Raw genomic sequence first — 144179 nt, 5'->3', positions numbered from 1 at the left:
TGAAGTCCGCTCAAAAGGATAGAAAAGACTGACTACATGAGCCCCAACTTAAAGACTCGATACTGGAGGTTCCTGGTGATAGCAGACGAGCCAGGTGCCGCTATTTCAGAACGGAACTATCTGCGAAGCACGTTGATTTGGTCGCGCACGCTGCAACAAAGAAGCATTTTACGGCCGCGGCACCTTTCTCCTCTGGTAGGCAGACGACTGTACGAGTTGAACGGAAGTCCGCCCAGTCACGTACTGCTGAAAGGTCCCTTGCCATGTTCGTATGCGCCACTGATCTCAATAACAATCGCTGGATCGCGTTTTCCCGCTCCGCGAATGCGGTCACTGGCGGCCATCTTTCTGGTAGAGTTATATTACCTCTAGCCAATGTAAGCTGCTGCAGCCACTATCATCCATTCATGGCAGGCAGAGTTGTGGCGGTTCTGGTGGCAGGCTGCCATAAAAATAGCCATGGGTGATATTTCGTTCTTGATTGAAATTGTTCGACGAAATATATTTTTGAAACCCGGCGTGAACAGTTGCCCGATCTTTAAGGACCGGGTGAAAGTTTCCGAAATCGCAACACCGGGGAAAAAGCAGCACAGCACGCATCGACAGTCGCATCGAAAGAAGCATCGAAAGCAGACGCCGGTGCGGAGTCTGCTTTCGATGCGAGCTGTGCTGCTTTCCCCCGGTGCTGCGCTTTCGTAAAACTTTCGCCGGGTACTCAAAGATGAGGCTACCACTCACGCCGGGCTTCAAAAATCTGCTTCGTCGAACAACCTCAATCAAGCACGAAATATCACCCACGGTACAGTGTACTAGATCTACGGCTATTTTATGGCAGCCTGCCGCCATCACAGTGTCCGCCGTATTACTATAATGGCTAGAGATAATATAACTCTACCAAAAAGATGGCCGACCGTGGCCGCATTCCCGTCCATAGGCGGAGCTGGTCAAACGCGATCCAGCAAATAGACATAGAGATCAGTGGTATGCGCTCACTACGCGATTTTGGCTTCTGATCACCTGGGTGAACTGTGGCGTGGCGTGACAGATTTCTGGTCAATACTAAAGGGAAGCTTTCTTTCAGATAATAGTGAAATGATCTATGCTGTTATTGTACCTTTTGGGCAAGAATTGAAGCAAAAATAAATTATGAGTTATTTTTGCGCTGTGTTTTGGGTTTAGCGGTTTTTAGCCGCTTTCGGGATTCCAACTGCGGGTTTTCAATTTTTGAGTTGGCAACATTGCTACCAAGCCGGTCGTGACATGAACTCGCTCGATTTATGCAGTGCAGCTGCGACCCACACATGCAAATCAAGTGCTAGGCGGCCGTCCCTCTCGCTAATTCTTTAGCGTTCTCGCGTTCACTTAGCAGGTTACACCCACCATAAAAAGTTATATCTTACACAAGCATGTTCCTTGAAGTTCCGCTGTTGCGATGGATTGCGGCATATGTCTTGGGAAACCCAAGGGCTTTAAAGGCGCCTGTACGTCGGGGAAGAACCAGCCTTTGTAACCCAGTAGTCCACTGGACCCCTGCACACTCTTTTCTATGAGGCCACGAAGAACTTCGCCAACAGCTGCGTCACCATTTTTCCCCGCCTTTCGATTCGCTGAGCCATTCAGCTGTTCCTTCTGTGATTCAAACGTCTTCAGAGGTGAACTCCTGAACCCTCCGAGTCGGTCCCGTTTTCAAAATTTCTTGGAGTCGACGCTGACCACTTTGCCCTCCTGAATCTCAGTGAAAACGCTTATGAGGTTGGCCGGTTTCAGAATGTTCCCCCGGGTATCGGCACCAGATATTTGGGATCTGAAGAAAGTACGACCCGATCGACGTGATGGTAGCGGTTTTATCAGAATGAGAACATAGCGGGTTTCCTCTGCCCGTGACCCCCTTGCCCACTTCTTCGTGGTCCCGCGTGTCCATTCTCCAACACCAGCCGTTCCGCTTCTCCTTCCGAAGACTTTCAAGGCGGTCGTCTCACAGAGTTTTAGCCTTGACGTCTCTCGGATGGTCAAGTTGACAGGTGGCCTTTTCTTCGCTTCAGACGTTCCTTCTCACATCGTAAAAGCACGTGAACGTTCAGCACAACTGCAACTGACGCACCGAGAGCCGACCGAAGCGAGCAGACGGAAGGTTCCGAGCCATTAGGCCTATGGGATAACTGGAGCCGTGATTAGGTTAAACAGTTAGGAGCTTAAAATATGAGCGAAATATAAGTTGAGGAGAATATTTTAGGCAATTAAAACAATAAAAAAAAAGGTTTCCCCGAAATATGTTTTTCTTGTTTTTAGCGAATAAAGCTGGGATTTCAGTAATATTTAAAAAAATGTAAAAGAGACAAAGAAAACTAAATGTTTCACTATGAAATGTGAAGCGGCTAGAAAGAACGTCAAGCGCTTTGTTTAATGTTGCAAACAATTCGAGATAGAAAGAAGAAGCCGTTAAATGTGCCTAGACTGAAAAAGCTGGTATAATTAACGTTATAAAATAGAAAAAACGAAAGTTTAAGGACCCACTCAAAAGGAGTTAATGTTGCGAGCCTCGTGAAAGTTTAAAAATTAACAGAAGTAGGACAACGACCTGCGCTTCGTCTAGCACTTGTTTTATTGCATACGGGACAATAGAACTGAAAAAAAAAACGCAATAAACGTTAATTTCGTAATATATTTTATTCACCACTACGCTTGTGGTTTTTTTAATTACCATATTTGAACATACAAAAACAAAATAAAGCGTTTTGTTTCTCTTAAACAGCATATGCTTTTGAGGAGCAGATCCTCTTGCATATTTTGTACAGAAAAGTTTTCTTTTTTTTTTCATCTTGACCGAAACTAGTTAAACACAACAATGAATTTTTCATACAATAACGAGTATAAAAGCGTTTAATACACGTCGTCCTGAAAAAATAAAACAAGCATCTTAAAACACGGAAATAGAATTGGAGCAGTCGCCATAAAATAATACGACCCACGTGGGTGGTAACTTTTAGAAGAGGAAAGTCTCCCATTGAATTTAATAATTTATTTTTATACAAGTCGCCACACCTTATTAGAAGATTAAATATACATTTTCTTTCGAGTTAACAGACCTGTGTGAGTCTGGCATCTGTCTCAATGATTTCATCCAGTTTTTGTACGCACTTTTACGCGTCCTTGCTTTCGCAGCCACACGAGTCATCACAGCAAACGAAATGAATACAAACACTATTAGCTCCACTATCGAAACTAATTTGGGGTAAAATGAAGGCAAATCGAGAAACCAAGGAGTCAGTCATACTCAGTGCAAATAGCTGTCAAAGCTACTGGCGCGAGCATGGGGCTTAATTTCGTTCATCTCTTGCACGCGTTTTATTGCGCAAACGAAACCCTAGATGAAGTCGCGCGCTCGCTCCAAAAAGTCAAAAGTATAAGTCAAATTCGTCGTTAGTTGTTTATACAGCAGGAGGTCAGTCTGCCAGGCATGGCGACATTGTTACCCACCGTAGACGAGCAATTTAGCCAGTGCAGTAGTAGCTTTGACAGCCTTGTATAATATGGGGAGGAGATCGAATCGTCACGCCTCTAGTGGCAGGCTTCAGCTGTATCGACAACAAACCGAATCTACCGGATTGTTATTAATCAAAGAAATTCAATATGTCGATTTGAAGGCCGTTTCTCGTGCGACCAAAGCACTGGTAGCCAGGATCAGAGCGAAGCGTTCGTGCCGAGACTATGCTTGGCGAGGATCATTTTTTTTTATGATGTGATAGTAAACACCCAGCTGTGGGGACAGCAAGCTTAATAAAATGACCTCTATTTGCCGTCTTTTGTCTGGCGACAAATTCATTGGCACCACCTATTGGGCAGCCCCGGCACACTTCCGGTTTATTTATGTTATTATTATTTTTTTGCTTATGATTACTTTGTCATAAGTGAATTGAGCCTGACAGTGCTATAAGGGGTCATTTCTAAGAGATAGCGTGTAAATTTGGTTACGTAAATAGCGCCAAACCCGCCGTCCAGTTCAGGACCAGAAGTGGTTGGGGACAACTTGCATCAACAATTCAAAAAACGGGTGTAGTCGGGTGTATCAGCAGCACATGCACCCCTTTCCTGAAAGTTGCACCTTCAGTTGCCCAGCCAGTGTATTTGTGCACCGACAATGAGCATCCTCCTCTCCCTTAAAAACCTCTAGGTGTATCAGTGCACCGCCACGCCAGCCACGCGCCCCGACCAGCGTGTGCTTAGATGCCCTCTTGGGGGTCACTGTTGGATTGGTCAGTTTCTTAGGAAGTATGGAACTGTTTTGTTCACTCGGTATTGACAGTAGAGTAGACGCTATGCTTGTTTTAGGCCAATCGGGTCTCCGGGTAGGATCACGTGACTACAGTCTCCAAGCTAGAGATAAGGCAGAGCACGGCACCAGCCTGAAGGCCAAGGCCACGGGTAGCATCCACTGCCCTATTAACTTTGGGTCGAACTTTCAAGAGGATATCGGGGACAAATCCTCTAGCTGCGTTCATTGTTGGGATAACCCTGAAGATAAGCCTTCGCGAGGGCGACCACGTTTGGCCTTGATGGAGCTGCTATTTTCGTATACTCCTCTCTTTTCTTTCTCTCCCTAAGCTGAAAGCGTGGAAGAGGCTACGCAGTCGTCGGTCCGATGAACCGGAGGCTTTTTTTATGCCTTGAGTCCGCTGTCTGGGCGCGGGTAATGGCAGTAGCGTGATCATGTGGCAAAGGTTTCACGAGTGACGTAGTAGCTCTTTCCGATCCGGAAATGTCTGATCCCCGGCGTAGTTTCTTGTGTGCTGTGCTGCGGCCCGCGGGGCTGCCAGAGATTTCGTCCGTGACAACGTATTCGAGTGTGCCAAGGCTTCCAGTGTTTAAAAAGTCCAACGTACATCGGCAACAAGCGATTTCTTCGAAAAATCCCAAGGAATTCATGTTATGCGTTTAGTGTTCGGTTTGGCAAATTACTTCTTCTGCCATATCGTGTTGAATCTTCACAGACTCCTTTCTTTCTGTGTTTGTGTTTGTGTGGTTCTGCAGTGTCCGTGTCAACATCTATCTCGGATTACATATTTCTAGTCCGATATTTTCATCGTAAGTGCGCTGCAACCTACTCCTTTGCAGCAATTGACCGTTCCGTTCCTGATTACGTCTAAAATTAGGCAGCGTCTATTTCCTAGCAGCCGGGAGAATAATTTCCCCGAAATTCTATCGGCAGTCGCCTGCCATTAGCTGTCTACACTCATGTGGTAACTGCAGGTGACTTTCTTATTCTCCCAGCGTTTTGTGAACACGCGTTTCATAAACACCTTTTCATTGATACACGTTTTCTAGACACGTTTCGTCGACGCTAACGTTTCACCGTTACTCGTTACGCTAAATACACCTGTAGGAACATTTCGTCGTGCCTGTGTCTCTGAGGCGCGTGCTCACCGACCCAGCCCATCCGTCCACGTCGCTTCGTGGCGACAGTATGCGGCGGCTCATTAAAAAAAAGTTCACCCTACCTGTGATACACGTATATATCACCTCGCGCACATAGCCTGGGCGGCTCATTACAAAAAAAAAATTAGATGTTTAGAGAGGAAAGCTAACCTGAGCTGTCGATGACACGTCGTTCGATTAAGTGATTATATCGCCAATGAGTGACGACTGCCGCCACGATTTCGGGTAAATAATTCTGCCGGCTGCTGAGAGAATAGACACTACCAAAGAATCACCTCGGTTCTTGTTCGCTCAGTAATCTCCTCAGTTGTGTAACAGCTTCGTTGTACATCTTCACATATCACGGATCGCTTGCACGTTTGTACTGTTTACGGAATAGGCTGTCTAATAAACTTATAAGAGATTTGAAAACAATCCGTTGTCTGTTTACCTGCCTTTTTGCAACCACCTGGACGCGTACATTTTTTCCAGGTTTCCTTGAGGTGGGTGCACAAAGAGGTGTAATGGTACATCATTGAATGAGGTGTATATATGTTCCATATGAGCGGGGTAGGTGTAAAAACAGTGTAATAGTAAACCCAGTTGGCGGGTGTGTCTCCGTTCCGTATGAGCGGGGTGGGTGTAAACAACGGTGTAATAGCAAACCCTGTTGGTGGGTGTAGAGAAGAGAATACTTATACACCTTAAATTGGGGTGTACCTGCACACCGAAACGACAGTAAGGGTGTAAGAAAGGAGTAGCGACACACCCCAGTATGGGGTGTATCAGTGCACCCCCGAATGCTGAAGGTGTATAAAAGGGTGCACATGTGCACCCCTAAAGAGGGTGTATATATGCACCTCGTTTTGAGGTGTACCTGTACACCTTTATGGGTGTAGTATATGTGGCAGCACTTACACCCCCTGTGGGTGTACCCACTACACCCTTTTTTTTAGAGGGAAGGTAGAGGGGTAAAAGTGATAAACCGGGCGTCCGGCCCGCGCACGAAAGTGAACCCCCCCCCCCCCCCCCCCGTCCAGCTGACATTGTAAGCAAATGTAACTACTAGTCACGTGACCAAACCAAATACGTGACATCACAGGAAAGATGGCAGCACCCGGGTGTTTACTGGACCTCTAGCAATCGCTGGAGCTTTTCGGATGCGTTGTTCGTTGTCGTTGGTCTAAGGGAGTTGATTTCAGACGCGGGAGTGGCCACATTAATTCGGTCGAAAGCGACTTGATAGTTCAGCGTGGTCTCTCCCGTAGGTATAATGTGGAAGTGTGGAGGAACCACGCGCCTTTCGCTGGCGATCGACAGTAATATTGCCACCAAAGAGACAATCGGCCCTGCGTCGCTCAGACCTCTGATTAATTCGGATATCGCTTGAATAAATTCTAACACAACGTTTTCGTGCTCTTCCTGACCATCGGTATCTTTGAGGTATGGAGTGAAGCGTGTGCAATGTATTTGGATACACAGTTTAGCTATGGAAATTGCGTGAATCGTGCTTGGCATAGTACAGTCGTGGAGCCGCTTCGTTCAAATGAGCAAAGGCTCACTTTGATTCTGTGGCGCACCGAAGAGCTGCCTTGAAGTTAGTACATCCCGTGCCGTTCTAGATATGCTGTGCTGCTCCCTAAATTGTTCAGGCGTAGACATGTACCTTCATGGAGCACAAGGGTTGCAGTTGGTATTTAATCAGCTGGTCTGTTGAACATTTCGACAACACAAACGTTTAAGCAACACTCCTTACGCGAATTACGAGCTGTACGGACATTTCCTCGCTTGTGTATCACCAAGGCGCGTGTTACCTACCCAGCCCACCCGTTCACGCCGCTTTGCGACGACAGTTTGCAGCGGATCATTACAAGAAATGTGGTCGCATATCCATTTCAGTTCATTTCCTACACGGCAGTAGTCAAAACCCCGAAGTAGAGGACTTATTCGGGCGGAGTGCCACTAAAGCAAAGCAGCTTCTTTACTGGTCAAGATAAACTCTCTTCTGACAGTCTTTTTCAATTTTCCCAGATGCCTGGTACAGTCCTTTTTACAGCAGAGCTGTTAAAGGCTAGGTTCCACAGGATTGTGTACGGTATCAAACGCCTGTCGACACAAACTGACCTGGACAGCTACCACCATCTATACGCGACGGCAGCAAGCACACACAACCAGTCTGGTTGCCGCCGTCGCTCGTAGATGGCGGCAACCTTTCCAGCTATCATAGAAGAATGAATAGTTGGGCGCGTTGGTGGTAATTCATCGTAGCAAACAGCGCGAAAAACAGACAACGACAAAGAAGAAGGTCACGTAGCGAGCGCAGCGCTCGTCACGTGTGTTTCTTCCTCCTCGTCTGTTTTTCGCGCTGTTTCCTATGCTTTTATCAGCTTCGGTTTGGACTTAGGATGGATCGGCCGCGTGCCCTTTTGGGGAAAGAAGATTGGCTGCGAAAGGAGCGGCGACGTACGCAGCAGCGCGGTTGGGTCCGCAACCGCCGAAAAGCCGCTGTCGCGTCGACTTCTACTGTGTCCAGAGCTTCAGATTCCCTTGCGAAAAAAGAGCACATCGCTCGCCCGGAAAGCCTCCGCCCAGAACAGAACCAGCGATGTAAAGGGCGCCGGCGGGCCAACGCCACGGACGACGATCGTGCCACGGAGGCCAAGCGCAAGCGCGAGGCCCGGCGACGACTGCACTCCACGCCGGATGAACTGTTCCCGGGCGCGTCGGCGAAGTTCCGGAGGGAGTTTGTGGATTACCCGTTCGGCGTCACGTGCGCCGTGTGCGACCGACACTGGTTCGCCGGTGATGTATCCGCGATCGGCGGCGTGTCGGACGAGAAGAATCGGGAAACGAGCGCGTCCGCGTTGCGGCAGTGTATCGACTACAGCTCCACTGGTCTTTCTTCTTCACGAAAGTGGAAAGGCTAAACGTTTCTTTAAATCGTTACTATACTACAAAGATGCAGGCCATGCTCGGCTGTCAGCTTATGTTCTGATGGAGGTGCTGGGTATTTTAACCATAGCCCTTCACACACTGCTCGAATAGCGAAGCAGAAGGACACGTGTGTCAGCTGCTGTGCGGGATTTCACCACAAGCAGCAAAATATTGTTTGCTGCGTGTGTTTCACTTGCGTTCACTGCGAGTGGGCGAGTATCGTTAATGATGACTACGACGCACTCATGCAAGATGGGGTGAGCCAGTACAAGTGTACGAAGTGCGTAAAGCGAAAACATACGACGATGACGAAGTTCCCACGCCTAGAATTTCAACCACGGAATCTACGGTGGACGCGGCAGCGGACACCGATGACATTCTGTGTGCTGCAGGTTCATCGACATTAAAGAAAAACATTGAAATGGTACTGGAAGAGCTCGTCGACAACTTCGCGCAGCTAAATGCGGAAAACGTCTTGCTACGTCAAGAGGTTCGTCGTCTCAATGACACCGTTTCTTTGTTCGTGAGTCAACGCTCCGCGAACATTGCAGACAGAACTGGTGGTTCTCATCCGTTGTCCTACGCCTCTGCCATTGCAGAGTTTCCCGCCTTGAGTTCCCGACAGCAGAGCCTACCGAGGCTTCGAAAAGCGCCGCCAGCTGACACTTCGACGAATACCATCGGACCAACTGTGCCCTTCCACCTGCAGCGTCAACAGCCCAACGAAAGACTGTTCCGCGAAGCACCGTGGATGGTGACGGATTCAACCTGGTTCCCCGCCGTAAGCCCGTGAAGCCCGCTGTCGGAACTTCGAAAACATCAAAGACAGCCGTAATTCAACCTGATCCACAGAAAAAGGTCCCTGTATGTGTCAAGACTGCCCCCGGAAACAAGTACGAAAGACGTTGAGGATTTCGTCGCTGCTGTTTTGCGAGGTAAAACTTTTGTATGCACAAAATGAAAACCAAACTTCCTTACTATATATCCGTCTTTTCACATCCTCCGTGACAAAGAAGTATTTGAAGCAATAAGCAGCGTGTCTGTCTGGCCAGAAGGTTGCATCTTCAGGCAATATTTTGAACCACTTCCTGCGTCGCGCCCCTTTGATAGTGCAGAAAGCAACGTTGAGGCTTCGCTACTGCAACGTAATGCCCGATTTTTCTTGGCATCTTTAACCACGAGCCTCATGGCCGAATACCATGAGCTTCTATTGCCTGTTAAACAAAAGGGATATGCAGGAATCAAAGACTCGACCACGATCTTAAATTAAAATATACGCTCTTTGAAATGCAAATGTGCTAATTTCATTACTCTTTTAGATCAACTCTTTGTTTCGTTTCAAGTTGTGATGCTTTCCGAAACATAGTACGTAACACAAGATGATCTTCGTATAGCGCCGGATTACAATCACTTCTTTTTAAATCGGAGCGGAAAACGAGGGGGGGATGTTTGTTTTTATGTTAGACAGGATTTTAGGTGCGAAATACTCGATGCCTTTACCGAAATTGCAGACGACTATGAAATCGTAACTGCGAAGCACGGACGTCAGCTGCTTTCTGTTATGCATCGACCGCCAGCTGGCATCTTTAATAATTTTTTTTGTCTTTTCTTGAGAGGTATCTTGATTGCATATCCTTGAATAACTACTCACTTGTTCTGAACGGTGACTTAAATGTAAATACTTCAGAAAGCTCTCCTCTTTCGTCACGACTGAGTAGTACACTCAATAGTAGTGGTTATTGCAATGTGATTGTGTCCCTCAACCGAATTACCCGTTCTACGGCAAGTTGTATCGACATTTTTATTACGAATATAAATACCATAGTTTGCAGTGCAGTTACTATTATTAGTAACATTAGCGATAATTTACCACTTTTTTGTTTGTTTTCAAACCCGTGATTTATCGGGGAGTGTCGATAGGCTTCTAACTTTCCAAGCAATAACCGACTGCCAACTGCGGTCTTTTCAAAGCACAGTCATGCAAACAGACTGGACATCTGTCTTCTCAAAGCAATGCGTGAACGAAGCATATGATGATTTCATAAATATTATTAAGACTATATACATCGCATCGTTTCCATAAAAGACGGTTACTGCTAAAAAACGAATAAGACAACCATGGGTCACGCCACCTATTTTAACAATGATAAGAAAAAGAATCGCTTACATCAGGCGTAACCTTGTTCAAAAGGGGACGGTGACCATGCAGTTTTCAAGAAGTATCGCAGTCAACTATCATCTGCATTAAAAAAATTAAAAAGAATATCACAAACGTATTTTTCATGACGCTCAAAAGAAGGGTCCTGCGATTGTTTGGCAGTCGATAAACGAAGTGCTTAAACGCAACATGCAGAAGAATTCAATAGATGAACTTTCAGTTTCTGGTAAAAGCGTATTCAGAATACAATTATCTGAGCTCTTTAACAGACATCTTACTCACTTGCCTTGTAGCGCGCACAATGAGCATGCTTCCTCGCTTATCTCGCACCGTGTTGCAGACGCAGTTTTCCTACAACCGACAGACGAATTCGAAGTGGTCCGTGTATTTATGGGATTGAGTAGCAGTAAACTCCATAGCATAGATGATATACAAATAATGCCCATTAAATTCGTAATCGATGTGGTGGCCCCACTCTTGCTTTATACATTTAACTTAGCATTTTCGAGTGGGCAATTTCTGAATAACATGAAACTTGCGAAACTTTCAGTTTTGCATAAAGGCGGAAACAAAAATTTAGTTATAAATTACAGACCCATCTTGATTCTTTTGAATATTTTTCAAAGGGCGGGAAAACTTTATATTGTTTGGACGACTTTTTTACCCAGAAATCAGTGCTAACGGACTCCCAGGTCGGATTTCGCAAGGAAAAATTCACGGAATGCGCTCTGATATGACAAAAATAAATAGTATTACACAATATAGAATGCAAACGGCTGACACTGGGAATATTTATCGATCTTAGTAAAGCGTTTGATTTTCTTAAACATTCAATGCTCCCTGATAAACTTTCGTGTTATGGCATACGTGGCACGCCTATGATACCTTTTCATTCATATTAAGAACATCGTAGAGCAATGCGTCTCAGTGAATGACCATGTTTCCTCTTTGCAAATCTTGAAGTTTGGTGTGTCCCAAGGCAGCATAGTCGGCCCTCTGCTGTTCAATGTGTATATAAATGACCTAGTGAATATTTGCAACCAAGCACGTTTTATAATATATGCAGACAACACGAGTACACTTCTATCCACATCGAATATGGACGAACTTATACGCATGGGAAACTTAGTTCTGCGAAAGTTTCTTTCGTGGTAATCAATAAATGGTCTTAAAATAAACACAGTAATGTCTAAAGCAAGTTTGTTTAGACCTGTAAATACGCACGTTATTAGTAATTATGGTCTAGAGATGGGCACCGACCAGATTGAAATAGTTGAACAGCACAAAACGCTAGGTGTCATTTATTCGGGGCATATCCGAAGGGATAATCACATCGAATACTTAGTCAAGAAACTGCCAAAGGTTGTTGGAATAGTATGTCACTGTCCTCCTTGTTGGCTGTAAATATTAAAATGCAAATTTATCATACTCTGTTTAGCTCACAAATTAACTATTGTCATTTAGTTTGGGGCACAGCAATTAAATCTAATATTAACAAACCTACGATCCTACAAAATAAAAGGCTGCGTTTTATTGTAAACGTGCCTAACGAAACTCATACGGAACCATTATATATCAGATTTGATGTCATGAGGGTTGCCAGTGTATACGACTGCCGTTTGCTATGTTATTATTTATTTTCGACTGATGAGTTTATTTCTATTTTGTCTGATGTATCCTACCTGACAAAACGTGAATTTTCCATCTTTGTCAGACGCGGAAAGTTCTGGAATGTGCCTCATTTTCGTACCAATTATGCACTGCAATCTGTTGTGCATAACCTGCCCACATTACTTAAAAAGTTCATTATAGACCACAATGATATTCACTGTTTAACAAAAAAGGACGTACGCGTTCTTTTTTTTAGACAAAACGTAGTGTACAGTAGCTGTTCTTTTTACCATGCCCTGTAAGTGCAGGGGCACAAGACCCGGACAAGCTACCTCATGGAAGCTTCTTGTCTGGTGTCCTCAGCAAGATATTGCTGAAAATAAATATTACTTACTTACTTACTTACTTACATACTTACTCACTCACTTTCGTACTTACTTACTTACTTACTTACTTACTTACTTACTTACTTACTTACGTTGCAGGCAACTTGGCGGCTCCTCAGCCGAACGGCCCGACAGCGGGACACCGGTGGCGGCGGTAACTTTAGTACACTACTGCACATCTCACGCGCTCAAAGTCTTTATGAAAATTACCGATTTAGTGGTTCTCGATGTTGCTGAGTGAGTTTCTAACTGGAACCTTTTGTCTATTTTCAATAACTAAAAAGCTAATTAACGAATTTTATATATTAGCCAACTGATTGTGACGATTAGCCTCCTATAGTATGTCTCCCTGGCCGTATAACTGAAATGCGCTAACCGCAGAAGTGTAACTTTCAAAGCTTTTTTATACAAATATGGTAATTAAAAAGAAAACACACACACACACACACAATAAAATTATATATATATATATATATATATATATATAACTGAGAAGGAAAACCCTTAGTGAAAACAGCAACAACGGAAGATTTATTCTTCGACGTTTCGGCCGGATTCCGGCCGAAACGTCGAAGAATAAATCCCCTATATATATATATATATATATATATATATATATATATATATATATATATATATATATATATACGAATAAACTCCCATATATATATATATATATATACATATATATAGGAGTTTTCATCTCAAATCATGCAGGCAAAAAGGGTCGGATTTTTAATTTCGCTAAAAAAAAACATATATGTTTGCTGTCGTCTCTAAAAATACAGTAGCCACAAACCGCAAGTTCGTCGGATTTTTGGTTCTCGGCAACAGGACGTGGCGGAAAGCGGTGTTTTTCACATCCATCGTGGGTTGGATGTTTCGCTCGATCTCCCGCCGTGGAATTTCACTCCACATTATATTAACTTTTTTCAAGCACTCTGTGAAAACAGGTAAAATGCTCTAATACCATAAAATAATTTTAGGCGTTTTTCTTTTTTTTTCTTTTTTTTGTAAAAATGTCAAAAACGCTTCCTCGGTTAATTGTTGACAAAATTTGACAATTAAATACTGGCGATCTACTGGGGTTACTTCGATACATTTATGTCTGTGGAGAGCCCAAATCACACTCTTTATAGATATTATAAAATCACTCAGCGGTATAAAATTTCACTTGCGGTACGTTTAGTTAATATTATGCAAAAACCATAAAGTACCAATTTTGAAATTGATTTTCTATAAAAACCCATTTTTTTATTTTTTTTCATTTTTTGGTTAAAATGTAGCTATGATAGTTGTCTACTTGAAAAGCAAGTCGAGGAAGTGACTATTGTGTTCGTATGTTTTATATTTAAGCTTCAATATCGGAAAAAGACGTCTTCGTTTTTCAAGACCTAAGTCAGACATAGCGACCCGTGCGTTTCTATGAATTGTGAAAAAGTTTTCTTGAATTTTTGTCTGCGTTTTGTAATCAATTATAAACGCATTTTGAGGTATTGAATAGTTATTTATGTTTTGGTAAGAGCGGGAAACCACGAGAAACATATCTACCCAAATCAGCAGGCCGACTAGTCCTTCAATATCTAAGAGGCATAGACGTTGTATTGTTTCGATTTATAAAACTTTCACTGTAAACTAGCATGACTAGGTATTAGCTGTCATATTACTACGACATAGAAAGTCACTACATCATCGATATGTTATATACTATTCTTTCCAAAACCAAACCCTAGGGTTTGTTCACCACACATCGCACAGATCACCAGGGAATGTCCTTTCACTTCCATAATACGCAAAAGTGAAAATATAGAAACGGTCCGAAACACACGGACAGATTGTCACGGAGAGAGGTAGGGAATTAAATTAAATAAATAAGAATAATATTAACCAAAATTAAAAAAAAAATAGGTCCGACTAGTGCCAAAGGCGATAAGTCCACGCCTGGTGGAGAGTCAAAGAAGTCGACGACACGTAAAGGCAAAATAAAAAAAAATAAAATAAAAAAAAATTAATCAAGACGGAACAACTCAGCATCACATGAAAAGAACAAAAACCAACTTCTCCGGGCATTCCCTGAGCGGGACACAACCAAATGCGTGCGAACACGCTTTCTACAGCATTGTCAGGCCGCTACACCATGACGAAATAAACCCAACTAAACAATGCTAACAAACAGTTAGTAAAAAAACATAAAAAAAGTTCAGCAGAACCGCACGCGTGAAACAAAGTTCAGCGGGGTAAAGAAACGCACACGAAATAAAAAAAAAACAAAAAAACTCTTACTTGACTGGCGCCGAGTCCAGTCTCACGACACTCAAGCATGGCAGGATGACGGCGTCCAGCTGACGCTCGAATCTATTCTTCACTCTGTTCCGCACAGCTACGACGGCTGTGCGGAACAGTGGCTGTGCGGAACAAAGTGAAGAATAGATTCGTGCAGCGATGCGCGACAAGGTAACCGAGACGTAACATGCCTCGAGCTTCATATTGGAAGAGGGGCTTTTAAAGTAGTTACTGCAGTTACTCAAACGTTCTCTTTCCCCTTCCCTTTTTCAAAAGAACACATAAGCCGGCGCTAACTTTTCATCTCGGGAGAGGACCACTCTTCACAAACGGTTATAGTTGACCCGGAGGCTGACTTCGACCCAACTAGTCTCCGGGCAGAATAAACACAAATGTATTTACCAACACGCTGGTATATAATGTTAGCCTCCGGGCTTTGCTGTTTCCAACAGAGATAACTCTTCGGTGCTATCGGATCTCCGAAGAGAAAGATAGAGCACGGCCGTTTCAAGGATAGGGCGCTCGACGTTTGGGCAAATACGCGGTATCGTTTCACGCGTGCACGAATGACTGCTTTCAAAATTTCCCCACATCCCTAACGAAACCGTCCCATCTTCGTGTGTGCGTCTGCTTGATGTTTGTCCCGCGCCGCCGGTTTTAGCGCGCCCGCGGCGTTGTTTTGGCCGGCAGAACTGTTGTTGATCGTCGATATTGTAAGGCCGTGGGGTCCTCATCCTCCCAGGCTACAGTTCCTTTGCTTTCGACTGACTGGCACCTCCAGGGTGGCCGTCACTGTTCGCCGCGTCAACGACACATTCGTACCATTTCACTCCTCGTGACACAGGGTGCGCTCCTCGCTTTATTCTTTATTCTTTATTCAGAGACTACCCCGCAGTGCCCGAGGGCGTTACAGCAGGGGGGTTACAATGCTGAGAAAAACACATCTTCACTTTCACTGCACACTTGCAGCTTCGACAGCCCATTCCACTCTCGTATCGTTTTAGCAAAAAAAGACTTGGCGTACATGCTCGTTCTGGCGCGGAACTCTCTAATTTTGAAAGCGTGATCGTTCCGTTTAGAAATATAATAGGGTTCTTTTAAGTAAGTTTCACTGTTAATTCCAGTTTTATTTTTAAATATCAAAAACAGAAACTTTAGACACAATTTTTTACGACGGGCTGAGAGATGTTCCCAATTCAGTTCAGTTTTCATTTGAGTACAGCTGTCTCTCCGCCCGTACCGCGCCAGAACAAACCTAGCAGCTGTATTTTGTATTTTTTCAAGTTTGTCTATTAATGTTTTTTGTTCCGGGTCCCAGACGGCACAAGCATATTCCAAAATTGGCCTAACACATGTTAAATACGCGGTTTCCTTTAAGTTAGGGAGTGAACATTTCAGGCTTCGTAGAATGAAGTTCAGCGCCCTGCCAGCCTTTACAATCACGTCATCCACATGTGAATTCCATGAACAGTCAGTTGATAACGTGACACCTAAGTATTTATACTTGGAGTCCTTGTTTACTATATTGTTATTTATATAATATTGGGTTTCAATTTTCTTCTTCTTTTTAGTAAAACATAAATGCACACACTTTTTGGGATTTAAAGTCATCTTCCAAGTAGAGCACCACGTAGTAATGCATACTAAATCTATTTGTAACTGGGTGGCATCACCTTTGTTACTAATTTTTCTGTACAACACGCAATCATCGGCAAACAACTGAACACAAGATGAAATACCCAAGGAAATATCATTGATATATATTAGGAACAAAAGCGGCCCTAAGACAGAGCCCTGTGGGACTCCCGATGTAACATTAACGTATGTCGAACTTTTGCCATTCACTAATACACACTGACAACGCTCTAGCAAATAATTTGCGTGTGTGTATAAACACACACACACGCAAATAATTTTCAATCCATCTTAATACCGTTAAGTCTATATTTAACATCTTAAGTTTATTTAGCAGAAGTGAATGCGAAACAGCATCGAAAGCCTTCCGAAAATATAGGAATATACAATCTGTTTGGCCTCCCTCATCAACATCAGATGACAAGTCATGATAAAATTCGACAAGTTGCGTGGTGCAAGATAAGCCTTTACGGAAACCGTGCTGTTATTTAGATAATAGATGGTTCTTTGTCATATGATTTATTATTTCAGTGTATAAAATATGTTCTATGACCTTGCATGAGATGGAGGTTCTTGAAATAGGCCTGTAGTTTTCGAAGCCAAGAAAGAAAGGACATTGCGCGAGAAATAAAAAAAAATATGCCGGACCGCCGAGTTTACACTGCTTCCCAATAGATGGCACCAGTGTGTTCTCTGGTTTAAGACGTTTTAATGAACCCAGGTTTAAGAGGTCGCAAGAGTGTGAACGGGTCTTTACTTGGTGTTCAAAAGTATGCGATGTGACGTCAGTGCAAAGAGCCTATAGACGCACGCGAATCCGTTGAGGATAGGATGCATGTGTGTGAAGGCTTTAAGCCGTTTCTCTTCCTGATAATGCAGACTCCTTTGGTGTCATGTAATCGCAAACATAATCATCCCTCGAATTCTTATAATCAACATGAAACCTCACTACTTAAAAACAATCCAATTAGATTACTACTACTTAAATAGTGATGCTTATAACGAGGTGAAATATGAAGATAGCTTGGAAATGCTTTTTTTTGTCTAGATATGTGGAGACGTGCAGAATAAGGTTGCCGAAACACGCAGGACGCGTATGTTGTGTTTAGTTATACCAAGTTATGTTCTGCGTGACACACATAGACACAACACAGTGCTTGCGTGTCCTTTCTGCTACGAAGACGTAAATACAATAGGTCAGATGTCATCAAATAATATATAGCCGTGTAAAACAATCAGTAACGTTCCAGATTGTCAAGCATAGCAGAGTGGAAAATATTATGTTTTTAAGCGCATGGCGTTACATAAAAAAACAAAATACCCACTCTAATTTTTATCAACGTTTCAAGACTATGTTAAGAGATTCCCGTAGAAAAAAAAAAATGGGCTTTTTGAGAAAATTGACTTCGAATATTGTACTTTTAGCGATTACTTTTTTTCTTCAGAGGTTTGTTTCACTGTATTACACCTGATTGACAATACCGATTATATTTTTCTGAAAGAGTAAATGTCTTAAGCTTTCGTTTGATGTGCTGTTTATGCCAAAACGTTGAACAAAACGAAAGTTATAATCACTCAAGTTCGGCAAATATTTGTCAAAGGGACTATGCTTGACCATTTTTATTTTACGAAATATTGAAAAAATATTTGTTTTCAGTTGCAATTAAAAAATTGTACCTAAAGTGTAAAACAAGTAAAAAAAGTTTGATAACTGTGCGGCCCATATATGAGCATAGAGGAAATCTCAAATATGTGACCTCTGACAATCGGCAAAATCTCAGAATCCACTTCCGGCCAAATGAAATATAATAACTCGAGAACAACATTTTTTTCTTCAAAACCGCTTCCTATTTCGTTCTAATGAAGAATTAGCCCACAACATATATTTTTTCCAGAATTTTTTGAAGACCCAACATTTTTTCTTGCATGATTTGAGATGAAACCACCCATATATGTATATATATATATATATATATATATATATATATATATATATATTTTTTTTTTTTTGAGCGTAGAGGGGCGAATGTGATTATTAAATTTATTGCATTAAAGGAAGGGAAAGGAAAAAGAAAAGAGAGCTGGCGAAAAATTGGGCCAGCCCCTGCTCCTGGCCCAATTTTTCGCCAACTCTCTTTCCCTTTCCCTAACTTTAATGCAATAAATTTAATAATCACATTCTCCCCTCTTCGTTCACAATATTACTACGGCTGCCTTTGTCAATATTCACTCCATTCCCATTATATATATATATATATATATATATATATATATATATATATATATATATATATATATATATATATTCATGCATTTAAAAGATTTAAGTATTTAAAAGACACAAATTAATAATTCAGAATTGGGAGACAAAAAAAAAACCTTAATTTTACTCCCGTTTATATACCAATTTCCATCCTGCAAGTTTTTTCAAAGGTATTTGAAAAACTTTTGCACTCGAGACTTTCGGGATTTATTGATAAGTATAACTTGTTGACGCCACACCAATTCGGCTTTTGTAAAAACAGATCAAGTGAACTAGCATTACTTGAACAAAAAGAATATATACTCACACAATTTGAAAACAAAGCCATCGTTCTTGGTGTATTTGTGGATTTTTCAAAAGCTTTTGACTTAGTAAATCATGACATTTTGCTTGAAAATGCTGAACTGCTACGGTATCCGAGGACGGGTTTTATTGCTTCTAAAATCTTATTTATCTAATCGAAAACAGGTCGTCCAGATTAACAATATGCGCTCGGAGGCGCAACCAGTGCTTTGTGGTGTACCACAAGGCAGCATATTAGGGCCACTACTCTTCAACGTTTATCTTAACGACATTGTAGATATTAGCCACACAGCCAAATTTATAGTACATGCGGATGACACTAGCATATTTTTCTCTGGCCATGACATTCATGAACTTATAGATCAATGTAATAATACAATGAAAACACTCGAGAACTGGTCGGCAGCTAATGCTATGCAAGTAAATGATAGAAAAGCAAAGGCGGTTATATTCAGACCCAAAAACAAGCCCGTTCGTACACATCCAGAAATCTTCCTTAATTCACGTCCTATAGAAGAGGTAGATAATTTCAGGTGTCTCGGTATCATATTTTCCGCCGACATGCTATGCGACGCTCATGTAAACTACTTGCTAACAAAAATAGCGCAAATTACTGGAATAATTGGACGCATTCGATACCCCCTTCCCGCACAAGTTAAGTTGCTTCTTTATAATTCACTGTTTTACTCACACTTAAACTATTGTCAACTAGTGTGGGGGACAACTACATCTTCAAACTACAGCGTATTCATTTATTACAGAAGAAGAATGTTCGCCACATCTATAACGCCCGTTATGGAACACCAAGTTCAATTTTCTTTCGTCGTTCTCGCGTTATCAGGGCGCACAACCTATACAAATATCGTTTGAGTGCTCGCTATAAAGTAGAAACACAGAGAAATATAAGTAATATACGCAATCTTTCCCAACTGAAAATAAACACCTCTAGTTACTCTACAAGACACAAAGAGAGCTGGGTAGTCCCTACAACTCGACTAAACTCCGGAAAAGAATGTCTCCGTTATCTTTTACCATCCCTTTTAAATAACTATCATTACGTTCATTTTGATCTGCACACTTGCAGACATAGTGAGCTACGCGCAATATACGAAACATGAGAACACACACATTTATGTTTTTATGTGTATGTATGTATGTATAATATACGTTTGTGTATTTGTATGTATGTGTATGCATGTGTGTACGTGTGTGTATATATGTATATATATATATATATGTGTGTGTGTATGTATGTATATATATATATACTGTGTTGAAGCATCTTAGAATATTTTGGATAGTTTTCCCTTTCTTGTGTACAACTTCCCGATTTCTTTTATAGGCAAGTGTCACTCTTGCTTGATGCATTGCTGATAGTTGTCTGGTGGTCATTGTTATGATGAAAGTACCTTGTATTTTTATATAATTTCTTGTGCTCTTTTAAATGTCTTTGTCGCCACTGTGTGTACCCGAGGGGAGCTGAGGGCCAGTCAAGCTGCTTGGACGGTTTTTTTTCACAGCCCCCACCATGCTTATACATGGTAAATAAAGCTATTATTTATTTTACCACTTTGTTTCAATACATACGCGCCGAGCAGATGCCTTGAGGCACAAAGTAAGCAAGCGGTAAGAAATTTACTCACCATTTGAACGTCCGCCCAGTTTGTTTGACAAACATGGCCGGAGTGTGCCCTCTGCAGGGACTACTGTCCTCCTAGGCTCTGTACAGTACACATAACAGTATACACAAAATTAACACAAAAAGATGGTGTTCATTTTCCAGGCACAAGTTCGAGAGAAGATCAAGCCCCGAGGTGACAGGCTGACAGCAGATGTCTTTGCTGACAGGAATTTTTATGTGTGCTTTAGTGTTGTGACACCTGAAATGCAATAAGACGAGTATATTTGTTTTAAGCGAACCTGGGAGAAGGTGCTGGGAGGGTTTGTAGATTTTTTACTACCGTAAAGCTCGTCTGGGGCATTTACACAGTAGCTTAAGCGGAGTCCAGAAACGTATGTATGTTCATGCCGAGACGACGGGCGAATTGAAACGGGCTGGGAACAGCAAACCAAGAAAGGTAAAAGGTTCCGTGGAATGGGTTTTAAACTTTTATTCAACAACTTTTAGGATAAATCTGGAATGTTCCTAAGACACACAAAGAGAGCGAGTGAAGACGTCAGTCAATGAATGTGATCCCCCTCTTGAGTGTCGGCACCAGGTGGAAGGGGAAGAGAGTCAGACAGAGTCCTGGAGGCCCGTCTTCCGCAAGTACTTCAGAAGCAAGTCTATGGCCTTTTTGGTGTTGTGGAGGCCCCTCAAGCGAGTCCAGACGCGTTGAGTCGTGGGCTTTTCTCCTTGTCTTTAAGTAGCTCAGTCCACGCGGCCCCGATTCTCTTGTAGCACCGTGCATTCCCAAAGAACGTGCCGGAGGTTGGCAGTTGAAGCCTCAAGCTCTTATGGGCTACATCGAGTGCAGCAACCCTCTTCAGCTTTCTTCTCTAAGAGTGCTCGTTCGGCTGGGTGTGACAGCAGCGCCGGTCCGTACCCTCTGGAGTCTAACGGCCGCCCACCGGCTGTAGCCTGGGGCGACCGGGTCCTCCACCTCCAGAATCAGGAGCAGGAGCGCTTATGGCTACACTATGGCGACCCCGCAATCTATCCTGAAGCGGGAACAAGGGCTGACAGTCTTTTGTTAAAACGGAAATTAGGGCGAGTTGGTTGCTTATGACGTACAGGGGGAATAGCGCGCCCGCAAAACAGTTACTGAAGTCCACGCACACAAAAGTAAGACACACTTACGCAGCGCTGACTAACAACTTTTTGGTGCATTTACACTTTCGTCTTCGTCGTCTTTTGGTATTTTGGACTAGGGCCATGGAGGATAATTTGCTATTTTTTCTTCAATACAAAGCTAAACCGAAAACCAAAAACTAAAATTAAAATTAATGTTAGGCTAGGTAGTCTAGTCATTTTTGTGATACGGCTAAAGACGGAGTAGTAACACATATATCGTCATGTTTTGCGATATTCTCTGCCTCAATGATTTCTCTTGTTAGCTGGTTGTGATGCTTGCCAAACACGGCGCAGTTGCTCAACAGCACTGAGCAGCCACAATCTCGACAGCGGGTTCCTAAATCTCCGGAATCTTTGTTGGTGAAAGTGTTGTTATGCTCTCAAAGGCGATCCTTGAGTCACCTTCCGGTCTGACAAATGTGTAATATTCCACAAGAGAGGGGAAAGGAGTACACCATTTTTTTCTGTGCAAGGTTTTGTTTTCATGTGAATAAAGTTCAGTAGAGTGTCAGCTGTTGTCCTGTTTGCACTTCATTTAGTCCCCGTTTACTCTGTGCTGTTTGCCTTTTCGTCAATATCCTTTCAACTGACATAGACATAGCTCTTCTGACAGAAACGTGGCTCTGCGACAGAATAACTAGTGTTCAATATTTTTCTTCGAACTATGTTGTTCACAGGAAAGATCGCGACTGTGCAAACACGCGTCAAACATTTTGAGGTTGGGTTTTGGTAGCTGTTGACTGTGCTCTTCAGTCGCTTCGAAGAGCGGATTTCGAAACCTATGCTGTTTGGGTGGAAATTCCTGCCAGCGATGGTTTCCAATACTTGATAGGAAACTATTATTTCCCTCCAGTTTTTAATGACGTTCCGTTCATTGACCATTTTGAGACCCTCTGTAATACTGTTGATTTTTTTTTAAATACATGGTAGAAATATATAGAGATCTTAACCTTCCTGTTCTTGACTGGTCGACTGGAACGGTGTTGCATATTAGTAGTGTTACTTTGAAAAAAAACGGAATGGTTGCATTCTTTTTCAAATTTCTATGGGTTTACTCAGTATAACTTTTCCAAATAATACTGCTGATAATGTGCTTGATTTATGTTTATCAAATGTACCCATAGACTATCTTGTTCCTGCTGTTATGCCTTTGGTTACTGTTGATGCATATCATCCTTCCTTTGTAGTTCAGTTTTGTTTGTGATGTAGGCCCCGTGCTAATCATCAGTTGTCGTCGGTTTGTTATCTAAATGGTGACTATTACGGTTTCTACGATAGTCTTGTTCTGCATAATTGGTCTGATATTTATCGGATCAAAATGCTGATTCAGTCACTACTAAATTGACTACGGTAGTGTCCACTGCAATGAGCGTTTTTATTCCGAAACAACAAGCACATAAATCTAAGTATCCTAGCTGGTTCTCTAGAGAGCTAAAAAGCCTATTTCGCAATCAGTGTCATTCTAATCGAATCTACAGGAAAACAAGACTATTCGTCTGGTACGATAAATTCAGTGTTTACCGTGCTTTATGAAAAAAGCATATAAAAAGGATAAACTATTGCACACGTCGAAAGTTGAGAAAATTTTAACTAGAAAACCTCGGACGTTCTGGCGCTATGCTAAAAACCACATGCGCGACAATGCACAAAACTTATGCTTACGCAGTAGAAGAGTAGTAAGTTGGGCGAGTTGGTAAACGTTGAACATGGTTAAAATCGCACACAAAGAGACAAGGAGAAACGAGGAAGGAACACAGAACACAGACAGGCGCGCACTCACAACTCTAGTATATTAAGTGAAGAAGAGAAAGATAAAGCACTATTTTTTACAGGGGACCTGTAAAAAATAGTGCTTCATCTTTCTCTTCTTCACTTAATATACTAGAGTTGTGAGTGCGCGCCTGTCTGTGTTCTGTGTTCCTTCCTCGTTTGTCATCGTCTCTTTTTGCGCGATTTTAACCTTGTTCTATGCTTACGCGAATCAACTGAATATTTGTCCTCGCCAATTGACATAGCTAATCGTTTCTCTGATTACTTTAGTTACTACGTGATGCGGCCGGTGCCGAAAACGCAAGTTTAACTTTGAGCTTTGACACGGCGTGGCGCCACCTTCGCGTAGGGCTTGGTGCGCATTCAAGTAAACGTTGCTGCGTCAGCTTCATTCGAAGCATGATTGGAGTCGATGCGCTGAAGTCGCATTCATGTAAACGCGGCTTTAAAGGTGAACGAAGCATGGCTCCTCTTCAACGTAGCCGCAGCGACAAGTTCTGCTCGCGCACGCACCACGCAGCCGCATGCTGAAACACCGAGCGGCGGTCTAAGGCCTCGTTCAGGCATGTCTTAATGGGACGCGAGTCCTCATATTTCTGGCCTTACTGAGCATGTGAAATATCTTTCCTAGCCTGTTGCCAGACTACACAGCATGCACAGAATGCCACGCGCTCCTTTGCTCGTGTTTTAATGTAAAGGATTCCTTCTTTTCCCAGTTGGTGCTGCGGAAAAACCTGCTGGCAGCGCCCCCTACGATTTGTTTGTCGGTATTCGGTACTTCAAATTTCAGCATTTGAGTTTGCCCCGAGTGAAGATGTTAGCCGACGGTATGAATTCCTCCCTTGCGATTGTTGCACGGCACGGCATCCAGCTAATTTCTAACGTGGAACGCTTCTTTCGTTCCTCATCAACTCAGAAAGGGAAGAAAGTCAGCGATGCAAGCTACTTCTACGTCGTACAAGAAAGCCGCAAATTTGGTGTCGGCGTGCTGTCACGCGCAAAAATAGCAAGCTTCTAATGACGCCGAGCCTGAGTGAGCATCACGAGATAAGTTAACGCTTCCAAAAAGCAAAAACTCCCAAACTGCGGTCCCTCCCGTACAGTCAACGCTATCAGCTGATGACCAACCTCGAAAACGTGCGAAAGCAGACGCAAGCGATCGAGTAGCGACCGGCCGTCTGTCGGCCGTGCACATCGTTCTTATTGTACGCTGCCTCTCGAGCTCTTGCAGCTTTTCTTGAGCTTCCTGCAACATAAGATCACCAGTAGGAGCTCCGCCTTCAGCTCATGCTTGTTGCTTTCGGTGGTGCATTGGTGAGCGCGCACACTCGTCTTTTCAAAGGAAAGCTGCCACTGGGAACGGCGCTTTCACTCCTTATCTCATGCTTCAAGAGATGCAGTTCAATCGGAGGGCTCCATTTATTGGACAGTATAGAGTATTCCTGGTCGTAAAATCCGCATGAAATCACGTTGGGATACATGCGACAGCCACTGAATCGAGCGGCCGTGCTTTAGCAGAAGCTGGAAGGCGAGAAAAACAAGCCTCGGTTCTTCGGTGCGCTGGGCGACTAGTACCGTTCTCTCCGCTCGACTTTGCACGGTTTTGACGGTAATCTGCAGAAGTTTACGCCGCGGTTCTTTCTGTACTTGACAGCTTATGACGTAGCGGTGCAGTCGACGAGGACGTTTTGAACGCATTAAGGCCGCGCTGCTAGCTCCCGGTTTCGCCATGCTTGGACCAAGGAAGAATTACTAGCTTGCGGCCAGCTCCGGTCCCAGGGGTAACGTGTAGCGGTGACGACTACGAGTGACATATTTTGAGTCGCGACCATGTGAACGCACAAATAACAGCAGCGTGCAGAAGTAAACAGCCGCCCGAACAGATTTGTTATTGTGCAGGCCCACGGGACTTGTTCTACTCAGACAGTCCATCGCCCGCAACATGAGGAAGCCATAATACGTTCAAAGCTACAGCACAGGAGACCTATCGCGATTTTACTCCAGTCTTATCCAAGTGGCCATCAATTTCCAAGCGCCAATAAATTTAATTAAAGTTTTCGCCAATTTACTTCTACCGCCATCAGTTTTAATTCGATGGTAAGTCAATTTGCCCCGCAGGCAGCACCTGTGCAAGCAGGTGTTTGGTGAGTGGCGTCAGCACGGACCGCGAGCCATGTGGGTTCGCCCGCCCACGTCTGGCTGTGTGTGACTATCCCGTGTCCGGGGAAAAGGGCATCCTGGTGGTTGAGGCAATACACCACCTCTGCCCCCGCTTCTCGTAGACGGGTGTCCTGGCTTGGCCCGACCAGGATGATTCAGTCAGTCGCCGCTTCTACTATCCCCTCTTTTCTTTCTCTTTCCTCTTTTCTACTATTCTTCGTTTTCACCTTCTTTGGTACCAAGGGCTAACCCTAGGTGGTGACAGAACTCTCTCTTGACCCGCACTTGGTAATAGAGTCCTGGTAGCACTGAAAGAGTAACATACTCAGACAAGCCAGACCTGTTGTGACATGTTACCTATCCCCCTTGTTGGACTCCACGGTGGGTGGTGCGCTAGGGACGCCAAAGTTTTTTCCCTTCATATGGGTTCCAAACAAAACACCTCCCTTGATCGGACCCTGAAAAGGTTCCGGACCGAAGTATTCACTAAAGAGACATCAGCCGCAGCCCAGAATAGCTTCAGCCGCTTCCTGGTAATGCACTCAGAAAATGGAAAACCGCTTGCTAAGCTCTCATCCTTCCTTATTTCAAAGACTTTGGAAAACCTAATTGGTCCAAACTTTGAAACAAATAAACTAGCATCTGGTGACCGGCTCGTTGAAGTAGAAAATGAACTACAGAGTGTGGTTCTCTTGGATCTAAACAAGATATCTGACTACAAAGTATCCGTCCCCCCACATTGCACCTTGAACAGTTGTCAGGGAGTCATCTCGGAGGATGACCTGCTAAATTTTGGGGAGGACGAGATCTTGGAGGGCCTTTGTGGGCATGGAGTGATCGCGGTTGACAAATCTTTATACGCAGGGATGGACAGGAGAGACCCTCGAAGCATCTAGTTCTCACTTTTGCTTCCACTGTACTGCCCAAGACTATCAAAGCAGTCTACCTTTACTGTAAGTAGCGCCCTTCTATACCTAACACGAGACGATGCTCTAAGTGCCAAAGATTTGGTCACAGCTCGGTCACGTGTCGCGGAAAAACCAAGTGCGCAAAGTGCGGTGCTACAGACCATCCAGGTGACACATGCGAGGGTACGCTTCTCAAGTGTGTCAACTGCTCTTACCATCCAACCTACTCGCGAGCCTGTCCGAAATTTCAAGAAGAAAAGAAGATCGTGACGTTAAAGGTAAAAGAGAATCTTACATACCCTGAGGCAAGGAAACGATTTTCCGTCCTCCGAGAAGGCACTTATGCCAAGGCGGCTGTCAGGGGGCAGCGCCGCCTGTCAAGGCATCGGTGGGCACTCAGTATACGGCCCTCCAAACATTGAGTGCTCCACCAGCCCCTCAACGCCCAGCGAGGCCTCTGTGGGTTCAAAGAGCCCGGTAGCCCCGCCGAAACTCCCACATTCCAAGACGACGCCCCATCATCTTGGTCCTAAGCCTCGAGTGGTGCTGGACACCACTCCCTCTCAAGGCCCAGTGCGGGGCCCTCTCCTTCCTCTTCACAGCAGGAAGGAGAAGCCACGCAGGTATCTGTCGATTCGACACAACCTCTTCCGCCTGCATGCCAAGGGAGGCACGAAACCTCCTGATAAAGGAGATCAGAAGAAAAATAACCACCACGTGCACTGCCCCAACGCATGGGATAGAGCGTGCATCCACATGGTGTGAACTCGCCTTTTTTCATAAATTTTAAACTAAGTTTTTGTATGGTCCATCGTAGCTTCATGCATTGGAACTGTCCGGGACTTCTTCACAATATAGATGATGTTCACTTTTTACTAAATGAGCTACGTCCAATAGCCCTAGCACTACAGGAGACTCATTTGACGTCCAAACATACGCGAGTTTTGAGGAACTTTCATCTTTTCAGCAAATACCGCTCATCTTCTCACTCACGTGGCGGTGTTGCAATTGTTGTGCAGAGTGGAGTAGCGTGTGTCAAAGTTCCTCTTGACACTCCTCTTGAGGCCGTGGCCACACAGATTCTCCCCGGTCGACTCATTACTGCTGTTTCACTTTATCTTCCACCACATATTCCCGTACATATGCACGACCTGCAGAAGCTTCTAACTCAACTTCCGCGGCCGTCTTTAATTTTAGGTAATTTAGCGCTCATCACACCATGTGGGGCAGTGCACGAATTGATTCCCGTGGAGGACTTATTGAGCGATTTTTATTGTCATCAAATTGATGTCCTTTAAATAACAAATCTCCAACATTTTTTAGTCTGTTCACAACTCTTTTACCTGTATTAATTTGTTCATTTCATCACCATAATTGCTTCCTTGTTTTTCTTGGAAGGTTCTAGAAAACTCTCTTCGGAAGTGACCACTTCCCAGTTGTTTTAAAGAGCCTAGCTGGCCTCCCCAGACTTCAGAAACGAATGCCTAGATGGAAACTGGATAAAGCGGACTGGAAACGTTTTAGCCAAGCACATTTGACGCTTCACTATTAACCATTCTGACCCCTGATAAAGCTACAAGGTATGTTACTCAACAGATAGTTAATGCCGCCGAGCAGTCTATCCCCCGTACCTCCGGTAACTTACCTAAGAAATGCAAGCCGTGGGGGAATGAAGACTGTTGAACCACCCTTACGAGGCAAAATAAAGCGTGGGATGTTTTCTGACGTTACCCAACCGTGCAGCACAAGATTGAATTCAAAAGGCGTAAAGCTCAGGCCCGCTGGACAAGGAAGCAGGCAAAGAAAAAATCTTGAATCAAATATCTCTCTCCTATAAGTAGTTTCGTAGCGGCTAAAGAGGTTTCGGATCACATACGAAAAGTCAAAAGCGACTACTGCTGTTTCACCATCCCAACATTTAACTTGCCTCTGGGGTCTGTCAAAGATGTTGCTAATGTTGTTGCTCAGCATTTTCACAGTGTATCCAGCTCTAATAATTATAGTGCAGAATTCCGACGATTTGAATGTCGCACAGAGGGTTGCACTATTCCTATTTTGGGGGGCTAACTCATGAACCATATAATGGGCCGTTTACAATGATTGAGCCCAAACAGGCTCTTGGTATAAAGAAGATGTCCGCACCAGGGCCTGATTCACTGCACTATGCCATGCTCCAGAAGCTCTCGCATGATTCACTCAGAAACCTCCTCCTCTTTTTTAATTCTCTGTGGGAGGAGGCATGTTTCCCTCAGGCGTGGAAGCGGGCTCATATTGTGCCACTTCTGAAACCTGGCAAAGACGCAGCACTTCCTGCCAGTTACCGACCGATAGCACTCACTAGCTGCCTAGGAAAAACATACGAGAGACTCATTAATAGACGGTTAATATACCTATTAGAAAAAATTGTTGGCAAATAACCAGTGCGGCTTTCGTCAAGGACGATCTGCAGTGGACCACTTAGTCCGCCTGTAGACGCTTATCCGTGAAGCGTTTGTGCATTAACAACATTGCATATGTGTCTTTCTTGACTTAGAAAGAGCCTATGACACCACATGGAGGTTCGGACCCTATTGAAAAATATTTTTTACCGGAATGTCATTTCCAGTAAAAGCCTATTTTACTGGATTATGGGACTGTTTTTACTTCCAGTAAATCCGTAGTTTACCGGAATGTCGCCGGAGTTTTGACTGGAATCTCACCTATTGTTTTACAGGAAGGTTACCGGATGTTTACCGGAATGTCACCAGATAATTTACCAGAATGTCACCGGATTTTAACCGGAAGTTTATTTCCAGTAGAAATCTATTTTACTGGATTATGGGACTCTTTTCACTTCCAGTAAAGCCATAATTTACCAGAAGATTACCAGATTGACTGGAATTTACCGTGTTTTTTCTTTCTTTTTTCGGACGTCAACGGATGGCACTTAGAAGGATGCCTGTGAACCGTGGTTGGTGTATGTTTACCAGATGCTAGACGACTCGGTAACAATTAAAGTGGTTACTCCATATAGAACCGAAGGTTCTATGTATTTATTTAACAGGGTTTATACCAGTGAAACAATTTGCACAGCGGTAGACAAAAGCAATCAGACCAAATAGGAACAACCAAGTTTTTTGCCGCAAAAGATATCTTTGAAGGTACTCCCAATGCCGCTGGGCAAATTCCTAGACGCACGGCAGTTCAACTAATAAAACCGCGCAGGTGCACCACACGGACACACACACGTATACTGTCGGCAGCACGTTTAGCGAAAACCGCGAACGCGCGGAGCGAACATCTGCCGCCGTTGAGAAATCCCGGGCACACTCACGATGTCGTGCCTCAGCTCTTAGAATATTAGACCCAGTGCACCCTCTCGGTTTACGTCTTGCCGCGGGCGCTTTCCGTCCATCCCCAGTTACGAGTTTTTATGCAGAGTCTAACGAGTTTTCATTGAATAAAAGACGGCAATATTTGAGCATGACATATGCCTAAGAGGTTTTAGCTAACCCTCACCATCCAAAATATTCTGCCATAAAATATTCAAGGTTCTCTCGCCTCTTCCAGAACAAACCCGACATCGTGCAGCCATTAAGTCTTCGACTTGCGGAATATCACACGTCTCTTCAGGTTCCCCTCAATGAAGTGACACTCCCCCAGCCAGCTCAATATATTGCCCCCTGGGAGAGACTGCCAGCAGCTTGCGATCGGTCGCTTGCAAAATTTAATAAGCACACTGTTGCGCCGACCGTCATCCTGCAAGAATTACAGGCAAAATATACTGATTATCTCCAGTTTTATACGGATGGCGCTGAGGCTCTATCATTCGCTGGATGTGCCATGCACTCGGAGAATATTTCTAGGGTTAAACGCCCTAATTGAATCGCCAGTATCTTTACAGCAAAACTGTATGCAGTATTGTTAGCAATTGATCACATTAGACATAAGAGAATAGAAGGGACGATTATATTTGTAGACTCTCAAAGTATAATCATTACGATTATCTCCCTGAAAGAAACCAAGAATACCCTTGCACAGCTTGTACGTGCAAAGAGTCATACAACATTGCAGAACGGATACCATATTACATTTTGTCGGGCACGAAGTTACGTTGGTATTTTAGGCAATGAGAAAGTTGATAGGCTCGCGTTATCCTCCAGGAATCTTTGGCAGTTAGCTGCCTCGATACCCTACCGGGACATCAAACCTTTCGTGATGACGTTAATTTTCGATAAGTGACCGAAAGAATGGGACAGAGAAGTAGATTATACGCTTCATATCACCAAGCCCGTTCTTGGATTGTGGGAGAGTACCCCTTTTAAGAATCGGCAGCACGAGGTGCTAAAATGTCGTCTTCGCATAGGCCATTCATACATCACCCACAAACACCTCCTCTGTGGCAAAGATCCACCACGCTGCGCACACTGCGGAGCTGTTATGTCAATCATAAACATTCTAGGAGTGTGCTCTGGTCTTGAGGACAAACGACGGCATCATTTTCCTGAGTTTTTTAGGCACCATATACTCTTTCACCCTGCTTCGTTCCTTTGAGATAACCCTGTCATCTCATTTGATCACGTACATAGATTTATTTCTAGCATAGCCTTTTACACAAGTTCTAATGGCACACATATCTGTCAAATCACGATATTCTAAGAGAATACAAAATATAACTTAGTTTGGCGAAGTTTGGCCTGAGTTGCATTTTGCGCCAGAGAACCCTCAATTATAAATCCAATCATAATTCAATTTAATACATTAATATCTATGAATTAACAATAACTGCTACCCATCCATCGCAGCGGGTTAAAGGTCTGAGGTGCTTGCATGTTGTGAATGGCTTTTCAGTGTGTATGCACGTTTAATGACTTCCCTTCAAGTAATTTTAAAAGGCCTCTTGAGACAATAGAACGGAATCTTTAAGACTAAATGTTGATTTTTTTCTCCTATCTCTCACATGTTTTCCCCTCTAAGTACAGCTGACTCTACAATCTAGATATGTATAACCAACTATATAGCTCAGCTCCTTCCCACCATAAATGTTAATATTTGATGGGTTCTGAAGAATTCAAAAGTCTATAAAAAACAGTTTAAGTAATTTATCTTGAAGGTCATGATAACATAATTAGCGATTTCATTGCTGGAGGCCATAATTGGCGATGCTTTACTTTGTGCGTCGCTGTTCGGAGCATATGGCGTCGGTGCTCCTTCAAGGTGGCAAGTGGCATATGCATTCAACGTATTGTTGCACCGTTCTAATCGTCTTTTTTTCCGCAAGAAGTTTCAGATAAGATGCTGTCTCCAACCAAACAGGTACTGCCGTGCTATTGTCTGCAGCAGCGGCACGGCGCAAGCATACCGCCAAGATTTTGCAGACAATTTAAAGGAGCGGACGGCGTCCATTAATGATCGTGGACACAGTACACGAATATACCACGAAGGCGTAGAATTGGAATATGAAAAACAAACAATCATGTAACGCCCGCATATATTATTACTTCAATCATGACTTACAAGCACGTCGCATCTCTTAAACAGTTCCGACAAATGAGCAGCGGTAAATATTAATTCACAGATATGATCTGATTCAGAAAGATGGCTTTATGATGAATTTGGTATCAACTTCGATTAAAGTATTTGACGTTTTGATGACATTGATGACCACTTGAATTCAATTGGAGTACAAACCGAATTCAATTTAAGGGCGCTCGTATTAAAAAAAAGCTGGCGCATGGATTATTGTGAGACGCAGCGCGGCCATCTTCTCTCTCACGTTTTGTTCAAGATTGTCACGAATAGAAACCAACTTGATGAATAAAACTCAAAATGAATGTTTAATGCCGTGACCTTGTGCGGAGAAGCACAAAATAGCAAAAACCGTGCATACTTTGACGGCGACGAAAAGACGACTGACTCAAGCAGCCATGCAAAGCTCCTTTTGCAAGCGCGCGGGTTTCTAAAAGTTTTTGAGCTCAACAATCAACAAGCTGCTCGAATCGTCTTGAACATTCCAGTCATGTAAACAAAAGAAAGATAAAAAAAGAAAGCAAGCGCTGGCGGGGACCAAACCCCAGCCAGCGGCGGGAAGAGCCGAGCACGGTGCTGACCCAGCTATGCGCACCTGAAGTGTCATAGCTGAGTCATCTGAATTATCGCCTGAAGTGTGGAAGAACCAAGCGTTATTTGCAACGAGTCCGGTGTTAGTGTATTTTCGCGGTCTTACTGCCAGGGTTGTCATTCACGCAGATTAGTTTTCACGCTAGGCCGAACGTGAGCAGGCGTTGCCTACGTTGGCAATCATGTCCTTTTTTTTGCCTTTTTCTTGCTAAGTTAACTGAACAACCTTTGCCGCCATTCCATAGATCACAATTTGGTGGGCTTACCACGACAACCGTTCGCAACCCTCTTCACGCCGGTACAGCTAAGCCGATGAATATATGTAAGGAAAATAAAATAAAATAAACATACACCCAGTCGAGATGTTTCGTCCTCACATTTGCGGCAGCTCGCGGAGAACGCTTGATTTTGCACGAGACAAAAGGACGTTGGCTCACAGAACTAATTACAAAATATTACACGGGCAGGACCAGAGAATAAATGAGCGCCATTGTTTTTTTATTTCTTTCTTTGCTGGCTCCTCTTTATCCTTTTACATTTTATCTCGTGATCTCCGCAGTCCTTTTTTTTAATGTATTTATTGCTTTCTCACGGCCAACGCTTTGCCGTCCTGTGAATAGCAAAAAGTTGACAAATGCACGTCGAAAGTAGAAATATAACCTTTTCAGCTATCTCGAACAGAGGCTCTCTTTGTCTGGGGAAATTCTGCAAGCCGTCCAAGCGTTTCCGCGATTCACGGGATTTATTTCTTTTTGCCTCATTTTACACACGACCAGGATTTTGCAATACTAACTCTAATCCCCCCAATAATGGTAAGTGTGCAGCGAGCCGGAGAACTCAGTCCTTAAAAAATTAACAAGGCGGCTGGACATTTCGTTTGTGTCCTGAGAAATGAAAAGGCTTTATGGAAACGGTGAAATTCGAAGTCAAGGTTTTTGCTACGAGTAGGACGCGGTTTCAACCTCATGGAATTTTATTTTCCTCGTTATGGTGGCAGATAGGTTTAACGTGACTCAAAGACATCTCCATTGGATCGTACGGAGGAAACTGTGTCGGGTCCAGGAATAAAAGTACGGATTCAAGAGGTTCAAAGTTACAAACATTTATATTATATTATTACCATCTATAATATGTTTGTGATATATAAAGGTGTCTGCAATTGTTCGGTTGAAATAGATATATAATCTACCCCAAAACAAAGGTGACATACAGAGCCCCCGGCTCAGCAACACTTCCCTTTGATTTCCTTACTCTCGAAACTCTGGCTGAGTGACTGACGGTTCAAATAACATTTTTAGAGCACTGACGATTCAAATAACATTTTCAGGGTATGCCGTGGCCCTGGCTTTGCCAGAAAAAAAAGGAAGAAAAAGTCTCGTTTATTTCGTCCTTGTCTTGACCTTTTTGTGCATGTTTGTTGACACAAAATCATTACCACATAGGTAAGAGCAGACGAAGTTTAGAGCAATATTTTCTGTCCCGCATTTTGTTTTCAATTTTTTTGTTATGGCGTTTATTAAAGTTTCATAAACGTTGAGTAAAGTTTATTCAAGTCTGATCTATATTAAACTAAACAATTTTTTAAACGATGCTCGCCTTTATGCAATATTAAAACGCATGTCATAATGGCGGGAATCCTTTCTACAGATACGTTCATTTTGTTTGGCTTATAGCCAATACATTTCGTTTAGCGATTGCCTTGTTCTTGCTCAACCACTGAGCGCGTAAACCGGCGTACGATATTTAATACCTCCAACACTTTTTCTTCCAGAGAAGTGTGACGGAAGAAAGAGAAGACAACGAGGGAAGCATTTCTTAGATGCAACTGAGTCATATTATAGACTGTACCACTGGTCTCTATGTCAATTTTCTGGATCGCCCTTCTTCGCAATGCGAATGCGGGCACCGGAAGTTCCGAAGCGGCTATCTTGGCCATGTGGAAATCTGCGGTTGAAGCGGTCCAGAGGTTGGGTGGCTGCGCGCTGTCAGAAACATTTTCTGCTCGTTCGCCGTCCTTCGCCAAAGAAGTCTTTAAAACTATGTGTAAAGGTCGTAGCTGCTTTTCAGAACACGTAGATATTACTTCTTTTTTTTCATGAAAGCGCACCACCACTGTAAAAAGTTCAACTCGTCGAACGAGTATCACGGTCGGGTGGCGTGATCGCACGCTTGGATACCGATCACGAATCGACGCAGTGTGTATGCGCTAACCCATCTGAAATGTTTCAAAGCTGTGTTGCGCGTACATGCTTTGTTTTTTAAACACATCGTTCGCGGAGTTCGGGATTGTCCATATCTGTTCGGGCGCGTTACTATCACTGATCAGTTTTAGTTGTCACTAACCTAAAAAAAATCAGTGGTTGCTATCATGCACAACCAACTATGGCCATGTTCGAAATCTGTGAAACACATTTTTAGATACACTGAAAAAGCAAAATGTTCAGTACTAATAAAAAAATGGATAAGAAGTCTCTTTTTTGATTGGTTTAAATAATTCTAGTTCAGTGGAAAAAACACGAAATTTAGGACAAAATAGTATGTATATGACAGAAATACTCCTAATAATTATCAAGAAAAATGTTTCACCATGATCCAAAATGCATGGGGGGCTTAGGACTTACCCCGTTTTCTTAAGCAAACTTGATCTCTAACCCGGGATTGCCGCGAATTACAAATAGAGTCATTGAAGCAGCGTAAAACGCTGTTCCAGAGGCACACACACCTTCACACACGTTGACCTCGCACATTTTTCCCGAAGGGTTAACACGGCGTCGATTCTTCATCGGTATCCAGATGGGCAAAGGCGCATAGACGCAGCCCTCTTTGGCGTGTCAAGGCCTGTCTTTTGATCACGCTGCCCGGCCACAAGACGCGTTCAACGAGTTGTACCTTTTCCTGGGGTGCTGCACTTTCGCAAATGTTTTCACGGGTTCTCAAAGGCAATGACCACCGTTTACACAGGGTTTTCAAAAATTCTTCTTCAAATGATGGCGAAAGAGCAGTAAACGTGTCCTTCAGCACGCAGCTGCTTAGCCTCTGCAACACTTCACCCGGCAAATTTACACCGGTCCAAGATGGCCACTTCGGAACCTCCATTGTCCACGACCGAGCTGCAGCAACCAAGTGGGGATGTGCGACCCAGCAAATTGTCATATAGATCAGTGTGCTGTACTCTGTGCGAAGTTTAAATTTGTTTTTTTATTTAAAGGGGTTATGAAACGCTTTTCAAACTTTTTCCTGTTTAGCTTTCCTCCTCAACTCATAAATCGCGCATTCCACCCAACAGTTCAAGAAGACGAAAAGAGGGGAGGCCCCTCTTGCTCGGAATCTCGTTTATGTACCCGGACAGAGCCATTGTCCCCCTAGAAGATCACCCCGTCGCTCAACGTTCAGACAAAAGTTGCTTGCCCCAACTCGGTCACCCCGGAGCTGACAGTGCTGTGGAAGCTACGTGCTCATTGGGCCAGCCACACTTGCCACATGATCACGCTTCTCCGCGCATACCCACGCGCAGAGATTGAGGTCAGGTGATAAAGGGAGGCGGCTGATTGGTTCGGCAAGCGCGTAGCTTCCACCACGATGTCAGCTTAGGGATGAAGGGACTAAGTGAGGTCCGGTTTTGTGTGACGTCAGTTTGGACCCGATGACGCGCTTTTGGGACCGCGGATGTATCCCTCTGAAAAGGCAGAGAGCTTACGAAGGGAGGAGGTACGAAATAGTCCGCTGTGTTTTCAAATTTTCGCACTGAAAGTCAGGCTTTTGTCTTTCTACCTTTTTTCTTTTGGCCCACTGAACGATGTGCTATTAGTAAAATCCCAATCGAAAATGATTTATCCCAACCCAAAATCCGTTTCATGGGCCCTTTAATTACCACCTTGCAACAAAATATTTGGTGTTTCAGACTCGCAGTGGAATCCAACTGTGGTCTTTTTCTCACCTAGGTAGCACTTCCATTTAGAATTAGCGGTAGATCATGAAGATGGTGGCAAGGCAAAACATGGCACACGATAGGCTCATCCGATTCATAGCGTTATTATACAATGTATACGCTAGAGTTTCAACTGGAGCTAGTGTGCTGTCGCAGATTGAAGCAGACAGTAAGCAGTCGAAAATTCACTTCCCGTAATGCAGTTCTATGGTAAATAATGAGTGCATTTTCTTCCTGCGCTCGACTGCAAGAGAAAATATCAAAAATAATTCGTAGGTCCTGGGTAGGTGGGAACATTTCACAGTCTGGCAGATGAAATAATTGGTCGGTTATGGTGTTTTCCTTCCAAATATATGTATTGAAAACAGCGCTAAAGCGGCTTCGTACGTGTATTTATGTGCACTTTCAGAAGCTGTTAGCATGCACGACAACGGCGCTTTTGAGCATGAGGGACATAATGGGCCAAACGAACAAAGGAGATCTGGAAAACCAAGAGAAACGTCAATAACTACGCAGTACCCTACTGAAAAATCTGATTTGTATGAGACATGTCTGTGTCCAATAAACACATATGAATCATACAAGATATGTAAGAGCATATAAGAGCGATATAAGGACTATACAATAACTTTAAAGTTATATAAGAACACATAAGGACCACATAAGAAACTTGCGACATGGTTCTTTTATATTTTGTATGATTCATTTGTGTATATTGGAAAAACGTAATTTCTCATACAAATGGCTTTTCACTAGGGTAGCATTGGATCAGTAACTACTTTTGCATTTTGCACGCAGACAACGAAAATAAATTGAAGACCACAATAGAGTCTGATTTTCAATCAGTACTGTTCATCCTTTCTGCTCTGTGCGAAGATGCTTGTTCTACTTTCAAGGCATCACCAGCACGGTCGAAATAATTGAGAACAAGAGCCTGATAAAAGCTGCCTGGCATAGAAAATAATAAAAAGAGACACCCTTCAAAGCCCAAGTACATGAATCTTTACGTTTTGAACGTTTCAATAGCTCGAAAACAAGACGGGGTCATTTTCATATAGTGACAGGACTGGCATATTAGCAATACATAAGCGTCACCGGACTGCTAGAAAACCTTGAACGGCCTATATTCCGCTTGATTGTTATTTTGCTTAGAACCGTCGCTTCTTTTTACACACCTGCTTGAAACGCAGGTTTAGGCTACAAATATAGCGAAGTGACACATCGTCCACAGATGAAGCAAAGTGCGCTTGCTTAAGAAATCGCACTTTCACAATGTTAATAAAGGTACATCCTATTCGGTACGACCCAAATACCAAAAGTGTTTTATGTCATTTTTCGGCGAAGCGACAAATTGCACGGGCGTCCTCCCATTGAAATGTGCAGGAGCACCGAAAAAGTAGACTGGTTGCAGTCTGCTTCAATTAGCGTCACAGAAGTCGCATAAACACTAGCACCAGTTGAACCACTGTCGTGCATTATAATGCGGAGCGCAAGTGCGTCTGCTTTTTTCGCAGGGGTTGCACTGACATCAGAACGCCGAGCTTTGATTGGCTCTGATGCAAAGATAGTGGGTAGATCTCAATGATAGCTACCTTGAGATGGAGCTGCTATCCTTCCGATCGAAGCCAATCAGAGCTAGGCGTTTTAACGCCACCGGAACCCCTGCTCAAGAGGCAGACGCACTTGCACTCCGCATAACTCTATGGTTCGATTCACCTGCACTCCGTGCACCGGTGAAGAAAGGTGTAAAATGGTTCACTTCCGGTCGTATCTGAATACACTAGCCCGAAGGAAGTACACTGTCCTACAATTTTCGGCATCGGTGCAAGGGGTGAAGGAAAATTGAAAGAGCCTAGTGTAGCCGTACTAGCAAGGCAAGAACACCAACCCTGATCCAGGTGCCTGTATATGATTCCTACTTTATTTAAGAAAATTGCGTTGTTATAAACTTCACATTCAATATATATGCAACATCTGAAAAGTCAGAAGACGGAGACGTTTAGCAACAAAATTCAAATAGCACTAACTGCAAAGTAAAAAGAGAGAAAAAAATGCAGTTTTTCTACTCTGGTGAAGAAGGAAAACCAGCGAAGCTGTACATGGTGGGAATGAAGTGATGGCGGGCCGCAATTCCGGCAAGCCAGAATGGAAAGGCTCGAAAGGTTGCCGACATCTATGAGTGACGGTGCTAACCAGACAACAGGCAAGCCGGTTGTCTGGTTGCCGCTGTCGCTTATAGATGACGGTAGCTGTTGCGAGTGTTGTGTCGACATTTATTCGTCCACGGACTGGGAATACCAGCCCTTAACAGCTCCGCTGTTAAAAAAGCCTGAAGGCCACACTTTCTTTTGATTCTCCTCTGCCATAATTGCTTCGTCAATTTATAAAAAAAATACAAATAACAAAGCTAATTTTTTTATATTCTATAAAAAGTGTTTTTTTGTGATCATCGAATGGTTAAATGTGACCAAATGTTGCATTATCGCTAGTTACTCTGTCTGTGAGCGCAAAACAAAATATTGTCATCCTCCACCAAATGATATTATTAAAACCAACCCTCGCACGAACTAGAGGGTGTTTACCTTTAAAAAATTATTATTTTAGTTAAAATTTGTTTTGTATTTTCCGTACAACGATGTCAGTTTTTACTACTTTTAATTCGTTGTAAGAATTAAAAATCTGAGATACTGCAAGAATTAAAATGCTGTAAAAGTTTTGTATCCCAGGGACACAGCACTGTTCACAAACACCGATGTTCATCTTTATAACGCGCGTCAGTCCAGTTATGTACTTCTCTTTTGTACTTCTCTTAGGATATACACAAAGTAAGTAGGTTTACTTTACTTAGGATACAAACAAAAAATATATTTGCGGCGTTGGCTCTTTTATGCCATTTGTAAAAAAACACCGTCAGTTAGGGTTTTTTTTCTTTTTTTTTTTTTTGTTCAAGGTGAGTGCTAGAGCGTTCTAGGTCTCTGATAGAATGTGGCGCCACAATCTGCGCGTAATCAACCAATGATACATTTTTCACCTGCTCACGAGTTCATAATCAAGCAAAACTTTCGCGAGACCGTCTCACCAGCTCTGAAATAGCGAAAAATGTCACGCTGCCCCATGTGTGCTTGTCCTTCGTGCTCCTTCATCCACCGGTCGATGTCAGCTTTTGTACGGTTTGCCGAAGAGGCGCGGGTTGCCAATGGCTTCGAACGCAAAACAGCAGACGATCTGGATTTCCGGCCGTGCTCGATCTCATTCCGCAGCAACGCTCGGTAGGTAGCAGGCGATCCACATTTTTCCTCGATCTGCTTAGCAGACGAAGAACGGTGTTTTCTCGTTTTTATTTCCCTGAGCGAATGGCGCTTCGTAGCAGACGAACCGCCTTCTTCGCTGACGTTAGTAGACGAACCGTCTGCGAATGCTATTATTGTTCGCTTCTCGAGAGGCGAATTAGATCTCGCTCTGGCGGCCATCAAAGTCAGACCCCGGGCAACTTTTCTGCAGGGAAGGACCGGTCATTGAGACATTTAAGTGTTCGCTCAAGTCAACTTGGCTAGTTTGTTCGCCACCTACAACGAAAGGTTAACGCAGGCTCGATTTCAGCATTGCCGTTTGGCAAGGACTCGTGTTCGATCGGTCAGGGCACGAGTTCCAGGGAACGTTGCCGCAGCACGTTAACGCAGCATTCGTGTGACACCCTTCCCTTACAAGAGTGCGTCAGAGGAAGCAGCTTAGAGCTGACAATATAACATAATCTGTAAAAAAAAAAAAGTTGTGTAATGTTTATTTGTAGGGCCACTAAAAAAAACTACAGTCCACCTTAGGACTAAAGTTTCGTCCTAATTGTTCGCCGATTTACCACTACAACAAAGTTGTATCGAAAATAGTGCATCGAAAGTCCCTCTGCGAGAATTCACTCGCTTGTAATAAACTCTTACAGACCTGAACCCGGCAGTTCACTTCAAGTACGTTGATAATTTTCAAAAATCGCCGCTGCCACCAACTTGAATCTCGAAGCAAGGTGTTAGCATTTTGCGCAGCTGTTATATAGGGTGTTCCAAGTCACCAGGCTTGATCTAAAATGAAGCGCAAAAATCGGCGCCTGCACGTAGCAACCTAAACTTTTCGTCAAAGGTGCATTGCACTGGTCGTTTTTTTTCTTGTAAAATTAAAAAGCATAGCTTCCTTTCTGCAAAAAATACGGCCAAGAAACTTGCCATGATCAACGGTGGGCGGCGACCAAAGTCGAGTGGCGGGGCGCGTTTAGAGTTCTTATTTATTTATTGATTTATTTACTTCATTACCCTCAGGGCCCATCGGGCGTTGCAGAGGGGGTGGGCACAGTGGGTTTACAAAGCATAATGATCAATTCAAAGTACAAAAAAAAAAATCAAACTTGTACGTAACGCGTTACAAGTAATGGATTTCTTGTAATCGATTAGTTTTTACCGTAATTTTGTAAATCTTCAAATTTTTTCTTTAAGAAGTAACGATCCTTGTAATTGGATTTCTTTTTTGCTGTAATCTATTACAAAATTACCCATTACAATTTTCTTTTCTTTTTTTCGGGGGGGGGGGGGGGGGAGGAGTTAAATGTGCTGGAGTCACTCAGCTCTGGGCAACGGTCCTTTTTTTTTTTTTTTTGAAACCACAAAGCACGGGATTTGAGGATTATTAGGACACTTCAACTATGCTTCGTTTCCTCGGTACTTTTTTTTTTTTCGGTACACCGGAGACTACGTTTGGATATGAAAAATGATCCTATTCAGCCTCTTGTGAGTAATGCATTTAAACAGGGCTCTTTTCTTATGTTATTTTTCAGAAGAGAGATTGGGGGTTTTTGGCGAAACGTAACGTGTACAAGCCTGCAAAAAATAGACAAGAACAACAAAACAAAGGAAAAAGTATAATCAACAAATTTGAGAGTTATAAAAGCAATCAATTATGGCTACCTTGAAAGCAGAAACATCTTCAATCACGGAGATGTGTGGTGGAAGGTGGTCCCACTCTAAACAAGTTTTTAGCAAGAGAGAATAAAAAAAGAAGTGTTAGTGCTGTAATACGTATGGCAACTTTGCTTTGGTGATGAACCCGGGGTGAAAAGTATGAATGAAGGCTGTAAAAGGAGTTCCTGTGAGAGCACTGGGTTATAAAAGAATAATTTGTGAAAAAGAGAAAGACGTGCAATTTTTTTTCGAAGCATTAATTGAGGAATATTAGCATTAGACTTCATTAGTTACACGATAGCAAGGCGGTAATAATTAGAGCTAATAAAACTGGCTGATCGATGTTGAACAGATTCAATAGCATGAATAAGACAACGTTGTGCTGAATTCTATATCGCAGAAGCATATTCGACGTTTGGGCGGATTAGTGTACGGTAAAGAAGAAGCTTAAGAGAAAAACCGCATCTCCACGTGGTGAATGATTTTGATTGGGGCGAAGCTCTGGTGGGGCTTGTCTGCGTAGACGCTGAGCCGCAGCAGGCCGAGCCTTTCGTTCGTTTTCATCCATGTCACGCTGCGGTCAAATGCTCAAATGCGTATATAACCACGTTTCATACCACACATTTTCTTTCTGACATGGATGAAAACGAACGAAAAGCTCGGCATGCTGCGGCTCACCGTCTACACAGACAAGCAACACCAGAGCTTCGCCCCAATCAAAATCATTCACGACGTGGAGAAGCGGTTTTTTTTTTTTTTTTTGCCCTACACGAGCACGGGAGCACGTGCTCACGTGCTCGTGACCCGACTTCGCCCCCAAAAGAGGCTTGAGCAAGATTTCGACGTAAGTAGCCGAGGATGCTATTATAATTATTCCGCGCTACCTCGCTACCTTTACCGAGACTGCTCGCTACCACCGTGGTTTATTAAAATGAACATAATATTTTTGAACGTTCTCTTTTCTTCAAAAATAAATTCGAACAACTAAATCAAAACTAAAAGTTCAAAAAAAAAAAGAATAAAAACGTGTTTGCATAACGGCGGCGCTCTTGCTGCCAAAGGATTTCGTCTGGGTGCCGTCTGCTTTCTTTCGTTGATCGGCTGCGCCTTCGGACGCTGTTGCCGACGCCATCTATTGATAGGCAACCAAAATATACCCGGAACTCGACTTGGTCGTCTGCGTCGCCGTCCGTCGTTGAGTCAGGCAAAATTTTGATCCTATTTTTTTACAAAAAAAAAAAAAGAGATCTAAGCTTTGTAATTTGACAAGAAAAAACCGACATGTGAGATACTCCTTCGACGAAAGGTTTAGATTTCTGCGTGCAGGCGTTGATTTTTACGGTTTATTTTAGGTGGAGCCTGGTGATTTCGGACACCCTATATATAAGAAAAATGGTGAGCTCAGCCTTTCAGCACTTTCCGCGGGGTGAATCCGGAAACTTGGCAGCGGGCGCAGCAACGTAAAGCGTCCGATCTAAATACTAAGTTTGAACACTGGAGGCTTATCAGGTTTAAGACGTACAAGAAACGCCCGGCCACCTCAGCAGATCGACTGCACGTGTCGTCAACTGAAAGGAGCCCGTCATTCTGCATCAAGATCATCGCCCACTGGCGCGATCGTACTGATTGATGTCACAGGGATCATCACTACGTAAACCAAGAGAACCGCATCTATCGTCTCACTTCGGCCGCAGCAACGTGAAGCATCCCATTTAAACACTACGTTTGAACACTGCAAGTTGCCTATGTTTTTAACTCTTATTTTACCTATTCCTGAACTGAGATTGCTACTGCCGCTGCCAAGCATTTTTTTCTGTTGTTGTTAACATGAACAAGCAAAAGCAAATTGTAGTGTGTATGTTTATACAGCCGGAAGTTAGTCTGCCTCAGTGGGCGTCTGGTGTCTCAGCTGTAGATGAGCAATTTAGCCAGTGCGGTACAACCGCTAACCTGGGACCTTTAACGTGCATCACGCAGTAGTGTTACACGACCGCACGCCGGTACGATGCGCATTCAGATTAAGAACATGAGCAAGGGAGTGGCTGCAATGTGCGATGATCTAAAACGCGAGTTAAAAGCGGAGTTAAAACAACTGAAGGACATATTTGAAAGGGATATTCGAAAAGAACTGAGAAATTAGAAACAGCATGGCGTTTATGAACAAGGAGTCTGAGGACATAAATGGCGAACTGCAAACCATTCGCACTGAGAATAAGGAACTAAAATCTGAAAATCAAAAGTTGCACCTCACGTGCGATGAGCTCACCAAAGAGCTAAACACAACAGCGCCCCGGATGATCCACTGTGAACCATATCCCCGCAATGCTAGCATAAAGATCAAGGGAATACCCTCGCAGCCAAACGAAAACCTTTACGCCACGTTATCGAAAATTGGGGATAGGATCCGTGAGTCAATCCTTGGTATCGACATCGAAACCTGCCATCGTGTGCCTGTCAGCAATAATCCGGAAAACAAAAGCATAGTTGTACGATTCACGCACCGATGGAAACGGGATTCAATTCTAGAAAAGGCGCGTCGCCTTAGGCTGACGGCCCATGACGTAGGACTTCCGTTAACAGTGCCTATCTACATCAATGAGCGCTTGTGCCCCGAACTTATGAGGCTGCTAGGACAAGCCGTTGCAAAGAAAAAGGAATCAAACTGGAAATATGTCTGGGTGAGGAACGGTCAAATCTTTGCATGGAAGGCTAAGAACACGGTTGTAGTCAAGATACAAACTAGCTATGATGTGGCAAAGATTGTAAACGTCTAAAACAAAGCAACAAATGGAAAACCCAAAATGCCTAGGTGATACGTTCACCCTGCTGATTTGCATAAATTAACCAAAGAAAGATAACCTAAATTTGTTCCACTTGAATGTTCGCTCAGTGAAAAACAAAACTGACGATCTTGAACTGCTGTTTAATAACGTTGGTGTTAGTTTTGATGTAATTATGTTTAGTGAAACATGATACAATGAAGAATCATCCTACTTCACCCTCCCTCATTATCAACATTTCACTTTAAATCGTACAGATAAGCGAGGAGGTGGAGTTTTTTTACAAGTTCAGTTTCCTACATATTCGGTGTTGATACAGCAATTTACAATACTAACTGTGGATTACGAGTTACTTACAATACAAAATGAGTCAAACATCTATTGTGTTGTTAATCGTCCGCCGGATGCCTGGTTTTCCAGATTTATAACCTTTTTTGAAACTTTGGTTGATTTCGCCTCTGTTAAGAAATATATGTTATACGTAGGTGGTGATTTTAATATTGATGTATTGAACCCCTTCAGCTTCACGAGCAGAATTAATAAATTTGCTGGAAGCCCATTCTGTTCACAGCGTCATTAGTATACGGGCACGTGTTACATGTTCTTCCTCGACAACAATAGGTCATTTTATCACAAATCGTGATGTAGCCCATATAACCGCCGGTGTAATATTTAATAATATATTTCCAATTTTTTTTGTCTTCTACCATAATTGTTAGGAAACAACACAGACTAGAAATCTGTCCCTCTTATCAACCAATCACGATTTTACGCTAGATAAGTACTGTGAAGATATTCGTTGCGCTGACTGACTAGGGAAGGCCGGCCTAGAGCAGGGCTTCCCTAGCCATATTTCGTACAAACGTAAATATTGCTAAAAAAAGTTTTTTCTTTTCGTTGAAAAAGTTAGACAAAGGACGTCCCTGTAAACCCTTTAAAAATATTTTTTGTTTGTTTTAGTGTTTCTTTAAAGGAAGCTGGAGAAGTAGGTAAAAAAGAAAGTTACTGGGGAATTCTAGCATATTTTCATCTTGTGAATCTGAATATCACGTTCGTTTTCCCAGAATATGTACCTAAATGGATATCAGTTTTCGTGTGAAATGTTTATTCAAGTATATATTCTTTACGCAATTTCTAAACATTGGCTAACAGTCGCCCGATGGTGAACGATTTTTTTCTATATTTTTTTGCGATCTGCACCGGTGTTGATGCAGAACGGATTAGTGACGCAAGTTAAATTAAATTGGGGCCTGATAGATCACCACAATCTGGGTGAGCTTTTTGATGCCTCTTTGGAGGTAAGTGTTGCACGTCTAAATTGCATTATGCGGTGTTTTTCCATTCTCTATGAAAACATAATAGACTCAAAAACGTTGCTTTCGTTCCAAGCTACCCATACCAAAATTCACAGCCATTTTTTTCATTGTTTCATGCACAGTTGAGACTAAAACATTTGGCAATAACAGTTATGACCACCAAAATATATCCATCAAAAAGTGTATCAAAAAAGTCCGAGGACACCTACACACTTGTTATGAGTTGTGAATGCGAAAGCATAAATGTCGTTCTTCCGCTCGTCTTCAACGCGCGCCGTCGCCTCCGTTTTCGTAATAGGGGAAGGGGAAGAGTGGGGCGGGGGCATGCCCAGAGCGGGCGCACCCAGCGGGAGAAGGGGAAGCCTCTCGTTCAGTCGTAGCCGCCTAGCGGGTGTCCGACGCACTAGACGCCTTGCCCAGGCCCGCAACAACGCACCGTCCCACGAGAGCCAATCGCGGGGTGACGTCACATGTGACGCCATACAACCCGGAAAATTTTTCCGCTAAATTTAGCGGAAAGTTTTATCTTCGTAACTTCACACATGACATCACGTGTGACGTCACGTGAATGAATGTGACGTCATGTGAAATTTGTTGGAAAAACGTTTCAACTAAATTTAGCTGAAAAATTTCCCTCTGAATTTATCGGGGAAATTGACGTCACATGACTTGAACACCAATTCAGTTTGCCCGCTAAATTTAAATTTAGTAGAAAAATCCTGGTATATTTCCCGCTAAATTTGGCAAGGAAATTAGCAATAATTTCACTCTACATTGAGGGGAGCAGGAGAGGAGGAGCGGAGTGTACGGAGGGGGGAGAAGCATACCCTACCCTCCGCATTCTCTCCTCTTCCCCCTCAAGAGCTGCGCTCTAATTCGGCATTCCAAAGGATTGTAAAGGTCTTTTTTTCTCTTGACCAACTTCGCCCCAACTTCGGGCCAGGCCTTTTCTTCTTTTCAGTGCGATTTTTTGCAGGAGTTTTACTTTTTTTATGTTTAGGCTTACAAGCCTTGCGTGAAAAGTATTCTGGCTTTGCATGTTTTTATTTTATTTTTATTTTGTGTTTTGTAATAAAACGTGTGAGCTTAGTTCGGCATTCCAATCGTTTTCTTTCAATTCTCTTGTTTGTTTCTTGCGTAAACCTTTTGTTTAAAAATAAATAAATAAATAAATATATATATATATATATATATGTATATATATGCCTGTGATTGCACATCAGCAGGTCTAACAAGTAGTAGTCAAGGGTTCCCAGAGGTTTGGAGAATCTTCGATGTCGAAACGAATGGCGTACACAATTTGGCCTCCGACTCAGGAAACTTATGTTGAGGTTCCAAGGTGCTCAAGCCATTCGGGAAACACGTCACTTTCAATTTCGAGTTGGACAACGCCGCAATCAGATGACGCATGTGTTTTTCTCTCTTTCTTTTTCTCTTTATATGTATATACGTATATATCGTTTTTTTCTAACCCTCTTAAAGTGTTTTCTGTTTTTTTTTTCTTGTATACAAGGTGTGGTAACATTGTGATTGCATTGGGTAACTATGAATTATTATCTGGCTAGAATATATATTCTTTGACCGAGACTTTTGCTCATAAGAAATCACTGAACGACGGTAGCATAATGAACGTCGCGGGGGACGGTAACGTAATCCTCTTAGGTCGTCGCGTGCCCGAAACGGCGTATTTAGCGCATGCATAGCAGTTCCACTTATCATGGCGGCAAATAATGTGTCTGTAGGCGTGGAGTAGCGATGCATAATAAAATTTATCCTAAAGAGACACTGACAACCCCCCAAAAATATTTTTATTTTGTTACCACGCAATCTATTATGGTGTCAGAAGAGTACCCAAGAATTATTGGCTACAGCGTCACGTATATTTTTATTATATTAAAAATAAAAATTTCAACTGTTCGAAGCCTAAGCCTAAACTGTGCTGGGGAAGAAGAATAAATATAGAAAAGGAGAAAGTTACTGGAAATCACCTAACTGTCCACTATTTTTTTTATTTCTTTTTCAATCGACGAATTTGCAGCTTTTTACAAGCCACAAAAAATGGCTATCATATATTTGTCTATTTTTAGCATTAAGGTGTGCCTCCGATGACCCAAGACTTTAATTATATTCGTGGCTGTGTCTAAACCATAAAAAAATGGCGCGTGAGCACGGAGAAGACAGACAGCGCGACTCAAACCGGCCGGTTCTCGATCGGTGGTTTTCGGGCGGAAAGAAAACGAATATCGAACCACAAATTGCGTTCTGGGTAGTAGGGCTCTCACATAGCATTTTCAAATAAAACCCTTGGCGACCACACATTCTCGCCAAGCTTTTTAAAGGGACACTGACAGTGTTCCTGTCAGTGTCCCTTTAAAGGGAAAAGTTAAGCCAGCTGAAGGTTTGGGACGATTGTTAGCACACCATGAAAAACATCGATGTTACGGACGAGAGTGTGCGAACGGTTTCAACAGCCTAGCGAATGATTGACAACCGTCGGTTACAAATGAAACGCAGGGTCACGTTTATTCGACTGCAATCACGCAGCCCAGTTTTTTTTTTGTTTTTTTTTTTTTAATTTCGAATGCGTCAGAGAATTGTCTGAAGCATTGCGTGGGAGGCTGGACGCCAACGGGAAATATTTAGGAAAAACTGACTTAGGCTCTTGCTTGTCGGACTTTCCATTTCCCAGTAAAAAAAAACTTTCTAATTCTGCAGAAGCGGATATTTGGTAATTCGGAAGGTCCTTCTGGTTTAAATTTAGATGTGCACACATGAGCATTCACACCGTCAGACTGCCCTTCAGCGTACCAATAACAGGCCATAAGCGGAGAACACATCGGCAGTCTTAAGTGAGGCCATCTAAAAAGTCATTTCCTTATTCAACAAAAAAAAAAAATTAACGGAATCCTCACGCACTTTTCACCCGCTTTCATGAAAAAGATAGCTTGGGCGATTCCTCTCTCCGTCTTTTCCATTCGCTAATTTTACATTCGTCGTCGATCCTAACAGCGGCTCGCAGCAGTGGCTTACATTGCTCCGCAAGATGCACCCCCTCGCCCTCCCCCCCCCCCCCCCCCTCAACCCATTGAAATGCTGCGCACAAGGAGCCTTTGCTCACTCGCCTTATCAATAAAGCAATGTACCGCCTGTCCGCTATAACCACGGTCAGAACTAAAGGGAACTTCGTAGACCGCTTTTGTAACACATTCAGTGTGCTTCGTAACTTGTTTCTTGGAACACGGGTCGTGCTTCTTTTTAGACAAGGCCGAAAAGAACTTGGAGAGTTTGCGAGGTGCTGAAAACACATATACTTTGTGCTTGGCAGCTACGTTTGTTTCTTCTTTTATTAATTGTGCGAAACTTTGTGAATATAAAGCCCTCGGAAGCTCCTGCCGGTGGCTTTGCAGGCCTGTGGACGCACAAGGGTGTCGGTTCCGTTCTTCGGCCTGCTACGCCGTTCGCAGCCGTCCTACGATGTCACCGGGCGGTATGCGCACGGTGTCGTCGGCCCTGTATGCACACCATGTATGCACAACAAAAAAATGGGTATGTCGTTTTCCGCGCATCGCGCGCACGTCCTTCGTGGACACGCTAAGTGACCTAATCTGCTTGCACCAGGGAGAAGACGGGTTTATATTATAATAATGATATAATCGTTCATTTTTACTCCAAACGAGTGTGGAGAACACTTCATTACGCAATGTTCATTATGCTACCGTCGTTCAGTGATTTCTTATTAGCAAAAGTCCCGGTCAGAAAATATATATTCTAGCCACATAATAATTCATAGTTACCCAATACAATCACAATGTTACCAGGCCTCGTATATAAAAAAAACAGATAACACTTTAAGAAGATTAGAAAAAAACTATATATATATATATATATATATATATATATATATATATATATTTAAAGGGACAGAGAGAGAGAAAGAAAAAATAACATGCGTCATCTGATTGCGGCGTTGTACAACTCGAAATTGAAAGTGACGTGATTTCCCGAATGGCTTGAGCCCCTTGGAACCTCAGCATAATTTTTCTGAGTCGGAGACCAAATTGTGTACGCCATTCGTTTCGACACCGAAGATTTACTAAACTACTGGGAACCCTCGGCTGTTCCTTGCTAGACCTGCTAATGTGCAATCACATGCATATATCGATTTTTTTATCAACAAAAGGTTTACACAAGAAACAAACAAGATTTGAAAGAAAACAATTGGAATACTGAACTAAGCTCACACATACCATTACAGAACAAAAAATAAAAAAAATAAAAAAAAACATGCAAAGCCACAACACTTTTCACGCAAGGTTTGTAAGCCTAAACATAAAAAAGTAAAACTCCTGCAAAAAATCGCACTGAAAAAAAGAATAGACCTGGCCGCGAAGTTGGGTTAAATTAGAAGAACACGGTCGAGAGAGAGAGAGAAAAAAAAGAAGACCTTTACAATCCTTTGTAATGCCGAATTAGAGCGCAGCTCTTGAGGGGGAAAAGGAGAGAATACAGAGGGTAGGGTATGCTTCTCCCCCCTCCGTACCCTCCCCTCCTCCTCTTCTGCTCCCCTCCCGTGTAGAGAGAAATTTTTGTTAATTTCATTGCCAAATTTAGCGGGAAATATGCCAACATTTTCCTGCTCAATTTAGAAAAACGTTTTTCCCTAAATTGAGCGGGCAAACTTAATTGGTGTTCAAGTCAAGTGACGTCAATTTCACCGCTAAATTAAGAGGGAATCTTTTTCAGCTAAATTTAGTTGAAACGTTTTTCAACGAAATTTCACGTAACGTCACATTCAATCACGTGACGTCACACGTGATGGCAGGTGTGCAGTTACGAAGATTCTAATTTTCCGCTAAATTTGGCGGAAAACTTTTTCTACCAAATTTAGCTGAAAAATTTCCCGGTTTGTATAGCGTCACGTGTGACGTCACCCCGCAATTGGCTCCTGTGGTACGGTGCGTCGGTGCGGGCCTGGGCAAGGCGCCTAGTGCGTCGGACACCCGCCAGGCGGCTACGACTGCTTGAGAGGCTTTCCCGTTCTTCCGCTGGGTGCGCCCGCTCCTGGGCATGTCCCCCCCCTCTCCCCCCTTCCCCCATTACGAAATGAAGGCGACGGCGCGCAATGAAGATAAGCGAAAGAACGACATTTATGCTTTCGCATTCACAACTCATAACAAGTGCTTAGGTGTCCTCGGACTTTTAGAGCGCAGCTCTTAGGGGCCCGTTTCCAGCCTGAGCGGCGTCGCCGTTGGCGTCGGCGTCGGCGTCGGCGTAACCGCGCCCCTCCCTCTCCTCCTCCTCCTCCTCCTCCTCCCCCTCCTTCTCCTCCTCCTCCCCTCATTGTGTAGTATGGTCCGGGCGGGTCACGTGACCTCGGGGGGAGGGGGTCACATGACCCGTTTCCAGCCTGTGCAGCGTCGGCGGCGTCGGCGTCGCCCCTCCCCCTCCTCCTCCTCCCCCTCCGCTCCTCCTCCTCCCCCTCCTCCCCCGCCCGGTAAAGGTGGTAAAGGAGAGGGAGGGGGAGCAGGAGGGGAGGACTAGCAGGCAAAATCACGAGGGAGGAGGAGGAATATACCCTCCACTCCTCCTCCTCAAGAGCTGCGCTCCAATTCGGCGTTACAGGAAGTTGTAAACGGCTTTCACTTTTTTATACACTTTTTGATGGATATATTTTGGTGGTCATAACTGTTATTGCGAAATGTTTCAATCTCAACTCTGCATAAAACAATAAACAAAACTGGCTGTGAATTTCGATATGAGTAGCTTAAAACGGAAGCAATGTTCTCGAAAGGAGTCTATTTTGTTATCATACAGAATGGGAAAACACCGCATAATGCAATTTAGACGTGCAACACTTACCTCCAAAAAGGCTTCAGAAAGCTCACCCACCTTGTGGTGATCGATCAGGCCCCTACTTAATTTAGCTTGCGTTACTAATCCGTTTTGCATTAACACCAACGGAGATCGCAAAAAAAAAAACAAAAAAAACTTTCACTTTCGGGCAACTGTTAGCCTGCGTTCGGAGATTGCGTAAACAAGATAAACTTGAATAAACATTTCACACGGAAACTCATATCCACCCAACGTTTCTGCGTATCTGTCATTGGTGCTGCTTTTGACGTACTCCTGTTGTTAGAACGCGTCAGGCGTGCTCTTTCCGTAGATCGTTTTTTGTTTGGGTGCAGGCTCCTTCCCGCACTTCATCTGCTATAGGTCAGACAGGCTCTCAACTAAAATGAAACGACATTCGGAAAACCATCGCTGCCCAAGAACGTCTATTTATCTCTTTTTTCTTATTATCGTTTAAACGTTATGCACAAGCATTAGCACAACAAAGCTCCGTTTCCCATCAACGTATTTTATATTGTTCCGTGGGGATACACCAAGTCGATGGTCGCTCAAAGTTTTTTGTCCTTTACCATTAAACTAGATGTTCACCTGTTTCCAAGCTCATGGAGACGCTCGACTAGCCGAACTGCTCGAGTAGAGGAGTCGTTTTTCCCGCGGACGTAGTGGGACCATCGCGTGAACGAATCGAAGGTGGCAGCAGACAGCGAAGCGATTCTACAGCGATGAAACGACCGCAACTACTTTTCTGCTCTTACGGACAAGCTAACGCATGAAAACAACAACATCTTATGAAACACACACATCATAGGAGTATCCAGTCCAGTACCGAGGCGTCTCAATTGATGATGTATGATGATTTACGTGCATCTAGTCCCCATGCCGCCGGCAAGCCGGGAAGCGATGATTACAACTAGCATCCCGGCTGCACCACTTCCGGAATTCGCACGCCTGCGCAGTTCGTTAGGTTGCATCGGCCCATTAGTATCTAGATCGCGTGTCATTCATTCATGCTTCAACTAATTTTAGCCAGAAATGCATGGACAGTTGAAAGGACGGACGGGAGAATGTCTGTGATTGGGGGTGTTCCGTAAAAAAAAGCACTGAAATTTAAAAAAAAAAATGTTTTTTAAGGGACATAATTGGAACTCGTACTTTCTTTTTAGACGAAACATAATTTGGGTGCAGTAATTACGCCGTTAGAGGCAATTTAGGTGAAGGCCACAGATCGTTACATCAATGGTCCCATTCATTACTACGTGATTGGCTTGGCTGCTCGAACGAACATGCTCGGAACCCTATTGTCTCCATTTTCCCGATATCCGATGCGTCTAGTCTAGAAGTCTGGCACCGCCTCCTAGTGGTGCGAACAGACGCGCGGCAGCCTTTTTCATTGCCTGCTATTCCGCCACCGTCTATCGTCGTCTGCAATGCCCAGACGTAGACATGAAAGCTGCGCGTCGGCGTCCGTTTTTGCTTTCGTCCGTCTGCTATTTTGCCCCGGTTCAAAACGTCTGCAACGCTCGCAAAACGCGACCATATAAGCGGCGTTCTAGCTTTCCATCATCTACGAGCCACGGTTCAATAAAGGCGCCCCTGAGCGTCTGTGGATGTGCGGTAAAAACGACCGAGAGGACCACAGAAAATAAAACAAATTATTGTGCAGTCCTCCCAGTTATTTTATTCTTGTTATTTTTGTCATGGCATCCGTGAGCAAGGTGGGTGAGGGTCATGACGCACAATTGAAATTAGACCTAAGATATACGCATTGGCAGGCTTGGTGCACTGCAAAACTTGAGAGTTACTTTACGTTCGAAGCGAAATTAGGAGAATAAACCAGGGCAAACTTGATACAAGCCTAACGACCGATTGTCTCCAGCCAAATAACTCGCAGATTCTTACCTGTGTAGGTATCTTCTCAGCATTGAAAGCATGGTTCCAATCACAACGATCGCACAATTTGCCGAGCAGTGGGACCGTTTTTTTACGGGAACCAACATCTTTATCCGGGATCAACACGCGCAAAGGAAGAAATATGGCCAGACAGATCAAGCAACATGGATGAAGTTGAACGCTAGGCTTGTGCCAGTCCCTCTGCGAACCCAAGCACCCGCACTGCGATTAAGAATGCTCGTAATTGTGACAGTTGTTTGCTGGAACCTACGTTGGTTGAGGAGGTCTTTCCCCAAACACCTCGGTGAAGGCAAAATGACTTGCTCTCAAAAAATAGACGAGCTCGACGGACTGCGCTCGCTCATCACCCCACAGACGCCGGTAGCCATGTTTGCTATCGTTTGAAACCTAAGCGAAAACGCATTCTCAGGGTATTTAATAAACAATATTGACTGTATCTAGATGATTTGCTTCTCAAACATTAAATTATTGTCGATTTACATAGTATTACGGCCAGGGGATACAATTTCATAACACACCTGTCACACGTCAATCATTTCCCGAAAAAATCAGAGCAGAGAAAAGATGCTTAGTTTTATGAGCACCAGGAGGGGCTTAGAGCAGGACTTCCTTTGCCAAATTTTGTCTAAACGTAAATATTGTTAGATAAAGGACGTCCCTGTAAACCCTTTAAAATATATATATATATATAGTTTTCTGAAGGGAAGCTGGAAAAGTTGTTAAAAAAAAGTTAGCGGTGAATTCTGGCCTATTCGTATCTTGTGAATCTCAATATCACGCTCGTTTTCCCAGAATATGTACCTAAATGCAAAAGAACACGAAAACCCTCCGATCAGAGTTACATCATACCTAGATCTATCTTTCGCCCAGCACGTGTCGCTCGTGTGGCCAGCGCGTGCAATTACAATCTTGCCAGGTATATTTCTCCACACCACGGTGCTTTACACTAGCATTCCTCGGGGCATCCTTTTCTTTTTACCTTTTTGAAAATAGTAAGAGATTGCGTGCATAAGTTAGAGAGGCGCTGAAGATGCACGAGAGCGAATATCCAGAATTTTCTGGATATGTCGTCACGCTCCGGGGAGTAGGGGATTCAGCGGTACTTCGGAAGTGATTGTCTTCACTTTCCGCCCAGGAAATTGAAAATTAGAGGACGAGGATTAAGCTTCGCCTTTACAGGGTCTCTATATTGTGCGACGTTTTCGACGCGGTCGCCTGCGGTGGTCGGCGCTAGACAGGCTACTCTCTTAGAAAAAGGGGTGTCTATAGTCCTTTCTTAAAGGAGGGCAGGGGAGCGAAGTTCCTCCGTCACCTGCATCTCATTGTGGCGGCCCCGAATAAAGCAAATCGAGCTCGCTCAGGCTTAACGAGGACGCTATGTCTCCTGTACGGGACGAGAGAGCCAGCGGCGTAGACTTTCCAGCTTCCCGGGGGGCGGGGGCGGGGGGGTTGCGCGCATTTTTTTCCACCGGCAATTATCAGTACTTTATTTTAGGGGCTATATTAAGCGTTCAATTTACAGGGTCTTTTTCACCGCAAAAATAAACTGTGCATCGCCGAACGCTCATTCTCCACCCAAAGGTAGCGCTAGTGGTTACAATTAGATGCCAAAATTTCAGCCCGATCCGTTAACTTAATTAAGAGTTATATGTGCTTTTCTGAAACTTTCAATGGAAAAATGGCGGCCGACGGAGTTTTCAAATACACGGGGCTCTATGGCACCAGAAAGCGAAAACGGGCAAAAATGGGCTCCATTTCTTATTGATATTTTCAGAAAATCACTTACAACTTTTGATTAAGTTATCGGATCCGGCTGAAACTTTGGCATCACGTTGTGACCTCTAGCGCTACTTTTGGGCGAAAAATGAGCGTTCGGCGATGCCTAGTTTATTTTTGCGCAGGGAAGGGCAAAATACTTGCATATGTATCAAAATACAAATTCAAAATACTTCGTCAAAAATGTATTTAATTACAAATCTAATTACATTTCCAAAAAACATTTAAGTACAAGATACAAATACAACCAAATGTATTTGGTCTCCCTCCAAATACTTTTCCAAATACATTCCTCAAAATTTGCGTCAGTGACTTCATGTGACCTGCAACGGGTTTTTGGGTATCTCATTTTAATTTTGCATTGCGCACTCGGGGGTTAGTGTGCGAGGCTCTAGTAACGTAATATAAATATAATCACAAAAAAATGTAATCAGCTTGGACGTAATAGGCGAAAAAAGTGCAGAGCTTCAAGCAGCTTTTTTGTCGATTACGGTTTGGTATAGCCAAACCAAGAACCGAGACGACCAAGACGCGCAGCACTAGCTAGAGAATTTTTTATTGTTGCAACTCGCACCAGTTACGAAAATCTGGATGACCCGTGCATTTAGAATGTTCCAGGCAAACATATGGATGGAAATCAGGCTGGAAAGCATCCCAAGTTGTCACAGGCACTTATTTAGCCCGTATGCCTGTGAACGTGGACTTCGTCACTATTCTTGCCCTGGACCAGCACCGTAATCACAAGGTCACTAAACGCTTGTGCTTGATTGAGAGACACTGCATTCGGTGCAGAGCGTAGTTTTCTTCCTGCTCTGGACAGTGACAATAAATTTGAGGGATGTATTTTCGCCCACAAAATTGTAATTATGACAATTGTATGTAACATACCCTCGTCTAAGTATTTAAATAACCCGTCAAATACATTACGCATTTTGTAATTAAATATAAATGCAGAATACACAAAGTATTTGAAATACGTATTTCAAATACTTGTATTTGAAATACTGCCCGTCCCTGTTTTTGCGCTACCAAAGACACTGTAATTTTTTTTTCTGACACCCTATATATCGCCATATGTCGGGCGCTGTGTGTCAATGTCAATCACTGTGCAAGCGTAACCGTGTGTTCATCGTCGATACCACAGTGCATGCGCCGGCGGGCACAAATCTGAAAAACAAAATGCTCGTGCCAGCTGCTAAGTTGTGGGATGTAGAAACCAGGTTCTGAAGCAGTAATCCACTCGGCCACGAGAATTTTCTCTTTAATACATGGAAATAAAGGCTGCGGCTGCAGAATATCAGGCCAAACGCTCATTAACAAGACAACGCACAAAACAGTGTTCGAACTCACAAGAGGCTGAAGCTCATTAACAAGACAACGCACAAAACAGCGTTCAAACAAAGAGAGGCTCAAGCAAGCCAACACTTTGGTCAAGCAGGTATGTAGGTACAGTCCGGGAGTTTTACAGATGCGGTAACTACACAGGTTATCCTGCAACATGAAATGTGTTTTCTCGGACAGGTGTTTGTTTGATAAAGTCGTTCGCCACAAGCTCGTTACATGGCACCGTAAGCAGCATCTCAGTAAAATAATGGCCGGAAGGGGCTCTGCCCTGCCCCCCCCCGGATCTCACCAAGGGGGGGGGGGGGGGGAGCAAGAGCCCCGATGCCCCCCCCCCCCCCCCCCCCGTAGTCTACGCCTATGGAAGGAGCAGCAAATAAAAGCGTAACACGTGCTTTCCACGAACGGTGTTTATTTCCGATGCCAACTTCTTCCCGCAGGCTGAAAGACTTCCGTTTCGAAAGCAGTTACTCAATCTTCTCGTCGTCAGCACTGCGATGTTAAACGGAAAAAACCGATACCCAGTTACGTCGCGCACTTTACGTCTTACCTTTCCTATTCCTCAAATCACAATTCCTTCATCAACCATACATCATGGAGGATAGCTCTGCGAGTGTTTTTTTTGGATTGTGATTGGTTACTGGTTGTAAAAAGAGACTGTGTAACGAAAGGTGGAGATAGAACCGTCCCAAGCAGCACGGATTTTGGCCAAGCAATGGCAATGTCTGGTGATAGTCTTTTGGCCAGTGGCCAAAGAGTGGCTATTCATTCGCCAATGCTTGGCCGATGGCTGACGGCCAGTGCCCATTGACCAATGGCTAGAGTAAAGCCAGTCGTTGGCTAACTTCTGGCCACTGTCTGGCCACTCGCCAAAGGACCATTGCCGGCCATTGGCCAATGATTGGACAACTCTGTGCTGCTCGGGGTATTATGTGCTCAGAATGATGAAAGCTTTCGTGTGCTGGTGGACATGTCAGAGGATTTTAATTTGTTTAAAGCGGGCTTGCTGCCAAACTGTTTTGAAGCAAATGAAATATACGCATTTTCAGTGAGTGTCCCATGCGCGCTTAGACAGAGTGCAGGTTTCAAGTTAACTACTTTATTGTGTTATAAATTACCGGGTGAAGCTGCTCTGTTTCAGTGATCACTGCCTGGTCACGGTCAATGTCGGGTCACAGTCAATGTCGGCATCAAAGCAAGGAGCGGCACCAAGTTTAGTTGGACACGCTGGAAATTAAACGTATGTTATTTTAAGAACAAAATTTTTTTAGATGAACTCAAGAAGCTGAAAGAGAAGGGGTTGCACTCGCAAAATGCAAATTATTTCAGCGGATGGAAACGTTTTCAAGAACAAGTAAAACTAAGTGCTACTGAAATCTAGTCCAAGATACGCTTCTCAAAACGAGCAGAATTAAGAAGCGAAACTGCACCGTAACTGGCACACCCTCGTAGAAAGGGAATGCGAGTGCCCAGGGCAAAGGACAGAAGGTATCGCTTTCCTAAAATGAAAATTGAACGAAATCGAACAAAACCGCTACAGTGGGTAGGGGTGCGCTTCAGGTCACAAAGGTATTTGTTGGGCGAGACGGGGTAGGCACGGAATTTTGTAAGCATTTCGAATCATCGCTATCTATGTTTCTGCAGAACGTATTTCAGGAAGCATTCAAAGTGAATTATTTGCCTTTTTTGTTTTTGTAAGCGCATACTGGGGGGGTACTGAACTTTAAGTCAGAGGAGTTGTCTAAGCTTAGGTCCGCTACTTGCTACCATCTAATAACGCTATGTAACGTGTACTACAGAATTTTTGGTGAAGTTTTAATAGACCCTTACAAAGTATCATAAGCGAACCTGGAGGAGAGCAACAGACATGGAGATAAAGGGGCGCACCATCCAAACAAATCTGCACTTTGCTTGAAGCGTACTAGAACATATTTGTGAAGTGTGTAGCTAAGTAGCAGTGCTCCAGATTGACTTCACAAAGCATTTTACCGTGTAAACCATGAAGTAGTTTTCTGCATTTTATCTTATGTAAATGTTGGGAATGTGCTACTGCAACATATTCGCATGTCCAATACGGGATGTTTAACAAGTTTGGGCAATAACAACAATGTTACTCGTTCCATTCCTATACGTTACTTTGTGAGGCATGGGTGCCCCTTATCACCTTTTTTGTTAGCGTCATATTTAGAACCATTTTGTTTGACTTTACTAACTGATAAACATGTGCGCCGTGTAGCTTTAGAAGCAACTGAAGTAAACGTTTAGGCGTACCCAGATGATGTTGCTGTATATTGCCAAGATAAAAAGGGCGTCACAAAGGCTGCTTCACTGGTGAAGATTTTTTTATGTCAGCGGAGCTTCAGTTAACTGGAAAATGTGCTGCGGGTTTTTGCAAGGTGTGTGGGCCACTGCGCCTTCAGAATATGAGGGTGTACCCTGGAGCTGTACGCCCTCCAAATACATCGGCATACCTTTGCAACATTTTAAGAACCGAAAAACGTACTGGTCGTGCGTCGCGACTGGCCTAGACAGCAGGTATTCACGCTGGAAGCACCGAGGCTGGTCTATTTTTACGGGAGAACCAGCATGTAACATGTCTTTGGCCAAACTGTGGTATGTCTTTCAGATTCTGCATTCTGCGTGTTCTAACATACAAGAAGTTTATAGAATATTTGCTGAACTTATTTGAAATTGCGCTTGGGAGCCAATGAGAAGGGATAACCTTATGGACGTATGGCACAGGGGCGCTAGATCTTTCCCATTTGTTTGTGCTCCAGCTGGTGGCAAGGTTTGTTTTTCGAACGTGATCAAGGGCATTCGTTCCTTCGAGTGGTACTTCAAACAAAATGGGTGTAGCACCTTCCTTTTTTAATTGTATCATATGAGATAGCCCCAGCCAAAGTGTTTGGGTCTCTCAACGAAGATGTTGACACAGTGTACGTCCTCTCCGTGCTTCCGCTTTAGTATTTGTCTGAAGTCAGCAAAGAAAGTTTGCCACGTGACATTACTGAAAGCCTGTTTTCCGCTCCGTCAAACTGTGCTTTATGTTTTCTCTGTCACGGCCAAGATGTCCTGTCACTAGTAGATCGAATGATTGTGCCACCTTCGGCGAAGTCTTTTTTCTTTAAACTGCTCAGTTCAACCCTTCCTGTAAAGGCGTGGCTGAATGATGAGGGGATTTTCGCACCATGGACGATCGACTGTATGTTGTGCAAGCAACCAGAAACAGTCGACTATGTTTTTATCTTTTGTTGGGATGCCCAATTCTCCTGGAACAGGCAACAGCAAGCTTCGCAAAAACAAATTCTTATTTATCCCTCACCAAATTCGCTTTCTAGGTATTCAAAAAAAACGTATACGCCCTTTGAAATATTTCTTTTTTTGGGACTGTTTAGTATCTGGAAATCGCGGATGAGAATCAGAAATGCAGACCCTGATGACAAAATGCGCTTGTATTTTATTTAACTTGTAGCGCAGGTTGGAAGTGTTAACAGCTCATTAACACCATTAAGTAAACTGGAAGTGGTGATTAATGTGGTGAAAGGCATCCGCCAATTTGAAACAAAGCCCTCTGATAAGTGCTCGAGAGGGTGCTTCTTTAGGAGAACAAAAGCGACGACGAATTGAGTGCGTTTCCCTTGTTGCTGAGGTATGCAATAAAGAAGAAAGAAATGTCGTCTGCGTGGCCTCGTCGGCAGCGTGTCCGGCTCGTAACCACAGGATTGTGAGTTTGTATCCCGCTTCCGCCTGAAGTTCTTAATTTTGTTTAAAGCAAATGAAATAGTTTATAGTGTGAAATCGTTTCAGACATGCGGTGACCTTTGATTGGAATTGCATGTGAAGTTTTAATCACTTTCGTATTACACGTGACGTCACGTTTCACATGAACGTGGTGGCTTTTAAATTTCCGCGCGATGTCATGTGATTGTGACGTCGTGACCCCATCTACCAATCACAATTTTTCCGTGCTACCGCCACAGAAGCCGGATTTTGCGTGACACGAGATCCAAGACGCTATCGCGTTAAGAATAATGCCGCTATTCGTGATCCCCGGATCCCTGTAGTTTTTGCCACACTCCTCATTTACTCGCCAGAGAGGAGACAAACAGCTGAGCCTGAAGTAATTTTTGAAAGCTACTCTGACGACATACGTCACCATTAAGCTCCTTAAACTGCCAGAAACAGCGTGAGACAACAAACAAAAAACTGTATGCATGCCTAGTTTTCGGTTTTCTTGCTTTCTTCCTTCATGCCCAAGCTAACCAAAAATTTTCATGCTACGCTCACCAGAAGGATAACCCGAACCAAATAACCGAGGAAATCGGTGCATAAACTTGTCACTTGAGAGACGTTCACAGGACTTATCCAGGACATTCCAAAGAAGGGACGGCACGACACCTCGTTCGACCATCTTGGGGTGACAACGTTCCTATGGTAAGGACGGTTTGGGCGCGTCTTTCCCGTAACTGAGATTTCCCACGCTCTCATATTTTCCACAGGCGGTGTTAGGTGCGTACTTTTTGTTTCTATGTCTCCGGTTTATTATGCTGCCGATATGAACACTGTTCGTTTCTTAGAGTGAGACGAGCGTGGGAAAACTTTAGAGTATCCTTACAATAAAGCACTCTTACGATAGAATTGCTTCAATTGCTTGATGTAACGTTGACGCCGGTGGTCTGGTTTATTATATTTAATAAAAAGTGGTGAATGCCAGTGGGACTATTTGGTTCTGAATAAAGATGTACCTGCTTCCCCTGCCTGTTTTCGCGCCGAGGCACGCGAATGGGATGGCGCGTGTGAAGTCATGTCTGTATTGTTTTGATTTTACCCCAAAAAGATTGTTTCCGAGCATCTCCGAGGGCGTCAGTTGCAGCAGAGTGAAAACAAGTGAAGATCAAGTAAACACAGGATCAAGTAAACACAAGTGAAGATCCTTGAGCCGCAGCAGCGGCTCAAGGATCTTCACTTGTGTTTTCCAGGTCCTTAAGAGGAAGGTACTCTTGAGCATTAAGGGACGGCACCTCTTTTGTGGGGATTCCGGAAGTTGGTTTGTCACTTTCAACTGTCTGCTTGCTTACCTGGCGTTTAGCGTGCACGGCATGTTTCCCCCGCGAAAAGCTGTGTTGTGTTCTAGCCGATACATTGTAACTTCAGTCGCTCTTACCTTGACAGAGCTCTCGGCTGATTTGGAGGTGTGCTGTCATTGACAGTTCACGCCGCTGGGGCTGGCTTCACACGTGTCTTCATAGCCTTGCCCACACCGGTAGCATAATTGAAACTATTTCTTGCACGCAGCTGCATTGTGGGAGAACTTGGTAACATTTATAGCCCTGCAAGGAGGGTGCTCGGGGGGGGATTACCCAAGTTCTTACATGCCCCACCTTAACATGGTGAGGAGCAACTTTTCCTGGGAAGGCGGCTCGGACTACGGGCGACGTCTTCGAAAGTCGCTTCCCCTCTGCTACGCCAACAAAGGACTGCACATGCGGCTTAAAGGGATACTGAACCGATATTTGGATTTCACAAAGTAAGGCTGCAGAAGTGTTGAACGGGACGCTATGAACTCCAAAACACCACTCGTACATCGATATCTCGAACGGATGGCCGTACTTTTGGAAAAGAAGGGCGCGATCAAGCGAGTTCTTTGACGTAACTGTCCTCCGGGAGAATTTGAGAATGAGGAGAAGCGGCCTCGCTTTTCTCCTCCTCGCTTCGGTTCCCCAGCTTGACGGGACGTAGCGAGGAGGAGAGGGAATGGGAATCGTGACGTGCCTTGTCTCGTCGGCCTCGTCGGCCGGGTTCAATCGCGCACTTCTTTTCAAGAAAAAAAAAATACGGCGATCCGTTAGATATATCGCCGTATGAGCGATATTTTTTGGTTTTGCAGCTTCCCGCCTATTCGCCGGGCCTTGTTTAGTGAGCTCGAAATTTTGGTTCAGTATCTCTTTAACACGGTCTCCTGTGCAGTTATGGTCAATAGGGAGTTTTAGAATAACGTACGCAATTTTACCGCACGCTAGCGCTAAATTTAGCGCTTGTATTCGCGCACGCGACGCAAGAGTGTTTTAGAATAGCGTCTCTCCGTCGCGACGCAAAAGCCCAAGCAGTTTGCGCTTGCGACGCCACCAAAATTCACTCACAATTTTTATTTCAGACACGAAATGCCGTAAATTTAGGGAGAAAAAACACAAGTTTTTTGGTTCAAAGTACTATTTTAGATTTGTTTAAATATGAGAATGCGACGCGAGCGTTTGACCGGTCGTGTCCGCTTGCGTCGCCCCGGCAAGAGAGGTCTCGTGTACCGACCTTCGCACATCAAACCTTCACCGAGAAATGTTTGTGCGTCACAAGAATCAAGTTGCCGATGATCGTTGCAAAACCGAGAACCATGCCGTCCCGTATTGAAAATCACAGCCGCGAGGTTGCCGCCGACGTCGCACTCACGACGCCGCCAAAGTAGCCGCCGACATAATCCTGGAAGCGCCATTTTTTTTAACTCTGCTCTTCTTGGCTTTAGCCAACGTCTCATCGCGACTCCTCCTTGGAGAAGCGCAAACACTCTTTGCGTACGCACGCTATTTCCGAGAAATAGCGCACGCTAAAATTGCGCACGCAAAGCGCAAAACCTGGTTTGCGCTCGGAGCATGCGCAGTGGAGACGACGCTATTCTTTGTGTACGCAAAGCTTTAGCGTGCGCTATTCTAAAACTCCCTAATATCCCGTAGAGTGCCAAAACAGTTTCGGCGATCTTTCGGTAGATCAACTCTCGCCGTCACTGTACAGAGCCTCGGCAGCTTGAGAAGCTCGACTTTAAAGCAAGGACGGTTTTCATAAACTGCGACAATGTTCCGAGCTTTGTTATTCCTATTTCACTCACCATTCCTGGCGCAACGATATTCAAATAAATTGTGAGCTTGAGCTTGCTGAGCGACTCGACCCTGTGGTTCTCAGTCGGGATGTACATGTGGTGCATCCAACTTGTTGGTTGCCTTCATCCCTGAAAAATACAGCTTGGCACCGTAGCTCTATTTTACGTCGCTTCTTTCCGTGGGAAGCATCGGGTTCATTGTCGTCGGGCAGCATGCCGTCGTCATCACAGGTGGACACGATTGTTCAAGAAGCGCAAGTCATCGCATGTGGGATTGTTTCCTAGGGCGGATTCTCTTTGCCGTTTTTAAAGGACGTCCCCTAAGCCACTTGGTCTTGAAAGTCGGCGAGCATCAGTTTTTCTGATGATTCAGCTTTCATTTTTGCAGGTAGCTTTGCGTCCCTGAAGTAGGGCATTTCGTGAAAGCGGTTTTGATACCTCTCTGCTATTACGTAATTGTTGGATACAAACCCTATTGAAAAAACCCATATAAATGTTATACAGGAAGTGTTACAGGAAGGTGATTCCTGTATACTTTCGTATGGGAAGTGTTACAGGAAGCCCTTTCCTGTATACTTTTGTATGGGAAGTGTTACAGGAAGCCAACTCCTATATGGGTTCTTTGTATAGGAAACCAGTTCCTGTATGGGAAAGGTTACAGGAAGCCCTTTCCTGTAGACTTTAGTATGGGAAGTGTTACAGGAAGCCACTTCCTGTTTATTCCCATATCGGTACTTTGTATAGGAAACCAGTTCCTGTATAGTCTGTGAGGAAACAAATCGACTCCTGTATACACTCAAACAGGAAGTCCTAAAAGATGACTTACATAAAGCCACAACCGGTATAGCCTTATATGGGATGCCAAACTCCATTAGGGCCATTACAAGAAGTAAGATTTTACTCTTTAAAACATGTCTTATACACCATTTCTGTTTTTGTGCTCTAGAACTAAATGTGCCGGTTCTGAAAAAGGCATCTGTGCATGTGCCCAAAGCTGGTCGTAGCCTGCTAAGTTTAGTGGCAGCATGATTCCGCTAAATTTTGTGGATTCTGTGACCACCTCCATCATAGGTCCGTAAGCTACAATATCACGGTACACGAGGAGGGTCACGTGACTTAGAGACCACACAACCCCTCTCCCTCTTTCTGTCCCTTCGCCCTCCCTGCACGTGTCCGAAGCCGCCCTCCCCCAGACCCCTACCTGCAGGCCCCTCCTCCCTCCCCGCGCCCCAGTTCCGTTCACCCTCCCTATGTGTGTCCGAAGCCATCCCCCCAGTCCCTTTGCCCTCCATTCGCCCCCCCCCCCCCCTTCACCCTCTGTGTGTGTCCGTCTCTAGGTCATGTGACCTATGATATCACATGATCATAACTATGATCAAATGATCAAAATTAAACAAAAGCCAGTGCTAGTGCACTTATGTCGCATTCAGTCAAACAACGTATCGCCTAATTTTTTTATGTTTGTAGTGCTTCCAGAGATGCAGAGTTTTAATGGTTTTATCAAGGTAGTCGATCCACATGATTAAAATTTCCCTTCATCTGGAATTTAATAAATGAAGCATTATTAACAACAAGTGTAAAAATCAAAAATAGAATTATAACTTGGAGACAAAAAACTCCACATGTAGTGCTACTCAATAACTATAAAGTTCCCTGAGGGCAAATCATATAACTTGATCATTAGATTGGCAGTGAAAAAAGCTGCAGATCTTCGAAAGTAATTTTGGCATTTTCATTGTCTTTCATAGCTTACAACATAATAGTGTGAAATATGAAAAGATTTGTTATGCTCTTCCTATAGTTTATATTTGCCTCTTATGGCTGTCCAGCTTGCCTTGCCTAGCTACACAGAAGGTTAATAGGCTCAAATTATTCTACCAGTAAGTCAACAACTAGTATGGTCTGTCTATCAGTGACATCGTTTCAGTGAACTCCAACCGACTATATAGTAAGTAATATGACAAAACAACATGAAAGTTTTTCTGTTGCAAGGATGCCTTTTTGTAGATTTTTTTAAGCACCGTTACAGAGTGGAACAGGCTTCCTTCGTAGATGGTAAACCTTGACTGCGTTGATAAACTATCATCCAGCTTTCAACCGCTAATTGACAACACAAATTAGTAGATAGGCCCAAGCAACTCACCTGTACCATTCACTTTATGAACATTCTTGTGTCCTTTCTCACCATTGTGTGAATTTTAACCTTGCTTTGGCAATTAAGCGCTTGTGTATTCTGCAATCATTGTTACTGGCCTTTCAGATGGAAAATATTAAGGATATAGGCACTGACTTTTCTGTTTCTGTGCCCACATCCATTGACTATATCATTTTTGTTTCTTTATACCCTGCTGTACTATCATTAATTGAGTTTTTGTGCAATGCCTTGGCCTCTTCACAGCCAGGCAGCAAGTACCCCGAATAAATAAATAAACAACTTTGCTAAAACAACACTTTTGTAAAAAAAAATATTTAAAACTAGGCTGGTAAAGTTCCATGCCATTTAATTTATAGCTACTACAAGTCGCAAAACAACAAACAACTTCGTAAGCATGAGCTACAAAGAACAAAATTCAGGTCATTCACAAAACCGAGCTGACCAAGTCACATATATTTTATTACAGGTGGCAAAACAAACAGAAAATAAATGGGTGAGCCTGAGCTGCAAAAGAACAAAATATCTCACATCATGTTCAAAACAAGTTTAGTTAGACATTGAAACTATGCCTGTCATAAGTGACGAAAAAAAAAGTAACTAATTCAGGTTATTTACAAAACAAATCTCATGAAATTACATACAGCAAGCATATCTGTGATAAGTGACAAAACATCTTGGTGAGCCTGGACCATGAGCAAATATGGTCACTTACTAAACAAAATAAAATAAACACATAAGAAAAATAACATAGCTAACTAAGGAGACCACCAATTTCTCAACTTGTTTTTCAGGCATATTCAGCACTAAGGCCCTGTTACTGTAGTCAGCGACAGATTAAAGACCGATATACGCTTTGTATATTCCATTTTTTTTGCACTTTCTATTCTCCCAAGTATCCCTCCCCTTTTCACCTTCATGCAGCATGGATCCCCTCACAGTTTGGGAGAGGAGGAAGCCAAGAAGATTATCTTCCCTGTAGAAGATTGAGGTCGTACATCGGCCTTTAAGAGTAAAGTGGAAGCTGTGCCTCCAACGCAAGGTAGCCTTGATAGCACAAGCGTGCCCGCGCAGCCCAAGCATGGCAAAAAGTAACGAGTGTGTGCTGGACGCGGAGTTTCCACTTCACTTTTAACGTGTCACTGACTACAGCAGGTGTTGGCAGTACCCAGAGAAAACTCTACTGGCCTTTAATCATTCACTCAAATGGAAAGGGTACAACTATTGAAGAGTGTAAAGGTATAGTCCAGATGAACACGTGACTCCGTATTCCAGTGCGCGCATCCAAGTTTTGACAGACGGGACTGCCATCTTCCAGCCGCACCCAGTCGTTTTCAATTTAACTTTTCTTAGGAGAATTGTGAAATATCCTTTGAAAACTGCCTATAATAAAGGCCGCTAGACTTCAACCACATTACCAGAGGTGTATAGTCATTTTAAGCAGCCGGGTGCGACTCAAGGACATCATTCCTGTGCACTAAAAACACATGCACATGACACTCCTCATTTGAGCAGAAAACATGAACTCATGTCATCTCAATCCCTTTCAATTCTGTTTGGGAGTTTACAAACAAAAGCCTTGTTACCAATATCTACAAACACACACACAGAGGATATCAGAGATAGAGGAAGTGCTTGAACGATATTGCTTGGAGAGATAAAACACTCTTGCATGTGAGCTGGATAATCACCGTCAACGGTCACTATTTCTTTACAAAGGAGAAGGCATGGCTTCGATGGAGCAGAAAGCTCTACGATTCTATTAATTACATAAAACAAAGAGTCTGACCCCATAATTACAGTACTGTTACTCTTTTTTTCACGGGTGTACTGCCTGCTTGTGATGATGTTGCCCTCAAAAACAAACCGGAAGTACTCTCCTACTGAGACTGTCTGAGGGTACCCAGCTTGAAGGAGAGCTTCTTGTTCACTGGCTGAAAGGTTGGTAACATTTCTTGCCTGACCCAGCAGAGTTACACCGTCCACCTCACATGCCGTCTGGACAAGCCGATGCTTAAGCATCTTGTCGCATACAGCTTTCACAGGCGATGAAATGTTTAATGTTATGGGCAACAACTCTACTTCTTGTGCCATGCACACACGCTCCAAAATCTGCAGGGGTACGCCCTTTGCAGCTGTCACACATTTCACAAGCTTTCCGTTTCCCGTCTCAAAAACAAACGCAGAGTGTGCCCACAGTGGTCCCAGGTCACGCACTGACTTTGCCAGATGCAGGAGCTGATGCATGTTGAATGTCATCATTTTCGCGTTATACAGTCGTAGCACCTGGTCCACGAACCTCTTGAGGAGTGATTCTAAAATAGAAAGAATTCAATTAAGAATTTATGGTAGAATGGCACAAAAGCTAGCGCAGATCTTCAAAAAACAATATTTGATGGGTACCAAATTCAAACATTCCAACTGAAAAGGCACGAAATTATTATAAAACTGAAAGTGCTGCTGCTACTATACTCCGTTCAAGGCTAAGCGGACAGGACGGAAGAAGCGAGTTACTTTTTGGGCCCAGTCAACGGTTGGTCTAGCACAGGGGCGGATTTAGAGGCAAGGTCCGGATGTCCTGACCCCCCCTCTTGATTTCTGCACGTGTAACTTTTAGGGCGTGAAACGAGGGAGAGGGTTCCTAAACAAACGGTACGCTGACCAACACCTGACCCCCCCTCAGGAAATTCCTGCACCCACCCCTGGTCTCGCACCACATGGTCATGCTCTCCATGTGCACTCATCCACACACAGCGGGGTCAGGTAATGAAAGGCAGGCGATTGATTGGTTCGGCAAGCATGTAGCTTCCGTCCTGCCATGTCAGCTTAGCGGTGCATGCAGTAATGTGGCAAAACTATGCGGAGGGCAAGTTCGTCTGCTTTTTGCGCAGGGGATAGCGGTGACGTCAGAACGCCGAGCCCTGATTGGCTGATCGCGACCACCCTATCTGAGCGTCGTCTGCTCGCAACGTCGTCTGCGTCTGTCCTACCTTTCCTGCGACTTTCAGAAGTGCAGAGGCCAGATTCACAAAACAATCTTAAGCCAAAAATGTGCGTAAGACATAACTTAAGAACAAATTCGTATTCACGAAACGAAATTTTCGTAAGTTTTGCGCAGGTTACGACGAAATCCTACGACAGCTCCGAAGGTGTCTTACGCACTCCTTACGATCAAATCAGCATGGCCAACAGCGTCGCGGTCGCGACGACCCACGGACGTTTATTTTTCTACGTGCGCTTCTCACGCGTCCTGACTTCAAGCAGCAAGAAAAAAGTAAAAAGTACTTGAAACAGACCACGACGAATAAGAACGCTGGATCCACAAACACCCGGGAAAAGCTCCAACGGCCACGATTCCACCAAACGCGACCAAGCGAGCACGGCCGTTAGGCCTAGAAGGCACTCCCCGACTCGGCGACCGTCTGCCCACGACTGGCTGGTGTGCTGAATGGAATATGCCCGCGTGACCCTTGTGAACCCTTCCCGTATTATACTTTGATCGCTGACCTCAGTTTTAGATTAAGAGGTCACTTTCTTCCTCTTGTTATCTCCTTGTTTCCCGAGGCAACGGTGACTCTCGCCGGTGAAAAAGAGGTGAATCTCCGACAGACGCAGGAACGGTAAAGCAGCCATCGCTTTGAATAAGCAGACGTAAAGCAGACGACGTTAACTGCGCCAACCCGCCGACGCCGTTAAAGAATGAGGGGTCTTGCCCCGCACGAAAGGAGGGAAGAAGTATTTGGGAGGGAACTTGCGGACACTAACACGCTCACTCTCGATTCTTAGCAAAGAAACCTCGGCGCCTCGGGACACCTCGCCAGTGACTCCTTTGACTTCCCTCCTTGATGCGTGTATGCTAGTTGTTAGACAGAAACAACGTACCGCTCGAGTTATTTCGTCTGCCCTCTCTGAAAGGCGAAGTCGAGCTCGCTCGTTAAGACCTGCACTTCCGAAAGCCGCAGGGAAGGTAAGACAGACACAGACGACGTTGCGAGCAGACGACGTTGCAAAGGAGCAGACGACGCTGAGATAGGGGGTCACGATCAGCCAATCAGGGCTCGGCATTCTGTTGTCACCGCTACTTCCTTTCCCATGCGCAGAAGACGAAAATGAGCCCACTTGCGAGGCGTATTAGGACATAAAAAACCACGGTCATAAATGTGGTTTATAAGGCCCACGCTCATAACTCCCCAGTCAAATTTTAAAGCATGTTTCTAGATTTAGTTAAAGACGCCCCTCCAACAGATTCACACCACTCCCTCAGCCAATTACAGTTTCAGCTCGTTAAATCAAACTCGTGTGAGACCAAAGCTTTGTTTAATAATGCGGAGTTCGAACTAAAAGAAGTATTTTTTAATGAAGTGTGAACGCTTCACTTGGAGCGTAGGAGTGCACGGTAACAGAGAAACACTCCCGGATTGTAAAAATTGCATGGCTAATAAAGTATACCCCTTAACCATGAAACGCAAGGAGAAAGCAGCGCCGCATTGCTATGCACTTTCTAAGATGCGAAAAGTAAGCAACGTGCGTGACACCACCGATTCCGAGAAGCTGGAAATTACGCTGCTTCGGTCGCCACGCGTTACATACTTTCAGGCTTTCCGGTCAGATGGCTGTATATGCAAACATTAGTGCTGTACCAAAGCAAGGTCTACAAGAGAACAAATATTACTTGGTACGGGAAAAAACTGTCCTACCGGCATGGCTGATCATTTCTTGCGATATCCTTGTCGACAGCAGTATCCATATCGCCTCCGCAAGCAGGCACCAATGCTTCCAGTAGCGGTGAGGTAGCAGGTTCTCCAGACAAGGCACACTGTAGTAGAGCAGCCAGTTCCGCCACTCATTGGCTTTCCAATAGCTCCGCTCACAGAGAGAGCGTGGCAGGCGAGTGATGCAGTGAGGTGGCCGGATGGACATCAGGAGCTTGTTTGCAGATTCCAGAGACTGGGGACTTCCTGGAATTAATACAAACAAAAGAGATGTGCCATTAGCACTTAATATGCTTAAGCAATAGCAATGTGAGTACTTTTTCATCATTTAAACAGGAGACGATGGAAATAAGGGGGACAGGACATGCGTCTCAGTTGAGACGCGTGTCCTGTCCCCCTTTTTCCATCGTCTCCGGTTTTAACAATGTGCAACCTAAACCAGCTCGCCTGATTACTAAAATTATCAGCTATTACTTTAGATTTTCATTTACAAGCTACAAGTGATTTGTCAAAGGAGAGATGAACATATGCTTCCCTTGACAAATTAAATTAACGGCAGGTTTTTTAAAGCATTGTGATTAACTGAAGGGATATGCAACAAAGTGAGGTGCTGCACTATTGTATATTTGCCTCATTTATGACATACTTGCCCTCAAAGGTATTGCAAAGTTTGACTTCACTGTCTTTTTTCAAAAATGTGGCCATGAGTATTTGGCATATCGGGCCTCACCAATTATGTGAGTAGTATGGCACTGCAAACTAAACCAGTGACCCATTAACCCACAACTTGTTCTTGAAGGAAACCAAACCAAGCCTTATTAAAAACAACTAAAAAGATCAGCCAAACTCGTATGACAGGTTCAAGCTGTAAAGCCTCAAGAAAGATTTAGAGGCGGCATGCTATTCATTTTTCGGAGTAATGCAAAAACAATCAAGACTTTTATTGAAGACAGTTCGAGCGCCGTTTTAGTATCCAGCATCGATACAAGTGTGTTACAAGTTTTCGGCTATGGGGACTGTGCAACGCCTAAATGGAGTACCCATGGATGGATGGGGGGATGAATCCGGCTGAGCCCTTTGGATCGGGCGGTAGCTTACGCCACCTAGCCACTTTGTTTTACCATTTAAGCTTAGAATGTTTAAATGTGAAATCTATATTCATTCTGCACTGCAAAGAAAGTGAGGCTATAAAACCCCCTTGCCATCCGTTAATAAGAAAATACCTAGTTTCCCCTTGCTTTCTGCCACCATTCACTTAATCTTTGCTTGGTAATCACAGATGCTCATTAATTCCTGCAACTCGGTCCTGTTAGCCATTAGTATGAAATCATCCGCATACATCAATCCCGGTAAGGATTGCTGAATTTTTTGGCCTAACTTACTGTACGAAAGGTCGAACCCGGTTCTGCTGTGGCAGCGCCACCAATGGCCACATCGATGTTACAAGGTGTTGTGACGCACCTCCCACTCCCTGCGCTTTCGTATGCATCCGTGACCGTGTCACCGTGTTCCCAAATTTGCTCAATCTCACTCAAGAGTAAAGGTGTCATCCCTTAGCATTCGAAAACCTACACATGTCCAGCGCTGCTCTACATATGCTTTAAAGGGCAACTTCGCTTCATTTTCGCTACAGAGAAAACACTGTGGACCTTTTAGTATCATCTCAGAAGACCACACATAAAGTATTACGATACAATTCCGTCTAAATCTATTGAAAAAAGGCCAGGAAACTTTGATACGAGCCCTATCACCAAAATCTGCTAACTCTAGCGGATGACGGAGGTGCAATTAACAGCACAGTCAATACGATAGAGTTGGCGCACCCAACATTGAGTCACTACCTCAGGGTCATGACCATGTGATGCACATAACATCAGTCATGTCCATGTTTTGTTTGTTTTTACTTCTCCGGGCAAACCGAGCTAGTGACGTCAGCAGCGTCTCCGCCCAATGTTGGCTCAGCGGCGTCCACGCGACCAGCGCCAATCCGGATGCCCGACGCCCCCGAAGCTTCTCAGCATCATCTGCTTCACCTTTGTTGCGATACCGACATTTTGTTTGTGCTATGTAGGCATACTTTGCAACTTATTTGTGTGATATTTAACAGAATTAACCATCTGCTAATGTTTACGGGATATTCTTTTAGGAATACTTGGCTATGCTTCCAATTAAGCGTAGTCCGCGCAGCTGACTCCTCCCCTTGTAGAGTATCAGATGATTGTTTGCACCATGTGATTTGTCAACGTTGCCTGTCAGAGTCGATGTTTCCCTTTCAATTCTGGTCGATATCGACACATGTTAAAAGCAAAATTGCATAAAAAAAAATTCAGATTTCACCATAGCAAATGGCCGTTTATTAGTGCTTTCAAGGGTGGGATCAGACATAATCCCAATTTTTCTGCAATTGAGCGGAGTTGCCCTTTAAAGGGACACTTCAACGATAGTTGAAATATACCCGTCGTGTTCAAAAATAGGTTGAATATGGTCCACAATATCTGTAAATGACAATCGCACATTTTTATTTTGAACCTGGTGCCTGTATTTTTCGTTATAAATGGCAAATTTGGCAAGCGCTTGAAGAGCAGCCAGTGGAGAGCACGTGACATCCCCCGCAATTGTGACGTAGTTCCTCTCGGGACGAGCAAAGCTGCGACGAGGCTGACGTCGAAAGGATGGCCTAGTCGTTCCAGCCACCGAAGCGGCTGTTTTTGTATGAATTTCGAGTGACAGGTTAATCTTCTATAATCTCGTAGAGGGACAATAGCGACTTCTGGGACTCACAAAAGAGGTTCTCGGGGGGGACAGGGGAGTTCCTCCTCCTCCTCTGCTCTCATGGTGACCGGGGGCGAGACAGTTAACGTCATTACCTGTCAAGGTTCTTAGACTGGCATTACAAACGAGGCGTTAGAGACATCCACCAGGTGCTCTTTGCTAATCGTTTAATTTGTTTCAAAATTCCTTTTCGTGTCTTTTTTTAACAAGATATTGGTGCGTCCAATGAGATACTGGTTTTTTGAACGCATATAGACCAAAAAATAAGCGCCAAAATTTCGTTGTAGTATACCTTTAATGTGATTTGGCTCGCCGGAAGGGAATATGCTGACATGTTAACTCTTTACTCCCATTTGTTTGCGGTGAGAGACATTACTGGAATAGAATTGGACAAATTGCTCGCTGCTCGCCTCAATAGGGTGAGTATGTCTATGCTGGAGTCTGAAGACATGGGCTGCGTTGGGAGCCACCATTACAGACATGGTGAACACATGGTTCAGACAAGAAACACAGCTCGTTTTGTGTTTAGCTTTTTGTGCCTCGTGACAACAATGCCAGTTCAATTTAGAGGGAGTGTGGATATGTACGCTATTCCTGAACAATTCTCAACTTTTCCTTACTGAATACGCACCTCACACTGGCCATCGGTGATTATCGTGAACGCCAGATACTCCCCCTATGAATCCTACTACAGTGGCACTGTCTTGTTGCATGCTTCCTACTGCATGCCCGTGCAGGTTGACCACCCAACATTTGCACAGCAAACTAACATCAATGCACTCATATTCAGGTTTGTCAATCTGGCTTCCCTGCTTATTTTGGTATAAAAAAGGGGAAAGGAGAAGCAAGACCACGCTTTCACTATTGTGCAAGAAGCCGTGAGTCAGATCACTATCCAAGTACTTTGTAGCTAGGGTTCTGCATTTTCCGAGTTTACTTCTAAGCAAAACCGAAGGTTTTTTTTTTTTAGTTGGTTTTTATCATAAATTTGGAGTTCTTTGCAGCTTGCTTTTATGGTACATAAAGTTGTTTGTGTCTTTTTCAGTGAAGGAAATAAAGGGTAGAAAACAGCGCTTTGTAAATTTAGTAAAAAATCCTCTTCAATGTGAGACACATTAGATTATGGTCATAGGGAGGCTCCCTGATTTTTATAAGGAGCTACACGGCATTCTTTTGTAAAGCCCACAAACAAATGTTTCAACTAAAAATGGCTCCTTTTTGCCCTCAACGTGCGAACAGGTTACAGCGACATTGCAGGCCAACTCTTTACGGAAAGTGTAAAGAGCAGCGGCTCTCAATGTCACGCTGGCGCACATCACAGTCTCCGGAACTGTGCCAGGAGGCCTCGGCCTTGTGCTGCAGTGTGTCGTTGCTGTATATGGGTGGCACAGGCGGCTCCTCATTGTTGTGTGATTTGCATACAATGGCTTTGGCAAACCACGGTGATACGGCGCACCCTGAGCACTATTATGCGACGCGATGCACACTTTGCGTGGCAATGCCATTTCGATGAGTCCTCTGGTGTGCCGCATGCTGGAATAAGCTTCCTAGCTGGAACGTCTCCTAACAAGGGTAAATGTGGGTAGCGTTTTGTACACATGTGCAGATGCACAGTAGCCATATTACACGTGAGGAGGGTGATTTGCAGCAAACGAGGGGCGAGGAGGAGGGGGAGTGGGGAAGCATGCGTGCAGGAGAACTTCCTGTGAGAAAACAGGGAAACCTGCAAGGTTGATAGTAGTTACGACCAACAACAGACATCACAAACCCCATAAAGCGTCCATAATACATCTATTGCTGAAAAAAGAAAGCACAAAACTTGTTAGAAGATTCCGGCAACATATAATTACCGGTCGGGTTCATGACAGCCAGCAGTCTCGAAAATGCTGAATCTTTCGGATAAATTCGAACCAACAAAGTTTTTACAAGCAAGTGCTTTCTTTTTTTTCTTTTGATTTTATCGGATTTGTTTGAAAACGCAAAACCCTACTTCTAGCTTTGAACCCTGAAAGTAAAAAGATGCCTTGATTAATAGTACTTGTAAGGTGATTGGCTTGAAAGAATTCAGATTTGTCTTAGTTAAAGTCTCTTATAATTTCGTCATTTGCATTACAAACTGTATGTAAATATGAGGCCTACACAGAAATCCCCACTCTTACCAATGTAAAACCTTTCGGCAGAGTTGGAGGAATCCAGCAAGTGCTCCGTCAGCTGCTTGGTCACGCCCAGAAGAACCGAGTGCATATATTCGCATGCCTGGCCGGACACCATGTCGTAGTTCTCCAGATTAATCAATGGAGAGGGTCCCTTGAAGCCGTTCACCGTTGTTTCATAGGTGACCGCATACTTCATGTCCCGCAGCACAAGCTCGTGGGTGCGTTCTTCGATTTGATGTGCCTCTGGAAACCGCATGGCACCTGGTAAGAAATATACCACAACAGTAAGAGCAAGTAAGCAAGCAGGCTGGGTGAAAGCAAAACTAAAACATGCTGGGCGCGAAGCTCTTAATGTGACATGCATAATTAAATATTTACCTTCCAAGTGTTCCCCAGCAACCATGCACCATGGGCAACCGAAGTACCCGTTGAACTGCACTTGATTTTGTACTGCGGCACGAGCTGGAGCATCGAGGCAACAACAGACAGCATAAACTTTGGATGACACCATTTGTGATTCTGCTTGCCAAATGATGGGATCCATGCTTGACAGATGCTCCACGAACTTGCCCACAAAAAGAGACATGTCCGGGTGCTTCGCTCCGAACCAGATGCCAGCGACACCACTGGCTGAGAAACGGTCCGGAGCAGGCACTTCGTTGATGACAAACTGCAGTGGCCAGACAGAGGCCTTTGAAGACTTGAAAATAGGGCTTCCATCTGTATTGAACGTCATTGTCAAGTCTCCCCACTGCAATGCTCCACTGGCTTTCATTTTTTTGTAAACACTCCCATCGGTTATGTCCGACATCGTGTCTTCGGGATTGCTGTTCAGCCTCTCCAAGTTTCTGTACAGCTCATCTGACGTCTTGCTGACGACTTGACGCACTTGATCCGACACGTCGAGGATTGTAAAGAAGTTCCCTTTACTGCGAAGCTCCGAGATTGTGGTACACTTCTGGCACGTTGTGCAGATAATCGTGGAAGTACCATCCTCCGGTGTCGGAAGGAAGCCTGCGCAAAACTCACAGTAGTAGTAGTCTGTTGAACGCTTCAGTTTAGAGGCCAACAGCTTCCGGAACAGGTACTTCGTTCGGGGCAGCACCTCCATTCCGCATATACGGTTGATCATTACGAGCAGCTTATCTAAGCCGCTCCACGTCAGGTTCTCGGACGTCACAAAAGTCATCACCATGGCTAGAACCTCTGCCTTGCTGATGTTAGATATCGGCAGAATCGCATGCTGCAAGCTTTCGAAGCAGCAGGCCACAATCTCCGCGGCATCGACAGTGGAGTCTTCCTGAAGTGTGTCGTCGAGCAGGCCATCGTCCCAGTTGTCAGGCTGCGTGTCGTTGCTGCCTACCTCGCCGAACTGGGGTCCACCTTCAGACGAACCTGCACCGTTTTCCGTTGCTTCTGCAGCTACTGCACCAGTCAGATTTATTGTGCTCTCGGTTACGGAATCTGTAGTTGAGGCTTGATGCTCTTCCGCAGACTCGTCAGGTGTACGGGCCAGCCTACTTCGGAAATGCCTTGTTGACGACGGAACGATGAAAGCTTCATTAGGCTCCAAGTACTTCTTCCTTGACCGTTTCCGCGGTTGGTTTGACATAGCAAACCAAGAACAGCATGGGACTCTGTGCGCAACCTCAACTCGGCTAAGTGAGTCACGAAGAAGAGCATGCAGACGCTCGACTCAACTCGACTTCAAAGCGTACCTGAGCCAACGTTGTCTCGCGGCATGAATAGCCAACATAATACATTCATTGGGGGATGTGCATTACTCATAAGTGAATGGTGGACTGATAAGAATTATTAATGACAGTTTAAGTGAAAGCGATGGTTGTTTAAGTGTTTTCCTATTTACATGCTGTTTTGGGTTCCTCATTTGGTTCCCATACCTCATTTTTCAATAGTAATTCCCTGGGTGTCATGACTAGAGGGCGCGCTATGTCGTCCATAAGTGAAGTTGATTAGTCCCGGTCCCGCGCGCATGCCAGAGCCGTATATGCTTTGATGCAGACGCTCTTCGGCGTACCTCATTGTTTTGAAAGCAGAAGTTCTTCGGTGTACCTTTTTGTTTTGAGAGCCTAGTAGCAGCGCGGCAGCGCGAGTGATGTTTGCTCATGTGCGCTATGTGGAGGATAACCTCAAGGCGGTCGTGTCCGTGACGCTGATCCGAAACTTCAGCCCCAAGAGCGTTTCGGATTACGACAAGGCGCACCTGTACGAGACCTACTGGAGGAGTCCCCAGGGAACAGAGGAAGGGTATTATTCAGCCCTAATTCTGCAAATGGAAGGTAAGACACTTTTCAATATGAGTTAAGCTATACGCGCTACGTCGTGCACCTCGATCGGTAATGGATTTAAGCACGACGCGAAACTCCTGAAACACGACTGGTTGGAACAAGTTTCCGTAGTGGTGGTGTAGTATAGGCAATAAAGAAAAAAAAAAGTGGTATTTTCACATGTTCCTGTCCCCGTTTGGGTCGGGTTCGATCCCCAGTGAAGCTTACTTTTTTTTTTTTTTAATCCTTTGAAATGTTTGTTTTTGTTGAGCATGTAACGATATTTACAACATCTTTTTTTTTTTTACAATGAACACACACACACACACAAATAAAAAAAAATGTTGACGAAATTTTGCTGAACTAAGAGGACGGGACTTTCTTTCCGGAGGTGCAGTCGGGGACAGCGGGGCTTGGGTTGCCGGCTGGACTGGCATGTGGGTTAATAGTTTTGCAATTAGCAGCCGCACACTGTCGCCGCGAAGCACCGTGAACGCGGGCGGAGGACTGCCTTAAGACGCCCCCCAGTGATACCCTTTTTGTGACACTAAATAAATTCTCAACTTTCCACCCCAATACACGTATGGAGAGAGACTAGTTCCAATTCAAAACATGGAAAATGACAAAATAATTAGCAAATTCAGTGCAGCAGGCCTCATGGAAAGATATCAAAATTAATCTACTAAATTTGGCTTTTTTTTTTTTTTTTTTACTTCCCCTGCCATCTGTCAGCTGTTCTACGAAGCTTCGAGATACACACGGGCTGATACGTCCGAAGGATAGTTGCATTGATATTGCAGACTCTTGATGAGCTGTACTCTTGTGATGGACAAGCGCAAATCATCTTCTGCGCTGAAAGGGTTAATCAATGCCTCTTTTGATGTTTAGTGATCATAAAAATGCATTTAATAAATCACTATACTTTTATTATTGAATATGTGGCTTACACGACTTACTCTTTTTATGCATCGTGATGTTGCCCTGGAAAATAGAGCATACCTGAACAACCGATTATGCGGTGGTCTTCGTGCAGCAATAAGCAAAAATTCTGAGCAGCAAATATCCTTCCTGCGTTCATCAGCAGTTGATGATAGAGTTTCAGTAAAAATCTCACAACTTAATTTCTTGTTTTTTTCTAAAACAGAAAGTAAGGAGGATATGATTCAGAACCTCCTGAAGTCAAGAGGCACAGCTCTTCCTGTGATCTTTGAGGACCCAAAGACTGCCATTCAGGTGACCTTCTACCTATATGTCTCAGATTAGTAGTAATATATACATTTTCCAGGCACCTCACGCAATATCAAGGAAGGAAAAGGCACTTGCCCAGAAGGTTGCGAGAAAAAAAGAAATGAAGGCGATTCTGGGAAAGAGAAGACAGGTGGCACTGATTGAGACGAGTGATGATGACGACGAAGAGCTTGTGCCTCGAAAGCTGCTGACGATTGAGAAGCAGGCGAATGCTGAGCTTGAGAAGGAGCTGGAAAGGGTACGAGGAGAACTAGCGGCTTCAAGGAAGGAGTTGGAAGAAGAGCGGAAATTAAGAACAGCCCTTTCTTGGACGCTTCTTTCGAAGATTGGTATGTGATAATGCTGATAAGCTTGCTTGTTAGCAATTATATAGAATAATCCCCAAGCCTCTAATTTGTGAATGTTCATACAGACGATGATGGACTCCACATCGCCAAGGCACGCCCACCACAACAGGCAAATGTCAGCACGCTGGGGTCAGTTCTTTTCATCCTCTTTATGAGAAATGCACCATTTGTAGCAGCTTCAGTAAATTGCATTCTTTTATGCGTTACGATTATACAACATCTCTCCTGCTTTCATAACTACTGGTCGACATCTACAGGGCTCTACCCAACATTAGCACGCCTCTCGCTGGAAAAAAGACTGCGACCCACAAACCACAAGGTGTGGCAGCTACAAGTGGCAGCCAGCTTGGGCAAGTTCTTGAGCCTTCCTTTCAGAAAGAAATTAGTAATTTTTTATCGTCTCGTCGTGCTTCTTTGGCGCTTTAGGAATTAAGCCTAGTTCACATAGGTTGAATGAGCTTGTCATTAGTAATAACTCCAGCTTTCATATCTTCCTATCGGCATCTTGACAGGGCTCGCCCCAGTATCAGCACGACTCCCAGTGCTGGAAAGAAGACTGCAACCTACAAACCACAAAAGGCGGCAGCTGCGAGTGACGGCCAGCTTTGGCAAGTTCTTGAGCCTTCCTTTTAGAAAGAAATTATTTCTTTTAGATTTCCTCGTCATGCTTCTTAGGTGTTTTGGGAATGCAACCATACTCTCTTAGGTTTAGCGAGCTTGTCATCACTAGCATCTTCTGTTTTCATATCTTCCAATCGTATATCGTGACAGGGCTCGACCCAGCGTCAGTATGCCCCCCAGTGCTGGAAGAAAGACCTCGTCCCACAAACCACAAGGGGCGGCAGTTACAAGTAACGGCCAGCTCGGGCAAGTCCTTGAGCCTTCCGTTCAGAAAGAAATTACTTTCTTTAGATTTTGTCGTCATGCTTCTTAGGTGCTTCGGGAATTCAACCATATTCTCTTAGGTTTAACGAGCTTGTCATTACTAACATCTGCTGCTTTAATATCTTCTGATTGGCATCGTGACAGGGCTCGACCCAGCGTCAGCACCCCCCCCCCCCCCCCCCCCCCAGTGCTGGAGAGAAGACTGCGGCCCACAAACCACAAGGGGCGGCAGCCACAAGTGACGGCCAGCTTTGGCAAGTTCTTGAGCCTTCCCTTCAGAAAGAAATTATTTCCTTTAGATTTTCTCGTCATGCTTCTTAGGTGCTTTGGGAATGCAACCGCACTCTCTTAGGTTTAGCGAGCTTGTCATCACTAGCATCTGCTTTCATATCTTCCAATCGGCATCGTGACAGGGCTCGACCCAGCGTCAGCACACCCCCCAGTGCTGGAAGAAAGACCTTGGCCCACAAACCACAAGGGGCGGCAGCTACAAGTGACGGCCAGCTGGGGCAAGTTCTTGAGCCTTCCTTTCAGAAAGAAATTACTCTCTTTAGATTTTCTCGTCATGCTTGTTAGGTGCTTTGGGAATTCAACCATATTCTCTTACGTTTAACAAGCTTGTCATTACTAACATCTGCTGCTTTAATATCTTCTGATTGGCATCGTGACAGGGCTCGACCCAGCGTCAGCACGCCCCCCAGCGCTGGAAAGAAGACTGCTGCCCACAAACCACAAGGGGCGGCAGCTACAAGTGGAAGCCAGCTCGGGCAAGCTCTTGAGCCTTCCTTTTCTGAGAAATCAACATTGCCATATGTGCTTTCCTATGCTGATCAGCTGCTTGGACGAATGAGGCATAGCTTTCTTGGTGTTATGAGCTTGTCATTGACAACATTTTTCTTCCTTTTATATATACCAGTCAGCCGAGTCCTGGGGTTCCGGAGCAAGTCATGGGCCCCCCTATTGAAGCCTTGGTGAGAACTTGCTATTTATTTCTGATGCCCCTGCAATTAGGTGTCTGTTTTTCTAACCTGCATTTGCATTACAGTCTAAAACATGTTTCTGGAAGGCCTAAATGTATAGCAAACTTACAGGTATTTCAGACATTGTACTATCAAAAATGTATCAAAACACCTTGCTAATTGTGTAGTCCACATTGCAAGCTGATAAATTTGCACCTTGTGCCGAGTCAAAGAAGAGAATCTTTTACTGGTGCTCGAAGGAGTTTGCTGAGTAGAAGCAGACCATGCAAAGGCATGTGGCAGGGATGTATTTCTGCAATTTTCCTGTTCGACAGCAGGTGTCACATGACAGAAAGTGGCGAGTGTTCAGTGAGGGCTTGGTGGCAGTAGAGAGCATGGTTAAAAATCGCGCACAAAGAGATGAGGATGAACGAGGGAGGAACACAACACAGACAGGCGCGCACTCACAACTCTGGTATATTAAGTGAAGGAAAGAAAGGTGAAGCACAATTTTTGGGTGTATCTCAAAACGTCCCATTCGCATTTGAACCTTGCATATTTCATCCCATTCCCATTTGGTCCTCGTTTGAACCTTCTCGTAAGATCCGAATCGTTTTTTTCGCAACTGGGCCCATTCTCATTTTGCCCGTTATCTGGAAACGTCCCATTCGCATTTGGACCTTGCGCATTTCGTCCCATTTTCATTTGGTCTGACTTGTTTGAACCTTCTCATAAGATCCAATTGTATTTTTCGCAACTGGACCCATTCTCATTTCGCGCTACGACTGAATGGCACTAGTTTGGCATGCTTTCAACGTCGTCATGCCTTTGCGACTTTGTTGATGAGCCTTACCTCGCTTGGGCCCCCAACATACCATCAGATATATTTTATGTGTAGAGGTACGCACTGAGAATCGTACAATGACACCTGCTTCCCTTCCTCAAAACAAACGAAAAAAAAAAAAGTGATGAGCATTTAATTTGGAAACTTTATTTGAACAGAAATAGCATACATTATAAAAGTGGTGGCATTGTCCCAAGTCGAGAGACCTTAAAGGGCAACTCCGGTCCATACTTTCGATTTTGGGATTATGACTGTTTTTAGTGCAGTCAGCGTCCCTGAATTGCAAGGGGCAATTTTTTTCTCGTTATTGTGCATAGTTTTAAAGATATTGACGCCTCAAAGTTCTGTTTGGGGTGCGGCCAACAAAACCGAAACTAGCCACTCGAGGCCCCGGCAACACTGGAAATCAGCCGCAATATGAACGTGACGTCAGGATCCATCTCGTTCAACGAGTACGCAGGCCGAGCGGCACCTATCTCTGTTGCGCTAGCCGTCTAAAGATAGGAAGTAAGCTGATTTTGTTTTAATTCTTTATTCGTAGTTATCCAGCATATGTAGCAAGAGTTAGTACGTAGACCCAAAAGCTAGCGACTGGAAAACCCATGAACTCGTTCGATGCCGCACTCGGCGGCCGCCGCCGTGCGTGCGCTATGCCGTACTCGTCGCTTGTTTACCCAAAAGCTATACCATGCGTCACCAGTTGTGTGCAGTGCAGGCGAAGGCAACGCCAGTCGAAGACAGGAAGGGCGATCAAGGCGGAACGGGAGAGGATGGCACTGAAGGGTGAGGGAGAAAGGGAGAGCACTAGCACTAGGAACGTTACAGAGGAGAGGAGGTTTCTCTCGTCTACCCCAGCCTTTCTAGTGCTTGCCCTTTCTCCCCTCTCTTGGCGTTGCCTTCGCCTGTACTGCACGTAACTAGTAACACGGAGTATAGCGACTGGAAAACGAGTGAACTCGTTTGGTGCCATAATCAGCGGTTGTAACTTGGCGTGCGGTCTTCCGTACTCGTCGCTAGGCCTAAATTGTCGTCTGGGCTCCGTGGATGGAGCGGCGTTGCTCTACGCCGCGCTGCCAGTGACAAACAGTAATGGGGGCACTCTCGCTTTCGCGCTGCGGGTCAGTCCCAGACACGAAGATTTGAGGCTCTCCGGCGTGGGCCGCGGCGTCCGAACGCATGTGTGCTAGGCTGTACACGTCTGTTTTTTTGTTTCCATTTTTTTCTTCCTTGGGTGCGTAAAAGCCGAAATCCAAAGTTCACTCGTCGAACCACGTTCACCCACACCTTTTCCAATTTCCGGTCCGTTGGAAACTTGTGAAAAAGCACTTCCAGGTTGCGCAGCGGGTTGTTTGAGCAGCCCACAGCGCTACAAGTTGTACTCGGCATCTTTTGAGGAACAGCTGGGCAGTCTTGGGGACACTGAGTTGCCCGCTAAAACGAGTCTTGGAGTCCTCACAAGCAAATAAACAAAAGGCTATACCAAAGCTACACGGGCTATGGATAAAAGCAACGGCTAAACACGCCAATCACAAGCCGAAGTAGCGGTGGTAACAGCTCAAAAAAGCGCAATGCGCGCAACGCCTGGACCGGAGAAAAAATTGAGAACGATACCAACGTCATGGCCCAATGTTGCTTTAGCGATCGGCAACCCGCTGGCCGCCCGCTAAGGAGCGGCGGCTCGCATTTTTACTAATGGCATTAGTTGAGAATGGGGCATCCGCGGGACGCAATTTTTTGGCTGGGGTTGTATTTTGTGTCTCTAGAGCGATGCCGGTAACTTATTTCATTTTGAGTTTTGGCCGGAGTTGCTCTTTAAACAATGTGACATTTCGGAGTATGATCTGGCTGCGATAAATAGTTGGTCTGTTTTATTGTCAGCTAGTAGCTTTTCACGACGACCTCGACGTACTGCTAAAATCCCTAGCAGAGAGAGTATGCCGGTAGCGTGGCACGCACACATACACACACACACACACACAAAGTATATCAATGTATTTATTAATATTACCCGAAAAAAGAAAACAATTTCGGTATGGAAAGATTCAAGTGCGACGAGTCCAAGAGAGAAGATCCTTTTGAGAGTGGTTGCTTTGAGAAGGGCCAAGTGAGAAGGGCGAAACAAGAACGGGCTCAAATGATAACCACCCCAATTTTTTTGCAGGGGACACCGGCACCAGGGGGTAAGCAGTTCAGTCGCAGTCAAATTTTCGCAAGAAGGCAACTTCTTGCGAACATTAGACAATAGAGAGGTTCTGCAGGGATGCTGGATGATGTTGAGCAAGGTTCCTGAGCTCAGGACCTCATTTGTTCTTGCTGTCTGCTGAAAATTATCATGCTTGTGCTACGTCAAAATTATTATGGATGATTGTGGCATCTATGCATGGAAGCAAATTTATTGCACGCATGGGTGATCTGTTGGGTCCAACAAAGTTTTCTTTGCTGGCAAGTTATCTTGGTTGCAGCTGTTTTCATAGTGAGCATTTTTTCGCAGCATTCTGGGCACACAGCAGAAAACCATGCTGGGGACCGTGGCAAGGACCAGGACAAACATATTGTGGCGGACCTCGGGGAGGATCTTGTTGAGTGCGCTGACTGGGACATTGATTGGGACATTGATGAAGATGTTGGAGGCGACGTCGGAGGCCACTTCGCAGAGGACGGCGGAGATGGAAACGACATTGATGAAAACATTAGAGGTGGCGCCGCAGATGGAGACGCCGTCGGCGAGAACGACAGCTCTTCTGTTCCACTTTTCCAAGTGCAGGAAGGACAAGTAAGTATCTTTCTTGAGTCAGTTGTGCATTTTTTATTAAAATGATAAATGAAACCCCTTGTACTTCTACATTATTTTTATTGGGCAGTCTATGCAGTTGTATTGATTGATATTATGGAATATATACAAGGACTGAAATAGTTTTTTAGACAGCATATCATGTATCTGTGCAGTCTGCTTTCATGCACAGCTTTTGAAGTTTCCTCCTCTGTGCATTTTTTAAAAGCTTAACAAGAAATGTGGGGATCTCAATAGTGGTTTGAATTTAACTGCTCTCTGTGATTTAAAAGTGCATGTATCACAGGCTGTGCAACAATGTTCTAATCTTTTCAGATTCATGTGGGGTCAAATATCTTTCTACTGAAAAAAAAATTTGAATTCGTATTTGATGCAAAAACCGACTCGATGTGCGTTAAGGACGCAGCAAGGACCATCTGGTCTACAGCAGAGCTCCTCGAGCGCAGCGTCAGTGGGAAACCTTGTAAGAGGTACCTGAAACTGGGTGCGTTGGGCAAGAAGAGAATGACCCCTGAGAAGAAAGGGGCTGTTTTGAGTAAGTGGTTTCATAGCTCAATTTTCTAAGCTGCTCGCAAGTGTTTCCAGTGTAGAAATTGAAAGCTCTATGCTCATTGTCACCTCCATATAAAAGCATGTTTCACACTAAATTCATATGTGCCGTGAAGTCGTCAAAGCTTGGCTAAGGGGTTTCTCCTCCAATTTTTTTCATGGTCTCTGATTTTCCTTGTACTTGGTTCAACACACCGATAGACACGGCTGAACTCAAATAAAATTTTGTCTCGAAGTCATTCAATTTTCAAGCATGGGGTTGCACCGTTTTATTTTTTCAAACTGAAAGCCACTATGGACAACACTGAAAAAGTGATGTCAGTAAGAGGCATAGGTTCGGTGTTTGGGCGGTTAATCTCGTTCCCAACTGATTACACTAAGTTCCACGGTGTGAAACAAATGCTATTGAATCCCATTCCAATCTTGACTAGTAAGCAGCACCAAACAAAATCTGCGACGTGCTCTATCTCTAGACTGCCCTCTCGGCCTGCATGTCAGTGTGTCCGTAATGTCACGCTACTGGAAAGCACAGGAAATTTTGAATATTTTGTTTTAGCACCATTTTTGTTCACTGTTTTCTCTATTATTATTCCGAGTCTCGAAAAGGGGCAAGGACCGTGTATTCAGGAAATATAGTTAGTTCGGGTAGACCGAAAATTCGTGGGGTACCCCTTAAAGCACCCTAGTTCAAGGGTATTATAGGGAGGGGCATATCAGCAAATTATAAATTTCTACAGAAACAAAGAACAAGACAACGACGATGACAACAAGAACAAAAATGACATGCTGTCAGAACTAAGATAGTAGAAGCAACCAAAAACACAGGAAAGCTATGCTGCATGCGCATACAAGATAATGGAATTCCTGAAAATCACACGTTCTGTGATAGAGACTAGCATCTCCGGAAGATTGTTGCAGTCCACAATAGACAATTTGCTATTTTCCCAAGCACCCCGGCCCACGCGCAAGTAATTGTGGGAGAGACTGTCCCTCGCCTGGCCGCTCTGCCTTGAGATCGCATTGCCGTGTCGCTTGCCTCCTCTTAATCCTCTGTTTTTCGATTTCATTACCTGTTTTTATGTGTTCAAGTGTATTTTTTTATTGCTTATCAGTGTTTCTATTCTCTTCTGCGAGCGATATTTCTTGTACATATATAGTATTTGTGTGTTTATTTTTCCTTTTTCGACGGGGGTGCCGACGGACAACACGCCGCTTCGCGCGTCGTTCCCCGGTTGAGTACTACCGTTGCTACCGATTTCTATCGCACTGTTAGCTGTTCATTTTGGTTCAATTTGACCCGCATGCAGTCGAGACAAGCTGTTTATGAACACCCGCGCACATGTCATAGGGATACGCAGAGCTCTGAATCAACAATTGCAACGCGAGAGCCGAGTGTGCAGTGATATGGCCGCCCGCACTCGCTCCGTTGACTCGCACTGTAGCGTATGCCTTCGAGTGCCGCTTACTTGACCAAGATACAGCACGCCGCTTTGTTGCCGTGAATAATTTTTATAAATGCCTGCAAAACCGTAACACCGTTCGACGGCATATCCAACGCTGCGGCGCCTGACAACTGCACGCAGCAGCGCGCAGTTGTCAGCACTTGCAAAAGGATATTTGCAACTGACAACCACTTAGCAGATAGATTAAGAAGGCATACTATAAGCGCATATAAGCCACGACGTTGGGCCACCGGCGCTTGCGAAAGGCTCGCGTAGCAACACGCAGTTGTCAGGCGCCGCAGCGTTGCACATGCCTCAGTTTCGCAAACATTCGGACAAATGATTCGCTGCGACAAAGTGGCGTGCTGTATGTTGGTCAAGTAAGCGCCACTCGAAGGCATACGCTACAGTGCGAGTCAACGGAGCGAGCGCGGGCGGCCAAATCACAGCGCACTCGGCTCTCGCGTCGCGATTGTTGATTCAGAGCTCTGCGTATCCCTATGACATGTGCGCGGGTGTTCATAAACGGCTCGTCTCGACTGCACGCGGGTCGAATTGAACCAAAATGAACAGCTAACAGCGCGATAAAAATCGATAGCTACGGTAGTACACACCCGAGGAACGACGCGCGAAGCGGCGTGTTGTCCTCTCGGCACTCCCGTCGAAAAAGACAGAATGAAGACACGAATACTATATATATACAAGGAATACTGCGCGCAGAAGAGAATGGAAACACTTAAAAGCAAAAAAAAATACACTGGAATCGATAAAAATATGTAATGGAATCGAAACACAGAGGATTAAGAAGAGGAAAGCAACAAGGCAATGCGATCTCAAGGCAGAGCGGCCAGGCGAGAGACAGCCTCTCCCACAATTCCTCGTGCGCGGGCCGGGGCACTTGGGGGATTTCGCAAAAGGTCTTTTGTGAGAAGTAGGAGTGAGTTGTTAAATGCATTAGTTGAATCGGATATGCGCTGAAAGTAGTAGGAGTTGACATGACGACTGCGCAGGAGTTTGAAGGAATAAACTTCTGATAGTGGAATGATTGTGATAAGAATTGTTGATTAAGCAAAGAGTAAAAGTAGATAAATCTAGGTTTGTTTTATTGCAAATAGATTTCTAAAATTGTAATTTGACAAGATGTAGCAGGGTGCTCGATTTTGGACTGCTTCATTTCGTTTCACAGTGAAACGTATACAGTGTAGACCGCATGTAACGTATGTCGCGGGAGTCGCGAAAATCCGCACTATAAGCGGTACCGCGCTATAACCAAAACATCACTTTTTCAGGCCAAAGTACACTGTTAAAAATGAGTCGTGAAATTTACGAGGAAAGTTCTGGCAGCTCTATTTCCAAACATTTCCCGTCAAAATAACGTACAATCATTTTTTTAAAATTATGTGGGAAAAGTTGTCAAAAAAACGAGGCACCGCATTCTTAGTTTACGAGCATAGACGTGAAAATGACGATTGAATCGTTTTCAAATCTTCCCCCGTGAAAATAACGAACTGTCGTTTTTCTAAATTGACTAGGAAAGTCGTCATTTTTATTTGCGGCTTTGTACGTGAAAATTACGAGGAAATCTCTGGCAGCTCTATTTCCAAACATTCCTCGTGAAAATGACGTACCAGCGTGTTCTGAAACTGTGTGAGAAAAACCTAAAGAAAAGGTGGATTGCATTTTTCAGCTGTAAGTATGTATGTGTAGCATACAGTCATTATGATCAGTGTTCTTCACGTAATTATAAAAACAAAAATTGAAAGATTACTTATCACTTTATTCAAGTTTCCGAGCTTCCTCACTGTACACTCTCCTTGGTGATGATGGTGTGCCATTACATCCTGCGGGAAAAGAGAAGAGAAAATTACCCTATGCCACCCTATGATATAACGTCACATAACTCGCTCAAAGGACTATGAGAGGAAAGCAAGAAAGATAGTAACAGCTTCATCCGGACAAAAGGGTGAGGAAAATTGGACAATAGCATTTCTGAAAGTCTGATATGTCAGACATTGCTGGTGTGCCTTCTTTGCATGCCCAGGGCTATGCTACAGGTAATAGTCTTCACTGCAGGGCACAACATTTATTACATGAAACCTTAGGCACCATAAAGAAAATGTGTGACAAACAATAGCCTTTTCCAGATTCAAGGTTGCAGCTGCTACACTTGAAGCCCATATGGATTGATGAAGGCCACAGCGAAAACATCCGCAAATGGCCATTTTTCAGGGCTGTGCTAATATTAAAATTTTCTTATAGCAGTTTAGTATTATACGGTATTTGATATTGGTTTCAACATTAATCGTACTACTGTAAACGGCTTAATTTTTGCAAAGGCTTACTGTTTGCGAGTTTATCGAAATTGCTTCAAATTGGTCATGCAAATAAGTAACCCCATGGCTACGAATACATTGAACATTACTCCTCATTGTGAAATTTTGTTCCCACAAAGTATTTCCAAAACTGACACTTCACAAAATGTATGAAATATCAAGCTCGCGAAAATAAAGTCGTTTACGCCAGTCGAACATTTCAAAGCGCTCGTAAAGTCACCATTGCAATGAATTGGCTTTGTTCAGTGCGCTTCTCCGCATGTGCACTGCGCTGCGGAGAAGCGAAACCCATGGAGCAGACTCCGCAATCGCATTAATCGCGTTAACACCCAACAATACCTATAGAATAATAAAAGCCTGGGCATCGCCTCCTCTCCCTTCATGAAACGTCATCACAGTCGGATGGCGCTAACTCGGCTACTGGGCCCGAGTCCGACCTTCGACGCACTGATGGAACACGAGCCCCGGCCGAACACTGACGCAGCACTCGTGCCCAATCTCAGGCCTCAATCGATCTGGCTGTGATGACGGTGCGGAGGCCTTCTGCTTATCTAGGGGGTGGTGTAACACCCCGGTCGCAAGAATCTCGCTTTGTCGCAGTGCAGACTCATACTTTGGTGGGAAATGCACACCTCTATAGCGGAGAGGTTTTGACATGTACACAGGAGGAATTAAGAAAAAAATTTAAAAATGGTTACGTGAATGTTTTTGCATCTGATGGATGTCGGTACTCCCCTCAAGGTCAAATTTAGAAGACAAATAACACTGTAGCTATCCTGTTATCAAGAATATGTATTAGGCTGCAATGTCCTAACATGCTATGTCACGACATTGCAGCAACAGTTCTAATTTGAAATTGAAGGACGAGCATGGCGAGAAGGCCATCAAATCGTATATTTATATTCACAACCTCTATGTGGGCCTTGACCTGATGATAGCCAGAGCCACAACATAATTTGGATCAGAACTAACAGAGCTTTGGCAGTGGGGCGATGATAACGAGATCAATTAGAATTTCATTTAAAAAGTATATGTATTGCCCTCATGCTGATTATGTACACTTATAAATCTATATGCCCATGCAGCATGCTGCTGACAAGCATAAATAAATGACAAGCTTTGCTTGCTGCCTCGATTACAACTGTGCAGCTTAAGCAGATCCTTGAGAATTTTAAGAGAGCATTCAGTTTGGTAATCAAAATTATTCACTTCTAACTTTATTTCAGTGGATGACTACCTGCCCCTGATATTAGGTATTTTTTTGTACCATACCTAAAGTTACTATTCGTGCACGATCATGCTCCTTCACTGACATATTACTGCATTTTGAAAACATATGTACTAAAGTAATCAAAGCAGCCTACAGCTAAACAAGTGATACCAACACTGTCAGGGTGGCTGAGGCTAGCGTGACGGCACTAAGTAACAGGCTTGGAGAGAGGTGCAGACACTGTGATATTCAACTGAAAAGTTAATAAGCTCAAGTCATTATACACTTTAAGCCCAAAATTCATGATTCACACATGCCTATTATTCTCAGTATGAAGCCAAAGGCGAACCAAGTAGTAGTCCGTTGATTTATTACCGAAATAGAATACAATTTGAATACCAAACTGGATGCTTTGCTTATTTTTGGAAGGTTGCGATAAAAAATGCACTACTTAATTGGGTGAAAAACAAAGCCTTGTAACACAATCATGTGCATGATTACATTCTACAAGTCGTTTTACATGTATACACATCATTCTATATCAAAGCTAACAGAATTTTCAAAAAAGGCCACGAAAGTTATCAGAATGTCTTCTTCATTGCGCATTCGTAGGACTCTGTGGACATCAGTAAAGGGGATAACCGTCACAGTATGTTGACTAATTGACGAAAATTTGCTAGCTTTGTAACTAATGGCTTTCTGGGCCATGCTGCAACAGCAGCGTTAAAAGCCAGTCAATATTAAAGGCTATCCCGACTTAAACAATTCACGAAATGCCAAGCGGCTTCCACATATTCCTTGTCCAACTTTTGTGTTTTAATGTCGGATGCAAAAACCGCGCTCAGGAACTCAAGAATTTGTGCCGTTAATGGTGGGTGGGAGAGTGACAAAGTCGTACTGGGCACATCGTCACTATCTCGACAGTGTGTCCTTGGTAGATGCATCCGCGTCATACTTCCAAGATAAAAAAGGTGCGTCCGAAGCAACCACGTCCGCACAACATCCTGAGGTCTTCCCCGAGTACGCAATTTTCGAATCGGGTGACAAAAAAAGCAAATTTTTAGCATTCCATATCTTGAACCTTGCTATACAGAAATTCTGTTAGTCTAACATTTACTGCCTTTGAAACTAGAATTGAAATGTATCCCATAAAACAATTAATTAAAAACATTATTAAAAAAATTTTGTTCATTAGTTTTGATTAACATTCTGCAACGGTTATCCCCTTATCTAATGTCCTCCGAGCCCCATAAACACACAGTGAGGAAATCATTTAAGTAACTCGTGCCGTTTTTTTTGTTTTTTTTAATTTCGTTCGAATTAAAATAGACAGCTTTGTATACATGTATATAAAAATATTGAATGCATGTCCATCCCACTATAGAGGTCCACCTTTTCCTTAGGTAAAACTGGATCAAACTGGAGAAGGCCAGTTTTACATAAACCCCCAGCATAGTATGTACCAAGAGCAGCCAGAAATGATTGCTCACCTCAGAACACTCTGTGCGGCTTGAAGAAAGCGGCTTGCGGTCTTTGACGGTGGGTCTACCCGCTTGGTGCAGCTGGGACCTGCAAGAAAGTTAACGCAGCTTGCCATATACCAGAAAGTAACAAAGACAAGGCCAGTATTACATAAACCCCAGCAGGCATGCACCAAAAACCGCCAGAAATGATTGCTCACCTCACTGAACACTTTGTGCGGCTTGAAGACAGCGGCTTGCGGTCTGACGGTGGGTCAACCCGCTTGGTGTAGATGGGAACTGCGAAAAAGCTAATGCAGCTTGCCATATACCAGAAAATAACAAAGACAAGGTCAGTATTACATAAACCCCCAGCATGGCATGCACCAAAGACAGCCAGAAATTATTGCTCACCTCATAGAACACTTTGTGCGGCTTGAAGACAGCAGCTTGCGGTCTGAAGGTGGGTCAACCCGTTTGGTGTAGATGGGAACTGCGAGAAAGTTAATGCAGCTTGCCATGTACCAGAAAGTAACAAAGACAAGGCTAGTATTACATAAACCCCCAGCATGGCATGCACCAAAGACAGCCAGAAATGATTGCTCACTTCATAGAACACTTTGTGCGGCTTGAAGACAGCGGCTTGCGGTCTGACGGTGGGTCAACCCGCTTGGTGTAGATGGGAACTGCGACAAAGTTAATGCAGCTTGCCATATACCAGAAAATAACAAAGACAAGGTCAGTACTACATAAACCCCCAGAAGGGCGTGTACCAAGGACCACCAGAAATCATTGCTCACCTCAGAGAGCACTCCACGCGGCTTGAAGAGAGTGGCTTGCAATTTTTGTTGCTGGGACCTGCAATATATTTAATACAGCCTGGCGTATACCACAAAGACAAAGCCAGTAATACATAAGCCTACAGCACATGTCCCAAGGACCACTACAAATGCACGCTCACCTCATGGAACATTCCATGTGGCTTAAAGAGAACGGCTTGCAATCTGTAATGGTGCGTGCACCTGTTTGGTGCAGCTGGGACCTGCAATAAATTTAGTACAGCTTGCCATATACCACAATGTAACAAAGACAAGGCCAGTAATACATAAGCCTAAAGCACGACATGTCTTAAGGATTGCTAGAAATGCTTGCTCACCTCATAAAGCACCCCATGCGACTTGAAGAGAGCGGCTTGCAACCTGAGGGTGAGTGCACCTGCTTGGTGCAACTGGAACCTGCAATAAATTTAATACAGCTTGCCTTATACCCACAAAGTTACAAAGACAAGACCAATACTACATAAGCCTCCAGCATGAAATATCCCAAGGACCACTAGGAACACTTGCTGAACTCATAGAGCTCTCCATGCGGCTTGAAGAGAGCGGCTGGTAATCTTTGAATAGTACCTACGGGTTCATTTCCCTTCCTTGATGAGCCTGAGAACTTTCGGATAAATGCCGCTCTTTGCGGTATGGCATGGTGCACACCTGGTACCTCTTTTGAGGTTTATCTGGCCAAAGTACCTATAACAAACATAACAATTGGGTCACACACTGCAGTAGCCAGCAATACCACAGCAATGACAAACGTTAGAGAAGAGAATAAACATAAAATTATGTTTACTAACCAAAATATGTTAATTACCTTCTTAAGTATTGGTATAATGGGCAATGCTGCGATTGCAATTTTAAACGGAGACATTACTAAAGCCCAACCTAAATGAAACAATTTTGTGAAAAAGCAGCAAGTTTTGAGTAATCCATGTTTTTCGGAAATCGCCGGTTAGAGTTTTGGGGTTACATTACTTTCTTTAAAATTGCAATTGCGAAGAGGCCCATTACACCGCTAAATAATAATAATAATAATATTCATAATAATAATATAATACATTTATTGTATCTAGCGCACATCAGTTAGCATGACGGGCACATCACAGCCAACATGAGGCTTGTGGGATATGCCACCCTGAAATTAACAGTCCAACATAGCTATACTTTGAGCCCGAGTGCAAAGTGAAACAACTATATGCAGACGTCATTAGGATGTCACAGGTGCCATGTGACACAGTTAGATGCAGACCACACCATGCACATGCACACCAACATATGCAAATGCAACGTTAGGTTTGAAAATAGCCACTGTAAAAAAGAGGAAGCAATTATAACCTCGTTAAAAAAAATCATGCACTAATGATAATAAACGTAACTATACTAAACAAATAACGCAACTATACTAAACACAAATTCATTAAACCAAGTCCAAAGGGGAAGTGTCACGGCCGGGGTGTCTGAAGCTGCACAAGTGTAATCTACAGTGAAATAAGAAAAGTAAAAAGCTATGTAATTAAACAGTGACTTTACAATTTTCGGTTAATTAGTAAACATATTTTGACGTTTATCCGCCTGTCTAATGTCCGCCGAGCCCTACTATTATACAGTGAGGACCGCATCCACATATATATCACCTTCATTTTCCTTTACAGTCCGTTAAAGATTACAAAAAAAAAATTTGATATATCAGAAGAATCTTTCGACGTCATTTCAGCTGTCTAATGACTCAGGTGTGCAAATGAATGAACAGTACTCATCAATGAGAAATAAAACAAGAAAGCGCAGAAAAATAAATAAAATATAAACTTCTGCGAAGCCGATCAGCCGTTGGGTATGCTGAGCCAATTATTACGATTTTGCGAAATGTTCACCCCTAAACAGACAGTGCGGTGGAAGCTGCATGTTCGTTTGACCAGTCAACTGTCGATTCTGCACAACGTGGTCACCGCCTCTCGCAGACTCACGCGGGGAGAGCGAGGTCAAGCGATAAGAGGCTTTAATTATAGTTGGCGAACAAGTAGCTTGCACCGCACAGTCAGCGTAGGCGTGAACGGAATATAGGACATGCAAAAACCTAAAATATATGTACCGTATTTTCCGGGCTATAGTCCGTACCCGGTGTATAGTCCGCAGGGGCAAATTGGGGGTCCAAAGTAAAAGTTCTTGCTTAGATACTTAGATAGTCCGCACCCGGTGCATAGTCCGCGTGCCGTGCATAGTCGGCACCTGGTGCTTAGTCGACACGAAAATCTTCCTATAGACGGCACACCTTGACACATGTCTGCTTTCTTAGCACACAAAGAAGCCTATAATCAGGCACGTAGCCAAAATTTTGTTTCGGGGGGGGGGGGGGGGGGGGGGGGGCCTCCCCCTGGCTACGTGCCTGCCTATAATATACATAAATCATCATTAACATACTCTTTCACTCACAAAATCCGTCACATCTCCTCATACTGAACGATCTTGAAAAACAAAATTCGTGTATAGTCCGCACGCGTAGAGAGTCCGCACAGCCTAAACTTTCAGCTTTTAAACATGTATAGACCTTGGACTATAGCCCGGAAAATACGATATAAAAAATAAGCACACTGTTAAGTATAAAGTCAGAGCCAGCAGCGAGCTGCAGAGTGGATGTTTACAACAATTAACCCTCCAAACTGCTTGAGAAATTTCCCGTCAAATTACGAGGGCGGTCAATAATTTTGTGTACGTCTTAGAGGCTCGTGAATCGAGTGCACTGGAAACTTCCGTTTTCGAAGCCGCTAAAACGTCGTTCAATGACATTGCGTCGTTACAAAGACGTTAGCCGCTCGCTTATGTTGTCTGGCTGCATGAATGTTGTTGCAAAAACAAACACAGAAACTAAGCTTCCATAAAAGCTCGTACTCGCGAGTTCTCCTAAGAGATAAGGCGCAGGGCTCTGAGTAAAGGCGCCGCCGCTGCAGCACGGATAAATAAACACGTGCATATTATAACGGAAACATAACGTGCTGAAAAAGAAACACCAAAAGCACGATGTGTCGCTGGACGCCCGTGTACTCAGACCGCAGATTTCGAACACGCTCGAGCGCTTTCCGTCTTCAACCGAAAGCACTCGAACCGCGAACATGGAGAAATATTCGATTACAATACGTAAGCAAGACATTGCAAGGATAAAGTCACATTGCATACCTTGAAGTGGGCGATTTAGTCGTCGATGAGCTGATGAGGCCCTGATGCATCACAGAACACTACACTGACCACGATGTCAACAGCCACCGAGGCGAGTTCGACGAACGCCCGAAGAGCGATAGCATGGCGATAGCTGCTGCAACCTCTGTTTGCGCCTGCGCGGCACGGGCGCACGACTCGGAGCACAACCGCAAAACAACAGAGATGGGTGTTGCAACAACCGCAACACCATTCTGCGAGAGAGGAGGGCCGCGAAAGAGCTGCGGGTCTGCGCGCTGCGCGGCGGGGCATTCAACTCCTCGCCATCTGCGCATGCTTGCACTCCTGGGATTTCGGCTTTTCTGGAAGGCTCGGCTCTCGCGCCAAATAAATAATGAGGGCATCCTCGTATTTTGAAATGATGAGCGTGCCCGTCTTTTTTGACGAGGGAAAGACACGTCAAATTGACGTAAATTTTTTACAGTGTACATGCCATGAGACAACTTACCTTTGTAAAACAATTTATTTTATGTTAGATGAAAAATAAAGCTTAGTTTGAGGAAAGTCTTTATTTCACCAGACTAGCACACTTCTCTCTCAAGTGTGTCACGCATTTTGAAAGAAATGAGCGACTTTTGCCTGGCGCAGCCTTTTAACGGCGTCGCGGGTTGCGGACGGACGTTGCGAGCGTTCAGGATTGCTAACCCTATTCACTTTTCTCCGGCGATGAAAACGCGTGAAAATTCGCATCCTTTATACGGTATGCGCCAGTAATACCTTCAACTTGAGCACAGGCATGAAATGCTCCAAATAAGAAATCCGGGCGATGTTCGAAAAGCACAAATGCTTAGAAGCACCACTGTAGTCGAAGTAAACAAACACGACGACACGGGCGTTTCTGCCGTCTTGAGAGCGCCGCCACGACATCGCCGCACGAGTATGTGGATTTTCCCTTCTAGTACGTGCTGGGTTACCATAGCGACACAACGAAAATTTACAGTCAAGGATAGGGCTTTTACGCGGTACGATGAGCTTCTACCAAAACTGACGCCATGTTTGCGGATAGAAGCAGCCGGCCCGCGACCGGCATGCAACGCGCGCGAACACTTCTCCCCGACCTGCGATTGGTCTGTCGTTGCGGTTGTTTCCAATGCAGCGGAGGTACGCACGCACGTGAACGACACGTGCATGCGTCCCTCCGTCGCTATGGCAACTGAAGCCTCTCTTTTCGCTTCTTCGAGCAACCTCCTTGCCCCGCGAGTGCCGTTTGCGGCTCGCACCGTTATCTAGTGTCGCACAGGGAAGCGTGCTCGCTGCGTCGGCGTGGTCGGGGGGCTGTTGCAGAAACCGCACTATAACCGGTATTTCCCTTCGTGCGCCTGCATTTTAAGCGGTATGTAATTACATGGAGTTCTATGGGAGGCGAACCAGTGGTTTAAAAAAGCCGCGTTATACCCGGTCCTGCACTATGAACGGTTACGTTGTAAGTGGTCTATACTGTACTACTAAACTGTTATACAGCGCAGTGTCAATCAGCTTTTAGAATTCCAATTGTTTTCAGATATGTACAGGAAGTACATCCAGGACAATCCCTCCGTGAAGGAGATAGCCGTCCTGGCCGACCCAAATCTCTCTCCCGACAAGAGAGTGGCTGCTGCCGCAGCGATGAGGGAAGCTCGTCTCAAGAACATGAACAAGTACATTGCTGAAATGTGTAACGACCAGCAGAAGAAGTAAGTTGGGTGTATTATAGTGCCAGCATTCATTTGCGTATTAATTTCCCTATAAAGTGTGGAAAGAAATGCCATATATGTTCTACGTTAGAATCCTGACTTATGTATTATTGAGGATAATTTGACTTACAAATAGGATTTTATGATCACCTGCTCTGTTTGTAAACCTTTGGGTGCAGTGCAAGCAAACATATGTTAGCACAGCATATCTGTTCCCGGTGTACACGTTTTCCTGGCTGTTATGTTCATGAGCACCAGTCTTGTTGAGCTCCCATAGGAATATCTCCATTAATTTTCCGTCTTTTGAATTCGCGTTCCAAAAGTTTCTTCCGAGTATCTGCCTACGCAACCAGGCAACACGTTGGGTTGTGGAGTAGCCAAGTTTGGCCTGAGATGGAATGACAGAAATCTGTTATAACGTGCGAAATGTATATTTTGATTCTTTGTCTTTCTCATGATTATGATGAAAGTTGTATTCTAGTCTCCCTGCATTTTTAATCTTTCTACCTCTCTATAAATGGTAAAGATGCAGTACTTCAGGACAAAATATTCTAGATGCAATTATGACTGTATTAGCGGCGATGAGAACTGAAGGTAGTTGGTTGTTTTTTTATTTTGGTCATAAGCTGTTATAACTCAGCTGTATGGGTAGCTATTAGTGTTTTGGCAACGTTTATTATTGCGTTGATATTAATGCACTAGAACCCAGATAACAGTGAAAAGATGACAGGGTCCGTCTGTCGACAAACCAATGGAGAGGGAAGCGCATTGGGTAGAGAGGAGGAGAGTAGTGAAGGACAAAGGCGAGAGGGAGGCGACATCACAGGGTTGAAGCCTATGAGTGCGAGCGGCGCGGGGAATGAGAACGGGTGACGTCACGGCGCAGCATGCCGAGTGGTGGGGCTCCAGTTGCTGGGGCGAGTCTGAACTGTGCGGAGCGTGTATGCCTTCGTTTGGAAAAAAATTAAAAGGGGACCCATTGGTGGATTCTTAGGAAATGCGTTAGCATTACCTTTCGGAAACTCCACACGTGACCCTTTTTGGGAAGTGCTAACACTGACCCTGTAACGAAGCCATAAAGAGGCAGCAAAAAATAGAGGAAGCCAAAGAGTAAGCCAGGACAGAAAAGTGATGAGGTCATCGTTAGCATTTCCCAAAGGGGGTTATGTGTGGAGCTTCCCAAGCGTCATGCAACACATTTCCTATTAATTAAGTACACATTTTCAGGGCTATGCATACAAGAGCAAGTCAAATATGCTAAATTACCAATCCGGTTTCTATTCTGCTTTTGAACTTGCAGGGACAAACTTGCCCGGGCACTTTTCGTGGAGGAGAGTGAGGTAAGATCATTATGACGTTAATGGGCAATTTCTCGTGAAGGGTTGGAAGAAGGTTAGTTTTAGACACTGTCATAAAGCAGGATGGGGGGTCAAACTTGGGTTTATTTAGATATGCTGCATGCCTTAAAGTGCTTTAAAGGGCCCCTCCAACAATATTTAAGCATCTGCTTTTTTTGCGCTTTCCGCCTTTTTAGCGGCTTGGGAGATGCTGGGAACAAAAACGAAACCACAAAATAATAGTGTTTCGTATGGTGGCGCTGTGTGGTGCTAAATGCAAGCGACTGTTGACGTGGAGTAACCTGTTTCAGTGACCAGAGTCATCAAACGTTTCTCTCTGGGCATGGAACAATATGTTTGATTGTGTTCCCCGTCCTTATTCTGTATAAAAGTTATTTATGTTGAGTTTTGAGAGCATTGAACTAAACAGAGTTTCAAAACTTGTGTAAACAACGAGAACAGAACATAGTTGACTTGCCCCCGTGAGGAGCAGTGCCATGATCCCACCATTGGAGGTTCTTGATATGTAATGGAGTCTGTTTTCTTGATTGATTTTGTCATTTTAAAATTCTCATAACTTCTGGAATAATGGGAATTTTGTAATGAAAATTGTTCCTTCATGTTACTACATCGTCTGAGGTTGGCCTCACCGCAAGTTTTAACCAGTAAAACGATTGTTGGAGGGGCCCTCTAAATATTACGCCTGAAAAGAGATTTCTTTTTCCTAAAAGTTTTGGAGTCGAAACTGGCATATTTTTGGGCTTAAAGGTATGTCGCCATGTTTTAGAAAATCCTTTTAGATTTTGATCTTCAAACATGTACATTATGTCTGCCTTGTGAGGGGCAGTTTCGTAAAGCCTTTAGGTGTGTTATCAAACTAAAAATAAAACAAATAATACTTTTTAATAAAATGGCCCCCAATATCCGTGTTATAACAACCGTAACGCAATTCGGGCACAGGCACGGGAAATGGCTTGGTCGTAATGCAGATGTATGAGCAGGCTGTCCGGTGAGCCAGAACCTTTGGATTGTCGTAAGTGTGCTATAGCCAAAGTACCAAAACTTCTGTCATTTTGGGTGGTGGTGTTTCAATTCAAGCATCATAACATCAATACTTATTTGTAATTTTCAATTATCCTAGTTGGTTGCACAATCTAATGTGTAGGAAAGATCTGTACCAAATTTGCTTTGAAAAATGTTTATTTATAATAATGTTACGGGCGTTCTCACAGCGAGAAACCTTAGAAAATCAAGTTTTGAGGAAAGCAAAACTCGTCCTAATTTTTCGAAGCTGTTATTTCTACCATGTCCAGAAATACAATCGCTCTACTGGCGTGAATGCGCGAATCCTTTCTATGTTAATTGCATAGCCCCTTTAAACCATCTCATCCTGTCCTCAAAATGTTTCTAATTACAGGAGCCCATCAGTGGTGCTTCAACCTCGGGGAGCTAAGAGAAGATTCAGTGAGTGCTATCACAACACTTTCTTCTAATACTAATCTTAAAACGTCCCTAATGGATGATGCAAGTGGCACCTCTTGAGGCAAATGAGCTTGCTTTCTAGTCTCTTGGTGAATTTGGATAGTCAATGTTCAGCAAGCTATTACCGGGCACTAGGCAATAGCATTTGCACGATCAAAATCCTGCAAGCGCGCGCTGTTCGAGTGGGCGTTCTTTGGCCAGCTCAGGTAAATTTCTGGCACTTTTTTTCACCCAAGCACCAAACAAATGTTGCTGGTGGGTACCAGGCAATATCCAGTGTGATTGTAGCCAGATTACAAGAATAGATCAATGACAGAATTAAACTAATAAGGCCTCGAGCTGTTTGTGGGCACATTAAGCAAAAATAAATAAATAAAGTATCAAACTGATCTGTAGTCATTCGGCAGTTACTGACCAAGTCAAATGAAGCCATTTTGAGTTGAGGCACACAACATAAGCAAAAATGCTTTAAGAATGAGGGCATGGGCGACAGTGCCGATAACCACCTCCCATCTTGCATAGTCGATGCCATGACTATCACCGTTTTTTTTTTTTAGCAGAATGTTTTTTATAGTAGTTAACCTCACTTTTTCCGAGTGCCACGTGCTCAGCTTCATCGTCACAGTTTTACGTTGGCTACTTTAGTCCAACTGGTCACTCCTTGCAGTCTACCAACAAATAGTTTTGCCCTCCTAGACACCCCTTATCTTTAATTTATTTCAGACGGGTACCTTTACAGTTTGGCGAATCAGTTGAATACATATCAACAGCATTCTGATTAAGACAGTTTGCTACACAGTGTGAAAAACAACTACCAATTTTTTCTGTTTCTTACTGGTTCAGTCGGATGTGAGTGTGACGAAATGGAAGAGGGCCAATTCTGTGTTCCAAACTGCGTGTACTTTCTTTTCTGGGTTGAGGCCAAAAATCGAATGGTACAGTAAACGTTTTGTTTCGAGATACAGCGACCTGGCAATCCGCACAGAAAAAAATACCGGAGGTTCTCCTTGCGGGGAAGAGGCGAAACAATCTGCCCGTCTAGCATTTTGAAGGCCCCAGTGTGTCACCGACAGATTTCTGCCTGTGCTGCCAGTAAAATCTTGCCAGTGATTGGCCGCCAAAACTTGCCATTTTTGATGAGTCGGACTCAACACCAGCTCTTATTTTTCTTAAAGGTCGACGTACGGTCTGCACATTTAAAGCAATAGCTTTATGGATGACACTTTGCTGAGATTTTGAGCTCGTGGGCTGTCGTCGCAGCTATCAACAGCACACACACAAGCTTCCCCCCGTCCTTCCCGCATGAAGGACTGCCACTCACTTTTACCTTCGCCTCTCTCTTTTTACACAGAGGTCTCCCACGAATAGAAAGGAGTTTACCCGTGCACATCCACAGGCTTTCCGCACGGTGTGCATGCAAACTGTACTAAAATTAACTGTTGGACTATCATAAAAACTGACGCACGAAGGACGAAGCACAAAAAAGAGAAGGACACAGGACAAGCGCTTGTCCTGTGTTCTCTGTCTCGTCTTTCGCGGTTTAGTGTTTATTTAGGTTTCGGGAGAGAGCTGTTCGCGGAGGTAAGATGCCGCGGGGGGCGACTGCGTCGCCGCTTCAAAGGCGCTTACTCCGCCGAGGCCGTTGTCGAGTGCAGGCAGCTTGGCTAGCTTGGCCACTCTGCGAAAAGTGTCGAGTGGGACACGGATGAACTTGCGGGCAGACAACGACTCTTGATAGCAGATGCCCGCTTCATATCTATACTTCGATTCTTTCATCCGCATGCTCTTCCCGTAGAAACGACCGTGTCACGGGTGACCAGGTTCACGCAAAACAACGGCCATAATTTCTTCTACAGACCGCTACTATGAGAACACCATCGCAAATGCAATAAAGTATCAATGCAAACCGACACTTATGTGCACGTGCGATGGTGCACAGTGCACACGCCCCTGCCATCACGCGGCATGTGGAAATATTGCTCTTGCACTACAATAAAAGAAACATTGTACACCACCGTTTTCACAGTTTCTGCCAGGATTTCACACGCATTGCACGAATATCGCACAGCTATCACTGTCACTTCTACCTTCATTCTGGCCAAAAGGTGCCAATTTTTTTGTATATCCCTCTTTCCTAGCTATATCCTCTCCACGTCTCCCATCCATAATGCAACTCCCCCTGGCAGTTTAGGAGAGGGGATTGCTTAGAGATTAACTCCCCTGCAGAATATCAAGGTCGAGCATCAGTCTTTAAGGGGAGGGGGTCATATGTAATATTTTATGGGACTGACAGATAGGAAGGAGACATGTCACTGCCTTGATTGGAGCTATTGCTGCGTACGCTGTCCATTTACATGGCCTCTGCTTGAGCCCCAAAACTTTATTTACATTCGGTCTAAGGTAGCAATACATCCGTCGTCGTATTCAAGTTTATCCATGGAGAGGGATATTACCATATCTTCTCTGACATCTATAGCATCTAGAGTGTGGGGGAATGCACATATGTGCATGTGCCCATGCTCCTGACTAGCAGTGCCACTGGCTGTGGTGGAGCAGGCACCTGATCTTCCCTTTGTTATCTTTTCAGGTGTTCAGGTCAACGGTCATGTGCTCAACTCTTTTTCCTGTTTTCTCTTTGTCTTGGGCTTGAAATAAAACAGGTCTGTATGTCTTGTGTTGTTTCTTTTAAAGTGATAGCTTTACGGGTGACACTTTGCAGAGCTTGTGGGCACGCAAGCTTTCTTCCCTTCCTTCCCACATGGAGGGCTCCCGCTCATATGTGCCCTTGCATGTGCGCACCCTCCTCCTTCTTAGAGTTTATGCCTGGGGATTTCTTTCGTGGTGCACAAGCTTGCGAGGGCACCGTTTGAGGAGGATCCGTTGCATTGAAGGCGCCTACTCTGCCGAGGCCGCTGTTGCATGCAGGCAGCTGGGCTAGCTTGCCTGCTCTGCGGAAAGTGCTGAGTAGGAAAGATGAACTTGCGGACAGACGTCGACCCCCAAGTCTTTAATCCGCACCCCCTTTTTGTAAAAAGGCTCGGGATGCACCTAAGCACTTAGTTGTGAATGTGAACGTAGATAGGTCCCGGATGTAGGCGACGGCGCTGCGGTCGTACGGACTGGAGGATCCGACCGGTTTCGAGTGTTCCCAAGGCCTTCGGCGAGCAGCTTTGGCTTGCGGTTTGGCTTTTTGGCGGTATGGCAGCGTAAAGAGGCTCCTGTTCTGACCTGATCTTTACCCCATGTTTGCTGTCGTTTGTGGCCAATGAAACCTCATGCCGAATAAGTGTTTAATCGCGCAGCGAATGCAATGCGAGCCGCCCTGGCCGCCCGCTTCACGCAGCCTATCCAGAACATGCTTTAGTGGCGCCCTCTTGAGCCGTCGACACGGAGTGCGGCAGCCCTGAGCCCTCGCTGAGCTCACTGCCCCTCCTCTAGTTCACAGCCACTCAAGCAACCAAGGACGTCTTGAAGGAGGTTATTTTTTTGCTTGTTTTTGTAATTTTAACTTGCCTATAACTTTTAAAATAAAACGAAATTCGAGAAAAGAAATGTTTTGCTAAGTTACTACGTTCAGTGCACTCAGGTTCGGTGCAAATTAAAAACCAGTAAAAAAGTCCTTGCAGGGCCCCTTGAATGCACGTTGCAACAGATCATTTAGAGGTCTAGCGTGCTCATGTAGGCCTTAAGGTCTCATTATATAGATGGGATCCTGTATGCGGATACAGATCCTATGTAGCTATACGAAATCGTGTATGCGGGCCCAGATCCTATATAGCTATACGGGATCCTGTATGCGGGTCCAGATCCTATATAGCTATACAGGATCCCGTATGCGGGTCCAGATCCTATATAGCTATACGGGATCCCGTATGCGGGTCCAGATCCTATATAGCTATACGGGATCCTGTATGTGGATTTGGGTCCCGTATATGTATATAGGATCCTGTATCCAATAGCATCGTATAAAATTTATACAGGACCCATATGAGATACGTATGCAGGTTTTTTCAATAGGGAAGTGCATTCACGCTATTTGGCAAATATTTAAGTATATGTTAAAAGACACCAATAGAATTTCCGGGAACTGTGTCGTCGTCGTCCTCAATAACTGTAGATTCCTAAAGAAGCACACGTCCAGGCAGAAAAGAGGCTCTCTTTAAAGATTTTATTTTTGTGAATATGGCGTCAATGTTTTTTTTTTTAGCACATGATATTATAAAGTGCTGAAAAAAATTCAGTCACCAGATCATAACTATGTCAAAACTCTGGGCCGGCTTGCTAGAAACGGCGTACCAGCTGAGACTGGGGGAAAGAACGCAATGCAAAAGACAGCACACGAGCTGAGCGGGACTCAATCCGCGTCTCAAGACCCTCGCGTCCCTCAGCTTTTGCAGTGCTTCCGACGACCCAGTCTCAGCTGAGACGCTGTTCTAGCAAGTCGGCCCAGGTGTTTCTATGACGCTGCTATGATTAGAATTTGTCTAGAAACAACAGGGATTCCAGAGTTCTGTACAGCGGTGTACCTGGCACGAGAACGATCACATAGCTTTGAAGATGCCTTCCTACCATACGTTTTCGTGCGCAGCAGTAGGCTTAAGGAGAACAACACAAAAGTGGTTTAATAAAATGTCTGAAACATGCAATGGTTACAATGGGGTTCTGGGAAAACAAGAACGATTGAAATCTCTAGTTAAGAAATAAAGGTGCACACTGAAATTCGTTGACTCTTTAAATCGAATTATAAATTACATTTTCCACTATTTTGTATGACATGTTCGCATAGCTATGTTAATGAAGGTTCTACATGTTTATAAACACAGTTGCTAGCACTTTTGTTTTATGTAGCATTTCTGGTCGCCTCTCAGTTTTTATATTTCCACTCTTGGAAAAAGGCCATTACTCTTACTAGGTAAAAGCTAGTAACTCCTTGTCAAATACGTTACAAGGCACGCAGTAGCCATAGGTAGTAACGGTCATGCTAGTAACGGTTACTAGGTCAAGAAGCTAGTAACTCTTACTAGCCTCAGAGTAGAACTTGTGTATTTTACTACCCCAAGTCATGCGATTTCCGGTGGAAAAAAAAAAAAAAGATGTGTGCAGTTATAACGCCTACCATCAGATGGCGGGCACAAAAAAACATTCAAACTGACGGTAGTCACCATCCAATTAAAAGTAAAGAAAAAGAAACCGATTATATCTACTTTATTTCTACGCTTCCACATTTAAAACTAGGTACACATCTTGCGCACAAACATTTTCAGCGCACAAATTATACAATGCATTCGACACAGATCCCATACTAATATGACGAACACGCGTGACACGCTTACTCTATAACATCTAATTGCTACCTCCCTTGACTGTCCCTGAGTCTTTTATACTGACCACTTGAGTGCTCATACTTGACGTCGTGGAACCACCACGTCAGTGAATAATGTTGCAAATATAGTTATTTTTTTTTTGGCACCAATATTTTTCCTTAAGTAAGTTTTCAAACGATTCAAGGCGCCTATCTCTTAGTAGAAAAAAACGATTGTAAACAATGAAATTATTTGCGATAGTTGACAAAACAACTTCCGCAACCGGTTCTCAGCATCCATATCTTCGTTTCCCAGCATAGCAGCTGCGAACCAGTTTTCTCTTCGCTTACATTAATAAATAATTGAAATTAATAGGTCTCCGTCGGTGAGAGATTGCTTTCTTGTCGTCAACTGCGGCGAACGGCGAGTACGACGGCAGCTACACTCGTGTCGCGCGTTGAGCGACAAAAATGCATGCAAACTTAATACCGAACGCAGCTCGCAACTGAATTTGTTTGTAGTCAACTGACGAACGCTCGCATTTCTGTGGATGATATAACCAGACTCAGATTAGACTTGTAAAATGTAAAAACTTTTTTTTCATGAGTCCTGAAGCTAGATACAATATTTACGACGCGTATCAACGGTATGTCACGACCGAAGACAGCTCAATCAGAATTATTCGACCAACGAGCTGATGCAAACCGTAAAAAAGACGTTCTCAGTCTGAAGAAGGAGCAAAGCAGCGAAACATCTTGGACGGCAAAACCCACGGCATTACACCGGCCGAACGATCGCCGTCGAGCGACAGATCCGGTTAAGAGCCGACGCTCGTCACCGGCTATTTAGTACTGCCCTCGGAGCAGTCAACGTCACCGTACACACTCGTGCAGGCGAGCGCACGAACAATAAGTATACACGCCAACACGGAAACACGAGAACAGCACACCACGTACGGCAAAAACGGCAGATTCCGATCGCAGAGATGGGCGTCTCGCAAACTCCGACTGGCCCCAACGTGTTTGTCGTACAATGTTGCAAGCGTCTTGCCCAGAAAAATAAAACTAATCCTTGTTTTCTTAAAAAAAAAAAAGAATTGTCTTTGCAAAAACAAATTGTAAGCATCCTCTAAGTCACGTGCACGTTTTCCGTATCGCGCGATGTCGACATTTCGTGCAGCTTCCCCAAATAAACTGTTCTGGCTACAGGTCCGGAAATAGTTACTGACAAATTAAGTACAGGAAGGATTGACATAAAGTATAAATCACCGGGTATTAGGGTCGTTATTTTGAAAACAAAAATCAGAAACACGGCACATTGCGCATTAACGCTCTTGGTTAAATATTTGTTTCCTTTGTATCTCCAAAAGATAAGGTCTTCAAACTTTGCCAGTGTGTTGCCCTGTACATAGTGCACCCTTGCGTGAAATATTTTTGTCCTAGTTAGCGGGAGATATTTACGAGAATTGCTCACACAGGGGCATTTAACTTCTCCGCTTGGGCGTGCCAGATGCCCCTCGTTGGTTTGGCAGGTAAAACCCCCCAATTTGACTTTTGGGGCATTTAACAAAATATGCATTATTTTGAAAATTATTTAGAAAAAGGCCATCTTTAATATTCTTTAGACTCTTTGAAATTAACGTTTATAATATGCACTGACAGACCCTGCAAAGACAGAATGCAATATTTGTGCGTCTTTTAAGTTATACCGCGAGAAATATGGCCAAATGGATGGTACCGCTGTTGCCATAAATAGGGCGTGCACATACCTGTTCTTCAGAATATCAGTATTAATAAAAAAACATAAAAAAAAAGCTACGGAGAGGTCAGGGAAAGACAAATTGACAGCACAAAGGTGGACGGTAGTTTTGAAGAGTAAATTCCTAACACATTTTCGTAGAACCGACCCAAAAATGCCCATGGGCCGGAGCAATCGAGGTGCCCCACGCTGTAACATGCTTCGCTGTGCCTGTTTGAACAACCGGCGTGTAACGTCTCCGTCTATGCAACGTAAGGGAAGCATCAGGGGCGACTTTGAAAACATCTCAGCCTACAACCTTTACGGTAATACGAAATAGGAGGTAGGGCACGGCAGAACCTGAACTTGCGCCACCTGTGAGCGCCAACAGATCCGCCGCCATGGAGGGCGGCACAACACGCAGAAAATTAGAACTTAAAAAAATTGCGATTGCATGATATTGTCTGTAACTTAATTTATATGACAACAGTTTGGAGAATCGCGAAGTCTAATTTGTGTATGCTCATGTGACCTACGTCAGCGATGGTGCAGCAAGCCTCTTTAAGAACAAGTGCCAACTACGCAAGCTGCAGAGAAACAAGTACACGTCAGCGAAGTGTATTTGTTCCGCAACTGGACATGTCAAGAGTGCCTGCGATAAAATCGGGGGTCGTGTCTAGCACCAGGCGACGTTGTACAATCTCCGACGGCCCACCACGTCGGTGATTAAGTCGGCGTCAGAGATGCTTGCCCGATTAAACACTTGTAGAGAAAGACAGACGAAAAGCGACTACGTCTGATGAATTCCAAAATCAAACTGTTCTCGTTTTTTAATCGCACGCGATCTTCTTCTTTTTCCAGCGGCTATCGCCACGCACTAAACTGCCGAACGTGAAACTAATCCACCTCTCGAAAGCTAACGTCAAAGCGTTCAGGGACATGAAAACAAAGGAGGAGGACTCTGTTTCCGTTGTGCGTGGAATTCAGTCGTATCACTTGTGGCAGTGTACGCGGTCCGACACTTCGCAACCACAGCTGTTTAGCAAGAACAGTAAACGCAGAAAAGATCTTTGCAAGTAAAGTTTCCTATGCCTGGCAAAAAGCATATCGAGGTCGCGAGCTTGCAATGCCTCTGAGAAGAAACGAACAGTGATCACTACAGGCAAAACGGGAAAACAATGTTCTTCCTCTGAGTGCCAGGAGAGCGCTGTGACCACCGACTCAGATCAGCGTCCGGCAGAAAGAATGCACGCGGCAAGCGCCGAATGTGCGCACAGGATCTTGATTCATTCAACTCGTTTCAATTGCACCACTTTAAACATATGTTCTTTCTTAACACTATTTAAACCTGGCCGTCAGCAGCCCAGCCTCCCGGCTCCTAAATTCACTGATCTGGGAAATCTGTATTTAGATTGTTGACTTGTGCTTCGAACTCACCTGAAATTTTTTGTATGAAATCTTATTTTTCACAAACTCCTGTCACAGTGTTTTCCCTTGACAGATTTCTTACATTATTCGACCCCTTTCTTTTCCTTGTTTAAAATCGGCAACGTCCTATTTTTTTCTACCTTCTCTACTCCCGTCAGGGAAATTCTGTACATTTAGCGCTCTGTAAAAAAAAAATAAAAAAAAATAATGCAGAGCATTTTTGAAGTGCCTTATAAACAGATCATGAGCCTTTGTCTGTGAAAAGTAGAAGAAGAATTAAGATGACCTTCATTTTAAACTGATTTTCCAATTATTGCAAATTCGGTAACATGTCTACATTTCAGTGGATTTTCTTTTTAGACAGGTTATCGTTTTTTTTATTTTTTTATTTTAATAACAATTTAGACGAATATAGAGCCAACGCGTCCAAATCTTGTTATAAAATCTGAACTTCCAGTCTTTTAATATTCGAATTCATAAAGCTCTGAATTGCTTCGTAATTCAAAAAGGATGTTCACCTCCTTTAATTTTAAGTGCAGTCTCTGTTTACAAAAAATATTAAACCTAAAGCGACAAAAGTTTTTCATTTATAAATATCGAGAAGGACGCTTTCATGCTAGTCGCAATAACCTCGGCGTATAACGGCAGTGACTTTATTATTTTTCTTCCTCAAAACAAACTTTATTTTCCGCAAAAAAAAAAAAAAAGGCTTGAATATGTTTTTGCGCTTGCACAACAAGTAAAATATATATTTCGGTGAAAATAAAAAAAAAATAAAAAATTCGACCGGATATGGTCGCTCGGTCCTATCTGAAAACGCCATATACAAACAATCGGAAATTATTTTTTTTTTTTTAAGTATCTTCATTTTCTACGCGTTGTGCGGCACTCCACGGCGGCGGATCTATTGGCGTTCACAGGCGGCAAAGGTTCAGTTTCTGCCGCGCCCTACCGCCTCTCTCATGTTACCGCCAAGGTTCTCGGCTGATCTGTTTGCAAAGTCGTTCCGGTTGCTTCCTTTATGTCGCGTAGACGAAGACGCTACACGCCGGCTGTTGAAACAGGTACCGCGAATCATGTTACCGGGCGGCGCACATCGATCGCTCCGGCCAATGGGCATTTGTGGGTCGGTTGTACGAAAATGTATTACAAATTTTCTCTTCAAAACTACCGTCCACCTCTGTGCTGTCAGTTTGTCCTTTCCTGATCACTTTGTAGCATTTTTACGCTTTTTTTATTAGTAATGAAATTCTGAACAACACGAATGTGCACGCCCAATTTATGTCAACAGCGCTAGCATCAATTCGGCCATATTTCTCGGTTTATAACTTCAAAGCCACACACATTTTTCATTATGTTTTTGCAGATTCTATAAGTACATATTATAAATGTTCATTTCGGAAAGTTTAAAAAGAATTAAAGATGGCCCTTTTTTTAATGGATTTTCAAAATAATGCATGTTTAGTTAAATGCCCTGCGTGAGCAGTTCTCGTAAATTTCTCCCGGTAACCATGACAACAATATTTTATGACCAGATGGACTATAAAAAGAGCAACACACCGGCAAACGTTTAGGACCTTAGGTTTTATAGATACGGAGAAAACAAAATCGTAAATCCAGAGCGTTATTGCAGAATGCGCCATGTTTGCGATTTTATTTTCTCAAAATAACGACCCTAATACTTGGTAATTAATACGTTTTGTCAATCCATCCTGTGACTAATTTGTCAGTAAATATTTATAGACCCGTAGTCAGAACAGTTTGTGTGGGGAAGCCGCCCGAAATGTCAACATGGCGCGATACGCAAAACGCGCACTTGACTGAGAGGGTGCTTACAAATATTTTTGGCAAAGATTTTTTTTTTTTTTTTAGACAGGGATTGGTTGTACTTTTCTGGGCATGTCGTCAGCAAAATATATTTGAGAGCGCAGCTTTTAGGTGCCCGTTTCCGGCTTGAGCGACGTCGCCGTCGGAGTAACCGCGCGGGGCATTATGGTAAATATCCCAGAATGCACCGCGGGGGACCCTCGTCACGTTACTTGTGACGTCACGTGTGACGTCACGAGGGTACCGCGCGGTGCATTATGGGACATTTCCTATGGTGCACCGCGCTGGAGGGAGGGGGAAGAGGGAGGAGGAGTGGGAGGGTCAGAAGGAAGGAGGAGGGAGGAGGGAGGAGAAGGGAAGAGGGGAGGAGAGGAGAAGCTTGAAGGATGAGGGGAGGAGGAGGAGGAAGAGAAGGAAGGAGGAGTAGCAGGTAGGATAAGGACGTAAGGAGGGGGAGGAGGGGTGGACCCTCCCCTCAGTTCCGTTCCTGCCTCCTCCTCAAAATCTGCGCTCTAATAATTCGGCGTTACAGGGTGTTGTAACCGGCTTTCATTTTTTTTGTCATCAGAATTAAAAATGGTCACCTGGCGTGGTTGTTCGATATTATCTGAAAACAACCAACACATATTTGAAAGAATACAAGTATAAAAGACGAACCTTTTTGGTAGTTGGAAACGTTTTAACACGTGCTACGTGGCTATTTTCATCCCAGTTAAATCAAAAACCAAAAATATAAAAGCTCTTAAAAGAATGCAAACGGGAAGAAAAGTCAGAAGCCGCATGGACATTGCATCAACAATGGCTGCCCCTGACAGCGCTCGTGGCAGCGCTGGCCTCCACGACGAGCTGGAACGGAGACTCAGATCGCTATAGAGTCAGCTCCAGCCCTTAAACATAGCTCCTGCTAAAGCGTTTCATGCAACGATTGAGTGAGGATACCTCCCCTTGCGTTATGAAACAGTACGCGCAGCGCGAACGCTGGCCAATTACGATGCAGAAAACGCCGCGATCTTGTTTGCGCGTTTGGGGTAGTAAATAGGTAGTAAAAAGGTAGTAACGATAAAAAAAAGGGAAATAAATTCCGCACTTACTAACCTTTTACTACCTATGGCGTGTTTGAGGTAGTAAATAGTGAAAGGTAGCAACAGTCAGAAAAAGCTAATAACTGCTGCAGTTACTAGGTTTTTCGTAGCGTTTTATTTTATGAGAGCGTGTATACAGAAAAAGAAAGAAACCATTCGATCCACAAAACAAAAACAAAAAAATGACGGCTCTGTTCCTATAAAGAATTCAAGTAAGAAATAAAAATCAATCTCTCTATTCACGACAAAGGCTATTTATTCAAGATAGCGAAAAAAAGCCGCGTTGACGCTGAGCAGAATGAGAACGCGAAACGCGGAGGAGATGAGAAGCTTCACGCTGCCGCCGAGAGGTACAGAGGTAAAGAAGTAACGGCAATGTCGTGCGCAAACGTTTATGCTCCCGAACGGATTTGTATCGCCACACTTGCGGTTGAACTACTGCCTTATTCAATATGGCGCCCGTGAGACCGGAGTCTTAACGTCGGTGCACTGATGTCGAAGGAACGAAAGGGTACACACATGTGACCATCTTGAGAGTGGAGCTTTATTTGTACAGCACTTCTTCCGTCTGTATCCCTATGAAGAGTGCCCGCAGAAAAGTGAAAACTGTGCACGTATTCCTGAATGTGGTATTTCTTTGGTGGGTTCGGAGCGACCGAAAGGCGTTTTGTGCTGGCGCCTTTAGTCAAATACACTCGAGCGCGCTCTTGCATGCCCAAGAAGATACTTACAAAACAATCCCTCCGGAAACCGCTCTAAATTGACATGGAGTATTCCCAATTAAAAATATGTGGAGCTGAATCTAACATGGGGGACGCCTTACAAAGTTTTTTCATCTATTATTATTTATTTGGTCGAGTTTTTTTCTTCTGAATTTTCCTGAATATCAGAATATTCGCTCTTTTTGTTGCCCTCTATGATGCGTCTTTTTTTTAGATATTTATTTATAAGTTGAGCTTTTCTGATCCATGGCTTCAGCTCCCTTTCGTACACCTACGCTTTCACCCAACCACTTCTCTAGCTCGCTTTCGCATTTTTGCGTTTACAATAAAACACGACTGCAAAAACAAACAAAGAAAAAAAAATTGTGATGTGTGTTTGTTTGAAAAGCTGTACGTTATTAAGACCCTCTGCGCGTCTAGCGTCTCTGCAGTAGATCATCCATTTTTTTTTTTTGTGCAGTAGCGCAGCTAACAGGAGAATGTTAACGTTCATCACGCAGTAGTGATACACGACCACACGCCGCTACGATGCTCATCCTGAAGAAAACTGGCAGCAGTGGGCATTGAACCCAAGATCCCCGTGTTCTGCAGCACGAGCTTTCGCTCCACCTGTGAACTTTGGCCGCGGCTTCGATGCGTATCGTTTAACATTTTTATATCGAAACGTTACACCGCGTCCTTAGTTTGTTTGTCCGCATTATCGTTTGCCTGTTTTTGAACGTATGCCATCGACAGAACCTGAATAAAGATCCACAAATAAAAAAAAAGCCTCTTTAAAAAAAACAAAAAACAAAAAAAAAACGGCAATTTATTAGACTTTGATTTTGAAACCAGACCCTTGACATTTTTGCTAAAGGGTTGCAGTGGCGTTTTGAAACTTGTCTTCAGCTCGACAATATTTGCACAGCGGTACGTCGGGTATAGCCCGCGCAATTCGAGGCCCCTTGCGAAACAATGTACACATTGCGTTTCTTACAAATACCGACAACCATCGTTCTGCCGAGGCGCGAGACACACGCTAGGGGCGAGTGTTGCCGCACCATTTGCTTTCAAGGGCCGCGCGGAGCAGGGCCTGTATGCATTGGTCCATCTGTCGCTAAGTGTAGGACAAACACACCAAGGCACGCCCGTTCAATACCCTCGGGAGGCTTAAGCATTTTCTAAAATGGCGTCAACAAACCCTGCCTCGCGAAGTTGCCAAATTACATAGGTGACAGCGAAAGAAACACGCAGGCTGTGAATCTACGACTGCACACTCGTCAGTTGGATGAAACTTCTTACTTTCCGACGAAAACGCTCTCAAGACTCTCGTAGAAAACTTTTTTATGTGACAGGCTATGAGATTAAAAGCCAGATCTGAACTACGCTAATCTAAACCTAATCTGAATTCCTTCTCTCGTGGACATGTTTTATCATCAGATAATTTTCAACGATTACATTTCAATATGGTAAGACAAACTCCAATTATCTTCATGTGGCTCACTTTACAACAAAACACGAGCTTGAAGGTGTACTTTGTTCAATCTCCGCTTGCATATCAACCCCCGTGGAACTATTGTTTGTCCTTCGAACGCCTCGCTTGCATTTTTGCGTTCGGTGCGAATCAGGCGCGAACATGACGCTCCAAGCGATAACCTACTTCGACATGCTCACCCCAAGAACATCCAACTTTGAATCACAATCGCATAGCGTAAGCACTTAACGCCGTGTTTTTATTGAATTTGTTTATAGGAAAGTTAGCTTTGCACGTCTACAGATTATGCGGTTTATTGACACTGTTCCTCTGAGAGGTGGGAACTCGAGAATGTGTTTTGGACGAGTGCATGTTTTCGCAGCGATCTGGAAAACAACGTATCTAAGCTAATTGTCGTATTTTTACGCAGTACCTAACACTAGTGAAGGCTAAATAATTATATAGGGTGTTTTTCCAGGCACTAAGAATGACTTAAAAAAAGGCACTTGACACGAAAAAACTTCATTCTGAGAAATAGTTTTTAAGGGATACTGTCATCGACCGCGGCTGACGTCAGGCTACAACTGCAAAGTAGTGATAAGAACACAAAATAAATAAATCCACTAATTAATTATTGAAACATTCACATGAAAGGCCGACCTAGGGGATCTTCTTCGGCAAGGTAGAAAACTGGTTCCCAGTTTCATTCCCTCGCCTCTCTTCCTCTCCCCACAGTAGCCAATCTCTGAGCTAATCCCTACAGCAAATAGGAGGTTCTTCCACTTTCGCGAATGGAGAAGTTTAACTGAGGGGAAAGTCTTCTACTTTCTGGCTGCTGGTCGGCCTTTAAAAGGCTCATTTTAACTATATATCAGCTGACATTCATCACAATATCAAAATATGCCGTGCTGCTATTAGAAAAAAAAAAAAAGTTGTGTTAATTTCCTCCTTTCAGGGACATCGTGCACTTGCGCCATCTATCTCCAGATGCCGGTACCCTGTAAAAATTTAAATGGAAAAATTAATTATCTCGCCGTATAATAAAAATGAGGGCAAAGTTCTGAAAGCGCCTCCAGACATTGGTTCTTGATGGGCGCTGACATCGCCTCGACACAGAGAGATAGAGACTAAAAAAGTGTGGAAGGTTGCTCCAAATGCGTTTGAAATTCTGCTTAATACTTATAAGAAATCTAGCAAGAGACAACTCTTGCGGTATTAAATTATCCTTCGCAGAGCTCTGAAAGAAGTAAGCTTTGGTTGAGGAGACCAGAACCGTGCGCGACTCCTTTAGCGAGATATATTCAAGAAAGGTATATGTATACCTTCGCGCACCAGTAGGGTATCTGGTGTACGACACCCTTGGTGCATGGTGCAACGGGGAAATGGGAAGATGCCCGAACATACGCCCGCTGGAGCACCGCAGTTTGTTAAAAGGAACCGTACGTGTGCTCACATTTGGCATTGCACCTTCGTGACTCCGCATGTGCACCTATACTAGGAAGTGTCGTCGTTCTGCATAAACGCAAGGACCAAAAAGCTCGCGAGGTTGTAGAGGCTCAGTGAATAAAAAAGGCACCACCCGCGTGAATCAAGTTTCCTTGGCCTTGAGAGACATTGAGGTCTAATTTTAGATCGGGCAAGACAGCCTAATAAATGTTATAACTGATAGCACCCAATTCTGTGATGTGCAGGCGCCAGTCGATCAGGAGTAGAGTTTAGTTTGTTTTTTAATTTTTTTTTCGCGGTTCGTCAAGAATAAATTAGTAGTTGTTAGTTATCACGTGTGCCGTTCATTTCTTTTTTTCGTCCGTGTAGCATTCGCGCTGTTTCAAGATGAACCCATACAAAACAGGCCTATTTGTTCTGTATTTTATTGTCATTCGTTCATGAAACACGCTGCATAAAAAAAAGCGAAAAAGTAAGGATCGAAAAATATACTATTGACAGTTGACCCTTTAAGCTTACAAAAGTCTTACGCATGCAACTTTTTGTTCATCCGTACGGTACACACGCGCCGCACATTGCGTTTCCTTAAAGTATCGGAAACGCTGCGGAGGCTCCACATATATTAGGAACGATCTATTCCTTTGTCACAGGTCAACAGCTTGGTGTCCGGGGACACTAATTTGTAGATAAAAGCGCCATTCTAATTTCTACGAGCTTGAATGATGTAATTTCGTGTAGATAGGAGCGTGTGTTCAGTTGGAGGCGTCTATCGGGTTAACATCAGAAATAAACGAAGTTGAGACGGCGCCAGTAAGGATTCTAGCAATCTCATCCCAGGTAGCGCGCACACTTTTTGGTTGATGAAATTCGTCTTTATTGTTATTCTGGCGACATTCTATCTCAAACCAGTCGGGGTTATTTCAGGTTTGAGAGTCGTGGGAGGAGGAGGGGGGAATATTTTAGTGCGTTAGAGCACAGCACTTCTGCGTCGGTGGAGCAAAAGCTCCCTCCGCAGATTCTAGAGATCCTTGCCGATTTCAATCAGCACGCCCTAGAAAATTCAATGCCCCTGCACTAAAAATACGACGTCATAACGTTGAGATTGAGCGAAGGCGCGAATTGGGCCAAGTGCTTCTTCGGTGCTCAGCTGGACGTCGTGTTCAATGAACGCGTCTAAGGACGGATGGCGTCGGTCTCGGGTCCAGTTGCCGAATCGGTGCCATCCGACTGAGATCAAATTCCATGGAGGAAAACGAGGATGTTTACAGGTCTTGACTATTCTAAGTAGCGTTCAGTGTTAACTCAATCCCTGCCCCCGCAGGCTTCGATTTGGTAAAACATCGCTGTGGTGTGTGGTCGTATACCATTAGTGCGTACCCATTCAGCATGCCGGAGAGACGCCTAACTTTGAAGAAGCTTAGCAATCCTAGCTGCCCAACTCGGGTCTACTACGGGTTTGAACTACGGCAATAGCGACAGAGCTGTTTTCTTTTTTTTTTGGTCTAGCTTGTTACCCAGTTTTGGTTTTGGTCTAGCTCGTTGCCTAAAGCGAGCACTAGCAGCTAAAATTCGCACAAGTAAAGAGTTCTATCAGTGCAATACACTCACACGATTCCTTAAGACAGATCCAGCGAAGTTCTGGCGACACCTTAGCTCAAATCAACAAAAAATTGTCGATTATGTCAAAATTGGGGAAATGTTGGTTCACGACAAACAACAAATAGCTACGGAGTTTAATCTTTTCTTTCAGTCAGTGTTCTCGAAGTCTTACACTAGACATTCCTCCTTTAACGAAGAAACTGAAATAAGCTCAGAGTTCATCACGTTTGAAGGTATCTTTTCTATGCTACTTAACCTCAAACCTAAATCGTCAAATGGTCCTGATGATATTCCAAATGCATTTCTTCGTCGTTACGCTGAGTGTATTTCTAAATTCCTTGTTGTTATTTTCCAGATGTCATTTTCATGTGGCGTTGTTCCCTCAGATTGGCGAATTGCTCGGGTTGTACCCGTTTAAAAAAAAAAAAGGAGACCGTACAATGTTAACGAAATATCGCCGAATTTCACTCACCAGCTCTTCGTGTAAACTACTGGGACATATAATTTCTAATTACATCATTGATTTTTTCCATAAACATGAAATAATCTCGCCTTTTCAGCATGGGTTCCGAAAGGGAATTTCTACTACTACTCAGCTCATTTCAACTATTCATTCTTTTGCTTCTATAGTAGATAGGCCTGGTCAAGTCGACGTCATGTTCCTTGATTTTAGCAAAGCCTTCGACAGAGTTCCTCATTCCGGTCTTATATACAAACTAAATGAGATTGGCCTTCTCAGCACAGTTGTTCAATGGATTTCAGCTTATCTTCAAATGCGAAAACAATTCGTCAATGTGGTCGGTCACCATTCTGATCCTGTTCCTGTAATTTCGGGTGTTCCGCAAGAGGGTGTCCTTGGCCCTCTTCTTTTTTTCAATTTGTATAAATGACCTCACTTTTTGTATAGATAAAAGCGTGAGTATTCGTTTATTTGCGGACGACTGTTTATTGTTCAAGGATATTAACCCTACTAGGGACCAAGTTGTTCTGAACGAAAGTCTTAATGCAGTTTCTAGCTGGTGCGATCGTTGGGAGATGAAGCTTAACCAAGAAAAGTCCTTGTACATGCGCATCACTAACAAAAAGTCCTCTCATCAGTATGAATACTTTATTGGTGATGACTACATCTCTCGGACGATGAGCTTTAAATATCTTGGCATAACAATTTCTAGCAACTTATCTTGGTCCTCACACATTGAACACGTTTGTGCAGCTGCCCGTCGAAAACTAGGTATGATAAGGCACAAGCTTAAGCACGTGCCTTCTCATGTGAAACTTTTAGCCTACAACAAATTGATGAGAACGAAGTTAGAATACGCCTGTAGTCTGTGATCCATTCGCAAAAAAATATATCAAGATACTGGAAGATTTTCAAGAGCAAGCAGCTCGTTTTATATTTAATCGCTACCACCCGCATGACTCACCTGCTGCCTTAATTCAAAGTAACAACATCATCTCTCTTAGTCAAGCTAGCTAGACTAAAATTTCTTTATCAACTCTGGTTTAAAACACTCCGGCTTGAATCGTCGTTCTTTCTTTACCCATCCTCGACTAGGCGCACAAGGCATGACCATCCGCATAAAATAACTCCAGTATTCGCTCGAAGAAATGCATTTAAATACTCCTTCTTTCCCAGAACCATAACAGAATGGAACAACCTACCTCATCACATATTTATATCTGACAATGTTTTGGAGTCGATTGAGCGTTTGCTTGATGTGTAACTCGTTGCATTGTGTTTTATTTTCCTGTTCCCCACTACCGCCACTCCTCCCAACTTTGTTGTGAGCTATTACATGTGCTTTATTACAATTTTTGCATAATTTTCTCCTGTTCCCCTCACCCATTTCACGGATTACCTGGTGTTGCGTTTTTTTTACTCCACTTTTGTAACCCCCAATTCTGCTTCGGCCGCAATTGGCCTGCAGTATTTCTAAATAAATAAATAAATAAATAAATAATTGCCAAGTGAGGAAGCCTAAATATTGCACTTGTTTGGCAATTTGGGCCTAAAGTTGCTACATGAAAACCGAACAATCAGAAATGAACCCCAGCTTTGCCACTTGCTTCGTGATTTAGGCCCATGAATGCCAGATAAATACTGCCAGGTATGAAATCTACCTTTGGTATTTGTCTGGCGAATTAAGTCCAAGATACCTAGAATCTGGCCAAAAAGTTCTCTTCGGGCTTTTGAAGGGCCTCCATTCCCAGAGAAGAAAAACTTTGTCTCCAGAGACTGTGCTACCTGTGTTAAAAAAACCAGGCTAACAAACAACGTGCACTTGCTAAATTCCTCGTCTACTTCGTGTAAAAAAATTATTGTTGAACTGGTACACACATTTTCTCATTGCATTGTATCCATACTGGGTGTCAACATCGTGTAATGACGTGGGTTAACTTGCCCTTCTTTGAAGTAATTGTTATTCCTCCTCTACCACGACCCTCCTTGGGTGCGTTTATAATTTCTTTTTTTTTTCAATTTACCACTCTTTTGCGTAGATTGTCATCTAAAATTCGTTTTACACATTTAGTAACCCTTTCCACGTCGTTCCGTCACACTTCCCTTAGGCATCCCAACCACAACATTATGTGTTAAGAAGAAAACAAAACAAACAAACAACTCGTATGTATGTTGTTTGTTTTTTTCGAAGGAATTGACAGCCGTGTTGGCGGCTTATTGGTTACCAAGCTGACGTTCGCCTAACACGAACGTCGCCTGATGCTTCGTCATGGCTTCAAGAGCGCCGCTTATGCTTCCCCGCACTGCGAAACATATTGCGGTGAAGCGCGCTTCTCAGGTGTGCACCAGCTGCGCGCGTGTCCGCGTAATGAAAAACCCCAAAACTAAATATAATATTATTTAAATAAAATATATACATATATATATATATATAAACACGCACATTGTGTTTGCATGTCCGTTTCATTCTTTTTTTAGTTATTATTTGAGGTCTTGGGTTTTTGTTTTTTATTATGGAGGTAGTTTACCAGCTCGTCTGCGCATTTTTACTTTACTTAGGCTTTAACCGGGGGTGTGAGGCGACGGAAAGGGGAGGTGGGGGGAGATAGGGGGGAGGAAGGAGTTTCCGAAGCAGCACGGTGACAGCTGTGGCGAGAGACAACTGTTGACCCTTCGCTGTCGAAACGCAATGGAAGCTGTTCCCAGAGCGTGGCTGCACGTCTGGTACCGTTATCGCGATCCAGGTACAAAACATTTGCGACAGTTGCGAAGAAGGAGCAGCGCAGAAAGATGAGTCGTGCTTTTTCGTGGCTTTAGTGCAGTCAACGTTTATGTGCGAGGGCATTTTTCTATCAAGCCTACGTTCCACTGACTTAATTGCGACGAAGCCTATAATGGGTTCGTTGCAGGAAATTGTGAATTCATGCTCTCCTACTGAGGTTTTAAATAATTTGATGCATTTGCGTAATACGTTTTTGTGTTTTACCATTGAATGGTGCACGTGAGTTTTCTAATATTGATCAGCAGTAATTGTTGTGATACGACTAAATGTTTCTGTTTGTTTTTTTATACGTTACCTTTAGAATCGCTGAACGTAAACTATGCTCTATATATGCGGTGTTTTTCGTTTCCTTATGCTCTTTATTACAGTATATATATATATATATTTCATCTCTCCGGCGATGATTCTAAGAGGGGATTATGATTCTCTTGAAATAAATAAACGAAAGAAATTTCCAATCTTTTAATTCAATAAATCATAATCTCTTGTTTTATATTTTCGTTTTTCAGAATATTATTTGCCAAAAGCAACTAAAGATTGTCCTCGCGACCTTCTGTCGTACCGGAACAAGCCCCGCCCTGCTTCTCCATTCCAAGACCAACGAAGGTATCTTTTTTTCCGGTGTTTGTTTGGCACGTCGATCGCGGTCATGCTCAGCACATCGCAGCTTTTGTTCAACTGTCTTTTTTTAGTGCGATGCACCTCTTGCGAAGTATTAGGTAGGCTGCCACTCGTCATGTGACCTGCAATTGAATAAAATAGGCACCGGAGAACGATAGTTGTAGCTCAATCACTCGTGCATGTGTGTGCGTTTTAATATCAGGACCGGAATTTCGTTTTGTGGAGGAACGGCGATTAAACAATATGCTAAAACATTTGAAAAACAAAAATGTGGACATTAGGTTTACAAAACGTCGAAATGAATGCAGGCCTCATGTTACCTGTTAACTCTTTCTTACTATTCTATAAGAAAGTTTAAAATTATGTGTTGACACAACAGAATACGGCTATCGGCAAAATTTGAAATAAATATCTTTATAATGAAGCATATAAATTGGTTCTAGAAAAAAAAACGATTTTGCACACCCGGAGAAATTGTTTTGAAGAGCGTGTTTAATGTATAAGGTTGCAAGGTAAGTTTCGAGTCTTTCTTAAAGTATGCGTGTTTGAATGGAATCTACCAGATACATTACATACATATTTGTCCCGTCACGTTGTGCATCGTAAAACAATTGCCAACCTTGAAGTACATTATTATCAAATAGTGCTTTCGAATTTCTTATTATTCGCGGAAAAGGCATTTCACGCTTATATGACTTTTTTGAGAATACAGACACTGCACGCAAGTATTTTTAGGTGTTTTATGAAATCTAAAAACTAAGACCTGTACACTGAAGACGGCCGCGGTGGACCCGAAGCTTCACGGAAAAAAAAGGCGTGCTCAAAAGAAATATGTTTTCAAACAAAATTTCGAATTCGTTTTTAATTTTAGTTTTCTTCTTGAAGCAGATTTCGTGCCACGAACCTTTTCACCAGCTATATGCAAAAGACCTTCACACGACAGTGTGTTTAACGACACATTTTGCATGAACTCATTTTAGATATTCTGGGCTGACAATTACACGAAAATGTTGTCCACGAACCGCAAACGCCTTCACATAATAATGATGCTTCTCGCGAACGAATTGTCATAATGCATCGAATGAAACGGACCGGAGAGTATGCATAATTTTGGGACAGAGACCCTCAAGCATATGGTAAAATACGGTTGTCATTTACAAAAGTACATGTCAGCCTTATTTGGATTTCTAATTTTCGCTAATAAAACATATATTTTCAGATGCAGTGTTTTCGCATGTATGCGTTTTTTTGTTGTCGTTCTCAAGCCATCTCAAACAAAAAAAAAGATGTAAAAAAGAAAACTAGAACTGAAACTTTATGTAAGATAACGCAATAAAATGGTACCCTGCATCCTGGAAGCCTATTTATGTTTATTTTTATTTTTAATCCGCCGATTCGGTTTTTGAGTATGTTTTATTTTGATAGCAGGCATCTTGACTGGCTCTTGGAACTATCTTCGAGTAAAGATATTCAAATACGAAGGCGGCACGCAAATGGAGCCAGCATATATTTTGCATCAAAATTTTCCATTCGTTAACATCGCTTGCTTGCTGGACTGAGGACGACTCCATGGATAGCCACCCTTATCAATGTTCTGGGTTTTTTTTTTCATTTAGTTCTAGCTGAGGCAGTTTACTGCCGCGCAAGTTGGTGTGTAGATTTCTGATATATCCTTTTAAAAACCTTGCATTGATACTGCGTGTTACACGTCAAATAGACAAGATATGAACTTCATCAGGTTAAAAAAAAAGTAGGAGAACCACTTTCCACGATGCCTTTTCCTCTTTGCACTTTAGCAGAGCGAAGACTAGAGAGAAAGCGAGGGGCGATTCACATATTTTCCGTCTTTCACCTGCTAAATTGGAAAGGGCTGACAGTTTCGTGGAAAGAGCGGTCCTGGTTTTTCCAACCTGAAACAGAGAATAGTCGTTTTAGTATTTCGGCCAGGTTGTCTAGTTATATTCGCTCTTTCTCGCGTGAGTTGAAATGTGGTGGCGCCAGTTTTTAAACAGCCCCCAACCACATCTGGTTCTCAATTAGACGGCGGGTTTCGCAGTATTTGCGAAATCAAATATATAAGCTATTTTTTTAACCGTCCACTTACAGCACTGTAAGACTTAATTCACTCTTATAATCAAAGAATAATGAGTAAACAATATTCAAATATACGTAAACCGGAGGTGTGCCGGAGCAACACAACAAAGGGCGTCACTACGTTTGTTCACAAAAAAAGGCCAAATACAGAGCAGTGTATCGCAGTCGAAACTATCAAATTGTCAAAGCTACTGCGCGGCTTCAGCAATGATTTCCTTTGCGCTAGAATGAGGGGAAATCATCGGCAAGATCAATCCCCATGCTCGCGCCAGCGTCTTTAAACCAGAGTACATGGTGCCTGAAATGCGATCTCAACTGTTGTGTACACTGCGTCCCAAAAAGTGGTTCCTCGATGATTTCCTCCTGATGACGTCATACAAGCGTCATGCTGTCACCGGCCGCGATCCTGGTGGCGTAACAGCAACGGCGGTGTATGTGGCGGACGCCTGTTCCACTGAAGATCGTCGTCCAGCTTGGCTGTCCGCGGAAGCTTCGGCAGCCAGGAGTTGGGACGCCCTGACAACAGCGACACTCACGTTCACTCGTGCTTTTTGACGGCATTTCTACGACCAACCGCTAGGATCACAACATCCAACAGCTTGACACCCCGGCTTTTGTTGCGTCACTCCTAGCGAGTTCTGCATCAATTTGGATGCATGGGAGGAATAAAGTGCTAAACGAATCAGTCGGTGACGCGTTCGAGGCCCAATAGTCAAAACCTCCGTATCATGCATTTTTAATATTTTGCTGGCGTTAATTTTTAATTTTGACATTTTTTTTTCATTTTCAAACTCACGTACAAAGTTTAGATTTTTTTGCTGTTCTCTTTTCTTTTTTTTTTTTCTCTCAATCCTAATTATAGGGTTTGTTTTCATTGAGCGTTCTCGAGTACAATATAAATTGTCTTCAAGTAAAAACCCCGAGGTGTGGGTGGTATTGTCGCAAAAGCCCACGTTCGTGACACGTTGCACACTGTGTTGATTTGGGGTTTTATTATAAAGGAGGATCTTGCACGAGACCTTGATGCAACGCTACTACCAGTTAGGAAATCTCACCGGAACCCGCAGGAATCGTGTTGAAGGCGTTCCTAACTCTTATTCTGTTTTGTGTGCCTAGGGGACGTGTTTCCGTGGTAGTTTGTCCGCACACTGGAGGTTCGAAATGGTCAGAGTCGTAAAAGCCGGCGACAAAATGGAGCTACTGTAACCCCAGTAATATATATATATATATATATATATATATATATACGCATGAAAAAATAATACCAACATCCACATAGCTTGTCACCTACCCAATAACATTAGCCGTGCCTTCGACACACATTTCTCGGATATATTGCACCAGACAAGAGTTCAACTGACGGCGCACTTGAGGTCGCTTATCGACACTCAGAACGTAGGTACGGTATGCAGTATTGTGTGGACACGTACGTCAAAAAGTGCGTGAATGTACTTTTGAACTGCTTCGTCAGGCGAGCAAACGAAACACCTGCCAAAGTCACTGGGAAAAGAAATGCTAAAGCAAAAACAGTCAAACACTGCCTGCACCCACCAATTTTCGCGTGAGATGCTTATTTACCGGGCAGTGTGAGCTCGACTACGTTATTCCTTTCCCCTGTTTTGTTTCTAGTTCCCACCAAAGCCGCGAAAGCATTGAAACAAGCGTGTGACAAGCAGCTGAAAAAAAAAAGCGAAGCTCTTTTCTTTTTTGTTTAGTTTTGTTGTGTTGCTTCCGCTTTGTTTGCTGTGGACTCAACACCAACGGCGAAAAACAGCTGCGCAACGATCGTCGCCATTCAGAGTTTCTTTGCTTTGCACCGTCTGCTATAGACGGATGCAACCTAGGAACAATCTTTTAGCTCCACCCACAAGCGCATTGCGCCCACCTGAAGTGCCTCCGCCGTCGAGAAAGTAGTTCGCTAGCAACGTTGCTTTTTCTTCCTCCAGCAAAACGTGTCTTAAACTACTATAATAATTATTTAATTCATTCAGGATATTTAAATAAGTTAGAATACGTTTTTGTCAACGAAATAGCTGTTTAGTAAAGAAAAAAAGTCATGTCCAATGTACCGTCTTCCCGATTCATTTTCTTTCCAAGATACTGTCTAACATACCTCTCAGCAGTGCTAAGCCTCGCGCCCGCTTCGAAATTTTCGTTGGCGATAGCGTCGCTGGATTCTCACGTTGTCGCGCAAAAACTGCTGCAAACGCAAGCCGATACCATTAAGATTTCGTGGCGTAACCTCGGGCACGTAAAACACGGTGCAAAAAAGCAGAATAATTGTCCCGAAAAACTAGCGTCGCGTTGCTAAGGCCAGCAGCCATGTTGGGCTTTTTTTTTTTTTTTTTTCAAAAGGATCGCGATAGGTCCACGGAATCGTGACGTCATGAAAACGATTGGCTGGCGTTTCTCGGCGTAGGATTACATTTTCCTCTGAGAGGTATTTCCGGTTTTTTCTTAGCTTGCAACCGACTATAACATCTTTGCTTTGTTCGCCGTTGTTCGCGACAGCTTTCCAAATCTTTTTATTTTTGTCTCGGATTGAGGTCCCATCTACCTTGCAAAGCTCGGAAAGTGTTTGCAAGGTAATTTTTCTCGTTACGTTTTTATTTTTTATTATTTTTTTATGCTGCAGAGGCTGGTCCGCTTGCTCTGGAAATCTTAACATGTTGTTTGCGCACCTTTGAATTATCTCCTATTCAGGTAAGAAATTGTGACAACTCGGTTTGCAATGGAACAACAGTAACCTCTTACGGCGGAGATCGAGTACCTAAACGTCCTTTCCGCCTTCCCCAATGCGCCTCAAACGCGTGTGATCTCCTGAGTGGCGTTTGAGACCGGTAAATAAACTGCTCCATCTATGTTTATGCGCGCGTTGTTATTTGATTGTCGTTGCAATTGCGATCAGTGGATTCCGCTTTGCAGGCAGACTGACCACAATGAATTGTTTGAGCTGTTGGGATGACAAAACAAGGCTGGCAAACCACAAAGAAGTCGCGCGCAGCCTATAATTTTCCATTGCGTCGTCCGCCTTCGTAAATTCCAAGTCCGCTAGAGGCGCCACTGTCGCGTTCGCCGCCACCACCCTATGGGTTTTCGGAGGATTTTTCAGTATTGGCGAAACTATATATTTGCTGTAACTTTAGTTTTACATAAAAAAAAACAGTATACTGCAAATCCCCCCCCCCCCTTTCCAAAAGAAAAGGAAAGAAAGAAATGTAAAAAATGCAAAAATTAAGATGAAAACGAACTTGTGTGTATAATTTGGAATTTTAATGTTTTGCTTGTCATTTATCGGTGTCTTTTGGTATGACCGTGCACCAGCTCGATCGCGCATTGACACTAATTTTATAAGGTGGAGCTCCATTCCGTGCGTAAACCTTTTAACTAAGAAAACGGGCCGCTCTGCTTTTGCTAAATCACCGTCGAACAATTGCCAGCTTTACACTGCTTCATCGATATTACCACACGCTGTCGCCGAAACTTTATATCACACCCCGTTCAAACTTTTCAAGTAGCACTAACAACACTCAACAAGTGTCATACCCTCGCCCCAACACAGATCAATTTGAAAATTTTCTCTTTTATTAAAACAGCCAAAGAGTGGAATGATCATCCTGAAAACATAGCAAGCACATCTTAGGGACTTGAATAAACAAATAAAAAAACGCTCTTAGAGCGCTAGATCACTTCTAGTTTTATAACGGTGAATTTCATGTGTGCTATTGTGTTTTCTCCCTGTCTTTATTAGTATAGATGTTCTCTTTTTGTAGTTTTTGTATGCTGTCCATAGGTTTTTCGAATTTTCGCTGTGTAGTGACCCCTCATGTAATACCCCATATTCCCGGGGGGGGGGGGGGGGGGGGGCTTTGGGGGAAATAAAATAGTAAATAAATAAAATGAAAAAACAACTCAACAAAGTACTCAATAAAGAAACATTCTGTGTATTATTAAAAGAGATGGAGAGAAAACGGAACACGCTGCCTGTGAAGAATTCGGGTGGCATGTAACAGAAACGGAATTGTGATAGCCGAAATTCCTTTTGGGAATCAGTTAACGAGAGCGGGTCGTGGCGCACGAGGACTATGACAAAACTAAAGAAGACAAAATAGATTGGATCATAAATGGTCGATCCATCTTTTGAGGGCTGTCGTTAAAGTAGTGCTCGGCACGCGACGCTAGATCGATTCCAAGGACAAACCTAACGGCCTGCCGACGTCTCCGAGAATAAAAGATTGATGGAGATGGACGGTGGGGCGTATCGGACATTAGGGGGTTTTCGTAGACCGCGTATCACTCTCCGCAAAGCCCTTCGCAACAAAAATGTTGCTATTGCGCCTGCGCGCCGTTAGCCTTGACTGTGGAGTTCCGGGAATCGTAGCGGGTTCCGGACGGCGAAAACGATCTACGAAAACTCCCTATTGCGTCCCTGGAAAACCCCACTGATCGCTTATCTACGCAGCCGCTGAATCAAAGTACTCATAGACAAAAACAAGGATATACAAACATGATCATGTTGACAAAGGCTTCAAAAACGGCTAAGCACCGAACGTGTGATATGTCTTCCAGGGAGGACAATGGCGTCTGAACGGCACAGACTACCGAAGATTCCCTCTAATTTCCGACACTCACCATGAGATAGCGCAGCATGAGAGGAAACAATTTGTCTAGGGCACATATGTTTAAGCTCACCCGTTACAAAGGGAACAGTCACATGATGATGATCATCATCATCATCATCGGCCGCAAAGCGCATACTGCGACTTCACGCACAGCGCAAATGAGTTCGCTTTTGCGTGTTCCGAACACCGAACCTGGATAGCTTAGTCGGCAGAGCAGTTGGCTGAAATCTAAAGACAGTAAAATGAAATCCTCCGGGCGGACTGAAGTTTTTTTATATAGTTCACTATTGGCATAACGGTTTTCGCTGTTGTTTTATTTTTTTAATTTTTTTTGTTGTCACGGCCGGCTGTTACATCCCAGGCTTACGTAACTCCATTAAAATCCGCTGATAAAACACATTTTGTGTTGAAAACACCTGGGAGTTCACTTTCGTACCAATCAGGTAGACACCCAATCGCGAAGCACAATACAAAGTTCCCAGCGGCTGGCGATGCTGGGAGTGCGATTGGATCGGAAACATCACTGTGCGTAAGAACAGCGAGCAAGGGAACCGACATGCTCCATGATAAGGTGTAGATTGCTTCTTTTTTGTGTCAAATTTTGCCCTCAGCTTTTCCATTCGCTCGGATCCATCTATTGTTCCCTGAGATCGCCTGCCTATGTGTTGAACTGGGAATTCCACAAGCAGACTGTTTTTCAGAGAGTAGGTTTTCTTATTGTCGGCTAGAGATTTTGTCATATTTTTGTGCCTTTATCATTCTAATATATATATATATATATATATGAAACACAAATTTACCCGACTTTCAGGGAGCAGCAGCGCTCGCGTACTTACATTTCCAAAAGCTCAGCAAACCAGAGTGTCGTCTCACATTGAACATCTCACAAAGGCGGCGCTATGGTCATCGAAAGGCTAAGGCTCTGTTATACTCCGACGTCGAGAGTGGTCAATGTGGTGTACCGCAGCGAACACCGATACTGATTGGTCGCAAATATTGAGTTCCTGCGCGTCGGCCAATTAAAGGCCCACGTTCTGCGTTAGGCTACGTTCGCTGGGACAAAACAAATCGGCTTGCTCTTTATGTTTATACAGCCTTGATGGAGATGCGCCTCAACGGATAATCGGTCTCTTAGCTGTAGATGAGAAATTTAGCCAGTGCGGTAGAACCGCTAACCTGGGATTTTTAACGTGCATCACGCAGTAGTGATCACACGAACGCGTGCCGGTACGAAACTCATCCAGATCGAAACGGGCGGGGGCGGCGGGGATCGAACCCAGGAGGTTCCCAGCGCAAGCTTTCGCTCCACGCTCCGAGCTGAGACGCGTTAGCCCACTCGGCCACTTCCTCCCTTCGCTGGGACAAACGTTGGAGTATAATAGAGCCTTTACAAAACGATAGGCGTGGCTTCGTGCGCTCACGCTTTTTGCTTCGTAATTTGTCGCTTGTCTGTCTTGTCGGTTATTGATAAAATCTGATTGAGTGTGGTGCGAAAATACCATGCTCAATACTCGCCCCAAACTGCGTTGTCTTCAGCTTTCGGTAGCTGCATTAAAAACCTATGCCTAGCCTTGAGCTGCTGCCAAAGGATATGCAATGCTATGGCATTCGGCATTCTTTACCTGATGCGCTTAAGACGTCCGTGGAGGCACGGCCACTCGATCCCCCCTGTTGGTGCGGCCTGCCGATGTCTTTCCGCAAACAAAAAAGCGCGCGTGAGAGGAGAACTTCTCCCATTTTCCGTGGGGGCGCTGCACATCGGTGAGCGGTCTTGTGAGCTGAGAGCTATACTCTGTTTCACCTTATGTTGTACCGCAGGAAAAGCTGTAAGCGCGAGCTCCTTGCTCTGGGGAAGATCTCGGTGGCACAAGCTCTCATGCAGTAAGGGCAGCTGTCAACGCTATGAGCTCGCGCTTCCACCTTCGCTGTGGTACAACGTAAGGTGAAACAGAGTATAGAGAAGGCGCCCAATGCGCTCTTGCTCCGCTCCCCAGATAAAATATCTGCCTGTCATTGGCTTCGCCGATACCGAGGAGCTGCCGTGGTTGCAGAAGGAAGCAAAACTCGCTTTCCCCCCACCTATGCACCGCTGTGCTCGGCGAAAATATTGTAGTGTCACTCTGCGCTCGCGTGTGCGGTTTGTGTTGGCATTTTGGAAGCTGCCGGAAATGTAAATGCGCGTTCTAGTTCTGAGTGCCAGACGGCGATGAAATGTGCCAGCTCCACTCGTAAAACAGGAAATCTTGCAGTTGATGAAGTACAATGAAGTCTCTTCTGAACTTGAGTTCGCACCACTGACTTACATGGCTGGCTACTTGAGCTTTATTTGCGAACAAAAGGTGACCATTTTTATTTGTAGAAATTGTCGTAATTTCAAAGTAATTAGCTGAAACATTCAACCTATCAAAGTAATAAGAATTTCTCAGTGAAAGCAAGAAAGGCTAATGTGTAGAACCCGCTAAACTTTGCAGGTGACGTGTCCTGAATGCAAGCGCAACTTAAGGGAAATGCATCACATGACGGAGCATATTAGTTCATGTTTAGCCTTGACCAAGGAGGACTCAGCTATCCACGACCCGAAGCTGTCTGGCTGTGCAAGCTCGTCTGCACCTTTGTCGAGAGGGCTCTACAGTCGGCAGAAATTCGTGGTTGTAGAAGAATTTGCAAGGTCCTCTCGAGCGCTGTGCTTCCACACCTTATGGACTGCCCGCTGATGTGGTGTGTTAGCTGCCCGCACCCCTACCACAGCGAAGAGCTCTGCGAGCTCTTTCTCAGAAAACTCCTCAGACCTTTTTTCGCAAACTGGGCTGGCGACCTAAACAGCCCACTAGAGAGTATATTGAGGCTTTCGCGGAAGCCTCTTTCCCGAAAGGTACTCCGCTTGTGAACTATATGAATCCCTTGGCCTGTTTTTTGTGAACAATGAAGTTTATATTGCTGAAGTTATGCACGCGGAATCCGATTTCATATTGTCCTTCACAGATGAATAAATAGCACAGCTCGCGCGTGCTTGAGCGCCGGTTAAAACCGGAAATCATACGGCCTAGCTATATCCAACCATAACTCCTATATTACTGTGGTGATAGAAACGGGGCAACAGTTACGGGAACAAGAACCGAGTCTTGTTGGGCTAGAATAAACTCATTTTCTCCTCCCATTATTGTTGGTGGTGTTTATCGTCCCCCTAATGCTGACTTGTCGTTTTTAGAAACTTTATACTCACACCTCACGCCCATTGTAAAAAAAAATAAGCACGTTATTACTGCAGGTGACTTTAACCTTCCCAATATTAGCTGGGAAAATCTTTCTCCTTTGAACCACAACTGTACTGATTCTGTCTTGTTAACTGAAATGTCGTTCAATCTAAACCTGTATCAAACCGTCACTACAGCCACACGTGTTCAAGGTTCATCGTCAAATACTCTTGATCTCGTGTTTGTTTCAAGTGATGTCGCGAAGCGCACCTTTTCATGTGAGGTCTCGGAAGGCATCTCGGATCATCGCATTGTTGTTTTTGAATATAATCCCTCTAGTGTAGGTTGTGCTAGTCCTGCTCGTTGGAGCACACGCAGAGTGTACGATATTAAGAGCGCGCTCGACGAAAGTGTTATTGACCAATTTGCAATTAAACATGACGTTTTTCTTAGTCTGTACTCTTCGCCAGAAAATAATGTTAACGAAATGTGGTTGTATTTCAAAAACCTAGTTCATGGGTGGTTGAATCTTTATGTGCCTAAAAGAACTCTCCGCTCCAAAAATCATAACAAACCGTGGTTAACGCGTAATATTATTCACTTAAAACGCAGAATTCATAGACTGCGCAAAAATAAACACAATCTTCTACTAGGAGAATATACTGACAAGATGAGGGAGCAAAAGGAGGTGTTAAAAAATTCTATACGCAAATCCAAGTATAACTTTTTTAACGTCTCACTACCTCGTTTTTTAATAACAGACCCAAGGAAATTCTGGCGCTACATTTCTCCCAAGAAGGAACAGCTAGATAAAATAATTGTTGACGGAGTAGACGTAACTGCGGGGAAGGAAATGTCCACCGCCTTTAACCAGTACTTTTCCAGTGTGTTTTCGCAAGACAACGGTGTCGAACCGAGTTCGCCAGATTTTCAGTTTGCACAGTCACTGCCTGATATTGCCGTCTCTGAGGAAGGAGTGTTCGCTTCTCTGCTCAGTCTAGATACTAAAAAAAGTTCTGGTCCCGACGATATACCGAATGAATTTTTAATGAGATACGCGGAATGGTGTTCTAAATATTTATACTGTTTATTCGAAAAATCGCTACGAGAAGGTTCAGTGCCAGATGATTGGAAATGCGCAAGAGTCGTTCCCATCCACAAATCGGGGAGCACCGATGACACTACTAATTATAGACCAATTTCTTTGCTCTGCATGGTCAACAAACTGCTTGAGCATATAGTACATAATCATATTTCTTCTTTTCTCGAAACAACCAACGTTATTTGTTCTGAACAACATGGATTCAGGCGTAAGCTCTCTACGACTACGCAACTTACGGAAACGGTTCATTATTTTTCGGAAATTATTAACAAAAGGGGGCAAACGGATGTAATATTTTTAGATTTTTCGAAGGCCTTCGACCGTGTGTCACACCCCAAACTTCTTGTAAAACTATCTAAATTATTACCAAATGGCAAAGTGCTTCGCTGGATTAAAGACTACCTATGCAATAGGAAACAGCTTGTTGAGGTAAAGAAGGAACGATCATCATTACTGCCGGTGCATTCAGGTGTTCCCCAGGGATCCGTGTTAGGCCCTCTCCTTTTCCTCGTTTATATAAACGACGTAGTAAAAGATAACATAAACATAAATTTTCGCCTATTTGCCGACGATCTGGTTATAGTTTCTGAAATTAAAAATGGCGCAGATCAAGCTAATCTCAATTCGAGCCTGAAAAACATCAGTGACTGGTGCCAGACATGGCAAATGCAGTTAAACCTTGAAAAATGTGTTTCGATGACAATAACGCGTAAAAAGTCTCCGTTCGTCTTTTCATACAGTTTAAAAAACTCTGCTCTGCAACAAGTTTCTTCATTCAAATATCTTGGAGTCACTATATCTTCTGATCTCAGATGGAATGCACACATTGACTCGCTGTGTCAGAAGGCGATGTTCAAACTGTGGTATCTGAAACGTAACTTAAGACACTCTACATCTGCAACAAAATTAATAGCCTACAAATCTCTCATCAGGCCACTTTTAGAATATGCTGACATTATTTGGGATCCACACACATTATCGAACATAAATAAACTCGAAAGAATACAAAAAAGGGCACTAAGATTCATTTACAACAAATACAAAAGATTAGATTCTGTGAGTGCCCTATACAGCATAGCCGGTATCCAGCCCCTCCAAACGCGTAGGAAAATTAACAGACTCACTTTCCTATACACACTGACAAACGATGGGTTTAGAATAGACAGGTCACGCTATGTCACTCTAAAATCTGCGAGAAGCACACGTAGCTACCATGCCTTATCACTTACAGACTATCAATGCCATACCGACTGCTTCAAGTTTTCTTTTTTTCCTAAAACCATTACTGAATGGAATGAGCGGCCTTCTGACATCGTAAACACGACTTCCATCCAATCATTTAAAGCCTCGCTCTTTTCATTATTTAAATAACCTCGACGCTACTTATTGCTTATTGTTTTGATTTTGTTGTGACTGCTGTCTGTTAGCCAATTTTTCAATGCACTGCTCCTGAAATAGTTTGGCAGCTATATATCTCGAACTAAGTTGTGTTGGTCGTTTGTGTATATAACATCGTTCAATGTCTTGTTCGCTTTCTAGCGTAAATGCTAAAATGTACATAGCAAAGTGTAATGATGCTCACTGTTTCGTTTCATTGTTGTGCAGTATTTCGGTTGTCGGTTTCACGGTTTCTGCTCTTTAATATGTTCGTTGCACTGGCCTTGTCCCATATTGTACGTTTCAGTCATTGTTTAGAAGCCCGTCCTACAACGCCCTCCTTGAGAAGGCAGTAGTATCTGTAAATAAAATAAAAAAGAAAAAAAAAACGACAATTCGCTCATACTGCCAGCGGAATGTAGTTTTAACGCACAGCCTGCAGCTGAGTGAGCTTTTCGCTGAAAGAATCATGTGATTTTATTCTACACAGATTTGTCACATTATTCATGCAATGTGGCACTCGTTTCAATTGAGACTTGCAGCTTCACGAAAAAAAAAATCTAAATAGCCACATCGGGCCGGGCCGGGCGTACCGCTCCTCTCTCACTATATTTCGTCTTACCTTAGCATGGACTGACCGCGAACGCTGTGCTAGCGCGAGCGGGTAGCCTTTACTGCCTTGACTGGAGCACTCGCTGCACGAGCGCGAATGCAGCCGCCGAGGCTTCCTTCGAAGCAACTATCTCGCGCTTTTAGCACGCGCGGCTAACAAGTACATACTAACGTGAAACGAAGTATAGAGTTCCTTGATATGAATAAACCACTGATCTCTCTGTCTCTCACCAGAGCCGTTGTCTCTCACCGATAACGAGCGCCACGGCTGGCGTTGCGGGGTAAAGTAGAACTATCGCTCTCACCGGCGGAGTGAGGCATACGGCAGGCCGCTCCCAAGGGGAGTCCTAATCGAGTGGCCGTGGTGGAGGCGTCCATTCCGTCGCCACTTGTGGTCTACGCATTTTGGCTGGTTTCCACCAATCACGGCACCCCGTCTTGCGACGTCAGGTCATGTACACGATGTCACGCGCCGTCAAAGCGCGTCGTTGTGGCGTCAGTGAGGGGACGTTACGTGGCGTGACGTTCTGCGACGTTGCGGCACAACGTGCAGTCACGACTGATACTCACAATTGCCGGTGACAGTTTACACGAAAGCTGAAGAAGTTCAGAAAAAAAAATTCGTTATTGGTGAATTCTAAAGTAATTGTATCCGATAAATCTGAATATAGAAATCGTTTTCGAGGAATATGTTAATAAATGCGAGAAAACACGAAAAGCCCCCGACCAGTCATTACGTCATAAGAGGATCCTTGGGCCGCCAAGCGCGTGTCACAAGTGTGGGCAGCTCGTGCAATTGCAAACTTGCCAGGTATATTCTCCCGCACTGACACCAGTCGTGACGTCTCTTTTTGACATTTTGAAATATAGCGAGAGTGCGCGTACATAGTTTTGATAGGCGCTGAAGATGCGCGAGAGCAGAGATTTTGAAAACTGTTTTATAAAGTAACGCTTCGGGAAGGAAGGGCTTCAGCAGCACTTTGAAAATGATTTTCTACGGCCTTCGTGCTGCGAATTGAAACATAATTCCGATATTTGTCATTCTGGAGGCAAAATGAAGACGAGGAGGAACACTATCTTAAAGAACCCAGTTATGTGTCGCCGCGTACAAATCATTACTTAAAAGTACGTTAATACAGATGCAGAATTAACGTATATATAAGCACTCTTTTTTTCCACGAAGGCACCACTGGAACAATTTACCAACTCATGTAATGTGTGCGGCACCTTCCTCCTTTCCTACTGTTCTGAAAAACTTACTGTTGGAATAATTTTTCACTTTGCTCTGCTAATAGTGCCAGCCAATATATACTTTGTCTTTGTATATTGTAGCGTGTTATATTTTTATACTAGAATTCCATAACCACTATTTCTCCACCACAAAATGGCTTGTGTGTCACTATAATTATCGTTTGCCATTGTTTTGTAATGCATTACAAAAATGGCCAGAATTGCGCGAAGTAGGTATTCGAATAAATAAATAAATTCACGTGTTTTACTGAAATACGAAACCGCTTCAGTTTCCATTTAAAGGTATCATAAAATAAATTTTGACCTGGGTTAAATTATTTTAAATTGGAACTTTACTGATTGCCTATCGTTTAGTGGGCCAAAGTAAGGATGTTAGAAAGTAAAAAACCCGCCTATTGGAACGAAATTGTTAATACAGCGGTCTCTTTCGTACCACTTGTCCCTCGAGAGCTCTTTCACTTTGTACAGTAGTGATGCATCCGCGGTGCCCAGGCACCCCAGTCGAACTCAAATCACGCATTGGAGACAAGCAATAAGTCATTCAGACGTATTCGCTCGTCAAGAACCGATTCCGTCGACGTATATTTGAATTCCAGTTCGATGTCAGGGAGTGCTGTGACGGCACATATAATCACTTAACAAATGACAAGTTCCATGCTATGCTTGGCAACCACGCAGCGATCAACATGCTGAAGTTTACGAAGTTCCTCTCGATGATGCTGCCGTGAATTCTTTTTCAAACTGTAAACACTAGCTGCTTCACCGTGCCATGAGACGACGCCGTGGACACGGGCTTAATCAAACTCTGCAAAACATGATTGGTTGCATTGCAGTACTGTTGTAGGCGTTACTGAAAAGATGGAACGAAATACGTTACTTGTTTCTTGCAAACTAAAGGAACGCGTTTTCGTTACTGTTGCCGATAAAAAAGTAACGTCCGTTACGATTGCTTCACTTTTTATTCATAAATTGACGTTAACAGCGTTCTTCTTTGGCAGCAGCGCTTTTCGACGCTGGAACAAATGGCGTCGGCGTTGAGGTTTTTCTTAAGCGAGGCTTTCTGCGGGCGAAAAGACATGCTAAATCTCGAAGGCAAGTAGGATGAGTGCCATAATTATGGCCTGAAGCATCCAGAAAATTAACAAGACAGCTAGTTGGTCCAGCGTGGGGGACCAAGGCAAATAGCAGATTACACTTTGTGTCCGCTTAACTCAAGACGCCGCCGACGCTACGAGCTAATAGACCGATCAAGCAGCGTCAAGAACGTAAATCACTAGGCCTTTTGTTTATTACTGGTTCAGCGATGATAGAACACGTACAAAAACCTAACGAACACCATAATGGTTGTCTTTCGAGGCTATGCCATTGATCCCATCAGCTGGTAGCATCGGATGCGTTTGGACTTCGGGTCAAACAAGGTATAGAAACACACACACACAAAGTTTAAGTGCACCTGTTTTAAGCTTTTGGGAAAAAAATGTAACAAACAACATAACTACATTACACGTTACTTGAAATGAATAATGTTAGCACGTACCTCGTTACTGCTTCGAAAGTGTAACGAGTACGTTACTACGTTAGCAAAAAAGTAGCCCTTTACGGGTACTTGTAACGAGTTCCCACCAATACTGCAGTCCAACCAGCTAACGTCGACCTCGTCGGCAACCGGGCTACTTAACAACAACGAGACCTGATTGAACCTGAGAGGTTCGGCAACCACGCAGCGACTGACGTGCATTGTGTCCGGGTGACCGCGGCGCTAGGTTCTGGCCCTGAACATGAATGCATCGGAGGCGGCAGCCGTCTATCTAGACTGGGCCACCCCTCTGGAGCCGCTGCCTTCACCGAGGCGAGCGACCGCACCGTCAGGCGCCAGGCCGGAAACGTTCGGCAACCCTAGTGGCTTGCTGGCTAGGTCTCACATCGCTCACTTATTTAACGGGCGATTTTAGCCGATTATTCGGGGTAAACACCCCCAACTTTCGCCGAAATGTCCGAGAACATTACCGGCACCGATTCCACCAAGGACTTGCGACCGCAAGGCGATATTTTTCGTTTTTCCGGGGGAACTCGACAACTCGTGGCTCCGCGGCCGCTAAGTCTACTTCCCACCGGAGCAGGCAACGACTGGAACCCGTTCTCCGTTCTTCCAGACAACGCAAGCGGACCTCACGAAAACCCCGCACCCCAAGGCAGCGACCACGACGCAGAGAAACGGCGCACGGGCACGATGAACGCGGTCGGGGGACGCTTCGTCAATGCAGCGTCTCACGAGGCTGCCCGCCAGATGGCTACGTGGGCTAACTTTGGGTCCATCGCCAACGCCGCGGACGCCGATGAGGAAGGCTGGACCTCCTTCACACAGCTCAGAAGAAAGGTACGTACCACGAACTACACCGTCATTCTACGGCCGAAACAACCGATCAGGATGGCGGCACTCTCCCCCAAGCTCTTTATAGACGCGGTCAGGAGCGAGACGAACAAGATTCGCGTAACGACCGGTTTCAAGGTTCGCGTGCTGCACAGGTCCAACACGACCGCCATAGACACCTCCAACCCCCAGCTAAGAGACCACCTTCTCAAGGTGGAATCTTTCCCATTCGGGGGCGAGACGCCAATTCTAGTGCAAACCTATGAGCCAGCTAGGCGAGAAAACGCCCGGGACGTTATCCACCGCGTCGACGAATCGAATGCACAGACACTACAACGAATGATCACATGACCCTCACACTGAGTTCTCTCGGCGCGACCCATGAGATCGTCTCGCTCCATTCTCATCACCTTCGACGGCCCGACTCTCCCCTCGCACCTGTTGTACGACATACTCGAGAAGAGGGTCTTCGAATACAAACCGAAAGTCCTAGTATGCTCACAGTGCCATGACATCGGCCACAAGCATGACATCTGCCCCGACCAGCACCGGCAGCGATGCGAAAAGTGCGGCAAGATGAAGCACGGCGATGACGAATGCAACGGCGAAACGCCAGAATGCAGGAACTGCAAGGGTTCTCACATTGCGACGGACTCATGTTGCCCGGCCACGAGGAAGGCCACTCAGAACCTCAGATCCAAGCTCGAATCACCCGGAACACCACCCAAACACGAGCCCTCATGAAACACGCGACCCTCACGATCGAGGAGACGCAGGCGCCGCCACAAGAAATCGACCAACGCCGGCAATGGCAGCGCCAACACAGACGCACAACAGGTCGCGCCAAAAACCCCGTCACCAAACCGGACCTCAACCAGACGCCCTAAACGACTCACAGACACTAATTCCAAAGCAACCACTATCGCACCTGCACCAGCAGCAGACCCGGCATCGACCGGTATCAAAAGATCGGCAGGCGAACAGCCCGGTGAACCCCGCACATCGGAGACACCAGGCACGGAACAGATGGAGACGGACTTCCCGCCCCTGTCCATCCGCTCGGCTCCCCAGGCAGAACCCAACACCGACGCCTTAGTTGCGGCGATGCGCAAAACATTTGGCACAACAGGAAATTACCGACAACAGAGCCTACCACGCCAGCGCACCGCGAAGTGACGAGCTCGAAAACGCCGCGCCTGGACGATGAGACGCTCAGCGTCATACGAGAAGAGGTCAGAAGAGCGCTAGCCGAGGCTTGGCCACGCTTCGCAGAAGGCCTCCAGAACCTCATTTCGGAGACGATTGCCCAGTGTATCACAACAATCGTCGCACCAAAATAATGGAAAGTGGTCGACACGGTGGTCCCACCAATCGACGCACGGCCGCGGGCGATGCGTGGATCCTGCAATGGAACTGCCGCACGCTCGCAAACAAAAAAGCCGAACTGGTCCACCGACTACAAACACAAGGCAAACCGCTCGCGATGCTGCTCCAAGAAGTTAACAGCACCGAGATCGTCATCCCAGGATACGACGCCTACTTTCAACCCACAATCACGCATCGCTCGCAAGGGCGGGAATCGGGCAGAAGAAACGCGCGGGGGCAGACGGCGATCTACATCGACAAGACCGTTCCACACATTGAGATGATTGACCTGAGCAGATGGTGCAACGATCACCAGGAAATAGTGGGCGTCCGCACCCGGTTCAGCAAACGCGCCCTGCTCCTTGTTTCGGTCTACGTCCGGCCAAGAAGGACGGGCAGAGCACGCGAGAATTGGGATTGGATATGTTACATTCGATCCACCTACTCCAGCGATATAATCGTTGTTGCGGGAGATTTCAACGCGCGGCATCAGGCGTGGGGCTACGCCGAGAATCACTACAGAGGAGAGACCCTACGCGACGTGATGGCTGCCAACTACATGGAGCTGCTCAACGACCCTGATATTCCGACATGTTACGGACATGGACGCCAGGGGGACACAACCCCAGATTCACGTGGGGGTCGCGTAACGCACGGACAGATTGGAAAGTTTCCATGGACGCGATGGGCAGCGACCACTTCCCCATACTTGTCACGCTCAAAAACGTAAGAAGAATAAATAACCAGAAAATAAAAACTCAAATCACCAAGTGAGATGACTACCAAAACCTACTACAAGAATGGGAGGTCCTGGAAGGCGAAACACGGCCCTGCGACCTAGTCCAACGTCTGCGAGCAGCAAAGGCGCAAGCCACACGCACGATAAACGTGGATCCGGACAGCCCCAAGCCTGACTTACACTTGCTCAATCTGTGGGATACCCGCATTGAAGCGTTCACGCGATACCGAGAGCGGGGCAAGAAACCATGGTTGCGCAGGCGCCTTGACCAGGCGACGGAGGAGGCGCGCCAACACGCCCAGAACTTGGCACAAGAGTGTTGGCAGGACCTGTGCAACCAATTCAACGGACGGATGCACCTACATATGGAACATGTTCAGGAGTTGGCATGGCAAGTCAAAACGACGGACGGCAGCACGGATGGTAGCTCTCCGACTACACAAGAGTGAGAGGAAATCGCCACGATGGCCGGAACAACGTTCCTCCCACAACCCAACGAGAAAAACGAGACTTGCTACGACCACGGAGACGAAGCGAGAAGAGCAGCCACGAACGATACGCCGTTCACTCTGGCCGAGCTACAGGCCGCGCTCGACAAGGCCAACGTTCGGAGCGCGCCCGGACTGGACTGCGTGTGCTTCGCGGAACTTCGCAATCTACCCACGGAATTTAAGTCCAAACTCCTTGAATGGATCAATGACGTATGGGAGACGGGCTCCGTCCCGGACGATTGGAAGGAATCTCTCGTGATCCCGATACCGAAGCCGGGCAAACCGCCGATTTCCATTCAAAATTTGCGACCCATTTCCCTTTCGAGCAATGTCTGCAAATTGGCGGAAAGAATGGTTCTCGCAAGAATCCTCTGGCAGCTCGAAACCGAGGACCGATTCCACCATTGCCAGACAGGCTTCAGACAAGGCCTGAACACGCAAGATAATCTGCTTATGTTGTATCGCGATGTTCTGGAACGACCATCGATATCTCAGCCTCGAACGGTCGTCGCGGCCGACATCCAAAAGGCGTTTGATTCCGTCCCGCGCGCGCCGGTGATCGAGAGCGCGGGCCTAGCGGGCGTAGGCGGGCGAGCGCTCAACTTCATCCGCGGCTTTCTTCGTGATAGACCGTTTAAAGTCAAGATCGGAGACAAGACAGGTGCCGAAACTGCCAACCACGTCGGCGTCCCGCAGGGGGCGGTCTTGTCGCCGACTCTGTTTAATATGGTCATGGCACGACTATCCCCGCGCCTGTCCAAGATCCCACAGCTTCGTTTCGCCCTATATGCGGACGACATTGCCCTCTGGTCAGTGGCCGGCTCCGTGGGGGAGCAAGAATATACGCTTCAACGAGGACTCGACGAAGTCCAAAGATTTTTGGAGCAGGTAAGCATGACCGCCTCCCCAGAGAAAACGGAATTTGTCGTCGTTCTCTCCGGCCCGCAGCGAGAAGCTGAGAAGACCAGAAACCTCTACACTTTTAACCTGGCCGGGAAGCCCATCAGGCGGAGCTCGACGGTCCGTGTATTGGGGCTCTTTATCGACCAAGACGGCAAAGCCGGCACGTGGATGGCCCGCGTGAAGAAGGAAGGTCGGCAGATCCTGCACCTCATTCGCCGAGTGACCAGCAGAAGATGGGGAACCGGCGAGAAAGAAACTCGGCAGCTCGTCCAGTCTCTCTTCTCATCAAGAATCTTCTACGGTTACAACTACCATCACGTCACTACAAAACAACGAGAGGAGCTGGAAAAGTTAAACCGCGAAGCGATACGAATCGTAACTGGCCTTCCAAAGTACACCTGGACTGCGGACCTCTATGCCCACGGCGGGCTGAACAGGCTGGCCGACGTGGCCGTGCAACTCTTGTCTGCATAGAGAACTCGGCTATGAGCACACGTGCTGGACAGAGGATTCTCGCAGAGCTAAGAGACCTCCCGCAACCAGCACCGCCGATCCCCCCGGTGCAAGAGCCGCTATGGGAACGACAAATCAATCTCACAGACGATGCACCGCTCCCAAGTCACATGGGCTCCGATCATCCCGAGAGGAGATCCAGTTTCGCGGCAGCGCACGGGAAGTTTGTCAAAAACAGAGATGGAAAGAAACACGTCTGCATCTACACCGACGCGGCTGCAGAACAGCCGTCACCGGAAGAACCCGGAAGCCCTCTCCGAACATCAATAGCCTGGGTTGACACCACCACCCTCGAAGTGGATGCGTGCGCGCTGCCCCCGGGTGTGGGCGTGAAGGGCGCAAACTTGAAGCCATTCTACAAGCAGCGATACACGCAGAGGAACGTCACTCCGTCGGAACAAAGGTGACTGACATCACTATCTACACGGACTCCAGGGAGGCATATTCGGAGTGCCGTAACGCAATCAAGAGTCAGAGCGAACGGGTGTGAAATATTCACGACGTCGCGAAACGCCGTCTGCATGACAGGAACGTCACACTACGAGTTGACAGGGTCCCGGCACACGCGGGTATCCGGGCGAACGAATGGGCTCATAGCGAGGCACGAGCAGCACTGCGCAGATCAACCGTGTCGGACGCAACCAACAACACAAAAGAGCCCAGACACGCCCCAGCACCGAGTGAAACTGGCTCGCCGGACGACTTACCAGACTCCGCGGAATCAGCGGCAATTGCCAAGAAGGAACGTAAAGCCATCCTCCTCTGACTGAGACAAGACGCCGCCGCCGCGAACCGTCACAACGGAGAGATCCCACCGATGCCTCCAGACCTGAACCGCAGTGCACAGGTCACCATAAGGCGGATTATCACCAACACCGCCCTCACGCCGGCCCTCAGGCACAAGGTGTTCGGCGATGATCCCAACAAAGGCAAGTGCCGAGCCTGCGCTGTGCCGGCGACCACCTCGCACCTGGTTTGGGAGTGCCCACCCTATGGCGCAGCCCGGGAACGCATTCTGTCGGAGTTACCGGCAGAACACCGACCCACCAGCTACATCGACTGGATTCTACGCCAGGACACGTCGCTCGGGACTGTTCAACTCCTGTGGAAGCATCTCTGCCTCTCCGTGCACGCAGACGGAGGGCCTGGAGCCCTGCTTCTACACGGCCCGCCAAGGAAAGAAATCCCCCGTGTCTCTCCCCCGCCGCTGCTGATGCCGTAGGACAAGAGCAGCCTCGAAAAGGCCCAATAAAGACGTTTACAAACCTCACGCAGCTTACTTATATTATGTTGCCTCGAACGCGTCTTCCACTGGTAACCATGCCGGCCCCAAGAAACTGGTCTCTCGATTATTACTAATAATTGTAGTTTCATTTACCCAGGAAGTATGTTGGGGGCCATGAATTAAAAGCTCTTGGAGCAGCCACTGCTCTTCAGACACCTTCAAGTACAAAGCAGGGGTAAAAAAGTAAAATAAAAGAACAAAAAACAAGTGAATTGAATTAAACTGAACTTTATTTTCTGCAACATAATGCCGTGGACACCAGACAAAAAGCTAGAGAAAGCTAGCTTGACTGGGTCCGGTGCCCTTGCTCGTACAGGGAATGCATGATTTAAAAACAATCCTATTTGAACATCCTAAATATAATACAAAACAACTACAGATATTTCATGCAAACTCCTATAAACAAAATTTAAATATTTCTCATAAAATGCCCGCGAAACAGTTAGAATTACCTAAACAAACCTAGAAAAGTGTGCACTGTTTTTTTTTTTTTTGTGATAGAATGAATATCAATGTTGTTCATGCAAATGCTGTGAACCAGTTTAGGCATGTTTTGAGCGGGAGGCAGCAGTGCATCATTTGTACGGAAATGTGGAACGTACCGGAATTCTCTGCGACGAAGAATGATACTATAAGGTTTGCTAGATCCGCCAAAAAGTCATAAACTCCAAAGTTGAAAAGACATAATTAAATAACATACGATATTCATAAACACTGAATATGTTCATGATATTGTATCTCAAAAATAGTGGTTCGGAATCTGTGTCGTATGGAACATTTGCAAAAAAACAAGGCATTTTTTCTGAAAAAATTATGGGCCGTTGATATCATTTTTGTCGTTGTGCACCAAACTGAATGATAGTAGTTAATCTACGAGCCAAAAAGAGCATGCTAAAGTTGAGTCTTAACTTTTGTGGGCAGGAGAGAGCGACAGTAACCGATAAGCCCAGCCACCTTTGCCAGTTTATAAGTTAAGAATTTTATATGATGATCAGATGGCATGTACTCTGAAAAAAATGACGACTAGCGTTCTGTGATGCCTTACGAATTCAATCTGGTTGCTACAAGTTGTAAGTGCATAATTAGTATTAATATGTTTATTTACTCGTCTAAATACAATCGATTTCGTTTTGGCAGTATTTACTTCACGGCTCTTTTGTTCTTACCATAACAGAAACTTCTCATAGACAGCACTACCTTTCATTATCAGCTCATCAATATTGGTCGCAACAATAAAAACACTAGAATAATCTTCTTACATTATCAAACGTGAGCGTTGACAGGTGTTGCATGTTTCGTTAATATAGACATGAAACAGAAGTGGGATTAGTATCCTGCCCTGTGGAAAACCGGACTTAGAGTTGTAACAGAGAAATATAGCCCTCTACTGAGACAACAACTACAATATTTATGACGTCGCTCATTTTTCTTCAAGACAACGTTTAACATTTTTGGAAATATAAAACAAATAAAACCGGGGAAACAGAACGGCGCGGCTAACATGAATCAGTCAGCGTTCAATGATCTCACCTGCCTTGTAAGGCTCATACCGGTAGAAGCAGCCACTGCATTACTTTGCTGAGGCCAAATTTGGCCCTTTATATCGTTGTTTCAATACTGGCCGTATTGGAGGCACTCCTGCTGAAGAAATTATACCGCCAATAGAATTAGAAAGAACGACGTTTCGTCCC

The 144179-nt window shown here is 44.4% G+C and overlaps 2 protein-coding genes, 1 long non-coding RNA gene and 2 pseudogenes across 3 annotated transcripts; 3 read left to right on the top strand and 2 right to left on the bottom strand.

The window, feature by feature from the left end:
• Window positions 1–43613: 43613 nt before the first annotated feature.
• LOC115325361 lies at window positions 43614–44244 on the top strand (annotated as a pseudogene).
• A 21778-nt stretch (window positions 44245–66022) lies between these two features.
• Window positions 66023–76547, bottom strand: LOC120844631. The gene is made up of 5 exons (XM_042289599.1): window positions 76510–76547; window positions 75600–76471; window positions 75225–75482; window positions 70279–70539; window positions 66023–67896 (listed from the first exon to the last, which is right to left on the bottom strand). The coding sequence occupies exons 1-5, from the start codon at window positions 76545–76547 to the stop codon at window positions 67118–67120; spliced, it is 2208 nt and encodes a 735-aa protein (XP_042145533.1). The 3' UTR covers window positions 66023–67117.
• A 3347-nt stretch (window positions 76548–79894) lies between these two features.
• Window positions 79895–102776, top strand: LOC120836263. The gene is made up of 11 exons (XM_040216496.2): window positions 79895–79975; window positions 80134–80243; window positions 80403–80498; window positions 80661–80756; window positions 80906–80960; window positions 84284–84565; window positions 84899–85118; window positions 97119–97290; window positions 98591–98630; window positions 100045–100091; window positions 102697–102776. The coding sequence occupies exons 1-10, from the start codon at window positions 79895–79897 to the stop codon at window positions 100078–100080; spliced, it is 1188 nt and encodes a 395-aa protein (XP_040072430.1). The 3' UTR covers window positions 100081–100091; window positions 102697–102776.
• Window positions 92434–95639, bottom strand: LOC120844628. The gene is made up of 3 exons (XR_006077630.1): window positions 95579–95639; window positions 92988–93100; window positions 92434–92619 (listed from the first exon to the last, which is right to left on the bottom strand). It is a non-coding gene; the product is annotated as an uncharacterized LOC120844628 (long non-coding RNA).
• Window positions 102777–141175: 38399 nt separating the features above from the next.
• On the top strand, window positions 141176–142425 carry LOC120844630 (annotated as a pseudogene).
• Window positions 142426–144179: the final 1754 nt, after the last annotated feature.

Source organism: Ixodes scapularis, unplaced genomic scaffold, assembly GCF_016920785.2.
Source record: "Ixodes scapularis isolate PalLabHiFi unplaced genomic scaffold, ASM1692078v2 PGA_scaffold13__105_contigs__length_92229423, whole genome shotgun sequence".
NCBI classification, from domain to species: Eukaryota; Metazoa; Arthropoda; class Arachnida; order Ixodida; family Ixodidae; genus Ixodes; species Ixodes scapularis.
The sequence above is the reverse complement of the archived record's forward strand: the minus strand, read 5'-3'. Positions and strand labels throughout refer to the sequence as shown.

Excerpts from the sequence above, each read along its gene's own strand:
- LOC120844631 (XM_042289599.1), bottom strand. The coding sequence starts at position 76,547 with ATGGCCTGCTCGACGACACACTTCAGGAAGACTCCACT. Across the intron at positions 76,472-76,509 it reads CACTTCAGGAAGACTCCACT|CTTGCAGCATGCGATTCTGC; the intron begins GTCGATGCCGCG and ends CTGCTTCGAAAG. Across the intron at positions 70,540-75,224 it reads TGCCGAAAGGTTTTACATTG|GAAGTCCCCAGTCTCTGGAA; the intron begins GTAAGAGTGGGG and ends TATTAATTCCAG.
- LOC120836263 (XM_040216496.2), top strand. The coding sequence starts at position 79,895 with ATGCCCCCCAGTGCTGGAAGAAAGACCTCGTCCCACAAACCACAAGGG. Across the intron at positions 97,291-98,590 it reads TGTAACGACCAGCAGAAGAA|GGACAAACTTGCCCGGGCAC; the intron begins GTAAGTTGGGTG and ends TTGAACTTGCAG. Across the intron at positions 98,631-100,044 it reads TTTTCGTGGAGGAGAGTGAG|GAGCCCATCAGTGGTGCTTC; the intron begins GTAAGATCATTA and ends TTCTAATTACAG.